This window comes from Mangifera indica, chromosome 11 (genome assembly GCF_011075055.1).
Source record: "Mangifera indica cultivar Alphonso chromosome 11, CATAS_Mindica_2.1, whole genome shotgun sequence".
In the NCBI taxonomy this organism is placed as follows: domain Eukaryota; kingdom Viridiplantae; phylum Streptophyta; class Magnoliopsida; order Sapindales; family Anacardiaceae; genus Mangifera; species Mangifera indica.
The window spans coordinates 2,760,461-2,898,967 of NC_058147.1; the positions used below are offsets into that span (position 1 = coordinate 2,760,461).

Genomic DNA, 138,507 nt, shown 5'->3' on the forward strand with positions numbered 1-138,507 from the left:
TATTCGATATATAAATAATTTATTAATTTATCAAATTATTTAATTAATAGATTTATTTAAAAGCAAGAGATTTTATTATTATTACATAAATATATAAATCAATGTTGAGTAAATGATTTTCTGGATGCTTCATTTAAGCAGCATTTCATATGTCCAGCCAATATGTGCCAATCAAGGGCCATGATTGAAGTATTAAAAAAAGGTCAAAAGACTTATTCTCACCAAGGTTAGGTAAAATTCTAAACTCATATCCATTAATTTTTAAAAACTCAAATACCCGCATTTTTATTAAAAAATTGCTATTATAATTAAAAATAAAATGTCATTTAACTTAAAATATTAAAAAAAAATAAAAATTTATCATATTCTCCTCTAGGTTTAGAAATTTAACAATTTTTCTCTATTTAAAATTTCTAAAATTTGAAAAGTGATTATTTTTCCCCTAGGATTTTTATCCTTCTCAACGGCAACCACCGTTCTCACCATCAAAGATTTGAAGACAACAAAGTGTTTCCCTAGCTAGGAATATAGACCTCTGTTTGTCGGTTCCCCTGAGTTTTTGTCGGAAGACAGCGAAGTGTTGACAAAGACAACGAAGTGTTGACAAAAATGACAAAGCTTTTTTGTGCTCGCTTCCATTGATGTCTCACTTTGTTGCACTTGAACGATAATAGGAGGTGCTTGAATGACTCTGGGGAGACGTTTTGTTGTGCGACAAGATGACAAGATCAGTGGAAGATTGTCACACCACCGTTCTTCTTCGATTCGGCCATCGAGATATGTGGATGACGACATGTTGCTGATGAGATTTGTGGATTTGTCAGCCTTCCTTCTTCTTCAGTTGCTGACGAAAGATAGATGGGGAGGTCGACTTTGGTCATCAAAAAAGACAATGGAAAAAATGGAAACCTTAGGGGGGGAATGACTACTTTCCAAACCTTGGATAAAGAAAATTGTTAGATTTTTAAACTGAGGGGGGGAATATGATAAAACTTTAGTTTTTAAAATTTTTATTAAATAACAATTTTATTCTTAACTTTAACTAAAAATTTTAACAAAATTTTGCTAATAGGTGAGATTTTGAATTTTTTAAAGTTAGAAGATATGAGTTTGAGTTTACACCTAACCTTAGGTGGAAACAAGTCTTTTGGCCTTAAAAAAATTGCCATTAACCCGAGTTAGGCTACAATAATCTCCTTTACTTCAAGCCTTAGTGCTTGCATCGCATTCTTACCTACGGTTCTCTGGGCATATCACCGAATGTTGACAACAAAGAAACCGACGAGACTGCTGCTTGGAAAAGCAATCAATTAATTATGTTATTTCTTGACCTAATATTAAATGTATATACTACTCGTTGCTTCTGGGAATGTCATCTTTCAAGTCTCTTTTAAAAGAATTTAATGCTATTATGCAAGATAGCTGTATTAAAAACTCAACTTTTCAAGCAGACAATCTTAGGGAACTATTTGGTCATCTGATTTCGACTTGTCTTGATAGATATATGAAATACCAACTCGTCAACATTTAGAATGTGATTGATGCCAATAAATTCTACATAAACCTAGTTTGAAAGTTTGTTTGCCGTAATTACAGCCCTTGGTCCGAGGCTGCGCCGTTGGTACTTTTGGTATTTACTGGGGTTCTTTCTGGTCACTGTTGTAAATAGTTTAAAGTTGTTATGTATGTAAAGATAGTTTCGACAAGATGAGTTCAATTTCCTTTTTCTATTTTGGTCATTTGCTTTTTAAATAAATTTACTTAAAAAAAAAAAGTTTTTTTTTTTTTTTATATGTGTGCATGGGGAAATCCAAATTACCCATAACTCAATAAATTATCCTCCTTTACTGAACAAATTATGTATAATCACATGCCATCTTCGGCTTCAAACTATAGGAAAAACATTATAAATTGATCAAATGACAATTTACCATCCAAGGTTTGATGAAATGATCATTCTTACCCATTAAGTTTGAAAAAATTAATTTTTCATCCGTAAATATATTATCATATTTCCTTGCAGCTGATTAGTATTTTGATGGATATGTGGTACTAATTTTATATATTATCATCAAACCGTATATATCCGAAATCATAGATTACAAGCAAAATCCACATTCTATGTTGAGAAGTTCAGCAGAAATTAAAATTAAACAAAACAAGCTGCATGTTTAACAGGAATGATTTGCAAAAACAAATTGTACTCAGGCTGACAGAACGAATTTTATATTGAATCGCATGTGCTAGAAAATAGTACTACATTTCGTTTGTATCTTACAAGAGAAAGAATAATTAGTGACAAGAATAATAATCAGCCTTAGGCAATGAATTTATGGGACTGAGATAAAAAAAAAAGAACATTATTATTATTTGGTTCAAACTGTCGTTCATTATTTCTTGCTTGCACCCCTTCGGCCATGTGGTGATCTCATGTCACGAGTCCTCTTTTCCTTTGAAAGTACTTGTGCTACTCTGCAGATAATCAAAACGGAAACCTTCGCTATCTTATTACCGTATATAACAGTTATGATAGCTATGTAAGGTTAATTTGTTATATATATATATATATATATATATATATATATATATATATATATATATATACCTTTTGAGAGCCTTTTCATTTGTACCCCAAGTAGAAGGCTCGCAGACGCCTGTCTCAAGATTCACCTTTGCAATTGGTTTCTTCAACAGTCTTTCACCAATTTTTACGAGATTCTCCAAGTTTGATTTGGTGGCAATATCCACAGAAGACTCTTCTCCAATTAGAGTATCATCCTGAAATTTACAAGAGATTAATTATAATATGAACCTAACCAAAAAACCAGTTTGCATCTGTAATTGCATTAGCAGTATGAAGGTGAATCTTTAACAACCTGAATTCGTAGATAACTTTCTTCAGAATGAAGGGCTTTAAAAACTGTAGAAATGTGAAAGTCAACCATGTCGCTGCTGGATTGGGTAAATACATCGACCAATGGCGTTGAACCTTCACTTATTAACCACCCCAAAACTCCCCACTTAGCCGCTTTAAGAGCATGGTACTTCTCCTCTGTCTTTGGCCATCCGGTCCCTATTGATATAACCAGAAACCGGCCATAGTCCGTCGGCTTAATGGGAAAGAAATCGGAACGTCCCCGGGTGATTTCTTTGGTCACTTCACTGATTGCAACTAAAGTCTGAAAATATACAAACAAATGAACATGTTTTTTTGTTTTTAACATAAAATTTCAAAAAATTTAAGATCAAATTTATGATACCGGATTATTAGCAGCCACACCACCATCCACAAGATGAAATGGCCTCACTTTCCCTGTGGAATCTTTGGTTTCAAAGTAATGCGCTGGAAGATAGGTTGGAGCAGCTGATGTTCCAATGCAGATATCAGAAATTAAGGCATCAATGCTCGGATTTTTCTCCACCTGAACGACAGAGACGCATAGTATTTTAATTTTTTATAACTTCGACTCTAAGTTTTATTTCTGGGTCCTCCACTAATGGAAAGAATAATAGGAAGATTAAAAGAGATGCATAAATGAACCTCATAGCTAGAGAAGATGATTGGTTGGAGTTTTCTGATATCAAAAGTTGGAATCACAACATTTGTCAACGTCTGGTGCAATCTTTTATCTCCTAACTTCTCCTTCACAAGGTTATGTAGATATTTACCATCATATTTGGGTCCAGCTAGAGATTTGAGCAGCTTTGTAGCCGGAGCAAAGGGACAACTGTAATGTAATAAGGAAGTTTTATGACATTAATTAGTAACACAGTACGATGAGAAAAGAAATAAACCATAATGTACAAGTCATAAGGATTTTTAAAATTTAAGATTTTTACCTATCTTGGGGAAAAATTTTAGTGCAGTGAGTTAGATAAAAGTCCTTGATATCCTTGGCAGCAAATAGAGGGCGATTCTGCTCATTTGGGGTCGTTAACATGGCGGTCACGAGGCCGCCAGTGCTAGTCCCTGCAATTACATCGAAATAGTCTGCTAGTCTTGCTTCCTTACCATCGATTTTCTGTTGGTAACCAAACAAACACTAATTATCAAGACGCAAACACAAGCAAGTACACTGTACACGTAAAACTTCTATCATGTGTGTGTGCGTGTGTGTGTGTGTGTAGGTACTCTTTAGAATTTAAAAGAAAGAGGATCAACGCGGATAAAAGGCCATGTAGCATATGGGTAATCAAGAATTAATACTTTTATTTTTTCTACCTGAAGCTCGGACTCTAAGAAGGCAAGGACGATTGCTGGGATAATTCCTCTAATTCCACCACCATCAATGCTCAGAACAGTTATTAGGTTACCATAAGTTGGCGGTTGCAAAGGCGTTTTTGGACTTTCCATAATGTGAGAAGAGAAGATAAACGCGATAGGGAATAAATTGACAAATTAAGGAGGAAGGGAGATATATGTATATAGAGATATTCTATGTTTTGAGAGCTTTGAGATTTGAGAATGAGAGAGTGCTGGAACGAAGTGCATGTGTTGTCAAGGAATGTGATATTTATAGACTTCGATCGCTTTCTTATCATGGATTCTGAATTTTCAAAGATTCTTAAGAAAATTAGTTTCTAGTCCAACTTCGGCACAATATATCTGTAATGAAGCTATACTTAAGTTGCACTCAATCTCGCCATTGTTATCTTATCCTATAACTTCTCGGACTTGGCTTTGTGTTGGACCAAATCTATATATTCTGCTGTTTCCAGGAAAAACAATTGAAGTTTTCTTTCAAGCAACAAGTGGATGAATATTATTGTTAAGAGATGCCAATTAAGTATTCCTTTGCAAGAATTGTGTTTTGGCTTCAATACCAGTCCCCGGAAGAGATGGAACATCGAAGCGTAAAACGTGCAGCAATAGAAGTACCAGTGGAAAAGTAATTCTTGGCGGCTACAACTTCGATAGCATTTTAGAGATTGAGAATCTGGGAGGAAAATTTAATTGGATTTGGGTGATTGGATCTAAACAACACGTTTTAAAATTTCAATGCATACAATGCTATGGAAATTTGTAAAATGGAAGTTAATTTGGATCTGACTAGACATCAATAGATTTAGAATTCTATCTTGTTATGCCAAGTTTGGATTATCCAATAGGGGTGTATTGGAGCTAAGTCGAGTTTGAACTACGGCTAATTTAAGCTTAACTCAAATTTAAAAAATTAGGTTTAACTTGATTTAAATTTAAATATCTTAATTTGAGCTTGAGCTGATGATGAGTTCCCTAGAGAAATTAACAAAAAGTGTTAAAAAAAAATTTTTATCAAAATCAACAAAGAAGAAGAAGACTTATGAAGAAGTTGGAGGAAAAAAAAAAAATTGTAGAAAAAAATGATTTTACTAATGATTTTCCAATAAATCAAGCTAAGAATATCAGATTTGAGTATGACTCATTTGAGACAAACACCGAGCTAAGTCTTAACCAGCTGGGGCTTGTAACAACCCCTAGGCCATACAAAAATCTCCATCTCGATCTCATGGCTCCTTTTCTGTTGACTGTAAGTTGTAATATAGGTTTGACTTGACTGTATGTTATTATGTCGCTCTCATTCTTGAAATTTTGGAGGGGAAACCTAATTTCTAAAGTCCAAGTTTGGAGATAAGGCATAAGCCATAAGCATATCTAGTCTGCTAAGTTCCAACCGCTTAAAAGTGAAATGCCGACACTAGCCTTTGTATGTTTCTCTTGTGCAAATTATTTTAATATAACTCAATGATTATTGGAATATTTTAAGTTTTAGGGTTTATTGATGCGTACATGACCATATTATTTGCATAAATTAAATATGCTGTCAACTACTAATTTCTTTTCTTCTCATTTTCTTATTCTCCCTCTTTTATTTCCATATTGTCACTCCAGCACTACGACCCTGAAATCACACCCAATTATCCTCTCCGCCTTCTGAATCTTTCTGCTCAACAATTGCAACGAAACAAACAATTATTCGATGGCATGCATTTTCTTTCCCTAGCCCTCTAGTTTGGTATATATGAAATGAAATTTCCTAGGAAGGGAAACCAATACTAATATCAAGATTGACTAAGCATGGTATTAGTTAAGTGAGAAAAATTAAACTTAAAAATTACAATAAAACTATATGTACCCATTTTGGGTACACAAATATATACACATTTATATGTGTCATCATACAATTGGATGATTTTGAATTAAGAATGAAGTAATAACCAATCATATAATGACATATATGAGTGTGTATACATTTATGTACCCAAAGTGGGTACACATAGTATTACTCTAAAAATTAATTATTGGTGGGAATTTGCGTACACCATGGAGAAGTACTACATGAGGTTCAGCAAAGTACAAGAAAATAACAAATGACAACTGATGATATGATGATGAGTGACTTGTGCAAGTTAGAATTAATCACTCAGTGTTACCCTAATTCAACTTATTATTCAAAATTTATATTCATAGTTATGTTATTTATATATTTATAAAGAGTTATGATAGACTTTCAATAGTTGATTCATAAAGGATTCTTAATATAGTTTTTCTCTCCTTGATTATATTTATAAGATGATGAGATTAACTTACATTTTTATACGTTACATTTAAATTTCAAATTTGAAAATCTTTTCTAATTCATATGAAAATGGGATATATATATATATAATCCCAATCTGATAGAAAATATTGATATTCTATGCAAACAGAAGATAAAAGAGGAATAGGAATTTAATTTGGCAAATCGCTATTTATGGAGAAGGAGATTCTACCTGCATGCGAAGTTGTGCTAAGGATGTGTATGGTCAGTATTGTTATACGGTAAAATACCTAGCGACAAACTATTTAGCCAGTGATACATATTATTGTGGATATTAATTTACTTTTACTACTATTAATTTGTATAATAATAACTTTTATGGTTAATGTTGCATATATTTAATAAGAAATTAAATTCCTGAAGCTTGTTTTTGTGTTTAATTACCCAAAAATAATCAAACTATTTTACACAATTTGATGCAATATATGATCTAGGTAAAAATTGGAATCTACCTAAAACCTGTAGGGTTAGTTCCTACCTAGAACCGATTTTATAGGTTGTAGGTTCCAATTTTCTATTTTTAGGAACTGGCAAGTTTTGATTCTGGTTGCGGTTTCGATGTCTCAAATTTTCGTAAGGTACTCAAACCCACTCACCCTTAAAAATAATTTAAAAAAAAAACTCCTTTAAGCATTTTAACTTCTTAACATCTACAAATCATTTTCCTATTCCATCATATATCTTATTGTTTCAGAATGATTTAGTCTTTTGTGTGTCATTTCAACAAGGAGTTTTAAGGTATAACACTTTTCATTATATGTTTGAAAATTAACTCTAAACCAACAATTCCCATATGAGATCACTTTTAAATTGACCTTTTTATTTAGCATTAATTATTTTCAATACTTGACAAGTTGTCTTTTTATTAACCGAAAGTAATCATTTGATTATTGACTAGATAATAATTTTATAGTATCCTTGCTTTACTTTGTGAGTAGAATCAAAATTCAGTGCGTCTTAAAGCCAATGGTGAAAAGATAACGACGGCAGCCACTGGTTAGCTCGAAACAAAGTTCTAACCTAACAAACAACACGGACATCACATTCTTACCTTCAATTCTCTGGAAAATGTCACGGACAACTTTCATTTTAATGCTGGTAGCTCAATGCAGCAGCGTGTTTCTTCATAAAGATAGCTACCCATATATACATATATATAAATATATGTAAGTGCGTTTGATTGTTAGGTGCTAAGTCTTTAAATTGGCAGATATATGCAGACAAAATCACATTAACCATATCCAAGAAAGAATACGGTTACTATGAAAACTCAATATTATGAAATTAATCCATGCTTTTTATTTTCTTAGTTCGGGTGAAATCTAGAAATGCCCACAATAGACTGAATTAAGGTCATTTAATGGGTAAATGAGAAAGTAAAATGCTTGAGATTTGAGGAAAAGTTGAAGAATGCCATATTCATATTTGCAGATAACAAGAAGGTTGTTTTGCATCATAAATGTGCTGTAGATGGCTTGCCGTTCACATTAGAAAATCATAAATGCTTGAAGATTAATCAAGTTTGTAAGTACTTTGAATGACGAAAGAAAAATCCGAGATGCGCCTAAATTGTTTGACATTGATTGAATAATTAATGATGCTGTTATTCATTTCTTCAGGTTTGCATCTTCCAGTCTTCCATGAGGTGACCTCATATCACGAACCCGCTTCTCCTTGGAAAGTACTTCTGCTAATCTGCCCACATAAATTTTGTATAGTTAGACATATATATAGATATACCCCTTTTCATAAAACAATGGCTAACTGTAAATTGTTATGGTGGAATTATAAAATCAACATATTTTTACCTTATGAGAGCCCTTTCATTTGTGCCCCAAGTAGAAGGATCAAAGGCTCCAGTTTCAAAATTCACCTTTGCAATTGGTTTCTTGAGGAGCCTCTCTCCAATTGTCACAAGTCTCTCCAAGTTCGTTGGAGTGGCAATGTCCACAGAAGACTCATCTCCATTCAAATTATCCTCCTAAAATTTTTCAATATATTTAGTCTCAGTTCTCAACTTCTATATGAACATGGCACTGACTCATGAATGTTATTACCTGAATTCTTAGATAATTTGCTTCAGAATGAAGGGCTTGAAAAACAGTAGCAATGTGAAAATCAACCATGTCGCTGCTAGATTGCATAAACACATCAGTCAATGGACTCGAATTTTCACAGGTCAACCATCCCAACATACCCCATTTAGCCGCTTTATAAGCATCATACTTCTCTTCAGCCTTTGCTGAACCAGTGCCTAATGATATCACGAGAAACCGACTATAGTCGGTTGGCTTTATGGGAAAAAAGTCGGGACTCCCACTGGTGATTTCTTTGGTCACTTCACTGATAGCAACTAAAGTCTGAAAAGTATTAACAAATTAATAAATATCAAGATTTCCCTTTGAATTGCAGCAATAGATAAGATATATATCTTACCGGATTATTAGCTGCCACACCACCGTCGATGAGATCGAATTTTCTCACTTTTCTTTCGGAGCCATGGGTTTCAAAACAATGTGCAGGAAGATAAGTAGGAGCAGCTGAAGTTGCAATGCAAATATCAGAAAGTAAGGCATTTATGCTTGGATGTTTCTTCACCTAAAAGACATGAAAAAGGGTCCAAGAATACATATTAGTACCAACTGAAATCTGTGAAGTATTCTTTGAAATGTTTTATCATAAGAACTGAAATAAGTAAAGTTAACAAAGAGACCTCATAGCTAGAGAAGATGGTTGGTTGGAGCTTCCTGATGTCAAAGGTTGGAATCACCACGTTTGTCAAAGTCTGGTGCAACCGAATGTCTCCTAACTTTTCCCTCACGATAGAGTGCAGATATTTGCCATCATATTTTGGCCCAGTGAAAGATTTGATCATCTTGGTAACAGGAGCAACAATAGGACAACTGATATACATGTACAACCAAAATATTACTAAATTAGCAACTTCCTTTTCACCCCTCATCATCAACAAAACCTTCCCATTCTGGGAGAGGGAGTCTAATCCTAAATCTTGAAATATGATTTACTTACAAAAAAACCCACAAATTTCTACTTCAATTATAAGAGAGTTTATTAAAACTTCTTCATTTTCGAAATAAAAAAATTATTGAAGTGCTTAAGTTTATTACCTATGGTCTTGGGGGAAAATTTTGGGGCAGTGAGTTAGGTAGAAGTCTTTAATATCTTTGGCAGCAAACAAAGGGCGGTTCTGTTCATTAGGGGCTGTTAGCATGGCAGTCACTAAGCCACCAGTGCTAGTTCCCGCAATCACATCGAAATAGTCTGCAAGTCTTGCTTCCGTTCCATCGTGTTTCTGTTCACGGACGGACAAATCATATATAGATATCAGAGAAATATATGTTATCACCGGTATTTTGCATGCATGGAGTGAAGATGGCTGATGTGTACAGGGAATATCATCTATAAAACTTCAGAAACGTTAAAATATTATTTTCAGTGTCCTTATAAACCTGTTACTTAAATATTTATGTATTGAAGATTAACTAAAAACCTGAATCTCAGACTCTAAGAAGGCAAGGATAGTTGCCGGGATTATCCCTCTGATTCCTCCTCCGTCGATGCTCAGGACGGTGATTAGGTTTCCGTAAGTGGGTGGCTGTAAAGGTGTTGTTGGACTCTCCATAAGAAGCTGAGAAAGAAACTACGAGTGGGGTGGGCGTGAGAGAGAGAGAGGGAGAGAGAGATCGGTGAAATGAAGAGTTCAAGAATGGGAGGCTTTTATTAGCGTCTTCTGAAGTGAAGTGAAAACAATGCTACTTAAAGACTCTTGTTCTCATATAATTTGACCGATTCAAAGTTTAGAGAAATAAAAAGCTTTAAGGGCATATAATAAAAAGGTCAAATGACTATTTCCCACCCAAGGTTTGATGTTTTCTCAAGTTTCCACCTTTTAACTATAGAAACATCAAATACCCATTCATGGTTGGTTAGATTTAACAAAACTTTAACGGTGGTAAGAGTAAAATCGTTATTTTTGTTATAATATTAAAAATAAACTAAAATAGAATCTATTTTGCCCCCCTAAAAAACTAAAATTTTTCCTTAGCCTAAGTTTTAAAAAATCACTGTTTTACCTTAGGGTTTCGTTTTAAAATCTCCGACTATATCTCTGGCTCCATTGCAGACGGCCTTTCCCTCCCGAAGCTTTCTCTCCTTCTGGTGAACTATTTCCTCCCATTTGGATATCCAATCGGAGTCAGAGAAGCCGTGAAAGACGAAGAACTTCGTCGGGGAAGACGAAGTTCTTCGTCTTCCCAGTCGTTGTCGTCTGGGAAGACGATCGTCTTTCCAGACGAAGACGAGATGAGTCGTCATCCTCTGAGAAGACGAGTCGTCTTCATCTAGGAAGACAATTTCTCTTCCCAGACGATTTCTCTCTGCGTCGAATACGTAGTGCAAGAGTTGAGAGCGGCCATCGTGGAAGAGAAACCGTTGGGAGGAGAAGACGGTCAGTGATGGCTCCGGAGAAAGTGAAAGGGTTTGGAAATAAATCCTGGGAGGAAATGTAATCTTTTCGAACTTAGCTTAGGGAAAAAATATTAGTTTTTAAACTTTTAGGGGGAAAATGAGATTAAATTTATCACCGTTAGGATTTTGTTAAATCTAACCTATCATAGATAGATATTTGATATTTTCATAGTTAAAAGGTGAAAACTTGAAAAACATCAAACCTTGGTGGGAAATAGTCGTTTGGCCTAATAAAAAAACTTATCATTTACGTCCTGTTGTGATGCCGTGAATAATAAGTAGACCATGTCAGTGATATGTCAGGCAATATTAATTTTGTGCGATCGGTGCAACCATAAATTGGAGGTAATAGCTGTACTGGTACTGGCGGGGAGGATAACTCATCTGAGTTGCTTTCAAACAGCTTTTATGAATAAATTTTAGGCCAACTAACCATTTTCCACCCAGAGTATGTTGAATCAAATTTTTTAAATCTGAGTTGTTTCCCCTTTACGTTCCAAAAAGAATCAAATTTTCACCTATGATCCACTTCTATTTTTTAAATCAAATACTAATTGTCCACTTCTACCAATGAATTCCATTGAATAAAAAGATTTTGCAAAGATTTTCTATTTTTCTTATTTTATTTATTTTTATTATTTTCCTTTTTGTTTTTTCAAGTTTCCTTTCAAAAGTCAGAAACTATAAATTTTAAAATATTAGAAAATATTAGGGATATTAATAATATTTTTAGAGGCTTTTGAAAATTTTAAAAATTTTAAAAGTACTTTTGAAAATTTTAACATTTTAATATATTCATCAGTAATTTTAAAAATAATAGTGCTGCCCCTAAAGAATTAACTAAAATATAACATTTTAAAGTTAATAGAGTTTGAATGTTTTAAAAGTTTAATTAATAAATTTTTAAATTGATAAAAATATATTGGTAATTTAAAATTTATAATAATGATTAATTGTAGTTTTGTAATTTTAATAAGGCTCTACCCAAGTTTTGGTGAAATAACAAATATATATTCATGACAGATGAAAAACTCAAATATTCATCCAAGTTTTAGTCTATTATGATACACACACAAATTTTTTATTAGGGTTAGGAGGTAAAATTGTTATTTTATTAGTAATATTAAAATAATTAAAATTATATCTCACTTTTCACCTTTGGTTTGAAAAACTAACAATTTCCCTCATATATTAAGTTTTGAAAAATTTACTTTTCTCCCCTAAGGCATCAAACCTAAAATCGGGTCACTTTCTCCGACGAATAACGACCTAACGACGGATGAATAAGACAAATTCATCTAGAAGACGACCTCTGGACAATGATCGTCATCCAAATCTATATGACAATTATTATCTAAATCTAGATAATGTTTCGTTGTCCTCACTGAACGACGCTCCATCTTTGTCTAGTGAAGGATGACAAGTATCGTCAAAATCTAGACAACGTTTATCATCAAAATCTACACATAGCAATGTATCTTGTTGATTGCCGATAATTGAAAGAAAGGTTAAGAAAAAAAACTTAAAGATTTAAATGGAAAAAGTCACTTTTCAAAATTCAAGTATAAGGGTGAAATGTTAATTTTTAAAATCTGAGAGCGAAAATAAGATAAAATTATATATTTTTAATAATATTGTTAGATGATGGTTTTGTCCTTATATTTAAGAGCAAATTTAATATCAGTTTAGGGATGGAAGATGTTTGAGTTTTTTATTTGTCGTAGATGTGTATTTTATATTGAACTAAAACTTGGATGGGAAATATCTTTTAGCCTTTTAATAAAATGACAAAATAATTATTTGACCAAAAGACTTGTTCCCACCTAAGGTATAGCAAAAACTCAAAGTTTTGCCCTCCAACTTTTTCAAAAACTCAAACACCCATCCATAAACAATTATTTATTAAATATCTCTATTAAGATTAAAAGTAAAACCATCATTTAATTAAAAAAAATTAAAAAACTAGACATTTAACACAATTTCCCCATCAATTCAAAAATCTCACAAATTTTCGCCCAAAATTTTCTGCAAAGGTTGAAAAGTAACTATTTCCCCCCTAAGTTTTTTCTTCTCCAGCGACAATTTCTTCCCAGTCATTGGTTGGCCTTCCCTTCTTCTTCTCTCTCAGTCAATCACCTTCTTCCATCCTTCTTCGAAGACAAAGATTATCGTCTCTGTCTTAAATAAAGACTCTTAGTCCTCTTTTGAGACGGAGATAACAATCTTCATCTCCGACGAAGGCAAAATAAGAGTAAGGAGAGTCAAGCAGTAATAGAGGAAAAAGAGGGAAGGTCAACCATGAGTGGGAAGAGTGAGTCACAGGAGGAGAAAAAACCAGGAGAAAATTGTGAGATTTCAAACTTTCAAGGAAGTTTTGGGGTGGGGGGGGGGGGGGTGAGTTTTAAAATTGAGGGGGAAATGTATAAAAATTTAGTCTTTTTTTAATTTTTTTATTAAATATTAATTTTACCTTTAACTTTAATTGAGATTTTTAATAGAAAATTACTCATAAATGAGTGTTTGAATTTTCAAAAATTAAATAATACTTTGAGTTTTTATTATACCTTAGGTGGGAACAAGTCTTTTGGCCTAATTATTTCTAGTAAACTTAACAAATATACAAACAAAAGTATATGACAAATGGAAATTTGATTTTTTAAAACTTAAAACATAAAAATTTATTGTTTCATCGAACCTTGGGTGGGAAATAGTCCTTTGTCCTAAATTTTATTATTTTGCTAGAGGTAAAACATCGTTTCGGATTTTTCTTTTGTGGATTGGGTGGCATGTCATCTTCCATATCTTACGGCAAGAGTTATATTGAGATTGACAATCCTACATATAGATGACATTCATCTCTTTAATGGATCATCAAATCATCTTCTTATGGATTCCAATCTCGTTTTGCTGACTTTTGGACCTTGAATTGCTTTTCAATAACGTCTCACCTGTTTTTTTCCTTACGGGGACCTGCACCTTTGGATGTCTTTTTGGTGATGAAACTACATAGCTATTACAGAAAATCTGGGTGAAGAGGAATGTCTCACTTGTCGAACCTCGTGAACTGAACCCAAATATTGAGTGCCACACGACGGACTTGTTTGAAAATGGGCTTCCAAAATTGGGCTTAAAGAACTACGAGTTGACTAAGAATTCGGCAGCCCATGAACGATTGGCGGTTCATAGTTATTAAAACTACGGGAAAAAGACAATTTTTCACCCTAAGTTTTGGTGAAATAATTAAGATATAACTACGACGCATAAAAAATTTAAATATTTGTCTAAATTTTAATCTATTAGGATACATTTATAAATTTTTTATTAGAACTAAAGGATAAAATTTTTATTTTTTCAATAATATTCAGAGAATTAAAATTATATCTCATTTGTCCTCTTAGTTTGAAAAACTAATATTTTCCTCCTTAATTAAGTTTTAAAATTTTCACCCAAGTTTTAGCCGAAATTTAAAAGTACACCCACGGTAAATAAAAAACCCAAATATTCATTCATGAGCTAACTATTATCCAAATTTTCGGTTAAAAGTAGAGGTAAAATCATCATTTTACTTATAAACTTTAAAATTTTAAAATTTCTATCCATTTTTCCCCTAGGTTTTAAAAACCAGCACTTCAATCCATTCTCAAAGTTTAAAAAGTTTAGATTTCACCCTTAGGGTTTGCTCCCCTTTCCGACTACTATCATTTCAACTGACGATCAGTGTTTTCCACCCATTTTTCATCTCCAACTATGAAGGACAACCTTTTGTAGTTTAAATTTGGACAATAAAACGTCATCCAAATCTACAAGAAGAGACAAAGGATGATGTTTTGTCTTCGTCATCCTTTGTCGTGTAGGTGAGACAACAAAGGACGATACTTAGTCATCTTTCATTGTCGTGTTTGAACGATGTGACGAAGGATGATAAAATGTCATCTTTTGTCTCTTCTTACAAATCTGGATGATGTTTCGTCATCCAGATCTGGATGACGAAAGATTGTCCTTCGTCATCCTTTATAGTCGGAGATGGAAGATAGGTGAAAAACATTAACTATCAGTTAGAATGATGGTGGTCAGAAAAGGAAACAAACCCTGAAAGTAAAATATAAACTTTTTAAAGTTTAAGAATAGGTTAAAGTGTTAGTTTTTAAAACCTAGAGGGAAATGATAGAAACTTCGTAGTTTTAAAGTTTATAGATAAAATAACAATTTTACCCCTATCCTTAACTGAAAATTTGGATGACAGTTAGCCCATGGGTAGGTGTTTGGATTTTTCAACTGTTGTGAGTATGATTTTGAGATTAGGAAAAAATTTAGGTAGGACATAGTCCTTTTCCCTTTAAAAAATTCATATTTCCCTCTAAGATACCAAACTTGAAATCCAACTGTTTTTTCAAGCAAACAATGGACCAATGACGGAGGAATAGGATTGAGTCATCAAGAGGATGACCTCTGGATGATGACTATCGCCCATGGATGACAAAAGTCATTTGGATTTTTGGATGACGCTTTATCGTTGATGCTTGTCATCTAGGATAGACGATACTTTGTCATCCAGTGAAGGATGACAAGCATCATCTAAATTTAGATAATGTTTGTCATCTAACAATGCATCTCATCGATCGTTGATGGCCAAAGAAAAGAGTGAAGAAAAAACTTAGGAATTTAAGGGGAAAAAATCACTTTTTAAAGTTCATGTATGAAATTAAATATTAATTTTTAAAACTTGAGAGGAAAATGAAAAAAAATTATATATTTTTTAATATTATTATTAAATAATGATTTTACTCTTATGTTTAATGAAAAATTTGATGGCAGGTTAGAGATAAGGTGATGTTTGAATTTTTTTATCTATTATGGATGGATTGTTGAGATTGAGTTAGAACTTTGGGGCAAATAGTCGTTTGCCCCTTAAAACTACGAGGGTAGATTGAAAATTTCTGTCGAAGTTGTTAAATATCAGAATCGGATCGCCAGACGCCAAAGGTTGAACGAAGTCTTGCTACGAAAGAAATCCAAATTTTCTGCTTGGCCAGCGAGAAAAGTTGCTGCAAACTGTCAGATATGGAAAGATTGCAGAGGATGTTTGCTGGTGCCGGTGGTGCGTTGGGCCATCCGCCGCCCGACTCCCCAACGCTTGATTCGTCAGAGCAAGTTTACATCTCCTCACTCGCACTTCTGAAAATGCTCAAGCACGGTAAGATTCGATTTAGCATTAGCTTTTCGTTTTTTAAATCTTGGATTTCTAGTTCTTTAGTTTTAGGTCTTGCTCTAATTATTATTATTACGCTTAATGTTTATTCTTCCTTTTATTTACATTTAGTCTTATATGTTTAGGTTTTAGAAATATGAGCACATTTTTTCCTTATATGGAATCTAATTGTTATTTCTGATTCTTTTGATGGATATCACAAGCTGTGCATGTAATTTAGGACTATTGGGACAGATTTTGGGGTTTTGTCGATATATCTTAGATTTGTATGTGTTCAAATCTTACATAGGGTTTTATTCTGTTTTTTCCTGCAATCCAATAGTGGTTTTATGATGGATTATGAACTCTAATTGAGAGGCTTTGTAGTGTTTTTTATTCTGATCATCGGGGTGTGTGTGTGTGAACATAGGAAGAGCTGGTGTCCCCATGGAGGTGATGGGTTTGATGCTGGGGGAGTTTGTGGATGAATACACAGTTCGCGTTGTTGATGTCTTTGCAATGCCGCAAAGTGGTACTGGTGTAAGTGTTGAAGCTGTTGACCATGTCTTTCAGACTAACATGCTTGATATGCTCAAGCAGACTGGGAGGTATCATCCTGTTGATTCAGTTTACTGTGTTGAGTTGTCAATTTTAGCGAATGTGCTTCTTGGATATTTGTGGTTGTCCTTTAATATGTTGCATATATCTTGATGTCTTCCATTAGTACTGAAGCTAATCAAGAAACTTGATCAAAATAACCATATGATTAAATTATAAGGTCAGTATGGCTAGCTCTGCTTTTTGAGATTTTATGTCTGGGACTGCTTTTGGGCATTGTGTTTGTGGATGCATTTTTCCTTTAAAGAAAGAGATGGGGAAGGAATTGGGTAGTTCAAGTTTTTTTCTGTTTCCAGACTTGCAATTGATTTTAATTTTTATTCAAGCTTACAAATGCTTCTATAAAATGTTTTACTTATGTTCACTTGTCTTTTAAATGTCTTTTCCCTGAACGTGCATGTTAAATTTTTGGATGTGAAATTTGAGATGGAGAGGCTGGCTGCATTTGATCAACAATTTTGATATTTAGAATTGTCATGTTATCTTTGTTGTGTTTCTGTGACAACTTGGTTCATAATCTCATGTTATTGTCCATGTACCTCAGTTGGACTTTTATTCAATTGTTTATGCAGACCAGAGATGGTGGTAGGGTGGTATCATTCACATCCTGGATTCGGTTGTTGGCTCTCTGGTGTTGACATAAACACACAGCAGGTTTGTCTTGGACATAATGTTACACTATTAATCTCCAGAAAATGGGTTTTTTTTTTCCTGATTGCTTTTTCTTTTTCCTTTTTCCTTGCATGTTAGCTTGTGTTGTTGGTAGTATGTATACATAACAGAACTGATCCTTGGGCCTGATTTGGTCACAAAGACATAAAAATATATCTTTTTTGGTTTATGTGTTCTACTGCATTTCATGTTTTTGTGGCGACACATATTTACTTCCACAATAGTTGTCATTCAATCAAGGGGTGGAAGGAAATTCTGTTAGGGCTTTGTATTTTCAACCAGAAGGGAGAGAGTTGGTTTATGAACACGTCTTGACAACTTGTACAAAGATATCCTATTTAATTTTAGGAAGATATGACGACTCCTTCATTGAAAACTGATCTTTAGAGGTATTTTCTACTGCAGTGATGGTTAGGAAGTGCACGGATGTTGTAGGAGGATGTTGCCTGACTGAGTCAAGTGAAAGATTGAAATGTTGTTTAGCTAGGGAGTTTAAGTGATTCCTAGAAAGTGAAACTGTTCGTAAAATGCAAACTTGTGCATCTGTTTCATAATGTTGAATCTTTTGCATTGATAATTTCTAAAGGATCTTAATCTGTAATGTAAGAATTCTGTAAATAACTCGAAGGAAGTTGCTTTTATATACTTCTGGGAATTTTGGAATTAAGCCTATTTTATTTGTTTTCATTTTTCTGATTTCTTGCTGGTTCTGTCACTGGTTTGCTGACATATAATATTTTTGACAGAGTTTTGAAGCTTTAAATCAAAGGGCTGTTGCAGTGGTTGTGGATCCAATTCAAAGTGTGAAAGGAAAGGTGGTCATTGATGCATTTCGTTTGATTAACCCACAAACCATGATGCTTGGTCAGGAACCACGACAGACAACCTCTAACCTTGGGCATCTTAATAAGCCATCTATTCAAGTGAGTTCTTAATCTGTGGTTCTGTAAATAAATTATGCACATATATACTAATTAACATGTTGGCTTCTTTTTGTTGTCAGGCATTGATTCATGGGTTGAACAGACATTATTACTCGATAGCTATCAATTACAGGAAGAATGAACTGGAGGAAAAGATGTTACTAAACCTCCACAAGAAGAAATGGACTGATGGGTTGACACTTTGTCGTTTTGATACACATTCAAAAACCAATGAACAGACTGTTCAGGTCAGTAAAGCTTGTTTTTAACATTAACAGTCTACGGGGGTTCTTTGGCTTTTCTTCTCCATAAGCAAGCTGAATAATAGATTGTACGTATGATTGATTTGTTGTAACCTGAATATTTGGTGCCGTACACCCCAGCTGTTGTGAGATTGAGTTGTGCTCAACAAAACAGAATATCATGACTTATTGGTTTTAGTTATGTATTGGATGGTAAAGTGCCTGCCAAGGGGTTTTGTAAGATGTTGAAAAATAAAATTGTTGGGGCTCACAAAACCACAAGCCATGTCAAAGACTAAAGAAAACAATTTCTTGGGCATTGGTTTTCAACAACCATTCTACTTACCTGTACATTCACAAGGCTTACCTTCTGGTTTGTCTTTATAGTCATGACAATAATATAATCTATTATCTATTGTCATGATTATCTCTAAGGATTAGATAATAATAATTAATCAATGTTGATTAGTATTGACTAATATTGATTATGATAATAATTAGTATAACATTTGAATAATTTTTGTAATAATAATTGGGATTTGAATTTGAAGATTAGAATGCTATTTAATTAGGATAATATTTATATAAGATAATAATTGATTAGGAATAATATTTAGGTGAAATGAAGAGATTGGGGAGTTATGATACATGTATGGTATGTATGAAATTGGATTGAGGAGTTATTAAACATGTATGGTTGGTATAAAAAGGAAACTAGGATTGGAAGAAGAAAAATATTGTCTTTGAGTTTGGGATAGCCTTTGGTTGATTGGGAGGCTATTTCCTTGAGAGTAGTTGACAGATCTTATTGTCAGTATTAAAATATATTGAGGTATTTGTTTAATTTTAGAAGTTCTCATCATTATAAGTGAGTCCATTACTTGTAATTTAGTTTACTGATATTTTAAAACATGATTAGGTAATATACATTATAAATGCGGTGCATTAGTTCCAAGTAGTTGGGAGAGCAGGTAAGATACATGATATATGTGGTCCATTACTTCCAAGTAGTTGAGAGAGCATTAAACCCTTTTTTAGGAGGATCGGAAATGTGAAAGCTGTATTTTACTTGTTATGGTAAGTTACATTATGTTATAATCAAACCAATGTGATATTTATTTATTTTTTCTTTTTGGCATGTGCAGGAGATGTTAAACTTAGCCATCAAATATAACAAGGCAGTTCAAGAGGAAGATGAGTTGCCTCCAGAAAAGCTGGCAATTGCTAACGTAGGAAGGCAGGATGCTAAGAAGCATCTAGAGGAACACATCTCCAACTTGATGTCTTCAAACATAGTTCAGACTTTGGGAACCATGCTTGACACAGTTGTATTTTAATAACTTGCTGCAGTGGAACAATCCTGAACTTTTGTTCTACGTAGATCTGAATTTAGTTTTCATTGAATTCTTGTATACCGAGCATTTTGTTACACTTTCTCTCTTGCATGCCACTTCTTTGCAGGAACAATTTAATTGTTGGACTGTAAATCATGATAACTGGTGTTTATGGCTATGAGTAGTTTTTTGGTTTCTCTTTCAACCACTTGTACGGATGTTCGGTGAGCCAACAAATTAAATTTAACGCCTATACGTGTGACTTTTGATTGAACTTAAACATTAACCATTTAACCACGTCTAGCATGTGCGAACCGTTGTTTGAGATTTTCTTGATTTACAGAATGTTTTTGCAGTATTGAACCGGTTGAAGTTCGAGACAGCCTCCAAAAGTCAGTGGACTGCCTTGAAGACAAAGCTCAGGTAGTAAACTTAGTCAGCTGAGACTTGCCTATGATGTTTTTTTTTTCTCTTTTAAGTGCTTGCATATGATGTTAGGCTCACCAAATAACTTCTTTATGAGACTGAATTCAATCTCTGTGGACGACGATGCTATATATGCAAAAGCATATCCATTTGCATCGTAATGTTATGCTGTTATCTAAAATCTTCAGACATTTTTTGGCTGTGAAGTACGCTGAGATGCTAGTTGATGATAAAATTGGTTGTCTTTCAACACTGGTGAGTTGGAAGGGTTTGTTCATTTAGATCCATTTAATTGATAGGTGTCAGAAATTGGCAGGGCTGAAAAAGGATTCAACACGCATTCATTAGAAGAAAATTTGTACTAACATCGAACTTATTGTGGCTGGGACCTTGGTTGGAGGAGATTGAAAGGAAAACTATCCGCTTTTTGTTAGTGTGGATATTAATTAAATGGATGCATATTCGTCATAGCTTCATCTTATAATATTATAAACAGATTCCATTTGCAGGACCTTTTGCTTCTTAATCATTTTCAGACGCTCTTCGCTAACGCCAAAATTTCATGCAAAAGGCAAATTCAAAGGGGCCGACCACTTTAACTTTAAGACTGGTTGGGGGTTTTCTATGGATGATTTCTGGCGAAAATTTTAAAAACAATAAAATTATGTATACCAATTTTTGGTATACAATTTATGTACACAGATGAGGTGTTATTATGTGATTTGATATTTCTTTATCATATGATGACACATGTTTTAAAATCACCCAATTACATGCTGACATATCATTATGTACATGAATTGTGTATAAAAAATAGGTAAACATAGCATTACTCTTTTAAAAACTAATCAATTTTGAAATTCAAAAATATTAAAATTGTTGTTTTCACTCGGGATTGTGAAACGGAAAGCAGAAACCAGTTAACAATCTTCAGACAAAGTACATCATTCGGGAATGTGGAAAGGAAACATTACAGACTATTACTGAAATGATCTCAATTCCAGGGCCCTTTCACACAGCAGGAGCATTTGCTTCATTGATGAAACAAGCCAAACGTTTAATCAAGCTTTTAGCCTTCTGGGAGAAAGGATCAAAGATATGAAAAACATGATCCTCCCCTTCCACTTCCATAATCTCCGCCTTTCCTGGCCAGTCACTCTTCACCAATCTTTCATAATAAAGCCTCCCTCTATCTCTCAGTATGTCTTTCTCTGCAACAATAACAATCACTTTATCGCAAGCCAAGCCGGCAACACTCGGTGCCCCATCCGTAAACGGGTTAATTAACTTGTCATCACACCCTTTATCCGATGGACAAACGAACATCCACCAATTGTCCACCATTTTTCTCCTGAACTGATCCGTCATCTCCACTCCGATCGGCTCGGATCCCCAGAAATAAGGGTTGATCATGCCGATACCAACCAACTTCAAACGTCGACCCAACTCTGATTTCTTCAGCCTCAAGGCTAAGTGGTGTGAAATACTAGAGCCAGCACTATCACCCACCAAAAACACTCTCCGAAAGTCGGCATATTCCTTGAGCCAAGCTTCATGTTTACCATTTAAAGCCACCCACTCAAGTGCAGCCCATGAGTCGTCATATGCAGCAGGAAGAGGATGCTCTGGGGCTAATCTGTAGTTGACTGAGACAAGAATAACACCAGCCTCTGCAACTAGATTGTTGAGACTTGCATGGTACTTGGGATCGGCGATTGAAGATATGCAAAAAGCTCCGCCGTGAAAATATACAACCAGAGGAAGCTTTTCTTCAGGTTTTGCAGTGTTGGGACGGTAAATCCTTGCAGAGATGCTGGTTTCTGGTATTATGACGATGTCTTTGGAGAAAACGTTGGTTTCAGGATCCAAGCCTGCTGGAGTGACTTCGGTTCCTGCGAGTCTCTGGACGGTGCCATCTTTGAGAACTCGAAGATAAGGAAAAACCTCAACTGAAACTTCTACAGGATTGTCTGGAGCCATTTGAGAAAAGAGAAAAAGCGCTAGGATTGATCTTCGATAAGGAAGACAGGTTCAAGTATTTATGTACCAAACGAGGAAGAATTTAACGAATGTGCAATGTTCAGTGTAGAGGGCGAGTTCTCTTTGAGTTGTTAAAAAAAGAAAGATGAACACTTGAAGCTGTCTCAAAGGTTTTCTCTCCTCTGCGGTGACGGCAATAATGGGCATTAACATTTCTACTTTTAGTTCAACCGTTTCTTTTCTGCGTGTCGGAGAGTGATTGCCTTTCATGATCGAATTTAAAAAATTGATAAAAAGCCAGAATATATTTAAATTTTTTAAACCACAAAAATATATTTTAAAAAATATGCTAAAACTTACTTGGTTGAGAAATAATTATTTTCCTTATTTATATAATAAAGTATTTGGGGCATGCTTTACCAATATATTCCCTATTATTTTATCACGACTTCCCAACCACCATAAAAAATAATAACAATAATTAGTCATTGAGAGATGTAGTAATTTATTTATTTATTTATTTTAAAATTATTGAATCAGATAATATCATAAAAATATATAAAAATAATTTTATATAATTATAATATTAAAATAAGATAAAATAATTTATTATAATATATTTTGAATAAGTTGGGAAAAAATTAATATAAATACTCTCACAAGATATCATTTGTGGAAAAACAAAAACAAAAGAAAAAGAATTTAATATTGTTATAAGAAATGATCTGTTAAGCTGAAGGCCCAATGGGCTCAAAGCCCAATGTCTATGCCCGACCATAAAGCAAAAATAATAAATATAAATATAGTAATACATTTAAAGCACTGTCTGTCATTTTCCAGTATTTTAATTTACCAATCCAAAAGGGTAATATCAGCGCCGTGTAGACTAAGGAGGCCAGAAATGGAGAAGATGAGTGTAGTGAGATCCATATGCAGAGCTACCCGTTTCAGATCTTCAATCATTGCCGCCTCCAATAACCATCATGTTCGTCACCTGTTATCTTCTCGAGCTCTTTTCAGTTTATCTTCTCCCTTTGCATCGATTCCTTCCAAATCCATCCCTTCAGGTACTTCCTCAGTCTTCAATCGGAAAACCATAACAATATTTTTGTGTGAAATGTAAAATATCACTGTTGAAACGTAGGAGTTCGATCATCGTCAAACTTGTTTTTTTAGGTTTATTGCCTTTAGTTGTCTTGTCTATCTTTTTATGTTCATTGGTTCATGATTAATTTGATGCGTTAGCTTGCCCTGTAATATAAATTGTACGTTTCGAAGTATCAAGGGCCCAACTTATGGTGATGACAGATATATTGCTAGCGGACTTGTTTGGGTATTATCAGTAATTATGTTTTGTACATTGCTTGGTGTTGTTAACTTTTCCATGTGTTTTTTTTTTTTTTTTAAATTAAAAACTTGTCTGCTCGGTGGGTCTTTGAGTTTTTGGTAGATTAATTTAACTGATAGAGTTCATACTAAGGTGAAACTGTACATTTATTGCTGACCCATTTAACTGATAGAATTCATACTAAGGTGAAACTGTACATTTATTGCTGACCCATCGTATTTTAGTTAGCAGATCGACTTAGGCCATCTTCTTAAGCGGTATCAGTACTCTTCTATGACTAGCATATTCTCTATTCTTAGTAATTGGTGAATTAGTTTTTTTTATTTATGTATTTTGCAAGAGCCCGCTGTGTTGGTCATGAGTTTTCAATACAGTTAGCTATTGATTAAATATAGGTGCTTCTGAACTATAGGTGCAGCTTGATATATCTGTGTTTTTTTTCCTAGAGTTATCCTTTGGACTGTTATGCTATTGAGTATTAGCTATTACATAATTAACTTGTTTATTGGTGTAAAATTCACAGATTGTCGCACTCCTCTTATGATGAGCTTAGGAGGCACCCGCTCTTTCAGTGAACAAGTTACTCACATGCCCGAAATAAAAGATCCAGAAATTGAGCGTGCTTTCAAGGACTTGATGGCTGAAAATTGGGATGAGATTCCTGATAGCATCCTCTATGATGTGAAGAAGGCTTTGTCAAAAAACACAGACGACAAGGCTGGCCAGGAGGTCTTGAAAACTGTTTTTTGCTCAGCTGAAGCGGTTGAGCTTTTTACTGGGATGATTATGAATATTAAAATGGAAATTGATGATAGTATTGGGATGAGTGGTGAGGTAATATGGTTTAAATGGGATCATGGACTTGTTTGGTTTTTCTGCCTTGAGTTCTTGTGGCTTAATGATTTGAACTTTATGTAGGATGTAAAACCCTTGCCAGAGGATTTGGACCATGCAATTCGTACAGTTTATCAACGTTACATTACCTATTTGAATGCATTTGGTCCTGAAGAATCCTATTTGCGGAAGAAGGTGGAGACGGAATTGGGGTCTAAAATGATTTTCTTAAAGATGAGATGCAGTGGCCTTGGTTCTGAGTGGGGAAAGGTATTATCCTGGGTGTTATTCTGGCTTAAGATAACTCTATTTGAACTTAGGCAGTTTGTGTTTTATAGCACTCATGTCATTTTTTATGCTCCATAAAAGGCTTCATTTTAGGACAACCTATTTATTAACTTAAATAAAGGCATGATTATTTCTGAGAAACAGACAAAGGTCCTTTAGTTCAAAGTGTAATTGGTCTTTACTCTTTGCTTATTTGTACATCTAGCATAATCAACCAAGAACAATTTGCATAAGTTACCTCCCTCCCCTTTGTCCTACTCCCATAAAATTGTGAGGGAACATAGAAGGGAATTCCCATTTTAAAGGGTTTCATTTCTGAAAATGCGTTTTTGGGTTTGGCGTTGATTGTAAAATGCAATTAATATGGGTAAATCCTTGAAAGCTATTTAGGTCTTATAAATATGTGTTGCTGAACTCTGGCTGCAATGCTAATTGCTTCTTAAGCCCTGGTAACCCTTACCAAACTTCTTATTTCAGGTTACCGTACTTGGAACATCTGGTCTTTCTGGCTCATATGTGGAGAAAAGAGCTTAGCCCAAAGTTGAAAGGTTTACTGTAATTGTGACTTTCTTGTGCTCACATGTCTTTGGATAGTGTGACTGTGAGAGAAGTAATTTCTCATGAAAGTTATTTGGCAGTTTAATAAAAGCCAGTTTTGAGCAGCAACTATGAATGAATAAAACATTCCTTTATCGTGTGTTATTAGGCAATATTCTGTTTGTATCTTCATTTTTCAGCTTATCCCAACATCTACCCTTGTTCTTTTTTTTTTTTTTTAATGGCTATGGTTAGAAAATCTGAACTCATTGATGGTGATTGTCGGTAAGATTTCCAACTCTTGGGATTACCTATAGTATCTTAAGGAGAAATAAACAAATCGTACAAATTTATTTATATAAGTTAAAATAACAGTTTGGAATTGAGTAATATAATTGTTTTGTTTTTTATTTTAAAATCATCTAATTAGAAATTATTGTATCATATTATATAAATAAGTTTATATAATTTGTTATTACATCTAATATTACTTCTTAACAAAGGGAGGAATGTTTTGTGCTGGATGTTGACGCCAGACATGTTAAACTTATTAGATGGCAAAAACAGTGCTCCAAAAAGCTGAATAATTGGTCGATTTGTGTGCGTTTTTCCTACTGATGGTTAAAACGTGAGAGACTTCACTGCCTGAACTGCCTTTTTAGGCTGTTTATTATTCTTAAGCGAGTAGGTCAGCTTCCATCGATAAGCTCAAGAAACCAAAGGAATAAGAAAACAGATAAAATCCTAAAGACAAGAAATCTTAGCAATTCTCGAGCCTTTACGCCATGACCAAGATTCGGATGGCGACTTGGGTAGAGGTGGTAGTAACACAGCTCTCCTGCAGAGGCCAAATGGCCATCCTTCGCAAAAACACAGTTCTTGAATTATAGACCGCCGGAGATCCCGAAAATCAAGCCCATTCAAGCTTGGACTGAAGCAGGAGAAGTTTGTCTTCACTGAGTAATAAGCTTCCCTGCTCAGAGCACTTGAGTAGCAAGAGAAACAGCTCCCAACAGAAAAATATTCATCTCTTGCGTCTTCTTCTTCTTCTTCTTCTTCTTCATCGTCATCATCTTTTTGTTGATGTGCCTTTAAGTACAATTCTCTGCTTCTTGGTGAAAGGACCCAGGAAAAGCTATCAGTCATGGGAAAAGGCCTGCGTCTCAACTTCTCCATTGCTCGGCTTCGGATTTCTGAAACAACCACCTGTTGAAAACCCAAAGAAACACTCATAGATTTGTTGTAAAGAAAACAAAAGCTAGAAATCAAATTTGCTAGTGTGAAGAGTGAGTACTTCCAGTTCATGATCAAAATCGGCTGTTTGATAATCCTCCTCCGTACTCGAAGGCGAAAACTGTCCATTGCCGCTATGGCAATTTGAAAACACAATCTTCAAAACCATGGCAAGGAATTTGCTTCTCTTAGAGTCCTGCTGCGGTGGCTCTCCATGGTAAAAAGCACTCATGTTGAAGAATTAGCTGTTGAAATAAGCAATTAAAATTGGCTTCAGCTGTATTTATAATTGATTCAAAGTTGATAGTGGCCTTGCGGCTTGTTTAAAACAATGTTTTTAAAATTCTTTGGGGTTAAGCCAAAGTTCCTATTCACTTCTTCAAAGTGTCAATTTATTTGACTCTTACTCCATAGCCAATCTGAAGTTTTACACTTCAAGTTGAAGTCATGAAGAACTAAGACATGGTACCTACCAACACTGCAAACGACAAAATCTGGTAGAACTCCATGGAAACAATAGCAATCCATTTCAATTCTGCAAATATTCTTGGGCAAACAAATAGAAAAATATCACTCTACTTACCTTTTTTCTTCCAAGACTGGAGTAACAAGATCAGGCACCAACTGAATCTGATAATAAAAATGTGATGTCTTTATCACCTTTTTCTTCACTTCCTCACATCAACCACCCATCATAGCTTTTTCTTTTTTCCATTAAAGTTGAAATGGTGGAACCACTAAGTTCAGCAAGCATTTATTGTAAGTGGACTGTTTAGTTGCTGTTCATTGTGATAATTTTCCAAGAGTCATGATGCAGTGCGGCACTTTTGAAACCTTTTTAAACTGATAATTAAGACCTCACATGAACTTGCTAACACGCACCTTTACCAAATGAACAGTAACTTTTTATAGCCAAAAGGCGGGGATTTCCTTAAAATTATGGTTAACCAGGATGACGTTGCGAGGATTTCATTAAAATTATGGTTAGCCAGGATAAAGTGGTTCGATCAAAGTAGGTTGAAAAAGCAAATTACTACATGAATCAAACGTGTATTCGGAAATAATTCCATGGCTGTGCTCTTTTGGGAAACATAGTTTTGGGCAGACAACTGCTAACCTAATCCATCTCTTTCAAGATTCAAACTTCCAAGGATACATGCTTCTTCCAAAAATGACTTTGACAACCAGACTGTCAGGTACTATTTACAAATATATTGCGTTAAGTTCAGATGTCAATTGTGTAAGGTCTTATCCGATCGCTAAAGGCTAAAGCAGAGGCATCATTCCCCACAGAATTGCTTCCTTGAACTGCAGTTTGTTTCATATTTAATTACAATTAAAAGCATAAGACATCCTTAACCTTGAGATAACGGGAATCATTTGCTTCCAACTTGGTGCATTCCTTTGTGAATTTAAACTTATATTTCAAAGAAGAAGATTATGCACAGAGGAATTCACTACCTAGGTGAACAACAGGAGCTGATCCAAGACAACAATCATCATGATTATATTCCAGAATCATACATCATATAAATCTTATCCCTGATTCAACCTTTCATATGTACAACAGTGCAACCAGCTGAATGGTGCTCGCGCCCAGTTATGCAGACCAAAGCAAAGTGTAAAATGCAAGCAAGTAGATATGACCTTATAGCATAGTAGTTCTAATGCCAACTTTAATCGGTTTTGAAAAGGTCACTGGCAGCATCTTCCCCTCCCTCCCTTCTCCCATACATGAATCATCACATGGAATATCCTGTCAATTGAAAATTATGTTAACAAGCAATTGGACAACCAAATGTGCATATTTCATGTTAAAAAGGAGATAAAAGTAATCTACTCTGACCTCACAAAACCTTGATGAATGAATTAGGTTCCACAAAAGATTATATACCAGTGGGGGACAAGTTAGCAAAGAAAACATGAAAGGAATATTATTTATGCCTTACTATGATTAGATACTAGTTTATAGTGCTACATATTATAAATGAAATTTTGTTACAAGATCAAGTAACAATGAAACTAGAGTTGTCATTGCCTTTGCAGCATGTGAAACTTTTGTAACTTATTATTGTTGGTCTAATTACCTCGTAACACATAAAGCTTAAACTTCAACATCTAACATTTGGAATTACCAGTCTTTCACTCATAAAACTTCAACTTGACAAGTGCCCCAGACACCCAACTGCACCACAGTGTCTTCTAACAATCGAAAGCAATTCAATACACATTAACCAGCCAATAAAAGACTAAGATGATAGAGCTGGCTTCTGGTTAGAATGTCACAAAAGGTTTGAGGCAACTTTTAGGCAACCTATTACTAAGGTGTACCAAAAGAGGAAAAAAGGCCAAGGTAGAGGACAATTGTTGTGTGATGAGGTGGAATCAGCTAAAAGGGTGATAAAAAAATATTGCACGAGTGGAGAACACAAAATGGATGATGGAATGAAGGGACAAACAACCACAGAAAAGGGAAGAGGAAAGAAAAAAGGAGCAAGAATGAATTAGGAAGAAACTTGAAGAAGGGGACATTGGCCTAGGATGATCTGGCATCTCTATTGCCATAATATTTTCATTTCACTTTACTACCATTTGTCTTATGTTCTCTTATTTTTGCTAAACACTGAGGTGTAGTTGGGTTGGAATAGAAATTTGGTTGAGGTTGTTTCAGAATCTCATTTGCTGGATTATGTGAATTGTTGAGTGTGTGATTTGGGCAGGAATATTGTGTGTTTGGGTGGATTCTGCGGGTTGTTTGGCCACTTATTACTAAGGCGTACCAAAAGAGGAATAAGGGCAAGGGTCAAGGACAAATGTTGCGTGGTGAGGTGGAATCGGCTAAAAAGGTGGTAAAAAAGATGGCACATGTGGAGGACACAAGGAAGATGGAATGAAGAGACAAACAACCATATAAATGGGAAAAGGAAAGAGAAAAGGCGCAGGAATGAAGTACGAAGAAGCTTGGAAAAAGGGACATTAACTTGGGAGGATCTGGCAACTCTGTTGCCAGAATATTTTCATTTCACTTTAATGCTATTCATCTTATGTTCTCTTATTTTTGATAAACATTGAGGTGTAGTTGGATTCGAGATATATAGAAATTCAGTTGAGATTGTGTGAATTGTTATGTGTGTGCATTATTTGGGCAGGAATATTGTGTGTTTGGGTGGATTCTGCAGGATGATAACACAAATAGGAGAAACTTAGCTGGATACAAGATGAACTGGAAAGTATCACATAATCCTCAACCTTGTAATATAATCGTCCCTTACTTTGTGTACCCCTTCTTACAAGAGTTTCAATCCTCAACTACATTCTGTAAATCAAAGTAAATATTCATATATAATTTTTTGTTCACCATTGACTTGCCTCCCTGATCAAACACACCATAGGAAACACAACTGTGCATTCCAACAAAAGCCTTAGAATCTAATGAGAGGCCAAAAAGGAAGACATCTTCAGTCAACTTGCCAAATCTTTACACAAGTTATTTAAAGTATTTGCAAACCAAATGATCCCTCTGTTATTCTCTCAAAAAGACCTCACTAACAGCAAAATGATCTTGTTCAGTTATGGAATATTGCTAAAGGTTTTACAATTAGATAAAGCAACTAAATTGAATCATACAGAGGGGTTCTAATATTTCTCAGAAGAACTTTCTTAATCACCAGAGAAATGCACATGTAACAGGAGAAACTAATATTATTATGTACAAAAAAGCATCAAGACGATGAGTTCTTAGAAAACAGAGAGTTGTTCATAAATTCAGAATCAGTTTACACAAACATACTACTAAAACATAAAGCTAATACCATATTAGACAAATATCATAAACTCCATTATCTTCTAAAATTAAAGAGTAAAAGGTACCAGCTAATTCAGTGAGGAGACTTCTGAAGCTGCTGAGATGTTAGAGAAATGAGAGACTGAAGCTTAGCAACTGCAGTGGTCTTGTCAGGTGGGCATTTGGAAAGAGAAAGGTTTAAAGAGTGAAGAGCCTCGTCGAGCTTGCGAGCAGCCAATGCTGCACATCCTGCCTTATAAGCCTCATCTGCCATCTTTGCATCATATTGTGAAGTGACATTTCCATCCGAGTTGAAGTTCTTTGACAAGGATGAGGGAGAGGCAAGGCAAGCAGTAGCACGAGCGTATTCAAGATTAGTAATTGCTGTGTTAATCTCAGCCATAAGGGCTTCAGGCGTTGATGGGATAATCTTCACGCCATCAAACACACTCCAAGGCAAAGACCCACCTCCAGATCCCATCTCTCCTTTAAGCTGTGATTGCCAATGTAGACTTAGAAGAAAGGTTTTTCACAGTAATGACTCAGAAATCTGAATATCCATGTTGAAGTTCGAATTAAAAAATAGTGGCCCATTGTATTGAACAAAATTGACCCCAAAACTAGTTTTTCCCAAACCAGAAATTCCAAAGCTTTGAAAGCCCAAGAGGATCCTAAAACTTCTGTCAAATATAAACTATGCACGAGATAATTGCGATAATTAAAAATTACTCGTCTGCTTATTGAGTTGATAATCTTTATCATTCGCAAATTTAGTCTCTGAAACTGCTTAAAAAAGTAATAATAATCATAAGCCAACAAGCTCGCATCTCGATTAAAGATATTTTCAATTTATATTGTTATCTCTGTTCGTTCATCGGAATAAACACAGAAGTAAAAACCGAAGATGTACAATTAACACCAAAATTGTTGGTGAATAAAAATCGGTAGAAATTCATACCTTGGATAAACCTGTTGACTTATTCGCGGGAATCAGTATTCAGTACAAAGCTGATCCCCTACGAGAAGCACCAAACTTTCCCATTTTAGCCGTGTTCGTTAACAACGAATTCGCAATGGCCCAGCCCACCCAAGGCCCGGGACTTTTCTTACTTAACGAGAAGAGGTTCGTGTTTTTTAATTGCCTCAATCTGATTAAAAAAATTAATGCTGAAAATCTTAAATACACTGGAAATGACGCTGTCTTCTGACTGCATCATCTTAATTGGAGCTTCATTTATAGAATTTAATAGCAGCACAAACGGCTAAACAACCCTTTCAAAGAAACCCGGAAGAAGAAATTCCCCTGAAGGCCACAACATTACTCAGTACCTGCCGCAACATTATTCAGCACAAGGGGCTAAAACTTCAGAGTCTCCGGTTCCAAGAGATTAGTATAGATCAAAGCAGTTTGTAATTATTACATAACAATTAAGGCACAAGTACAAAGCCAATGAACCAAAATTAATAATAAAATGAAATTCATAAATCACAAATGTTTGTCAACCAGAACCTCTGATCAATAATCGAAGGTGCAGTGAACAAGATCCGCATGAAAGAATAACCGATGCTGGTGAAGCATTCAAAGTTTGAACAGAAATCATCTTATCATTCTTTAAGATTGTGTATCCTATTTTACTCAACTCTAGAGAATCAACTGAAAAGTAATCCCCACATTGACATTGATAATATAGTTCAACTACTTCTCCATCGTCTTCAACCGTCATATCCTCTAAGTTAACATCCTCTGCCGCAGCCGTATCCTGTCTTGAAGCTCTCAGTTCACTATCATATATTGCTCGTGATCTAGAATTGCTGAGGACTTCCCAAGCTTTCTGTACTTCAAGAAATCTATCTCCCAATCTGTCATCGCGTTCTTCAGATGCCTCGGATCCATGCAATTTATCAGGATGATGATTAAGAATGGCAGATCGATAGCTTGTACGGATTTCCTCATAACTTGCATCTTCTCTCACTGACAGAATATCATAGTGGGTTTCCAAGATGGTGCTTTCAGCTAAGAGCATTATTGGATCACAATTGTCCTTAGATCAGCTTCACTACTACAAATGAAATCAACACAATAATTGCATGAAATTTAATAGAAAGAAATCATAACAACATCAAAACATTCATTAGAACAACAGAAATCACTTAAAAACAAAACTCGTGGACACATAAGAGAAATATTTTGCTCAACAGAGTTTGCATCATCAAAGTTTTTCTAATTCCCTGCAAACATATGATCAGTTCTTTTGACGAAGTTTGTATTATTGAATTCTGCTAATTGCTTTCACAGATCCACAACTAAACTCATATATAAACAGAAATAACAGAGTACTTAGCAACTATAACCAATTTTCATGGTTAAAAGAAAAATAACACAGAAATTTAGAACCTCAAGAACAACCAAAATACATTAAATACATTCTAAAGGTAGCCTAAACTAACAAACATCACTTCTCTCCAATTTTTACAAATCTTAATAGATAAATAAATTTAGTTAGGTTTGCAGTGTCTTCCTGCCAAAACACTAACAGGACCTTTCTACAATATCATCTAGTAACTTTTAGGACCCACAGTAGAAAACCTCATCAACAACATAAAAATAAGCCAGCACAAATCCTTAGAATGCCAATCATAAGGTCAAACTAATTTCTGTTCGCTCAAACTAATTACCACAAAACCTCGCACAAGCATGCCAGCAAACATCTCTTATACACCACAAAGTCTCCACGATCTAACAAACAATTCAGGAAAACTAACAATTTCAACTTCCATTAATTTCGCCAGAAAAAAAAAAAAAAACCCACAAACCCACGAAAAAATACATACTAAGACATGTCAATAAATAACTCTTTGCATAAAACATGCATACCTGAATCTGATGATGCTTAATACTTTTCTCGCGTTGTTTGACTTCAAACTGAGATGAGTAAGATTTTGAATAGGATTTTGGATGAGGGAGTTTTTTCAATTAAAGACTTCAAGAATTGGAGAAAATGTTAGAAAACGCCTGAGCAACACTTTTTAGGGTTTTTTTTTTTTTTTTTTTGGCTCTTTAGAACATGCGGGCAAAAGGGTGATGGGAATTTATGGAATGGAAACGATATTACCCAATAAAATTATACAAACATATTTTTAAAATATAATTATGATATATAAATAATATATCAATAATTTAAATTATTTTAAATTAAAAATAAATTAAATATTATCTATATATTTAATATATATATATATATAGAGAGAGAGAGAGTAAGCATTGCTCTTAATTATATCCAATTTTATTTTGTTTATAATTAAAATATCAAAAAACTTTGGCTTTGCTGTGTGTATTATTATAATATTAATATTGGACAAAATTAATATCATGACATATAATTGAACGAAAATGTAATAAGAGCCAGATCCAAAGTTTTTTAAAAATAATTTTAAATATTCATATTTAAAAATAATTTTATCTTATGAATTAATGAGAAAAAGAAATTTAAAAAATAATTTAAAGTTGTCATATTTAAAAGTTACCCAAATGTGTAACACAAAATAAAAAGCTAATTAAAGTTGTCTTATTTAAGCAGAATTTTGTTAGGCTTGATTTTCATTAGCACAGATTCTCCTTGTCAATATTTGACATAAGCTTCCCAGGCAATGTTGGATCATTCCGAATTCAAATGTCTAATTTATATTTTCTTACAAGAGTTCAATGATAATCTAATTGAAAGAAAAAATAAATAATCACATCACCCAATTATAAACTTTAAAATATATTTATACACATAGTTTTATTTATCATCTGGATACCACGACATTAAGCGTTGACAATCATACTATAAGCCAAAACCAATAAAATTAAAATTAAAAACAGTTGCAAGAAGGTAAATAGGCATTAAATGTTTCTCTAGAATGTCACCTTGCTCTGGCATTAGATGTCCCAATTTAGAATCATCTTTGCCAAGCCCATTTAATTACATTACCTAATACAAAAAAAAAAAAAAAAAAAAAGTGTTATATATAGTCATGAAATCACACTCCCAATCCATTCTCTTTACCAAAATAAGCCCAGAGAACAATAGACCAAAGTCCGAATTCAGAGTAGGAGACATGGATTTCAGTTGAATGTTGTTACTAGATGAGTTTCCGTAGCATTTCAAGGAATGCGTAACTTGATGGCTATCTCTACATTGTTGAGGTTGCAGGTCAACATACAGCTTGATTGACCGCTCACTCTTTTATCAAAATGAATCACAGAGTAATGACTCCGGACACCCATGGAACATACAAAGGTGCAGCTGGGTGGGAATTTCTGTATGATTCAGAATACTTGTCCTTAAAATTTAATCTGGGCTTCTCTGCCTGCATCATGATCAGTGAGAAAGGAATATTAAACTGCAAATTCAGTAAGTAGCATTAGACTATAACTTCACAGAAAGCTAACATAAATATTAGAGAGCAAATAAGCATAAGACAATGCTTACGTATTTCAGCCAGCATTCCTGATTTTTATGTTCATAGATATCTGGGGAATAGCAGCCTGTCTCAGCTGGGCAATAAACCCATATATTGCATTTCATTTCACCTGGCTTTGCACTCTTTGCATGTTCTAAGCAAGCTTCACAGCAGTCAGCTGCACTTTCTTGGTGGTGTGTAAGACCCCATGTGACAGCAGTACCATCATAATCTGTATGAAGTTGAGCATTACACTCACGTGGAACTGGTCTGCCAGGCAAAATTTCTTCCTCTGCAGAGAAATAAGTGCACCTTAATGAGTAGATGACAAATCTCACCATGTTCCTTTGCTTTCCCTAAAAATGGAACATGAGGAGCCATACAGCGGCAGCCAAGTAAATTAAAAATTTTAAATCCTAAAACTTGCTTCAGTTCTCAGAATGAACGAGGGGTGAATTTGACAAATTGAGATATCAATTACTTACCAAGCTCTTCCTCTTCTGCACCCTCAGGTTTATCATGTTCTCGTTGAGTGATTTCAGAGGGTATCCAAAGGCCAATTTCTCCTGAGAGCGCATCCCAATCAGACTCCAAGACTCTTACTAGCATTCCTACAAAACAGTTACTCAGAAAGGTAAAAACAAGGTTCTTTCAAAAATGCTCCTTTTACATATACCGGTTTATCTTTAAAATTGATTCACAAAATGTAGATTTAAATTCAACAAAAATTATATTTAAGACTGAAAGAATAGATCATACTAGCTTCCTCTTGCAAATCACTTGAATTTATTCCGTGTCTTCCAACACTCAACTGTCTGGCTTCTTCTAGTTTTTCTTTACGCCACCTTTCAACTGCTTCTGCTGATTAAAAGAAAATGATAACAGCATGAGTAGCAAGAAGGCCGCAACACATAAATACAATCACAAGTGTCATGACAATTTCACTTCTGGAAAAAATATAACCTTGAGCCCATCAGGTATTGTCAAAATATTCATCACCCACATTATCAAGCACCCATGGGCTTTTCAAACTGCCCGACACATCCCTACTCTCCCAAGCAATGTTTACATTGCTTGTAAAGACACTATGGCCAAAACACTTATGAATACTTCATCAACGTACAGTTTTTGATATTTGCAATTCCAGCTCTTCGAAATGATAATAAAAATAACAATGCAGCTTCAAATTAAGCCAACACTAATGTGTTTGTATTTATATCTGAAAGGGTAATGCATATGGGAAGGGAGACATGGAATACTTCATAACTATAACAACATATAACTTGTTAGGCCCCGGATTAAAGTGACGTATCACAGGAGGAAGCAGAAGCATAAAACAATGAAGGTTTACAAGAGAAGTACAAAGTAAAAAGATGCAGATAAGACAATGAGTAGCTGATGAATAAGGCAGGAGTACAAACTAGATCCATAACCATCATTTGAATAATATTGTGAAAAAGGAATAAAAAGTGAGTTCTAGGCTTGGATGCATGGCACAATCAAAAGAGTGCCCTCATATTGATGGAAAACCAGCTGAAACATATGGTTGATATACTGTATTGGAAAAGAAATGTAAGCAAGCACTGTGGTTGTGACTCAGGCTATGGTAACAGTGACAAGGGCAGCAAGGTAGCTAATCCAGAGGTGGATGAGGATGGGAGAAGAAAGCAGTCATAAATGGATACAGACCATGTTTAATTGTTAATACTAATGCTGGAGGCAATAGCTAAGGTAGCTTGAAAAAATTATGCAAAAATGAACCACCGATTAATCTCTCAGGGGCTTGAAAAATGACCCGGTCTAGCCCATTCCTCGAAAGAAGTTTTTATGGGATCCTTATCTACCGAAACTTTTACTTCTGGTTCCGGCGAACGAATAATCATTGAGTCCTCCTCTTTCCAGACAACACATACAAAGAAACCCGCCAACTGTCAATCAAGTGATTAGTGAACCTATGAGAGATGCTTAGAATTAGTTTCTTTCTCTTGTACTTCTATGTCCCATCGATTTATTTTCTTGAGTTATTCACTAGAGCAATGATGATTTGGAAGTCGATTTAACCAAACACAATAATTATTTATACCTATCCATTTTTACCAAATTTTATCAAACATAGTAATCATTTATACCCAGTAATCTCCTAAGTAATCTATCTTCAAGATTATCTACTTATTTTGATAATAAAACATTACCTAATCAAAACGCCCCCTTATGGCATTCTCAAAAAGAAGCACATGGATTCCTATATCTGGCAAAAGAAACTCAGATCTTATTTGGCCAAACTGTTAGAAAACAGTTATTTGTTACAACCCTATCTCAGTTCGAAACATGCTCACTCATATTTACACCTCATGCAGGGACCATTATGAGTATATTATGAATTTTTTTATAACTGAACAAATGGCTCCCTGCCCTAATGCTGCTCTCAGAAGCCTGTAACTTTGAGAAGTTAACTAATAGATTGATTTCATTTACCTATTTATTTTAAGATCACCTATATAAAGATTAAAGTGGCAATCAGAACAGGCATCTGAATAGATGTTTCTTATATTATCAGAGAGCTCTCCATTCATATCCATTAATACGTTTCCCATGAAACTCAACTTCAACCAGAAAGAATAAATGAATTCTTTAATTTAAAAAGAAACAATTTGTTATCACAATAATAGCCCTCTTGTTATCTATTTTACTTGATCACAAAGTGAAAACTCATGTTTGCCCCCAACATAAAGTGTTGGTATCATAGTAGTGCACCCAATCACCATGATATGAATCCTTTCAGATAACATTACTATGATAAATACAAATTTAAATATTGTGCATTTCCTAGTTCAGTAAATTTCCACCTTCCACATCTATAAATAAAGCACTTAATATTGGTTAATCTTGCACCACAGTGCCCACTTTCACAGAACACTTACTCCCAAAAGGACATGAACCATGCTCATTGAAATACAACTAACAAGAATACAATATGTTACAGATAAAAACAATGTGACAATGGCAAATAACTCAGAAAATAAATACAATCGATTTTGCTGGACCTACCCCTTTCTGCATCTCCATTTTCAGTTGCATTCACGCTTTGCAACCTCCGCAGGATCTCATCAGTCAATCTCTGCTTAACAGCCCGCGGCAATTCAACCATGTATTCTCTAGAAAACTCTTGCTTTGATTCCTTTACCTAATGGCCATTAGCAACAGAATTTCCATTGGGTAATCCCAGATTATGGAATAATAGGAACCTTAAAAGTAAAATATAAAAAATGTTGGTAAGAAGCAACAATTTATCTAAATCTAGTATCAGGGTTTTACCAACTTAATAAGCTCTATTGGTTCATTAGCTCTTCGAATCCGAATTGATTCTTCCATTTTCCTAATCTGATCTGGGGTATACTTTACAACTGTACGCAATAGAAAACAAGCATTCTTTTAAAAAAAAGAAACAGAAATGCAACCAGAACAATAAGAGGAGGAATAAAGTGGCATACAATTGAAATTATTGGTGGAAAAAACAAAAATAGAACCATAGATTGAGCAAAGAACGTAGAGAGCAATAACAATGTTGATGGAACAAACAATAAGAGTGGTTTTCTTATAAGAAAGACACCATTTACTCCTCCCTTGATATCCCCACTCTCCTCTCGCCATCTCCTTCCGCTTCCTTAAACTTCATCACACCATAGCCCCTCTGGCTCTCTCTCACTCTCGGTACTCTCACTCTCGAATCAAAAAGCTTTTGTCTCTTGAACAGATCTATCAGGCCATTTTGTTAGACAAATCGCATGAATCAATAATCGATTGTTATGAAACACGCGGCTCGAGTTCGTGTTTGGTCGCTAATTTGGGCTTTTTGCCTTACTGAGGAATTTGAGGATGGAATTTAACAATAATACGGTGTGTTTTGTTGTTAGCTGGAGACCATTATTAGGTGGTTACGCTATTCATGACTGACTGATATTATCTACACATATATTTGAAGCATACAAAGATGTGTTATAAAGTAATTTTATTGGTAATTTAAAATTATTTAATTATATAATAATAAATAAAATTTATATATATAATTATATATTTAAATATATATATAATTTTATTGTTGATGAATAATAATTTATATTATAAATAATTATTTATTATTATTTTTATAATATGATTATATCTATAATTTTTATATATATTATAATATAATTAAAATTTGTTTTATTTTTAATTTTTTAGTATTTAATCACATAATAATAAATTATTATTTATGCATAAAAATTATATACATAATATTATTTTTATTTTTATTTCACCCAACCGAGCTCTCATTTAGTCTATGTTAGAGTTGGATTCGAACTAAACCCATTGGAGTTTAAACTCGATTCAAACGAGTCAATCCTATGCAAGTTCGGTCTAGTTTGAACTACTTGTCAAATTTTTTAATTAAAAATTTTGATACAAAATGATATCGTTTTGACTAATATGTATTAAAACGATGTCATTTTAATAACAAAATGGTTAAAAACTTAAGTTTAAAATGAGCCGAATCAAAATTGAGCCGAGTTTGAACTTGACTTCTACGAGCTCAATGAACTTGAACTCTACTATATATAAACTGAACTCAACTCAATTCGAATTCAACCCTAGTCTATGCTAACAAGTGCCAAGGTGTAATAAAGTAGACGATTATGTTTTGGCCAAAGACAATTTTCCGTGAAAGACTGGTGGAATTATAAATCTTTAGTTTTTGAAAAATCAAACTCTCTAAAAATATAAAAGTCATTTTGTATGAATAATTTTCTTTTTTTAATTATATTTTATATTTTTATTTAAAGATGACGATAAATTAGTTTGAATTTAACATCTATATAGTCACGAATTTTTGTATTGGATCAGCCCACAAAAAAAGGAAGGTCTATGATACAACCTTATATATATAGAGTTATGTCATACTGAATTCTAAATAAGTCGGCTTGCTTTTATATTAATAAAAAATAATTATTTTAATTTATTAATATAAAATTTTTTTAAATTAATAAAATCAAAGGTTGTAAATTGCAAATCAATTTTTCAGATAATATTTTATTTATATTTTCAAACAATATAAAATTATTTTATATTATTAATTACCGTATTTAATTAAAAAATTGTTATTTTATCCAACACTTGAATCGAGATAACCATTTTTTATATACTCAACCACTAAAAAGAACTAAATAACTCGTGTAAGTGATTGTCTAATAGTGTCTTTCGTATTTTTTCTAAATTTATTATTGTCACCATTTCATTAATGTCTATTAACTACTTTATATTTATTTTGCTTTTTCATTTTTTTTTAATATTTTCATAACGAAAATACTTAATCTATTTTAAATGGAAAATATGTGCAAGTGATTTCAATAACTTCATTTTTGTAAATTTAATTAATTAAAAAAATATATAATATAAACACTATAATATCGGCTATTACTATTTAGTTTTTTCAAAATTTTTATTAATAAAAATAATGATATATTATTATATAATTAAATATTATTTTATTTTTAATTTTTAATGATTTAATTAGATAATAATACATTATTTATATATAAAATTGTATATATAAAATATTATTTAATTTTTATATGTCTCTCCTATTTTTCCTTGTAATCTTTAATATTAATGAAATATTTAATTACAATATGTTACAAGTTAGAGATAAGTTTGGACTTTTGAAGCGAACAAATTTCTAACCACCTTTTATCACACAAAACTGACAAAAAAATAATGTGGTAAAGTGCATTTTCCAGTATTGATATTTGAAATCATCCTGATTCGACTTACTGACAAAATAGTTACGCCGTGTCAGATGTTGGATGTACATCTGCGTTTACGTACGGTACAACATTGCGACAACAATTATGATTTATGCCGCAACTTAATTATCCTGCAACCGGCCGCTTCAGATTCACTCCACGAAATCTTAATTTTCTGTCACCCTATTTCAGCCAATAAAAATACAACACGACGCCGTGTAGGGTATTTTTGTCTATTCGAAAAATAATCAAGGTTATTTTTGTACATGAAAGTGAAAAATAATCAAGGTTATTTTTGTACATGAAAGTGAAACGCCGTGGCTGTAAGAATTCCAGGTATCCCGTTTACATTTTGTCAAACTACCACGTTTTTACTTCTATCTATCTTCACTTATAAAGCCTGAGAAAAACAAACAAATCGTCAGATGGACAAAAAAAAATTAAATAAGGTAAGCAGTATCTTATGTTATCTTTAAAATCTCGTCCATAGAATTGATTGAATCGAATTGTGTTTTTGGAGAAAATCGAACTTCTTAAACCGTCCAGTATTGAATTTGCTGAGCGGAGGAATCGAAATTTTTAGGAGGGAGGAAGAAAAATGTGGGGATTTGGAGGTAGGTATTACTGGGCAGGGAAAGAAAGCGGAGGGAAAAGAGAGGGGATAGTGGTGGTGTTCGCCTGGATGTCGAGTGAAGAGAGACACTTAAATCGCTATGTCCAGCTCTATTCATCTTTGAGATGGAATTCACTTGTTTGCCATTCTCAATTTCTCAACATGTAAGTTCAAATTCGCTATTAGACTGGTAATTTCTTATTTTATAGATGGTTTCTTCAGATACGAGATCAGAATTAGGTGTTTGAGGTTATCATTTTTGGGTGATTTTATTGTTTAATTCTTCGCGATCATGATGAATTGTTCGGATGGTTAGTTTTGATTTCGATATGTGTGTATTAATATGGGTGATTTTACATGCTTATTATCTAGATATTATGTTTTGGACAGTGAATCTTGAACTATGGCATGCGTGGGATTAGCTCTCTTTAATTCATATATGACAGAATAATATTGTAAAAGGAGTTTAATGACTGAATTATGTGCAGGTTCTTCCCTGAGAAGGCTGAAGCACTAGCATTTGACCTTCTCAAAGAACTTGTTGAGGTCAGTGCTATTACTTTTTTCCAAACTGTGATATGAAGAAATGTTAATGATTGATTAACTCAGTCTATTTATTTCGTTCTGGCTGAAACTTTGTAGAATTTAATCTTAGTTCTTCTCTAGCTTGAAATTTCTTCAATAGGTTCATGCATTGAACCGGCTAATTAATCTTTGTTTGGTTTTTATTGTGTGGAAAACAGGAACTAAAGGTTGGACCATGCCCTGTTGTCTTTGCATCTTTTTCTGGTGGTCCAAAGTCCTGCATGTATAAGGTTCTCCAGGTAATCATTTCCAAAGTTTTGGGATTACATTGTCATGCGGATGTGAAATGATTTTCTTTCTTGTCTTTGTGTAGGGCAAACCAGTGCATCATTCTTTAAATGTCTTTGGTGTAGCTATGAAGTGAATCCTTTTTTCTTCTTTTGCAGATAATCCAGGGTATATGTGAAGCAAAAGTGAATTCAGTATGTTGTTTTTTTTTTTCCTCTCTTTGAGGTTTTTACTAGATAGTTTTTATATTCTTCATCGGCGGGTTTACATATCCATGTCTATTGTTATGGTTTTTGAGAAGACTAATGTATTTCTTAAAAGAACAAACTAGCACGAAAAGGTTAAAGTTTCCATTTTATTCTCATTTCCCCTATGTTGGAATAACTCTTAAATAGTGGTGGCAAACAAATTTACACTTTTTATTTAATTTATTTGATTTCCTTCTTTATTGTTGTGTGTAGGATGAATGCCAACTGGTTAGGGACTGTTTATCAGGCTATATCTATGATTCTAGTCCAGTGGATTTTACTAGTGACTTGGGTGCTCGATTTGTTGTTCACCCAACTGTTCTGAATATGTCTCATCCACCGAGATTAGTCTCGTGGATAGCAAATGGTATTGCTTCTGGGCTTGATTCCCTCTTCCTTAATAGGTTTGAATCACACCGAGCTGAATATTGGCAGACTCTGTACTCATCTGTTGTAAGTAGAGAACAGATTGGTTGCTATCAAAAGTTTTCTTTTCTTTCCCTCTTCTATTTTATTCATTATCATTCTTATGCAGAACATGGGCGCTCCCTATCTAATTTTATGCTCAGAAAATGATAATCTTGCTCCTTACCAAGTTATCCATAATTTCTCTCAACGATTACGAGAACTTGGGGGAGATGTAAAACTTGTGAAATGGAATGACTCTTCTCATGTAGGTGTGTGTCTAAACTCTTTTTATCATGTTTAATCATGGTCATGCATGGCATGTTTGATATCTTCTGCTGAAATTTCTTTTGGGGTGCTTTAATTGTGAGGTCATATTATTGAAACCACATGGAGGTTATCTGTTTTTGCTGAGGGTTTGCACTTTCAATGCATTATGTGCAGTCATTGATGTTTACATTTTAGAGCAAAAATTTTGTGAATACACCTTTCCTGGGCCACGTTATAGACTGTTCCTGAACAATACTTGTGTTAAAGTTTTTCTTGATATGTTTTAGTGCCTGAACTAACAAATTTTATGGAGGGGATGCCTGTTTTGTATATAGAAAACTTGTAAAGAACATGTTATTTTGTTTTTTATTTTGTAATGAGTGTATAAAATGGCTATAATTTATATATGTAGTCTTGACTTATAAATAGGCTAATCATAGTCATTGTCTTACTTCTATCCTAGATTGTTAGCCTCTACTCTCTACTGTAGTATTGTTTAGAAATATTTCTACACACTGTCATCTATATATTTTAATCTTGTTTATTTAATTTAATACCACTCTAACAGGCCATTATCGGCATTATCCTATTGACTACAAGGCTGCTGTGACTGAGCTGCTAGGCAAGGCAGCTGCAGTTTATTCCCAACGGATTCAAAAACTTGAAGGAGAAAGAATGGCCTTGGAGGGAACACATGATAAGATGGCAAATCCCATATACAACCTGAGGAAGGCGGCATACAGCCCTACCCGAAGTTTTCGGGGAACTTCTCTTGTGCCAGTTGACCATTTCCTCATGCCCAGCTCAATGGAGTTTTATGATGGTAGAGATGTTGGGTCCATGCAAGATGAACACAAGGAGGGATTAATTCATCTGTCTAATCCACCAAGCATTAATGCTCACGGAGTTCTTGGTCAAATTCTTTTTGATGTTTGTGTTCCCAAAAATGTTGAAGGTTGGGACATAATGTCATCAGATTCCTTGAATGGACGCCGATATACTACAAGGAGGCATGCCCCGTTTAATCCTATCAAATGTATACGTCGCTGTAGATTATAATGTTTCACTGACAAGTTTTGGCGGAGACAGAATACGCAAAATCCAAATCTTGTACGAGTCACTTAATGGCAATGTCCTTGCTTCCAGCACCATGAATTTGAGTTAATAAAAAGACATGGGGCGTTTGACATGCATATGGTGATCATTCTGATTTGTTGTTTTTTGTAGGACAGTAAAAACACTACGAAGGCTTGCGCTTGTGGACTCTATTCTAACAGAATGTACAGTATTTAGAGGAAATGTTGTGACTTGATACTGGGTCTGGGTGTGTTGGAGATCATGTGACGGAAAAATGTTGAAGTCTGAATGTCTATCCAATAATTTGCAAGAGGAAAAATAACCATGGATACACCCATGGAAACTAACTCTTTGGTATATTATTGAGAAATCAAAACATTGATTAGCAATGGTGTGACTTGCATGAACTTCAACCATGAACCCAAGTCTTATAAAGTTTTAATATTTTACTAATTTTGTTAAGTTTTGGTTTCTATATCTTCCAAGTTGAGGTTAGTAAAATCATTAAAATTTTTACATTACAAATATCATTTAAATTAAATGAAAAATATATAATTATTATATGAAGTAAGTGAATATATATTTATTTATTTATTAAAATGAGGCCCTACATCATTCATGAGTCCATTACTATCTTGATGTAGTAGTGACCGAACTGCGTTTTGGGCTTGCACAATTAGCCAGAGTCGGCCATACCCCGAAGCCATCACTATGCTACCACTTCCATTGGTGCAGATATGAAAGTTCTTCTTGTTAATTGAGACTGTTAATGTGGATTATGATTAGCAATAGAATAAGGTTTCTCATGAACAGAGTAAAATAATTTATGCTGTGTTAATTTCCTGAATCTTTTTAGTTGCTGTCAATGATCCCATTTAGGGTGCTAGTTTATGGTGGTGGGTACGAAAGAAGTATTGTGTGCAAGATTAAATTCGAATCGAATTTAAATTCACCAAATTTATTTTAAAGTTGTTCAAGTTTAACTCATTTAAAGAAATCAAATTTAAAGCTCAGTTTAATATTACAACCGAACAAGAAATGATTACGATAATATTGTTTTAATACATATTAATCAAAATGATATTGTTTTAATCGATTTGTATTAAAAATTTTCAAATTCAAATTCGAATTTACTTGAATTAAGCTCATTTTCAAATACCAATACCATATTTTAGGTTTGATGCATTGATTGAACATGTGCAAAGTATCTCTTCATCCATTGTCAACTTATCATTCATGTAATTGATTTTAATATATTTATATTTCCAGATTTTGTAACTTAAATTTTCATGTTTTAAATATTTGTATGGCCAAAGGACTATTTTCAATCCAAAGTATGTTGTAATCCCAACTTTTCACTTGTGAATTATAAAAATCTCATTTACCCATCTATGGACGGTTAAAATTAATGTTTAAAGGATAAATTTTATCTATAATATTAAAAATAAATTAAAATTTAATATAGTTTCCCCTTAACATTTAAAAACTAAACCCTAAACCAAGTTTTAAAAAATAACATTCCTTCCCTAGGGTTTAGCTTTCAATCCCTGACGACAAAGTTTTTTAGAGACATCACCATGCTCTGACCGTCTCTCTTTTTTCCTTTGAAACGTCGGTTGGTCGAGATCTGGTATAAAAAGTTGAAGAGCTTTATTACCAGATCTCGACTGAACGATGTTTCAGAGGAGAAAAAAGAGACAATCGAAGCATGGTGATGCCTCTAGAAAGCTTTGTCGTCAGCGATGACGTCGGATTTGACATTGAAAATTGAAAGCTAAACCTTAGGGGGGGAATGCTATTTTTTAAAACTTGATTTAGGGAGAAATAGTTAGTTTTTAGGGGTTAGAGAGAAAAAAAGATATAATTTTAAGGAGTTAGAGTTTTATTAATTTTAACCGTTCATGAGTGAGTAAATAAAATTTTCAAAGTTGACAGGAGAATTTTGTGTTAATAGCATACTTTGGGTGGGATATAGTGCTTTGGCCTATTTGTATTATACGATTTCTTAATTTATGTATTAGCTTTTAATCAACATTTTAATTCAAACATTTTCCGATTTAGCTGTACAGAACTCTCAGCAGAGACCAATCAATCCATTCAATTGAGCTGGGGACACCCGGTGAAAGAGTATGAAGATTCTGGTGACTGGCGCCTCGGGTTATTTGGGGGGAAGACTGACCCACAGACTTCTCAGTGTAGGCCACACAGTGCGAGCCTTAGTGCGCCGCACCAGTGACATTTCCGCCCTTCCTTCTCCCATAGGAGACGAATGTTTCGAGCTTGCCTACGGTGATGTCACCGACTACGGGTCACTTCTAGATGCTTGCTCCGGTTGCCAAGTCATCTTCCACGTGGCCGCCGTTGTGGAGCCTTGGCTTCCCGATCCTTCTAAATTCTTCTCTGTAAGCTGAGTTGACTCACTTACATATTCGAACGCTGATTTCCATGTTCGTTTAATTGAATTGAGGCTTAATGTTATTTTTCTATTAGGTTAATGTAGGAGGATTAAAGAACGTAGTGGAAGCGAGCAAAGAGACGAAAACGATCCAAAAGATTGTCTACAGCTCGTCGTTCTTTGCTCTAGGGTCAACCGATGGATACGTCGCCGATGAGAATCAAGTACAAACATTTAACGAAGTAATTGATTAATGAATTAATTAATTTTGACACGATTGATGATGCTAAATGTTATTCGACGGCAGATTCATCCTGGAAAGTATTTCTGTACGGAGTATGAGAGGTCGAAGGCTGATGCTGATAAGATAGCGTTGCAAGCTGCAGCGGAAGGGTTACCAATAGTCCTGGTTTATCCTGGAGTTATCTATGGTCCGGGAAAGCTCACCACGGGTAACATGGTTGCCCAATTAGTAAGATTTTTCTTTCTTTAATGCTTCTTCTAGTGTTCTTAGATCTTGAAGCTGCACTTGTTTGCTCTAATTGACAGTTGACCTTGCTCTTGTGCCAACATGTGTGACGCAGTTAGTTCATTGCTTTAAAGGCCGAAAGACTTGTTCCCAACCAAGTGGATCGACTATCGGGAAGAAATCAGTTGTCAGATAGGAGAAAAAACCCTAGAAAAAAAGATATTACGTTTCAAACTTAAAAAAAATTTTGAACGAAAAATTATCGGATTTTTAAATTGAGTAAGGAAAATATAATAAAAGTTTAGTTTTTAAATTTTTTTTAGGTTAAATAATGGGTTTACATTTAATTCTAATTGAAACTTTTAACAAAAATTTACATATAAGTGTGTGTTTAAGGTTTTGATAGTTATAGAGTAAAACTTTCGAGTTTTACTATACCTTGAGTGGGAACGAGTCTTTTGGTCTACTTTAAAAAAGAAATTGTGACTTGAACGGATGATATAGTGTCAAGGGCTTCTGAATCTTAGAGGATTCTTTAGTTCTACACCATCTGAACTTTTTTGCATTAGGAAAATTATCAAGTTGCAAAAATCATATAGTAAACCTAGTTAGTACATATTATTTATGTATTAAATATGTTCAAAAAAATTTTTAAACCCAAAATATATTAAACGCATATTTAACGCCTTTCCTGTATTAAATGTAAATTATATGTTGTATTTTATGTTTACCGTATTTTTTAATTTTTAGCTAAACTTAAAGTAAAAAGTTGTCCATTTTATTTTCATTTACTTAGGAAAATGTCATTGCCATTTAAAAAAAATCTAACAATATTTATTTCTTAATTCTAAATCCTAATTTTGCGCTTTTTTCTTTGTGACCTATACAAAGATTCACTTTGATATGAAATATAAACTGATTCATTTGTTTGTTTTTATCAATTAATTGGTATATTATTTATTATACAAAAAATTTTGATTATGTATTATGTTATATTAGATTTAATAATTAATTAAATGCTTTACATTTGAATTATTATATTAATTTTTAATAGAAGATTTATGAAAAGTACTGAAATTATTATGATATTGCTGTATTTTTAAATATATATTATTGACGATATGTTGTATTAAATTCGTATTTACACATTTCGTACTTTTTCTAAATGCAAATTTTAAGGATTTTTTTTACAAACGTATTTTTCGCTGTATTGTTCCCATATAATTCGCGTATAATTTTTTTCCATTCCTGTATTTACTAATTAGGATAGCAAGAGCTTTAGATTTATCATATAATAGTGGATGATGCATTATATAATGAATGTTACAGTTGATCTGAAAATTATGTGGTGATCTATGTTCCTTGTACTTCTTTTTTGCTTGCTTTGTAATTTTTTCTATCTTTAGGAACCGAGTGGGTTGGCTTTATATTCTTGATGGGATTATATTTAAAAACGTCCTGCCGTTTTACCTGGTCCACTAAATTCATTTTCTTGATGTGATTTTAACTGATGCTTTGTCCTTTCAGATGATTGAACGCTTTAATGGACGTTTACCTGGCTACATAGGCTATGGAAATGATAAATTTTCCTTCTGTCATGTTGATGATGTTGTAGAAGGTCAAATTGCATCAATGGACAAAGGTAGACCTGGTGAAAGATATCTACTATCGGGAGAAAACACATCATTTGTGCATGTTTTCGACATGGCTGCGGTCATCACTGGAACAAAAAGGCCTAGATTTAGCATACCCCTCTTTTTGATTGAGGCTTATGGATGGATGTCAGTGTTCGTCTCTCGAATCACCGGAAAGCTTCCTCTCATCAGTTATCCAGTATGTTTCTGGTTCCTTCATGTTATTTGCTCGGAAGACCAATCCTTTTTGGCTAAGTTGACCATCGTTCACTATTCAATTCCTTGAGGGGAATTATTGCTTTGAAATATTTTTGCTGAAGTTCAAATAGTAATGGCTTTCGTATTAACTGCTGCAGCATTGAATAACATATAATTTATATATCGATTCTCCCATCTGCCATGTTGAATTTATTATTTGTGGCTGATCAATTTATTGCATCAACTTATTATTTTATCTCTATATGTTGTATATTTAGCGGGCTCACAGTGATTATTTTTGAGCAGACTGTGCATGTTTTAAGACACCAGTGGGCGTATTCTTGTGAGAAGGCTAAGGCAGAGTTGGGATACAACCCTCGGAGCTTGAAAGACGGACTAGTAGAGATGCTTCCCTGGTTGAGGAGCTTAGGCTCCATAAATTACTGAATTGTGAATAAACGTTGGCCGCCATCGGCCATCCCTATGTTGTTTCACTGCAGGGAAGGATTAATGTATTGTAAATGATATTTCTTTGACTGGTGTAAACAGACTACATCGCTTCTTTATACTGATGAGTAGATTTTACCTTATGGTGCTAGGTTTTTAATGGAATGTTGTGTTTAACAAAAAATTGAAAGAAAGATGGTCACTAATTATGGCCATCCGTACAATACCTGAAGTCTTATCATGTCTTCATTTCAAATTTTGAATTCAAACTGGTGTTTTATTGGCGGAAAACGTCAAGCCTGGAAGTGGTACCTTATAAAGGCCAAAAGATTTGTTCCCACCTAAGCTAGAGTGAAACTTTAAAATCTCACATTTCAAATTTTAACAATTCACACATTCATCAATGAGTTAATTTATGTTTAAAATTTTAGTTAAGGGTATTGTTAAAACCATTATTTGAAAAAAAAAATTTAAACTTTATCATATTTTCTTTTTCAAATTTAAAAATTTCATGATTTTTCTTTTATCTAAAACTTGAAAAATTAATAATACCATTAGGGTTTTGAAACTGTTTTTGAAGATAGTGAAGTTTGTTGTCTCCGATCACGTTGACTCTCTTTCTTGAGTTATTTCTTTTTATAGATCAAACCCTACCCATAGACGAAACTAATTTCTTCCAATAGAGAGGAAATTGATAGTTGGAGGTCTTAGACGACTATGTCATCTTTGTTGAGACCTCAGACAATTGTCTTTTTTTGATACAAAGACACTTCAATGAAGATGATTTTTTTTTGTTAGAGGAAATCAATTTCATCGTTGGATGAGATTTGATCAAAGAGAAGAGATAAGTCGAGAGAAAGTGCCAATGCTATCGGAGGCAACAAATTTTGTCATCTTCAATGATGATTTCAAAACTTTAAAGGGAAAATTGTTAATTTTCAAATTTTTAGAAAAAAATTGTTAGATTTTTAAATTGAAGTGAAAAAATATAATAAAATTTTAGTTTTTTTAACATTTTTTATTAAATGATAGTTTTATACTTAACTTTAACTAAAATTTTAAACAAAAATTAATTTATATATAAATTTTTAAATTTTTAAAAATTAAAAAACGATAACGTTAGACCTCACTTCAGGGGAGGGGAGGAGGAGTGGTTGAAGAAGTCTTTTGGCCCCTATAAAATTACGGATTCTGTCGTCAAATTATATAAATTAAAAAAAAATGAAAACGAAAATACAAATACTTGTTGTTTCCAGTGAGATTCCACCTGTGAGGTGGCTGAGTACTCACCTGCAACAGTATCGGTGCTCAAATAAGTGGGATTACAACGGTCGTCTGGGAGTTCAAAAACTTTCAGCCTTTCAAGTTGCCATTCTGACCCTCCCCTCCATTTTCTCAGAAATTAGAAACGAGTAAACCTTTCTGCTTGAGTCCTTTAGAAAATGGTGATGGGCAAGCCATCATATGAGGAATATCGTCTCAAAAGACTGGAAGAAAATAAGAAACGAATGGAAGCCCTCAATCTCCCCCGGCTCTCTCAAGCTCTCCGGAAAACCCCCTCTAACTCTTTGAAGCCCTCTCCGGTAATCGCAAACCTGAAACACCTCTTTTCATGCGTATAATTAGATAAGAAAAAAAAAGTACAATACAAATAGACGTGTCTTTATGTTTATCTGACTATGGTTTTGCTTAATTCATAGATGAAAAAGGTGAAACTTCGTACGGCTCAGAAGCAAATGGAAATGGTTGTAGTGAGGCGCTCAAGTCGCGTCGCCAACAAGACTGCCCCTGTTTACAGTGATGTAACCCATACATTTCTTTACCTATTTAGAATATTTTCCGTATAAATGATCAGAAGTAACTAACCATTGAAATGTTTGAATTTTCAACAGGTTGATCCTGTTCGCGTGGCGATACCTAGAAGGTACTCTTATAAAACTTTTGATTGTATGTTTTTTCTTGCAGAGTTTAACTGTTAACCGGATGGTGCAGAGTTTTTAAAAGCAGGGATTTGTCCAACCGCGTATATGCATCAGATGAAGCCAGAGCAGCGGCAATAGAAAAAGCAGAAAAGTTGGAATCAAGTTTAGAGTCTGATTATCCAATTTTTATCAAGTCCATGCTTCAATCGCATGTCACTGGCGGATTTTGGTTGGTAAGCATGCTGCTTCAATGGTTCCCAATGTTTTCTCTCTATTCATTTATTTTTGCAGTTTTCATTGTGATTCATAAAGAAGCGGAAACACAATGATGCTCCACTAAGTAGATCTCTTTTTCTCGAGCACAAAGTTAAATGATTTTATATCTCAAAAAGTTTTCTTTTCCTTTTCTTGATGCAATTTTAGCTTCGGTTGATAGTGGGTGATTAAAAAGCATGTTGTATAAAAAGAGAATAAACTCCCATTCAACCGCACAAACATGTTTTATAGAACAGAAGGTGCATAATCTACTTACTAAAATTGTAGATGAGTTCCCATGTCAGTTATTGGGCATTTGGGATATTCAAGTTTACTGATAGCTGCTAGTAGTATAGTTTCAAATAGAATTATAGAAGACTCAAATCTTGAGTAGAATCCTAGATTTATAACTGATTAGTCTTTTGGAAACAAGGGTTGAAGTTGAAATTGACAATAAATCAGTTGTTGTAATCGTATTGGTATATATATACAACAGGGCCTTCCTGTGTACTTCTGCAAGGAGAACCTTCCAAAGCGTGATGAAGTTATCACTTTGATAGATGAAGATGATAACGAGTATCCAACAATATATTTGGCCAGAAAAACAGGACTTAGTGGTGGATGGAAAGGATTTGCAGTCGCTCATAACTTGGTAGATGGGGATGCCTTAATTTTCCAGTTAGTTCAGCGCACAACATTCAAGGTAATCTTTAAATTATATTTGGAACTTCACAGGTCACAAAACTATATTTTTTTTCTATGTACTAAAAGGTATAGACTACCAACTCTTTTTATTATCATGCATTGTCTATATCTTATGTGAATAATCTGTTTCTTAAATTTTAAATCGGATATTTTGACATAGTATTTACCATATTTCATTTTTCAGGTGTACATTATAAGGGTGAATGGTTCTGAACAAAGGAAGAATCTGCCACTGCCAAGCTCTGAGTCTTAGGGAGTTGTATATTGGACTCTGTCCAACCAATTTAGGTAACAACTTCGGAATAATATATAACTATTATGTTTGACTTATTCTATTTTGTATCCATTAGTTCGATAAAATTAAAAGAACAGGCATGAACTTACAACCAACTTTAATGAAAATTGAAGATGTCCTATAATATTTGTGAATTTGTTTATTATTCATATTGTCAGTCTTGGAGGTTAGTACCTAACGTAATATAAACAACCAAATCAGGAACCTTGAAAATATCCATATTGTCTCAACTGCCTATTGGTAATTTTTGGTTTGCATTATATGCTATCAGATATTGGAGATTTATTGAAGGTTTCAAAGGGTTCATTGTCCTTTTTATGGTTCCGGTGACACTTGATGATGCTTTTTCCTTGTTAAAATCATATTTGATCTTTTTATACTATTTCATGTATGATCAATGTGATATTTGTTTGACATATGTACTGACAACTAGACTTTGTCGTAGTTGAGAAAGGATGATCTTAGTTTACTAGTTAAAAAAAAGACTGCTGAGGGTCCAAGGCTGTGATATGGTGTGATTGTGATGATGATAGAGTAAAGTTTCCTACCTATAGCCCCCTGCATCAGTGGCAGTGCTTGCCTTGTCTGACTTTCTTTAAGCATTCTGCTTTTAAATTCATGCTCTTTAATGATATTATCTGCAGATTAAATGTTTCATGGTGATTTATATGCAGGCATGCCTCCTTTGTAAAATATGACCCTCTTCATCTTAATTATTTGTTTCATTCTCTCCAACATTGAATTGCCTTTGTTTATTTATCTTTGTTTCAGGCAACAGACTGTGTTTAATCGGTCCATATTCTTGCTTGAGTTTTGTCCAGCATTTATCCTGTGGGTCAGAAAAGTAGCCGCCCCGTGTTCACAGTTATTGACTTATCTAACATTAATAGAGGTTCTAATCTATATTTTGTTGATTTAGATGTGCTGTAATATGTTCATGAGAGACAAATGATTCATCAAGTCCCAATCACATCAATTTACAAGAGCCAATGAGCTCAACAGTCTGGAGTCTGCTGCCGCTAATTTTATCCCCTAGTTTCTTTCATTCCATGTTGTATTTGTGTTTTGTTTCTTCTATGGAGACAACTTAATTGATAACGTTTACCAGTTGAAATTGCAAGAGCAAAAGCTGAAAAAGCCATAAAAGCCTGCTGGGATGGAGCAAGTCTTCATAACCATTTGTCCAGAATCAAACCCAGTAAGCAAGGTAGATGCAAGACTGTGATAATAACTGGTGATCTTGATAGTTAATTTTTGTCAAAAGTTTGCACTCAATGACAGCAACCCAACCCACATTGCTTCCACCTTTTTCCTTTGCGGCCAACATTGTTAAATATAATATCCATGTGGGGTGCCATGACTAACTGCACTTCCCTGGTTAATGCGATGTGGTGAGCTGTAACGAGTAGCCGGCAGTTGTTGATAGCAGCACTTGCTGCTCCAAATGTAAACCCAGCTGGACCCTTTCCAGCTTTTATGCTTCTTCTAAATTGGAACCTGCCTTGAACTTACCTTCCTTTAATCAACCCTAACTGAAGGGTATTCAAATTATGTATGGTTTAGGTATTATTTTATTTTTATTTTAAAATTAATATTTAATTAAATATTCAAGGCCTTGCATCCCTAGAAATCTAGACCGTTGATTTTGTTTAACCTTCGTTGGCTCCCCTTATTTAAGCTAACCAGGAGCTTCGCTGGCTCAAGTTGATGGGAGCATCTTAATAACATAGTTATTTTACGCGGAGTTTTGTCTGATAACCTCTATTTCAAGACATATTTAATTCAACACGCGCCTTTCCTTCACGCGCTGTCTCATTCGATAATGGCTGTCCACTCGCATTTCCTGAAGAATAACTGGCGCCGAGAATTCCGCGGTCTTCCAACTGGAAGGTCAGAGGGTGGGTTAGGTTACAAAAAGACTTGACCCACGATGTAACAAGTGGGTCAACTGGGCTCAGGGCCCAAAAGACCCCACCGTTCAAACGGGATTTGACAAATCACAACTACGTGACATTAAGCTTTGATTAAGAAGCAAATAATCTAATTTATTAATATTAATAACCGGCTAGAAAGGGTTTTATATTTTTGCATGTCCCTCCGACTCGTAAGGATTAATATTAGACTGGGTCACAATTAATTTTAATTGTCCTTTTTGGATTTTCCTAATCCTTAACCGGCGCCACCCTAAAAATGGAAATAAAATATAATGTATCTTTGTCTCAATTGCTCGATGTTGGACCCACCCTTCAATCCAACGGTTGAGAAAGCGCCTACAAACTGTACTACAGCGGCTTAAAAACGGCTTTTGGGCGCCGAACGTAAAGAACGGTGCGTTTTTGTCATTTCAGTGAAAATCAAAAACGGAAAATAAAAGAGGAAATTTTGAGGATGACAGCTTCAATTGCGCTAAAAAATTGTTTTTGTTTTTGTCTCGTGTCAACAACAATGGAAGTTCTGCAGAAGGCCGGATCACAGCAACTCATCTGTCTCAACATCTCTTATTTTTCTCTTCCCGCGTAATCGCCGTCGCATTTCCCTACGATTGTTTCTCTCCTTGTAAATTCTCTTTCTAATTTCTCGATTCGTATCATTGTTAGAGCATTCGACTTCAAACTCTTTAATGATCACCATTGATGTTGATCTTTCTTTATTCTTTTTTTTTTCCCTCTTCTGATTTGGATTTATTTTATTTAACTGCCTGTGATCTTCCCTTAGTCATGTCCTTCCCAGCGGCGAATCTGATGATCTGTTTTTGTAAATGTTTGGGTTGATGATTAGGTGTGGACAAGTAGAGAAGTGGATGCATTCTCGCTGAAGAAGCTGTGATTGTTAAAGAATTAAAAAACTGAAAAATGTCGGGTAAGAACGATCATCACACGGTCCCTCTTTCGGTGCTGCTAAAACGTGAACTGGCCAATGAGAAGATTGAGAAACCAGAGATTGTACATGGTCAGGCTAGTCAAAGCAAGAAAGGAGAGGACTTTACGCTGCTTAAAAACGAATGCCAAAGAGCAATGGGTGATGGAGTCACCACGTTTTCTGTATATGGGGTATTGTTTTCGAAATCCTTTAATTCGATGGATTTGTGCTTATATGAAATTTGTAAATTCTTTGATTTTGGATGGAAACTAAGTTGATTTTTTGGTGGAATGAATTTACTTAAAAGTTTGCATTTCACATGTTTAAACCTGACGTATTGGAGTACATGTCTGATACGTGATAGATGAGATACATTGGAGTATTGAATGTTCTAGAACTCAGTTACATGCGGGAAACACAAGGCTTGACTACATGATAGGGATCATTAGACATGCTTAGGTAGGTCTATTTATCTTTTGTAGTTTTTCTAGGCGAGGATTTTCAGGATCTTGCCAAAGTTAATCGAGGTAACCACAAGTGATACTGCTTCTAAGCTATGGTTGATGTAGTTTTTGATATCTTTTTCTTTGTTCTGCCTAATCTATCTGTAGCTTTTATTATTATTTTATTCTTGCCTTTAACTTATAATAGAAAGTTACGTTTATACCATGTTTTGTAGCTATTTGATGGACACAATGGATCTGCAGCTGCCATTTACACAAAGGAAAATCTATTAAAAAATGTTTTGAGTGCTATTACTTCAGAGCTTAATCGAGATGAATGGATAGCAGCACTTCCACGAGCCATGGTTGCGGGCTTTGTTAAAACGGATAAAGATTTTCAACAGAAAGGTAAGAAGAGCATATTTGATCATAGCATGTGATGTGCAGTAAATTTTGGTCAAACATGCACAATAGTGCCTTACATGTTCATTCATGCCAACAGACATATGCTGATATGTTTGTGAGTCACATTGTAGCCTCTGTCTCAACAAAGACCTTTACTATTGTTACAATCATGGATTTCAAAACCTGTGCAAATCCAATATATGTTATTGCAAAATTTTTAAACTAAACATGTGGGACATTTATATGAAACCCAAGTTTAAATACATGCTTAACTTAAGAGGGATTTTCAATGGTTTTCTTGTAATATCCATTCATCATCAAGCACTATCTATAATCTATGTAAAAAGTGTTGGCAGGGGCAATTGTCCATATGACAACATTGTGATAAAAAGAAGTTTTGACCACTGTTATTTGAACCTGCCTTCTTTAGATCAATATGCAGATTTCTTATATCACTGCTCTACAGAATGTGTGCAAATTTATTGGTCTATTTTTGGTATATTAGTTATATGGCATTAGATCAACCCAAATGTGATGTGGGGGTAGTAAGATTAGTATAGCTCGTTAGGTTACTCTATAAACCACTCGTGGTTATGATGATTTATACTTCTGAATTGACTATTTATTTGGAGTTCTTTTCTTGGATGTGCAGTTTTGAAATCCACATCTTCTTGAAATCTGCTAGGTTCATACTTCTGTGATCTTTACATGATATAGTTGCATTTTTGGTGTCTGGTTATAGGGCTTTAGTCATTGCATTGAGCACTCTCTTTTATATTGTTTTTCGTCAGTACAAAATGCCTTTCTGTTTCTTTATTTTATATTATTTTATTTTGCTATACGCTGTAAGTTGCAGACATGATATTTATACTATTTGTGGATTACCTTCTCAGCACGGACATCAGGAACAACTGTCACCTTTGTAATAATAGAAGGATGGGTTATAACTGTTGCATCTGTTGGTGATTCCCGTTGTATACTTGAATCTGCTGAAGGCGATATCTATTACCTGTCTGCAGATCATAGGCTTGAATTCAATGAAGAAGAGTAAGTTATTTATACAATGATTCATGATACGCATAACAGTTAATCTTGACAATCATGGCTTTAAGTTCTTATTTTCATGTGTATTTTTAGGAGGGACCGCATCACTGCTAGTGGGGGTGAAGTGGGTCGGCTCAATGCTGGTGGTGGTGCTGAGGTAAATGTTCTTCACATTAGAATTATGCTCTTTGAAGTAGTATATTCTGGACATACCTCAAATTGATTTAGCTACCAGACTTGAAAATAAGATTTTAACAGCAAGCTGGCTCACTCACCTATGTCAGTTGACCCTTAAGTAATCATATTTCTGGAGAAAATTTCAAATTGATGATGCCTATATCCTGCTTATATTGCCATAGATTGATTTCCCTTAATTGAAAATATTCAAATGTTCATAAGCAAAATATTTTCTGATAAAATTTATAGATATGAAGGCTTTCAACTGAAGTGCTATTCATTTGCAGATTGGTCCTTTGAGATGTTGGCCTGGTGGTCTATGTCTTTCACGATCTATTGGAGACATGGATGTTGGCGAGTTCATTGTTCCTGTTCCTTATGTAAAGCAAGTGAAGGTTTGTTCTTCATGCTGTCATCTGTAGAGTATAACTGATGGATTGCAGCAATTTTCTTTACATTTTTCGCTCCCCCTTGTCGCCTTGAATATGGTTGGAGGATTCCATGTGTTTCTCCTTTCCTTCTTCTATGTTGGCAATTTGCACCTGTCCAGTCTGAGTTTCAGGATCATTTTTAAGCATATAAGTTTCTATGAAGACCTTTTGGTACATCTCTGCCTTGAGCATTATTATTGTAACGTTTGGTTGTACTTGTTGAACTGGGGCCAAAAGAATGAATATAAATAATTCAATTTTTTAATTTTCTTTTTTCTAACATATTTCATAGGAGTTTGTGGTAAAAACTTTTTAAATAATGGATTTTCTAGATGATTGTCACAATTTCAAGTTCTATATTTCCAAGATAGATCATGAGAGGGATCTCAGAAATAAACTTACTGTTTTGAGGATTTCAATCTTTCTGCCACTTTGGATCCAGTTGTAAAGTTTTTATTTCCCCTGTTATGTGCAAGTCAGTTCTACTTTTGCCAGCTAGGGCTTGTAGCTTAATTCAGTGGGGATTGAGCTATTATTTGTAGTATTTTAGAGAAGTCCTCTCAGGAAAAAAGAAGGTTAAGTACATATTTAGATGCCAACAGCTGCAAGTGCAGAACATTGTAGCTGTTTTCTGAGTCATCACCATTTTCCATTTCTTGGGTCATGTTGCTTGAACAACTTATGATTAGAAGTTTAACTGTTGATATAAATTTTTTTCTGGAGGTGTAAACTAAGCTATCATTTCTATAAATAGATGGGGGCATTTGAGTGTGGGTTTTTAGTGAAAAAAATCAGAGGATTAATTCAAGTTTTTTCTTTTCCTTTATTTCAGGATTAGAATAATGATTAATTAGGATAATAATTTATTAATAATAATTAACATTTGACGGAGAGTAGGATGGAATTAGGCTATTAGAAGAATAAAAGGAGGCAGCTGGATGGAGGGAGGAGGAAAGGAAAAATATTGTATAAGGTTTTGGGCAGCCTTTGGCTGATTGGGAGGCTATGCTCTTGGGAGGAGTTGACGCCTCTTGTTGCTAATATTGTTGATGTTAGAGTGTTTGGATTGACTTGTGTAGGTTCCTATCACTTTACAATTTTTTTCCTTTTTTGCAGTTGTCTACAGCTGGTGGTAGACTTGTAATATCAAGTGATGGTGTTTGGGATAATTTATCAGCAGAAATGGCCCTTGATTGCTGTCGTGGGATGCCAGCAGAAGCTGCAGCTGCCCAAATTGTCAAAGTATGTAATTCAAAGCATTTTCGGAAAATTTCCTCTTCAATCTCTGTTTGGCAATAACGATAACTGCAGCAATGATCCTTGCGCCAGATCTCTCTGGCCCTGGCACATTTAGCTTTGAGATTCCCCAGATTCCGATGTTATGCTGACTTATTTTGTTTATCCAACTAAATCTCCTTGTGCAGGAAGCTTTACAAGCAAAGGGGCTTCGAGATGACACAACCTGCATTGTGGTTGATATATTACCACAGGAGAAGCCATCAGCTCCTGTGCCCCAACCAAAGAAGCAGGGAAAAGGAAAGCTTAAGTCAATGTTTCGCAGAAAGACCTCTGAATCAACTTCTACAGTGGGAAAAGAATATGTTGAGCCAGATGTAGTAGAGGAATTATTTGAGGAAGGATCTGCTATGCTTTCAGAAAGGTTTGTGCTGTGGAGATCATCAAATTATCTTAAATTGTTTCTTAGATCTCCATAATAGGCATCATATGATCAGTGTTTCTCTTCATTGCTTAAATTTAATTTGCTGTTGTGTCAGTGAAATTATATGATTATAATTGGCAAAACTGTCTGTGCTTTTGGATTGGTCATGATTGTTTGTAGTTTGTAACAAAAGGGATGTTTTTGTCGGTGCAGGTTGGATTCAAAATACCCGCTATGCAACATGTTTAAGCTGTTTAAGTGTGCAGTCTGTCAAGTGGAGATGAAACCTGAAGAGGGTGTTTCAATACATGGTACATCTCATTCAGGGAAGCTGCGTCCCTGGGATGGCCCTTTCCTTTGTTTAAGCTGCCAAGAGAAGAGAGAAGCTATGGAAGGAAAAAGACCATCAGGAGGTATATCATCTTTCTCTCACTTGCTCTCTCTCTATCACTCAGCATTAAGTACCTTTGTTGCTAAAGCTTCTTAATTAATAGATTTTATTTATTTTTTGCTATTTCAGAAAGACATGGTAGTGACAGTGACTAGCCTGCCTCTTCAATTAAATTTGCATTTTGTGAGCTCTAACAATTGTTTAAAAGTTGTTCAAAATGGGAATATGGAGCTTTTTCACAATACGGAATCCCTTCAGTTTCTCTTGGGGTTTTGGTTTTTTGATCCAGCATTAACTTCAGGACCAATACACCTCTCCTTGTAACGATTCCATGATTCAAGTGGTAAGATTCAAATGAAGAGTGCACTTCAGATATCTGTTTTCTGACTTTAAAAAAATCGTGCTTCCCCTCCCATAAACTCACGAATGCATAGTGACACATTGGTGGTTATTTAGTTTTCTGTCTGGATCCATTGTATACTAGTCACTGGTCCATAGAGCTAACAGTGAATTATAGCGGCCTTAAGTGCGATCTTATACTAGGGAATTTCATGACTTTCAAATTTGTTGAAAATCAGGGAAAACCGTGAGCTTAGATTGCTGAATGAATCTGTTCATGTAGCATTAATCTAATTTGATATTTGTTTGACAAGTTGGAACTTGAACCTTCGAAATAGAAACTCGGAAATTACAATTTCTTTTTCATTTTTTTCCCCAGAAACTTGTCTTTATTCTTTATTATCAGTGAATTTTTTTTTCTGTTGTATAATTTGTAAGTGGGCTTGAAGCTATGTCACATTCTGTTAATAAATAAATCTTACTTCACAACTATGGTTTGCCAGCTATTTGTTTATAATAAGAAATTGAGTGGCCAGTGGGAAAAGTAGAAAAGAGAAAAGGTTTGAGTGAGAGATATTTGTTTTATTTTGTGTATTTCCCCCCCTTCATTTCCTCTTATCTTGAGAAAAATTTCAAGTGGCGTAGTGGCAAAGATGAGTCAGTCTTCCTGTATAATGCATCCATGATTGAGATGTTGACCTTAACTAAACCAACAAAAGTCTCTCTATATGACTCAATACAATACAATACATTAACATGGACCACTTTGTGAATATCGTTTTTTCTTCTTTTTTAAGAAATAAAACTATGTGTATTTATTTTGAATCCATTATTATGTATATATTTATGTGTGTTATCATATGATTAGGTAATTTTGAATTAAGAATAAAATAACACTAAATCATATGATGATATATATAAGTGTGTATATAATTGTGTATTTAAAGTAGGTATACATAGTATTACTCCTTTTCTTGGTTACCTCCTCCACATTTTCTTTGAGCTTAAACTGCAAGTCCCAGTTCAAGGCATTCTCATCAAACATTAACAAACTAAGAATTGACTCTAAAAGAATCAAACATGTAAAGAAAACTACACATAGTATAAGTTGCAGTCAAAGAAATGCTGAAGATTTTGGCTGTATTTTGCCTTTCCCTAAAGGTTTGAACAAGCAGACATTCAAAGAAAGGCTTCGAATTTTAGGCATGAGAGGTGAACATGGGCACATCTTTCTGTGTGTAGATGAACATAACTTCTCTTCTTTCTCTTGGCCTATTTGCAAAAACAACTCACATTGATAACAAGACACATACCAAAAGTAAAGGTCCCTTTTCCATCCAGCCACCATTTTCTGGGCGAACTTGGATCTTAGTGATCTCATTTCCCTGATCACCACTTTAATAGCTGTTGCATTTGACAAGGACCCACTTGTCTTTTAACACATACTGCTAAATATATCATCTCATCTCATAGTGCCATGGCCACCACAACCTTTCTCTATATCAAGAATAATGCAGATACGTATGTTCCATCTTTCTAATAAAGACATATTAAGCCCAACTGCTGAGTGACAAGAAACTCTGTTTCTTTCTTTTTCCCCTCTTTCTCCATTGCTTCCTAATCTTATCCCCCTCTCTCCATAAGCCAAAGCCAAGTCATAGAGAGACGTCTAGATACTGAATCAGATCTTATTAGCTAGTCTTTCTTTCCTTTCTTTTCCTTTCTGCATAATCTTTTCAACTATGGACACCAATCAGCATCAAACCACCAAAGGGAAAGCTTTTGACAGCAAACAAGAAGATCTGTTAACAAAACCATCTCCAACTTCAGCTTCTTCATCTCCTTCTCATGAATTCTCCTTCACTATCTCTCTCCACTCTTCTTCAGCACCAATACTTGATAAAACCAAACCCCCACCTTCAATTGCAATCGATTTGTCGCCTGCTGATGACATTTTCTTTCATGGACATTTACTTCCTCTTCATCTCCTCTCTCACCTTCCAGTGTCTCCTCGCTCTTCTAGCAATTCATTGGACAGCTTTACCCTCCCCACCAGAGATTTAATAGACGATCAAAAGAGTGATAAAAGTTTCAGCAACAGCATTAGCAACAGAAACAGCAACAACATCTCCAACAACGGAAACTGCAATCATGAAGCCGATGACAATGAGAGCAAAGGAAGAACCAAGTCCAATAAGTCATTCGCATTATTCGGTTTCCCAAGATGGCGAAAGGGTAGTTATCAGGTTACAGAAGGAGAAGATAAGGAGAAGCAGAAGAAGAAGATGAGATTTGACGTAAGTAATGTGATAAAGAGGTATGCAAGAATGGTTAGGCCGCTGTTATTTTTCAAAGGAAGGAGAGAGAATCTCCATTTCCATAGTCAGCCTTGTTCATTTTCTGCCAGTTTTAGAAACAAACAAGAGTTGAGAGGAAGAAGAGGATTATTTTCAGCACCTGCATCAATCAGAACATCTCCTAAAAACAGTGGCCTGCTTGTTGCAACTACAACTCTAACTTCTTCTACAAGTGACAGCACCATGGAAGAGTTGCAGGCTGCAATTCAAGCTGCAATTGCTCATTGCAAGAATTCCATAGCTGAGGAAGACAAACTCCATTGCTAAGTTTGGATTTTCCAGTTTTCATATTATACTTTATATTATTCATCATTTACATGCTGGTTTTCCTGTGTATAACATGGTGTATATGAAAAAGTACGAAAATTATTTATTTTTCTATGAACATCAATCATTCAGGAGTGTGCAGGCGATAATGATGGGCTTGGTGCATGCTCAATCAAAGCTTGGAATTTTAAATTACTAAAAATTCAAATTCTGTACAAAGTTTGACAAAATCCTTTATATTCCCCATAAAACAATTGCCTGTGCTTTAGAGCAAATCCACATTTGTTTTTGGTGAACCCCATGTAATCTTAGTAGTTTGAATGAGTCAATCTGTTGCCTTTCACATCGATCCAAACAGGGCTATCAGAAGATTCCCATCAAATGGTTCATGTAAATTTATGCTGTTATGAATTATGATGTCCCCCTAATCATTCTAACTCAGAAAGGCATGCAGAATAGGCAAGCACAGCTAGCCTATACATATATAACTAGAGATTAACGGATATCTCCATGTAAACCATCTATGATTAGACCAATTATAGAGAGCGTTGCTAGAAGGAGCAAGTACAACAATTTACAATACCCAGAAGAAGAAGACGAAGAAAAGATGACTCTTTATGATTGTATATAAAGATGGGTGAAGCTGTAAAAAAGAATTGTGGGTCTGAGCACGCTTGGCAGCCTTAAGATTTATAAAGGTATCAACGTACAACAATTATAGGTCGATGATAACAATAATGGGAAAGGCTACACTGTTCTATTTCATATGTTTCAGTTGAAATTGGGAAAAATGATGAGGATCATGACGATGAACTGTAATGATTTGGGCAATAGACTGAACAACCTTTTGCGCTTTTCAATGACATCTTTATGATAATTATATTTACCATCCTATATTAGAACCCCACCCACATGAACCACCACACAAAAGCTATAAAGGCGAAAAAGGGCACCATGACTAAAGCTCTCCAATGAGAATAAGACCAAAAGGATGTCATTTTGTGCCAATAAATGCATCTCAGAATTAATTATAATTTAAGCGATGGACATTTATAGAATTGCAATTGAAATTCATGAGCAGAATCGGGACTGCCCACTAATCCAGAGTAAGAGGTTTCCTTTTCCATCAAGCTATGAAATGAAGCCCCACAAAAAGGAAGATGGCTGTTGGGCTCAAGGAAGAACTCTCATGATTAATTGAAACTTGAAAGTGTAGACAATTAGTGGTGCTCCCGCATTAAATTATAAGTCTTCTGCTCCCTAAAAATATGGTACCTGCTTTTCTGTTGATTAGAGAAGTTAATTAGAAAAAAAAAAAAAAAGCAGTAGCATGAACAGAAAAGAATAGACTTTATGTCTAAAACATGGAGATTTTTTATTTGCAGAGTGCACAAAAGAATTGAAGCCGTCTGCAATTTTTCATACCTGGGCGAGCTAGCTCTTCATCATAAGTTCAAAAGCCTCACCAAGTACCAAGCAAGGTACATACATACATTTTAGCAACCAGACAAACGTAATAAGCATTATATAATGGTGTCATTAAACTGTAGAAATTAAAGGTAATCAACATCACAGTTGCTCAGGGAAGAAAAACTAAAGGTAATTAAACAATATAAATGTTATTTTTGGACTAGGTGTGCCTTGTCATAACCAGGCAACCAGCCATGGGGCTTCATCAAGACCGTTGTGATTTGTGGAAGGGAAACTCTCTTTGTGGTTACAAAGAATCACTACAACGGTTGTTCCCTGCATTGGCCAAAGTTCAATTTCCTACACTTACATGTTATTTGGGCCTGGTGAAGTTCTACAAACCCAATACGACTAGTTGACCATAGTGGGGCTGGACTGGTTTTTTGGCCCAAAAATATAAAACGTGAAATTTTTTACCAATCAAGTCACAAATGGAAAGAACCATTTCCAATTTTGATGAAACGGCGATTCCCACCTTTTGAGTTTCAAAATTGTATTTTTTTTCATCCATCAATGAAAGTGAGATGTTAGTTTTAAATATGATATACACAATGGATATGAGTGTAAGTATTCAACTTTAAAAACAATATATATATATATATAGTAATAAGATAGGAAACACGGTACGAGTTTAACATATTACGACAAGGATCAATAACTAAATATGATATGCATAATGAATATGATTGTAAGTATTCAACTTTAAAAATAAAAAAATATATATATATATATATATATATATATATATATATATATATATATATATATATATATATAATAATAATAAGATAGAAACACGATACAATGAGATCAAACAAACCAAAATTAACATAATCGTTAAAATTTGATTAAATCTTAACCATACCTTCTATGAAGAGTTGAGATCATGTAATTGAATAATATTAAATTATAGTACAAGAGAATTATTGTAAATTCTCACCGTTATAAATCAAAATTTCATAAATATAATAAAGATTCGAACTCAAATTTTCTTTTTTGAAGGTTCAATACTCAAAACACTTTTACTAACCTCTCAATCAAATGCCTTTTTATGATATTTTACAGATAATTTAAAATATCTAAAAAGAATAACGAAAGTCCGCAAGCCTCTGTTAGACCTACCAACCAACAACTAGTAGTCAGCTACAGGGTCCTGGACCGGTAGAAATATGTGGTCACTTTTAGTTAAAAAGCCCTTTCTCACGTTAGCATCACAGGCGGTACATGATATGAGAGAGTGAGAATCAGACATACTGAATAAAATATTCGCTCACAAAGGTACTGAAATATTTAGAGGTCTAAGTGGGTCGTCTACTGTTTAAAGATATAGACGACACGTCATCTCCTTCTATTACAACCATTGACAAAGCCCGTGTAGTTATCTTCGCAGAAGCTATTTAACAAACCTTCCATACATATACTGTATCTCCTAAAAGTCTCCAGCTTTTGTAGGGCCTGGGCTGGAGAACCAGAAATGAAGCCTGCTGCTGGCTGCAGTTTAACAGTGAATTAAATAGAGTTTTCGAACTTTGGTCACAACTCCCAACACAAACACCAACGTTACTAAGTTAATGTTCGTATCCGAAACCAAACACAGGGCTTCAGACCCGGCATTAACCTAGGCTAGGACATTGCTCTGGCCCCACCCCGATGACGTGTCAATATCTTCAACATCATATTCATTTCGAAGAAGCCGCCAAATGTATCTCTGTCGAGATTCCCAAACTGTTGTCACCATTGCTTCCATCTCCACTTCAGCTTATTTCTTCCAATTTAACACTTAGCTTTTTAAAGTAAATTAATTTTGAATGATACAGTGGTTTTTGTTGTTTTATGTTGTAATATTATAATAAAAGTCAAAATAAATAAAAATTTGTCATCTTTAATTTGCCTGGAATTTAATGATCGCTTTTTTGGCACGTTGGTAGAATTAAACTCGAATATGCTTTCATTATACCAACTGCTCTTCCTCTAGGCGGTTGGTTTTTAATTGAGTTTGTTTTTCATAAGTTTCCGAATTTGGGTTGTCCTTGAGAGGTAAAAGTGTTTGTTTTGAACTGGGTTATTATTTTTTTTTGTATTTCAACTGCTTGTGAATTTCGAGAAGGTTTGTTAATTTTTGTCCTCACTATGGCATAATTTTTGTCTCCATATTCTTTTGAGCTGTGATCAACTGGATTCGCTGATTAAGCCCTGATTTTGAGGTTTTCGTTGATCTGGGTGATATACGAATTGAAGTTAGTGGGAAATTATAAAGCGTCGTCACTCAGGTTGTTCAATTTAAATTGTATTTGAGTAATTAATTATTGAGATTGTTTTAGAAGGCGTAGTTGGGAGGATGTATACGGTGGGAAGAATTGGGAGCTATATCTCGAGGGGCGTGTACACGGTGTCTGGGCCTTTTCATCCATTTGGTGGAGCTGTGGATATAATAGTGGTGGAACAACCAGATGGGAGCTTCAAATCATCGCCTTGGTATGTCAAGTTCGGAAAATTTCAGGGGGTTTTGAAGACAAAAGAGAAGGTGGTTAGTATTAGTGTTAATGAAGTTGAGGCTGATTTCCACATGTATCTTGATCATAAGGGGGAAGCTTACTTTCTCAAGGAGGTAGATTTTGAAGAAGGTGAATCCGTACTATATCCTTCGTCTTCAAGTGATGAGATGGATGGGCAATCTAATAGTAAAAGGAGGTCTATGAAGTCCAAAAGTTGTAATTATGATGCTGATAAGCTTAATTTAGCTGGCCAGATTGATGCTAGTAATAAGAATGCTGTGGCTAGGTCTGGTTCTGGCCGGGCAAGGTGGTTTGTTTTTGGACGGAGGCCAATGAAGGATAATGATTTTAAGGAGGGAGAAGGTGATGCTAGCGTGTCAAGGATAAATTCATTGGAACGTGCTGAGATTGCAGCTGATCTATTGGAGGTGAAATGGTCTACCAATTTGGCCTCTGGTAAGTCCAGGCAAGATAATGCTTCCCGGTTTTCTGCTGCTGATGTTTTGGATGATAATGTGGTTGAACATATTGAGGTAAAAGCCAGTGAAATCCAGGTGGAATCATCTGTGGGTGATGATTGGAAGAATAGGACTGATGATTCTGTACCAGATAGGGATACTGTTTCCTTATTTGAGCAAATGGATGGCTGTCCTATCTCTAGCTCTGAGAACCTGGAGACTTCTACTGTAGAAGGTGGCATGGAAGTATCATCTATAGGCACCATGGAACCAGTTGCTGAAACTCCCTTATTGGGTGAAAGTTCTGTGGAAGCAAATTGTGTCATAGTAACTGAAATATCAAGAACAGCTGGCGATTTTGCTGTAGGTAATGCTGAGCAGGCTCACCCTGATTTACTAAGTGAATATGAGCTTGAAGAATGCCATTCAAAGCTGTCTGTTAAAGAACAGGCTTGTGATGAAGAGGATCCTATAAATCCAGGTTGCAGAGTTTCTGAGGAGAGTGGATCAGACCACGTTCAATCCTTTGTATACTGTGAAACATCACAGAGCTCAATAATTGGGTTGGAAAATTCAAATAATCAGGCTCAAGAAACATTGTGCCTTACCAGTGGGGGATGTGGGGAAGTCCATGTTCATGAAGAGACTGTACATGTGACAATTGAGCTACCATCAAAGGTAAATTTTCTACCATGATCTTTACTATCAGTTGCAGAACATTACAATATAATGTAGCTGAAAGTATAGTGATCGTTATACACATGCAACAACTCAATAATTCTTGAGATGATGCATATAATTGTAGGTGGGGGAAGGGGTGAAAAATGGGTAGTCCAATCCTTCTAGCCTTTTTTTTTTTTGTGTGACTGAGTTATTAGTAGCTCTTATCAGGATACTGCTGTCAATCTAGCAAAGCATATTGATCTGGAGAAAGAATTGGCACAGGTCTCTGATATGGACATTGGGAACCCAATAACATTGGCAGAATCTAATCCTGACATGGTTTGTCTTGACCCACCACTTTGTTCAACCATAGAAGTGGACTCGCAGAATATCTGCTTTGCTCTAAATGTCAGTTCTGAGGTCCAGGATGGGTTAAATATTACCGATGATGTCAAGCAGTCTTTCGGTATTGGTGATTCTGAGAGAAATTATGGTGACATTGTCATGGATAAATCAGGAAGTGATTCACTGGTGGAGAGTTCAGAGGAAGAACAATTTCCTTTCAGTGATCTTGATGAATTCAAATTCAACGAGGTTCACTACATTGATTCAAGTTCTTCAACTTGTTTGAGAAAGATAATCATCTAGCCTATTGTGGTGAAGGCATCAAAGCAGTCAATGGGTTAGTTGATGCAAATGATGAGTCTTGTTCTTCTTCAGATATGTTTGATCAATACAACCCATTGACTGATCTTGAAAACTCAATGGAGAAATCAAGAGTAATTTCAGGTCCAGTTAGTGTTCCTGGAAGTCATAAGGCTGTTGAAGAAGTTGGGCGACTGGCAGAATCATTGCCTAATATTTGGTCTCCTACTATTGCCGTAACTGCTGATGATTGTGATTTTCCAGTTAGCCATTCTTTAGACTCAAATTCCCGACCCTTGAACTGGACATTGCTCAAGGAAAATGATTCTAGCTGCATAAAGTCAGATGCTGACAAGGAACAACAAATGGCACAGGAACAGCCTAATATTGACAATAATCAAGAGCTCAAAAGTGCTCTTTCCAGCACTACAGTTGGTAAGAGAACTTCAAGATGCATAAATCTTATTTACATTTTAATATGGTAATTTTCTTTGCATTTGGACTGTGCCATGAAATGAAATTGTTCCATTTATTTTTAAAGTATAATTATAATATTCTAAAGATTATGGTTAGGTTCTTTTCGTTGTCTCCCTATGATAGTGACTCTTTACTGTAAGTTTGTAGACTTCCAATAGTTTCTCCTCAAAACAAATTGGAATAATTTCATTTGTTTCCGGTTTTCAAGTTCTTTGCTGGAAATATGTAGAAAGTCACATGCATTGTGCTTTATGCAGAGATATCTCTTTGCAAACATTTGTTATGGGAAGGAATGGGTGCTAATGCTGCTTCTCAGGCATTTGATGCTGAAAAACTGGATATAGAGAAATTTACATCTCTAGGTCCTGCTATTTTGAAGGATGATAGGCTTATTGTCAGAATTGGTGGCCATTACTTCCCATGGGATGTGGCTGCTCCCTTTGTCCTGGGGATGGTTGCATTTGGAATTAAAGAAATGTCTGAGCCAAAAGGCATGATACCAGTTGACCAAGTTGAGAAATTCCTTGTAGGGGATCCTTCAAAAACCATTGTTTCCCCTAGTGGAAGCTGGAGGATCTGGCCTTTTACTCTTGGAAGATCAAAATCCAGGAGGGCTACACGACCAGCTCAAAGTGATACTAAAAGTTCCGATGCTGAGGTCTCTTCAGTGAGCATTGATGGCATGAATGAAGCTAATAATGTTAGTAAACCCAAGATGGCAAAGAAGATGGTTAGGGCAATCACTCCTACTTCTGAGCAGCTGGCATCTCTGAATCTGAAGGAAGGGAGGAACTCTGTTACTTTTACATTCTCCACTGCAATGCTAGGGAAGCAACAGGTCCTTTTTATTATCTTCTTGTTTACTGGTGCATAACAATTTTGAGCTAAATTTTTCTTTACTTATTGTTTACTGTTTTTCATTCTTTCATTTGATACCAATCTTAAATTGCATTACTCTACAGGTTGATGCTAGAATTTATTTGTGGAAGTGGAACACTCGTATAGTAATCTCAGATGTGGATGGAACAATTACAAAGTAAGGGTTTCTATTTTTTTTTTTTTTCATAATGCAAGTAGTTTTATTTCTCAATAAATTGGACTACAACTTAGGTTCATATGTTACTTTATTTTGATATTATTTTAATCAATAAGAGAATTGCTTAGCAGTTCCTCTTTCAAAAATGAGCAACATGTTCACTTCATCTGAGAAAAGATTATATGGTGGGGTGGATAAAACACCCTTCAAGCCCCAGTGAGTCAGCAGGAGAGGAGAAAAAAAGAAGAAACTAATTTCTTGAAAATATGTATGCTACTGTAAAAGCAATGGATATTAAATATATCCTAAGGAAATCTGAATATGCCACTCAGCTTAAATTTTAATGTCTGATGGCTCTAGGCCAAATCTTGGTTTAAGACAGGCTTCCATGTTAGGGGAGTTGAAGAGGAGTGTTATTGGTCTAGGTTTGGCACTACTCTCTTAATAGGAAACATGGTAGATAAATTCAGTTTGCTGGGTGATATGAAATGGTGAATAATGGTGGAGTGTTTTGTTTGCATGTTATGGTGCTCTTATAACCAGACAAGTAGAACTCTTGACTGTTCTAAAACTTTAAGTAATTTCATATTCAAGAAAGAATAATCCTGAATTGCCAATGAGTTGGATGTTGATGTTGCTTAAAAGGTTCATATAAGTGATTTTTCTTCCCAGCTTCTTATCACTTTTTTGCTCATAGTGTACATGGCCTTAGTATTTTCTGGTTGATTTTGGGATCTAAATTGTAAACTTGTAGAACTTGCTGATGTCTTTTTCTTCTTTTGATTAATTCTTCTTGTCCATGGTTCTACTCTTGGTTCTATTGGTACTGGAGTCAGCTTGCATCACATAACTCCTTTTTGCTTCTAGCTATTGTTGCAACTGGTTTTCGTTGTGACCTATTCTTTTCTGGAAGACTTGCTTAAGGGTTATTCATTCTCTTGACTGATTCAGCTATCCTTTCATATTTTTATTTGCAGATCAGATGTTCTAGGTCAGTTCATGCCTATGGTTGGGATGGATTGGTCACAAACAGGTGTTGCACATTTATTTTCAGCTATTAAGGTTTGTTATATTTTCAGCTTCTCAATGATTGATAGCACTCTATAGTCAGTACCTCATAACTGCTCATAAAGAAAACTGGTGGGTGCAAACTACCAAATTAATGGGTGGCAACAACTCAAGCCTTAGGTTTATCCATTTGCACTCATTCAATGCATTTTATCAGCTAGGAAATGCCTTATTTCATTCTCTTGTTGGGAGTTTTAGAGCACCAAAAAGTTCCACATCCTTGCACAGTGACTCATGGCTAGGGACAACACCAGGGTATTTTAAATAGACTACATGTTTTGCAGGAAAATGGGTATCAACTGCTTTTTCTTAGTGCGCGTGCAATCTCCCAAGCTTATCATACTAGACGATTCTTATTCAATCTGAAGCAGGTGAAATATACACAATTGTTGCTTAGTTCTAATATTCATTTTTTTTTTAAGTAGTTGAGGTTTTTAGATTATTTTTATTTCTTTATTTTTTTAGTATCTAAATTTATGTTCTTATACATCCAGGATGGTAAGGCTTTACCTGATGGGCCTGTTGTTATTTCACCTGATGGAGTTTTTCCATCTCTCTATCGAGAAGGTGAGGGTGTTTTCTGTATGGTTTTGGTTACTTCTATTCTGGATTGTGCAAAACTTCCTTTATATTAGAATATTTTCTTTTTAATTTTCTTGTATCTCATTCATCCTTTTAGTTTATTTATTCACTCAAATATTTTAGTTCATTTGTTGTCGAATGAAGTGATGAAATTACTCTCACCTTAAAAAAAGCACTTTAAGATCCAATTCTTTTAACACATCTAGTTTTGTTTGGTGCATGATTTGGAATCTCTAGAATCATTTGATATTTAAGTTAATATAGAAGGATGGTTGGCTTCACTACACAGCATTTTATTGTTAAAATTCCTTGTTACATCATCACATGGGACTGAAGCATCCTATTAATTTTCAGTTATTAGACGAGCTCCTCACGAATTCAAGATTGCATGCTTAGAGGTTAGTTCCCTTGGTCTTACATCTGTTTGTTCATATTCAATGTGTAAGGAGTCTCCACTCTGATATCTGCTGTTTTGAGTGTTCATACATCTGAAATTTCTGCTTATGGTAGATTTCTTCTTGTTAATTACAAAACACAATTTAACTTACTGAATCGCTTGTATTTAGTAAGGTATGAAAAAAATTCACTCTGCTATGTTGGTTCCCTCTCACTTTACATGGTATACCCGGTCTATTGTTGATCATTACTGAATAAATTATAAATATCATAAAAATTTTCAAGTATTATTTTAAGTGATACTTATGCTAAATCTGATCTTGACATTGTCCGCTTTAAGTACCAAATATTTTGTAACCTGTTACCTAAATTTTGATTCAGATACATGTAGCAGAGAAATTAATTTCACTGTCAGTTGTCCTTCCCTGAGTCTTGGCAAGTTTAATCGACTGCTAACTAATGCAAACTTGTACATGATTGAGTAGTTTCTAAATGATATATCTTTCAATTTTTTTCTGTTACTTTCCAGGATATCAGGGCATTGTTTCCTTCTGATTGCAATCCATTCTATGCTGGTTTTGGAAACAGAGACACTGATGAAATCAGCTACCTCAAGGTTGGAATCCCTAAAGGAAAAATCTTTATTATTAACCCCAAGGTAATCTAAAGCTTCCATGCTTAAAAGACAACAAAGTATTAATAATTCCAAATTTTCTTTCTGATGGTTCACATTTTGCAGGGTGAGGTTGCTGTTAGCCGACGTGTTGACACAAAATCATATAGTTCGCTTCATGCTCTTGTTCATGGCATGTTTCCTTCTACAACCTCATCTGAGCAGGTTTGTTTCTGACTCTCAATTCTGAGCTTGTAATAGCTCAGGTGTCTGTAAAAAATTTAACAATATATACCCAAGTCAGAGATCTATTTTAGTTCAGTTGATACTGTTTTACTCTTACTTTCTGCTTCTAGAAATTCTTATTAGACAACCTAAACATCAGTAAACAAGGAAAACCTGAGCTGACTTTTCTATATATATGTATAGCGAGAAGGTTATCCACATTTTTTGGCCATACATCCTAGTTTCGTTATCTGATTTCAGCTGGAGCAACTTTACATGTCTCATTCTTGTACAAATTATCTGAATTCTGAATTTTCAGGTCTAGTTGATATTTGTGGAATGCTTAAATTTTGTGCTCTTCACTTCCTATTTTTATTGTTTGCAGGAGGATTTTAATTCATGGAATTTCTGGAGACTACCTCCTCCTGATATTGATGTTTGAATTTGTCACTAGTAAGATGTGGCTCAATTCCGGAAACCAAGATGTATGGTTGTTGCACATGCTGGTTCTGGAACTTTTCCGGTATCTTCTTTTAACTAAGCTTTTGTTTTTTAGTTTCATCCAAAACTCAAAGATTATGGCAGCCTTTTCCCAGAGAATGAAAGCTTGTAGTGTTTTTCCCCCTCTCTTTACAATGATGTTTCTTGGCAAATAACAGGGCTGATTGTCGCCAAGACGATGTCAAGAGTTCCACGGCATATGTCAGCCCTTGTGCACCAGTTGATTTTTCAGTAGGCCGAAGATGTTTAGTTAAAGTTATAGGAGAAAAGAGTTAGATCCATCACATGTATGTCCTTATTTCATTATCAATTAAATTTGCAAGGGGTATGATATGTTCATATTATCATCTCAGCCACAGCTTTGTTGTAAGAATCTCGGATTTCTCAAAGAGAAATATAGGAATGTTGGAAAAACATAAAAGTAGAGAGCAATGTTAGTGCTGAATCATTTCTTTTCAGACAAATGAAACTTTCTCACACCCTAGTGCTCCTTCACAACTCGCCTGATCTTCATCAGTTCATAAAAGAAAAAAATAAACAAAAGTTGAATTATTTATAAAACTTCCAGTGTAGTAATGCTGAATTTATTATGTAGAATTATACCTAGCAAAATGGGTGAGTGGGGCAAATATGGGCCAAGTTCAAACAGGCACATGTCTAAGAGGATCATTCTAAATGGATAATGATATATGGACCCATACCTGGTCCATGTCATGTTGGTATAGGTGGATCAGTGAGTGCTTATATATTTCGTTTTTCGTTTCTGGATTGGGGTTTAGGATTTTTTTTTTTTTTTTTGCTGTAATTGTTGTATTTTTTTTAGTTGAAATTGATTCATAGTTGACAAAAAAGTGTTATAGGGAAGTTTATGGTTTGTTTTTTGGCTTGAAATTGAAATTTGGTTGGAAAATACTTGATTTCTTGTAAATAAATGTATTGGGAAAATTACACGTACTATCGGTATTCATCCCAAGTAGACAAAATATAATTTTTAGGTAGACCTTTGAGGGTGTGAAATGATATTTTATTAGTTGGAACATGTAAATGGGGTACTAGAAATTTTATGGTAGATGTACGAGGGTTGTTTTGATAGTTTACTAGGCGTAACGACTAGTGAAAGTAATTGAAATGTGACAATAGAGGTTTTGGGGGCAAATAAAAATTTAGTAGGCCTAGTGGGGCTTATGTTATATTAGACAAGACAATAATGCCTAACTGGTAAATTAATATTTATCACTAAGGGGTCGATCGATATTCTATAATTTTAACAAAGTTAAATTTGTAATCACCAACAAAACTTAAAGGACTAGTCTAACTTAGATCAATTTTTATTTTTCGTTTTTTTGAAATTTTTTATGATCAAGAACAAATTATTATCTTTCTTTTCTCTTCTTTCGTGATTTTTTCTTTTTAGTTTAAAAATAGATTATGAGTAAGAATGAACAAAATTGGTTTATACTTTAAAATGTTAAGTCTCGTGTTTTCAATTTGATAATTTATTGATCGCAAAATGAATTACTATCCAACCCAATACCATTTTGATATATTTGGATCGATTCTCTTTTCCAACACAAGAATTAGTTCTATACTTAGAGAACCGGACGGTTGCACCGCTTTTCTACGTAAAGTCTATCCCTTCTTTTTTTAATTTTAAATTTCAAGTAAAAACCGAAATGACAGCCAAATATCCAACCATCAATATGATTATAACGAAGTTTTCTATTTATATATAATTCATGATTCAGGGAGCCATATAAATGTATAACATCAGTATGTATAGAAAATGAACAATCAACAATAACCATAAGGGTGCGTTTGGGTTGAGGGATTTTAAGATTACCTTGGTAATCTATCTTTTATTTCCTTGTTTGGTTTGTCAGTAATAAAAAATTACAATAATCTTCTATTACCAATGCTGATGTGACAGGTAATATAGGTGGTAATCTGATTACCACCTTTACCTTAAGTATTTAAATATTACTGGAGTAATCTTGAGTTTATTATAATTATATTATAATTTATTAATTTTTTGAGATAAAAATAAATTTATTTTTAATTAATATGACAAATAATATAAAAAATATTTAAAAATAATTATATTCAAGGGCATTTAAGTAAAATAATTTACTAGTAATCTTTTATTACCTTTAACCAAACACAATAATAATTTATATATATCAAATTTTATCAAATATAGTAATCATTTATACTCAGTAATCTTCTAAGTAATTTATCTTCAAGGTAATCTTTCTATTTTAGTAATCAAACATTACCCAAACCAAACACCCCCTAAAAATGATATCTGGAGGAAGCTGCCAAGAATAATAATAATATTAGATTGCAAGGGATCGTTTAATTTGGGTAATATTTTATCACAAAAATAGAGAGATTATCTTGAAGATAAATTACTTAGAAAATTACTTAGAAAATTATTTGATATAAATGATTACTATATTTGATAAAATTTGATAAGTATAAATAATTATTGTGTTTGGTTAAAGGTAATAAAAGAATACTGAAAAATTATTTTACTTAAATGCCCTTGAGTATAATTATTTTTAAATATTTTTATATTATTTGTTATATTAATTAAAAATAAATTTATTTTTGTCTTAAAAAATTAATAAATAATAATATAATTATAATAAAATCAAGATTACCTTAGTAATCTTTTAATACCTAAGATAAAGATGGTAATTAGATTACCACATATATTACATATCACGTCAACATTGGTAATAAAAGAGTACTGTAATATTTTATTATTAACAAACTAAAGAAAGTAATATAAGTAATAAAAGATAAATTATCAAGGTAATCTTTAAATTTCTAGAATCAAACGACCCCTAAGAGTTAATAAAACTGGTGGAGTATTAAAACTTTCAAAGAGAAAGTCTAAGTTCGAGTCTCTGTTATGTTTGTAAAATTTTAATTTATCTAATACAGTAATTATTAATCCAATTATTATGTCTCGGATTTATCCGTCTACCTAAAACCAGCGGGTTCCCAGTTATTGATGATAATAATAATAATAAGGGATTTACAAGTAACCCTCAAACGTAAATTAATATATTTACTTTTAATCCTAATAGGATCCATCCTCACAAAGTGACCAGTATTTTAAGATACATCAGTTGCACGCTAGAGCATGTACACACGTACGTACAGAAAATTAAACCTGGATATTAATTAATTAATTATTTGAGGGTTTTAGAAATTTGAAGAAACACCTCAGCTCGAACTTGCCAAGTTAACTGATGCAATATCCTATACTTACAACATATTTAACCAGTTCATCCAGCTCTTCCATACCAATGCTTCCGTCTTTGTTACTGTCTGCATGCCAAAACGCACGAAAAACTCGAAAATCAGCATTGCGCGAACCGAGTTGTTCAAATGCTTTCTTCACCTCTTCTTTGGTGAGGCGGCCGTCGCCGTTGACGTCGCTTTTTTTGAAGATTTTCTTCAGTTGTTCTGCAGTTAGAGGCACGCTTGCTGGCTTTGACACAAAGTAAGGCATTTTCTTTCCTTTTTTTCTTCTGAGTTTTGGAACAAGCAGGTCGAGTATTCGAGTGCAATTCCATTGTTTATATAGTGTTTCTTCTTCCACTGTATGCCTTTATTATCTATAAATTACATTTTTCCACCCAAGGTTTGACTCAAAAACACTTTTTCACCCCCTAATGACATGAATAACATTTTCATATCTAAAATCAAACTCTGTTTAAGGATAAAAATAGTAATCTTACCGTCCATATTAAAAGAAAAATAATAAAAAGAATTCTTTTACATATCAGATTAAAATATTTTAGTCACGATCTCACTATTGTCATGAGCTTTAACCCTCATCAACTTTTTTTTTCGTCATGATCTAATATGTCATCAACAACTCCTTTGATTGATTGTATTATCAACAACTCATTGAGTGAAAACTATCAATATAAAATTGTGACAAAGAGAGGTTGGTGAGAAGAGAACCCACAACACATGCAATAAAAAGGGGGAAAGATGGTGGTACAACAAAAAAGGAGGATTGAGTGATTGATTGTGTGGGATGACTTGCCTTAAAAAAGTAGGTGTTGGGGATGACCAGGAAGAAAGGGTCGAAGGTGAAAAGAAAGAAAAATAAGGGAGTTTTTAAATAGTTGAAATATTTAAAATTATATTTTAATTTTTGTAAATTTGGGTGTGTATGGTAATTTTAAAAAATAAAATAGTGAAGAAAAAATGATAATTTCAATTTTTAATATTATATCATATATTTTTTCAATTTGATATTAAGTAAAAAAGTTTTATTTATGTTAGAAAAGATTAAAAAATACTTTAATTAGGTCAAACCTTTTTATTCTTTTCTATAATTTGTAATACTATTCAAGTGCTTAAAACTTAACATGTAACAAAATGAAATACAAGTTGTAGTCGGAGAATAAAGAAAAAATAATAATATTAACAATTCAAGTAGTGTTAGATGCGATTCCTCTAACAATGGTGGTGAGGATACAGCATCGACTAAAGTGATAAGGTTGGCCTCTTCTATCATTATTTGAGGCTAAATAATAAATAAAATTATACACACAGTTAATTTTAAACCATCCATATTTATATAATATTTTATTTTATAATAAAATAATTATAAATTAAAAATAACGTAACATCTATTTATATAATAACATATTATTTAAATATTTAATTAAATATAAAAAAATAGGTATACATATATTATTACTCATAAATAATATACTATATTTTAAAAGTATTTATTCATTTGAAGATATTGAAAAAGCAGAATTCGTTTCCCTCAATATTTCCGTGGCCAAGAATCAATACTTCTAGTGAGTGGCAAACTTTTAGTCTTATCATAGGTTTTCCCCTTATTCCAATAACATAATTAAGAATATTTAATAGAGAATTGTATGCTCATCAATTTGTAAAATTCGATTTAGTAGGATATTAAAGCAGAAACAAAATACTTTGCTTCGAGAAACCCCTTTAAATACACTATAGTTAAGTTATAAGCAACTCACTTAAACTAGATGTAAAGATGCTGTATTTCCAATCAAGTTTGAATTTTCTCGTTATCAGATAAAGATGAATAAAGTTATATATAGAATATAATGAAGTGGATTGTACTTTTTTGAACTAAATAAATAAATAAAAAATATATATATCTATATATAAAAAATTATATACAACCTAAAAGATATAATATAAAAGAGTTAAATTATATAAAATAAAATATATGGGGTTAATTAAAAAATAATAAAATCTGAAAAGAGTTGATGTTAGATTTTAAAAATTATTTAGATATTTTTAATATATTAAATTAATAAATTTTCAAATTTAAAAAAATATTAAATACTTTTTTTATACCCAAATAAGATAATTACAAATTTTTAAAATCTAAGAAATGTCAGGTGCCCATTTTTGATCTCTTTGGGTCCGCTATTGTCTATAAAGATTTAAAATTGTTTATTCAAAATTTGCATCTTAAGTTTAGAAAACTAAATATTATGCATACCGAATTTTACTTTTATTTTCGACTAAGATTGATGATATATGATAATCACGGAATTTAGAAGTAGCCTTTGCAATAAGGAAATGGGAATATATAAGAAAAAGAGAAAGACGCCACTTACTGGAATCATGCTCTTAAGGCCCCCCCAGATGACAAAATTCCAGGTGGGCAAAATCTCAATAAGGGAAATGGACTATGTCCCACCCAAAATTTTAGCGTAATCTAAAGTTATACCTATAATAAATGAAAACATCCATCCATAAACTAAATACTGTCCAAATTTTCAGTTAGGGGTAAGGGTAAAATCATCATTTCACTTAAAAACTCTAAAACTTTGAAATTTATATCATTTTCCCTCTCAGGTTTAAAAACTAAACTTTAACTCATTTTCAAAGTTTGAAAAGTTTAGATTTTATCTATTGGGCTTGTTTCCTTTTTTGGCTACCATCATTATGATTGACGATCAACGCTTTCTACCTATCTTCTAGATTTGGCTACGAAGGACGACGAAAGACGATTGTCCAGACACAACGAGAAAGGATGACGAAACATCTTCCTTCATCCTGTCATCTAGATGACAAAGGACGACGCTTCATCATCCTTCGTCATCGCGTCTGGATGAATCGACAAAGCACGACTAAATGTCATCCTTCATCGAGTCTTTCCAATTTTGACGACACTTCAAAGGGTTGTCCTTCATCGAAGAAGACCTATGCTTCTTCTCGATCGTCAGCTGGTTCCCTAAGCCACTGAAGATGAAACTTGAAAAGGGGAGAAAAGTAAAATTTTTAAAGTTTAACCATGAGGGGTAAACATGAGTTTTCTAAACTAAAAGTGGGGAAATAATATAAATTTTGTAGGTTTTAAGATTTATAGATAAAATAACGATTTTATCTCTGTTTCTAACTGAAAATTTAAACAACAATTAATCTATGAATGAATGTTTGGACTTTTCATCTATGGTGAGTATAATTTTAAATTTAGACCAAAATTTGGGTGAAAAATTATCCTTTTCCCTCTCAAAAATATCTTAATTTGTACATGGAAATTCTGAATAAATTTAGAAGGAATAAAGTAGATTACGTGACCAGCCTTATGCCACCCTACTGTTGTCATGCTTAATATACTCCTGATGTAGGATTATGCACGTACGATATTTAAATTATCTACATGTGAAAATACAAGTTTGTACCCAAACCCGGATCCTCAACGCTTGACTATTGATAGGATCTCTCTCTCTCTCAGTGTTACTTTATTTTTAATTGAAAATCTTTTAATCACATAATAATATATAATTTATAATTTATATACCTAAATTATATATCAAAAAATATGTATGTATAGTTTTATTGAATTAGAGTAATATTATATGTACATATTTCAAATATACAAACAAATATATATTTATATGTATTATTATATAATTAAGTGTTATTTTATCTTTAATTCGAAATTATCTAATTATATGATGATATACATTAAATATGTATTTATTTATATATTTAAAATAAATACACATAATTTTATTGAAAAAAATTATGATTGTTTGGGCAAATTATAAATTGTGTTTGTACTTGGTTTTAATGTATACATACATCTCAAATACATATATGTGTGTACATTGCTGATTTTTGTTTGAACATTATTTTGTCGAAGCTTCATTTTGTATTGTTGGTAACTGATTGTTTTATTTTCGATAAATCAATTTTAGTTGAACATGTGTATCATTCATATTTATTCAATTCTGACAAACATTTTTTTTTAATGAACAGAGAGCCTTATCAGATTTTACTAGACAGAAATTTTAACAAACTTTATATAAACTTTGACATATTAATTCTTGTCTATCCTAGTTGATTATATTATAGATTTATGTATCTTTTTTATTTTTTATTTTTATTGTTCACATCTTCAATTATATTCTGCTAATTAATCGTGGGCAGTAGGGCTATAGTTTGCTTTAATAGTATTTGCTTGTGTTCCCTAGGTTAAGAAACAATAAACCCTTATTGGATGAACGCTTCATATATTCAGAGTAAGGTACATTTCAAAAGTTAATTGTCATTAACAATTATTTTAATAAATGAAAGAGGATCCTGGTGCCTGCAGTAGAACAAATTATTTCTCACTTTCACGACCAAGAAAATTGTGGTCATTGGCATCCATTTATATCTCAAATCATTTCAGTTTTCTATGTATAGTTTGCTCTAAATTAAATTACGTACAATTTCATGCAAAGCCCAGAAAATCCATTACTTAGATATCAAGACTTAAATAAGTAAATATACATACTACTGAAAGAGATTAATCTTGACATAAAATTAACTATATGATAAAATCGGATTTTTTCATAAAGAAAATAAAATCCGTTTATTTGATCATCATCATCAAGCTAAACGTAGTTATACATACTTCTACTTAACATTGTATCCATATTTTTTAGCATATTTGACGAGATCTTCAAATTCCTCAGGGTTTATGACTCCATCGTTGTTGGCATCAACGTTGTGAAGTGCACGTTTGGCTCGCCACCAGGGCAACCATGCTCCCAATTCCGTGAAGGCACTTATTAGCTCTTCCTTACTCAGAACACCATCATGATTCACATCATGCTTCTTGAACGCTTCCTTTAATTTCTGATCTGGGGGATTGGGAGGCGGAGTATGCGGCATTGGCCTAAAGCTAGAGCTTTACCAAATTAAGATATACAGATTCAACACTGCTTCTTTGCTTTGATGATTGATCTTCCTACCTATATCTATACTTGCACTTATTATGGGTTTAATATAAAAATCCTTTTCCACGTAGGTTATTCCCAATACTAGTTGTTAGAGTTCACTTTTTTACCTTTAAGGAATTTTTACAAGAAGTGACCAATCGACAAAAATGATAACTTATGTTTCAAGGACAAATATCATTTGATCGAAAAATATATTTAACTAGTTGGCACCCACTCCATGTCATCTGTCCACCATAAAAAACAATAACTTTATATTTAATTAGCAACTAATTAAGAAGTTATTGTTTGAATTTGAATATCAAATTTATAACCAATATCATTGTTTCATCCTATATTCCATGGCAAAGAACCGTGGGTATAAAAATTTTCTTAGAGGCATCTCTCCAATTTCTAATCTCTTTTAGAACATTTTTTTTTTTTTTTATAATCTTTGTATTCTCTCAACTAAAACATCTCTTATAACTATTAATATCATTATCGGTTACGTAGATTTTTGAGTAACTTGTCAAATTATTTAAAAAAAAAAACCATTTGATGTCATTCTCTCTCTACGCATTTAACTCTTATCATTGTAGTGGATATCACAATCCATTACTGAATTTGTATCATAATTATCGTAGTTGAACTTGCACAAGGCTCCGAATTGCCTACATAAGTTGATAACATATAAGTTCATTAGCACTAGTTATTTACAACAATTATACGATAATCTCATAAATTGAAGCCTATAGCCAATCTAGGTACTTTGATAAAATGATAAAATAATATTCAATCAAATAATAACATATCATCTGAATACCAAAATTAGAGTGATGGTATTTGTGTTTTCTTATTTCAATGATATTTAATATAAGTGAGGACACATTATTATCACTGGCAGTGGCTTCCACGTAAAAAAGAAAAAAAACTAATATTTCTACATTTTGAAATTATAAGTGGGGCTGTTCTACTTGTCTTATATAACTAGAATTCAAATCCATCCATGGGCATCAAAATTATAACTAAATGATTCTCCATTTCGAAATTATTAGTGCAACAGGTCCACTTGGCTTTATGCCTTATGTAACTAGAAATAGAATCTATCAACATAGAAAAAAAAAAAAAGAAATAAATGATTCTCCATTTCAAAATTGTAAGTGCAACATCTCCACATGGTGTTATGCTTTATATCCCTATTAAAAATTCTTTGGATATACTGATGGTTAGAGATAAATTAAGCTTAGTTATTTTTATTTTAAAGCCTAATTTATTTAATCTAATTAAAATTGGACTTGTCATAGTTTTTGATAAGTTTAGAATTAAAATAGGATATTTTATAGTGTCTTGAAAGAAGATGGTTGGTGTTTTTATTACAATAGTTCTTTGGTTTACTTCACCAAACCAGGTAGAGAAATGAAATTAACTTCCCTTTTATTGTGACTAGTCATATTGGTAATGATCATTTCTAAAACCAAGAAGATATGTTTGAATAAGAATCTCACCATTGTTGGAGGTCCATTTATCTTTCTTTTGGTCACCATTCATAGAGGAATATTAGGCCAATAAAAAATCTATAAGATTCTGAGGAAGTTTTAGCTTAGTGACAATGACAAGATATGACATAATTTATCAAGTAGAATCTATACAACTCTCTTAACTTTCAAAACAAGAGAAGGTACATAGTTATAATATAATTTTGAATTGTCAAAGTAACTTTATTCTTGTATCACATCATTTTATGAAATGATAAAGATCAAAGGTTCGAGTTTATCATTAAAATAAATGTTTTATGTAATACAAAATAAACAATATAATAATACAAAATTTATGTGAGAAGCCAAAATAGGAAAAAACTAGGGGCCACTGAAGGAGAAAAATTATTATAAAACATGAGAATATTGCAAGGTGAAGAAATGACTATTTTTCTCTTTATTTGTGCTCTAAGCTAAACTCTTATGTGATATACTCTTAACCCTCTTTTGTACTTCTAATTTTCACATACTTTAGTATAATTTTTATAGGCAAATCATAATCATACAAAACTTAACACTTGTCTTTTGCATCTTATATGACTAACTCTCTATAGTTGCACCAACTCATAAATACTTGCTCTAGGTTACAGTATCACAACAGGTTATTGTCGCGTAACCACAAGTTGACACAATATGTTATTAATCCATTACACTAATCATTTGGTGAATAAAACATACTTTTATAAGAGGGAAGATTCAAATGGTATGATACCTATAATATGCCAGTTTTGATCATCAAACTCCATTATTGTCTCTTGTATGTGGGAGGTTACATTCATTCATGTGAAAGACTGTTAGAAAAATAAATAAATTTCATTAAATTTTGGGGATTACAAAGTAAAAGTGAAAAAGTGTTGAATGTTATGGAACTAAAAGGTGAAATTCAATTCAATATTTAATATCTCCTTTGTTTGGAATACTTAAAAAAAAGGGTTCCTCCCATATTTTTCACACAACACTAGATTTTAAGTTTTCTTTTCTCCCTTTTTTGTTTCTCACTATGTTTTAGGTTTTTACAGGTTATTTTTTAATAAGATTCAAACTTGATTCATTATCAAAATGAAAGAGTAGTGTCTCTATCACTAGTCTTCCGTCATTGCACTTTGGAAAACAAATATTGTTCAAATCAATGTGCACTTAAATGAAGGAGATGAATCTATTTTTAAGAAAACTATATGTTACATCAATCTTGATTTTCAACCTAGGTTTTTAAAAATTTTTCATTGTCAGTTCTTGTTCATCTTATTCATATTTTCTATACTCTTAATTTTGAATATATTTTTATTTTTATTTACATATTTTATATATATATTGTCAACATTTACTATTCTATCAAAAGTAATTGTAATAGTTACTGATAATTAATTAAAATTTAACTAAACACATCGCCTTTTTTCTTTTATAGATAAAAAAAGAAAGAGAGGAATCAATATATATAAATACGGTCATGATAATACTATATAAAGAGATGTAGAGTATATTAAAAAATAAAAAAATTATGTATATATATATATATATATATATATATTTAAATATATAATTAAATATACAAGGAAAAAGTAATGACCCCACTTACTAGAATCGTATTCTAAAGGCCCCAGCTAGCCAAACTCTTGCTGGGTGGCAATCTCAATAATATCTTAATTTGTACATGGAAATTCAATTTCTTCATTTCAAAAAAATTTAAAAGGAAGGAATAAAGTACATTACGTGACTAGCCTTACGCCACCCTGCTGTTGTCATGTTTAACACTGCTCATATAGAATTATACACATATTACTCTTTAAATTATCTACATATAAAAATACAAGTTTGAACCCGGGATCCTCTGCATTTGACTGCTGATAGGAGTGAAGAACAAATAAATGTATTGGCAAAAGGAGAAGCAATACATATCTACGTGTATATAAAACTATAATTGTGTTGGCAAATTATAAACTTTGTGTTTTTATTTGGTTTTAATTTATACATATTTTCACGTAGATATGTGTGTACATTACTGATTTTCGTGTAAACATGTTTATGTTGAAACTTCATTTTGTATTTGTGGTAATTAATTCTATTATTTTGAATTAATCGATTTTTAGGCGAACATGCAACTGTGCTCAAATTTGCCCACTTTGGGCATTTAAAATTGTCTCTTTCAACGGGCCAAAATGAGCTGAATATTTCCTTTCTCCTTGGTTATAAAATCACAGTGCAAATTTTACTCGGATTTTTCATATATTTGTTGCTCGTTTACATAAATTAGATTTGGGATAAAACCTTTTAATAGGTTCTTTAAGGGAGTTTAAAGACAAACCGCTAAAGAGATTTTAGCTTATAGTTCAAGTAGAGCTTGAAAAAATTGGGTGAGACTCTCGGATTATTCTAAATCTAAGAACAACTGAGCAATTGGAAGTTTGAAAATTGATTTTGTGAACCAGAAGTGTTTGCATTATATGTTTAGTTTCAGATTTGTTATTGATAGTTGAATATGTGTTTTAATGATTTTTGTTGGACCTTTAAATGTTTTTATAATGATAAAAATGTAAGTTAGAATTATTAATCTATCTAAAGAATGTATTAAAACATCACAAACTAAACAAAGTTTGAGAAATGCAAGAACAGATAGAATAAACAATTGTCAATGAAAGACGAATGACTATCACTAGACAAAAATTGTCATGTTCATCAAGTTGTTTGTAAATTATTTCTTTGCACATTTACGCTTATGGAATTCTGGACATATCATATAAGGTAATGAATGATGGTTTATCAAAACGTGACATTCGTTTATGACCATTTTCAAGCCATGCACAAGAAAGGATGCATGTCACTCATGCACATTCAATTTTCAAATAAAGTCAATGCGAGAAAAAAATCAAAATTTTGAATAATACCTATTCAAGTAATTTTCTTAACTTCCTTAGATCCGTCACTGTATATAAAGATTTAAAATTATTTATTCAAAATTCACATAAATATTATGTGTACGAAAATTTTATTTTATTTTTGACTAAAATTTAACATATGATAATCACGGAATTTAGAAATATCTTTTGGAATAAGTAAATGGAAATATATAAGAAAAAGCGAAAGACATCAATTACTAGAATCATATTCTCAAAGCCCCCCCGGTGACAAAATTCCTGGTGGGTACAATCTCAATAATATCTTAATTTGTATATAGAAATTCAGTTTCTTCATTTGAATAAATTTAGAAGAAATAAAGTAGATTACGTGACCAGCCTTATGCCTCCCTGCTCTTGTCAGGCTTAATATACTGCTCATACAGGATTATACACGTACGATATTTAAATTATCGACATATGAAAATACAAGTTTGTACCTGAACCCGTATCCTCTACACTTGACTACTGATAGGATCACAGGAGTGAAGAACAAATAGTGTATATATATACACAAACATACTTTTTAGACACAATTCAGGTACACATCATCTGTGTATTTAAATTGTGTATAAAAAATATATTTGTATAGTTTTATTGAATTAGAGTAATACTGTATGTTCATATTTTAAATAAACAAATAGATATATACTTATATGTGTTATTATATAATTGAGTTATTTTATCTTTAATTCAAAATTATTTAATTATATAATAATATATATTAAATACACATTTATTTATATACTTAAAATAGATGCACGTAATTTTATTGATAAAATAATGATTGCTTGGGGAAATTATAAACTGTGTTTGTACTTGGTTTTAATGTATACATATGTTGGAGACTCAAATAAAGAACAGTCTCACATATAATAAACTTAAGTAAAATGTGTGGTATATAAGTGTTGTAAATTCGACCTTAACACAAACCAATTGGTTTTGTGTAATATGAGTTTCAATCTTCACACTTGTAAGCCTAATATATATTTCTGATATGGTATCAGAGCACGAGTCTAACGGCAGGTTTAACAGCCTAAGTGTTCTTGGATATAAGTGATAATACATCCAACCAAAAATCGACTGAGCCGAAAGACAGGTCTAACAGCTTAGACGCTTGCACTTAAATGGGGGTGTTGAAGACTCAAATAAAGAAGAGTCTCACATCTAATAAACTTAAGTAAAATGTGTGGTATATAAGTGTTGTAAATTGGACCTTAACATAAGTCAATTAGTTTTGTGTAATATGAATTTCATTCTTCACACGTGTAAATTTAATATATATTTCCGAAAACATATATCTCACATAGATACATGTGTGTACATTGCTGATTTTTGTGTGAACATTATTTTGTGGAAACTTTATTTTGTATTGTTGGTAACTAAACTTTGACTTATTAATTCTTGTATGTCGTAATTGATTATGTCATAGATTTATATATCTTTTTTTATTTCTTTTTTTTATTGTTCACATCTTCAATTATATTCTGCTAATTAATCGTAGGCAGCAGGGCTATAGTTTGTTTTAATAGTGTTGGCTTGTGTTCACTAGGTTACGAAACAATAAACCCTTACTAGAAGAATGCTTTATATATTCTGAGTAGGGTACATTTCAAAAGGTATTTATCATTAATAATTATTTTAATAAATGAAAGAGGATCCTGTTACCTGCAGTAAAACAAATTATTTCTCACTTTCACGACCAAGAAAATTGTGGTCATTGGCATCCATTTATATCTCAAATCATTTCAGTTTTATATGTATAGTTTGCTCTAAATTAATTTACGTACAATTTCATGCAAAGCCCAGAAAATCCATTACTTAGATATCAAGACTTAAATAAGTAAATATACATACTACTGATAGAGATTAATCTTAACACAGAATTAGCTAGATGATTAAATCGGATTTTTTCATAAAGAAAATAAAATCCGTTTATTTGATTATCATCATCAAGCTAAACGTAGTTATACATACTTCTACTTAATGTTGTATCCATGTTTTCTAGCATATTTGACGAGATCTTCAAATTCCTCGGGGTTTATGACTCCATCGTTGTTGGCATCAACGTTGTGAAGTGCACGTTTGGCTCGCCACCAGGGCACCCATGCTCCCAATTCGGTGAAGGCACTTATTAGCTCTTCCTTACTCAGAACACCATCATGATTCACATCATGCTTCTTGAACGCTTCCTTTAATTTCTGATCTACTTCATCTGGCTTATTGAAAGTCGCAGGATGCGGCATTGACCTAAAGCTAGAGCTTTACCAAATTAAAATATACAGATTCAACACTGCTTCTTTGCTTTGATGATTGATTGTCCTACCTATATATATACTTGCACTTATTACGGGTTTAATATAAAAATCCTTTTCCACGTAGGTTATTCCCAATACTAGTTGTTAGAATCCACTTTTTTACCTTTAAGGAATTTTTACAAGAAGTGATCAATCCACAAAAATAATAACTTATGTTTTAATGATAAATATCACTTAATTGAAAAATATATTTAGCTAGTTGGCACCCAATCCATGTCATCTGTCCACCATAAAAAATAATAACTTCTATTTAATTAGTAACTAATTAAGAAGTTGTTGTTTCATCCTATATTCCATGGCAATGAACTATGGCTCTAATAACTTTCTTAAAGACATCTCTTCAATTTCTAATCTCTTTTAGAATATTTTTTTTATAATTTTTGTTTTCACTCAACTAGAGTATCTTTTATAACTATTAATATCATTATCGGTTACGTAGACTCTTGAGTAACATGTCAAATTATTTTTTAAAAAAACCATTTGATGTCCTCTTCTCTCTGCGCATTTAACTCTTATCATTGTAGTGGATATCACAATCGATTACTGAATTTGTATCATAATTATAGTAATTGAACTTGCGCAAGGCTCTAAATTGCCTACATAAGTTGATAACACATAATCTCATTAGCATTAGTTATTTACAACAATTATAAAGCCTATACCCAATCTAGGTGCTTTAATAAAAAGATAAAACAATATTTAATCACATAATAACATATCATCTGAATACCAAAATTAGAGTAATGGTATTTGTGTTTTCTTATTTCAATGATATTTAATATCAGTGACGATACATTATTATCACTGGCGGTGGCTTCCACCTAAAAAATAAAAAAAAACTAATATTTCTACATTTCGAAATTATAAGTGCGGTTGCTCTACTTGTCTTATATAACTAGAATTCGAATCCCTCCATGGCCATCAAAATTATAACTAAATGATTCTCCATTTCGAAATTATTAGTGCAACAAGTCCACTTGGCTTTATGCCTGATATAACTAGAAATAAAATCTGTCAAAGTAGAAAAAAAAAAAAGGAATAAATGATTCTCCATTTCAAAATTGTAAGTGCAAAATCTCCACATGGTGTTATGCTTTATATCCCTATTAAAAATTCTTTGGATATAATGATGGTTGGATATAAATTAAGCTTAGTTATTTTTATTTTGAAGCCTAATTTATTTAATCTAATTAAAATTGGACTTGTCATAGTTTTTGATAAGTTTAGAATTAAAATAGGATATTTTATAGTGTTTTTAAATGAGATGTTTGGTGTTTTTATTACAATAGTTCTTTGGTTTACTTCACCAAACTAGATAGGGAAATGAGATTAATTTTCCTCTTATTGTAACTAGTTATATTGATAATGATTATTTCTAAAATCAAGAAGATATGTTTGAATAAGAATCTCATGATTGTTGGAGGTCCATTTATCTTTCTTTTGGTCACCATTCATAGAGGAATATATAAGCCAATAAAAAATCTATAAGAATCTAAGGAAGTTTTAGCTTAGTGACAATGATAAGATGTGACTTAATTTATCAAGTAGAATAAATATAACTTTCTTATTAAAAATAATAAAATACTTCCAAAATAAGAGAAGATACATAATTATAATATAATTTTGAATTGTCAAAGTAACTTTATTCTTGTATCACATATTTTTGTGAAATGATAAATATCAAAGGTTCGAGTTTATCATTAAAATAAATGTTTTATATAATACAAAATAAACAATACAATAATATAAAATTTATGTGAGAAACCAAAATAGGAAAAAACTAGGGGCCACTGAAAGAGAAAAATTATTATAAAACATGAGAACATTACAAGGTGAAGAAATGACTATTTTTCTCTTTATTTGTGCTCTAAGCTAAACTCTTATGTGATATACTCTTAACCTTTTTTTGTACTTCTAATTTTCATATACTTTAGTATAATTTTTATAGGCAAATCATAATCATAAAAAACTTAACACTTGTCTTTTGCATCTTATATGACTAACTCTCTATAGTTGCACCAACTCATAAACACTTACTCTAGGTTACAGTATCACAACAGGTTACTATCGCGTAATCACAAGTTGACACAATATGTGGTTAATCTATTACACTAATCATTTGGTAAATAAAACATACTTTAATAAGAGGGAAGATTCAAATGGTATGATACCTATAATATGCCAGTTTTGATCATCAAACTCTATTATTGTCTCTTGTATGTGGGATGTTTTATTCATTCATGTGAAAGATTGTTAGAAAAATAAATAAATTTCATTAAATTTTTGGGGATTACAAAATAAAAGTGAAAAGATGTTGAATGTTTTGGAATTAAAAGGTGAAATTCAATTCAATATTCAATGTCTCCTCTGTTCGGAATACTTAAAAAAAAAAAAGGTTTCTCCCCTTATTTTTCACACAACAGATTTTAAGTTTTCTTTTCTTTATTTTTAGTTTCTCACTATGTTTTAAGTCTTTTATAGGTTATTTTTCAGTAGAGTTCAAACTTGATTCATTATCCGAATAAAAGAGTTGTGTCTCTCTCACTAGTCCTCCGTCATTGCATTTTAGAAAATATATTGTTCAAATCAATGTACACTTAAATGAAGGAGATGAATCTAGTTTTAAAAAAACTATATATTACATCAATCTCTATTTTTAACCGAGGTTTTTGAAAATTTTTCATTGCCAGTTCTTGTTCATCTTATTCAAGTTTTCTATACTTTTAATGTTGAATACATTTTTATTTAATTTACATATTTATATATATATATATATATATATATATATATATATATATATATATATATATATATATTTACTATTCTATCCAAAGTATTTGTAATAATTACTGATAATTAATCAAAATTTAACTAAACGAACCACCGTTTTCTTTCATAGATAGAAAAAGAAAGAGAGGAATCAGTATATATAAATATGGTCATGATAATACTATATAAAGAAACATAGAGTGTATCAAAAAATAAAAAAAAATTATGTATATATATTTTTAAATATATAATTAAATATACAAGGAAAAAATAATGACCCCACTTACTAGAATCGTATTCTAAAGGCCCCAGCTAGCCAAATTCTTGGTGGGTAACAATCTCTATAATGTCTTAATTTGTACATGGAAATTCAATTTCTTCATTTCATAAAAATTTAAAAGGAATAAAGTAAATTACGTGACTAGCCTTACGCCACCCTCCTGTTGTCATGTTTAACACTGCTTATATAGAATTATACACATATTACTCTTTAAATTATCTACATATAAAAATACAAGTTTGAACCCTGCATTTGACTGCTGATAGGAGTGAAGAACAAATAAATGTATTGGCAAAAGGAGAAGCAATATATATCTACGTGTATAGAAAACTATAATTGTATTGGCAAATTATAAACTTTGTGTTTTTATTTGGTTTTAATTTATACATATTTTCAAGTAGATATGTGTGTACATTACTGATTTTCGTGTAAACATGTTTATGTTGAAACTTCATTTTGTATTTGTGGTAATTAATTCTATTATTTTGAATTAATCGATTTTTAGGCGAACATGCAACTGTGCTCAAATTTGCCCACTTTGGGCATTTAAAATTGTCTCTTTCAACAGGCCAAAATGAGTTGAATATTTCCTTTCCCCTTGGTTATAAAATCACAGTGCAAATCTTACTCAGATTTTTCATATATTTGTTGCTCGTTTTCATAAGTTAGATTTGGGATAAAACCTTTTAATAGGTTCTTGAAGGGAGTTTAAGACAAACCGCTAAAGAGATTTTAGCTTATAGTTCAAGTAGAGCTTGAAAAAATTGGGTGAGACTCTTGGATTATTTTAAATCTAAGAACAACTGAGCAATTGGAAGTTTGAAAATTGATTTTGTGAACCAGAAGTGTTTGCATTATATGTTTAGTTTCAGATTTGTTATTGATAGTTGAATATGTGTTTTAATGATTTTTGTTGGACCTTTAAATGTTTTTATAATGATAAAAATCTAAGTTAGAATTGTTAATATATCTAATAAATGTATTAAAACATCACAAACTGGATAAAGTTTGAAAAATGCAAGAACAGATAAAATGAGCAATTGTCAGTAAAAGATGAACGATTGTCACTAGACAAAAATTGCCCTGTTCACCAAGTTGTTTGTAACTTATTTCTTTGCGCATTTACGCTTCTGGAATTTTGGACAAATCATATAGGATAGTAAATGATGGTTTATCAAAACGTGACATCCGTTCATAACCATTTTCAAGCCATGCACAAGAAAGGATGCATGTCACTCATGCACATTCAATTTTCAAATAAAGTCAATGCAAGAAAAAAAAATCAAAATTTTGAATAATACCTATTCAAGTAATCTTCTTAACTTCCTTAGATCCGCCGCTGTATACAAAGATTTAAAATTATTTATTCAAAATTCACATCTTCAGTCTTGAAAACTAAATATTATGTATACGAAATTTTTATTTTATTTTTGACTAAAATTTAACATATGATAATCACGAAATTTAGAAATATCCTTTGGAATAAGTAAATGGAAGTATATAAGAAAAAGAGAAAGACATCACTTACTAGAATCATATTCTCAAAGCCCCGCAGGTGACAAAATTCCTGATGGGTACAATCTCAATAATATCTTAATTTGTATATAGAAATTCAGTTTCTTCATTTGAATAAATTTAGAAGAAATAAAGTAGATTACGTAACCAGCCTTATGCCACCCTGCTCTTGTCTTGCTTAATATGCTGCTCATACAGGATTACACACGTACTATATTTAAATTATCTACATATGAAAATACAAGTTTGTACCTGAACCTGTATCCTCTACACTTGACTACTGATGGGATCACAGGAGTGAAGAACAAATAGTGTATATATATACACATACATACTTTTTAGACACAATTTAGGTACACGTTATCTGTGTATTTCAATTGTGTATCAAAAATGTATTCGTATAGTTTTACTGAATTAGAATAATATTGTATATATATATATTTTAAATAAACAAACAGATATATACTTATGCGTGTTATTATATAATTAAATGTTATTTTATTTTTAATTCAAAATTATTCAATTATATAATAATATATATCAAATACGTATTTATTTATATACTTAAAATATACACACATAATTTTATTAATAAAATAATGATTGCTTGGGCAAATTATAAACAGTGTTTGTACTTTATTTTGTGGAAACTTTATTTTGTATTGTTGGTAACTAATTGTTTTATTTTAAATAAATCAATTTTAGTTGAACATGTGCATTGCTCATATTTGCTTATCTTTTTTTGCTGGACAAAAATTCTAAGAAACTTTATATAAACTTTGACATATTAATTCTTGTATGTCGTAATTGATTATATCATAGATTTATATATCTTTTCTTATTTCTTATTTTTATTGTTCACATCTTCAATTATATTCTGCTAATTAATCGTGGGCAGTAGGCTGTAGTTTGTTCACTAGGTTGAGAAACAATAAACCCTTATTGGATGAATGCTTTATATATTCGGAGTAGGGTACATTTCAAGAGTTAATTGTCATTAATAATTATTTTAATAAATGAAAGAGGATCCTGGTACCTGCAGTAGAACAAATTATTTCTCACTTTCACGACCAAGAAAATTGTAATCGTTGACATCCATTTATATCTCACATCATTTCAATTTTATATGTATAGTTTGCTCTAAATTAAATTACGTACAATTTCATGCAAAGCCCAGAAAATCCATTACTTAGATATCAAGACTTAAATAAGTAAATATATATAGTACTGATAGAGATTAATCTTGACATAGAATTAGCTAGATAATGAAATCGGATCTTTTCATAAAGAAAATAAAATCCATTTATTTAATCATCATCATCAAGCTAGAAGTAATTATACATATTTCTACTTAACTTTGTATCCATGTTTTTTAGCATATCTGACGAAATTTTCAAATTCCTCAGGGTTTATGACTCCATCGTTGTTGACATCAACGTTGTAAAGTGCACAACTGGCTCGCCCCCAGGCCCACCATGCTCCCAATTCTTTGAAGGCGCCTATTAGCTCGTGCTTACTTAGAACACCATCATGATTCACATCATGCTTCTTGAAAGCTTCCTTTAATGTTTGATCTTCTTCAGTGTTGACCGACACAGGAAGCGACATTGGCCTAAAGCTAGAGCTTCACGAAATCAAGATATACAGATTCAACACTGCTTCTTTGCTTTGATGATTGATCTTCCTACCTATATATATACTTGCACTTATTATGGGTTTAATATAAAATTCCTTTTCCACCTAGGTTATTCCCAATACTAGTTGTTGTAGTCCAATTTTCTATCTTTAAAGAATCTTCTCAAGAAATGGCCAATCAACAAAAGCGATAACTCGTGTTTCAACGATAAATATCATTCGATCAAAAAATTTATTTAGCTAGTTGGCACCCACTCCATGTCATCTACTCATCATAAAAAATAGTAACTATTTGTTTAATTAGTAACTGATTAAGAAGTTATTGTTTGAATTTGAATATCGAATTTATAACCAATATGATTGTTTCATCCTATATTTCATGGCAAAGAACCGCAGATTTAATAACTTTCTTAAAGATATCTCTCCAATTTCTAATCTCTTTTAGAACATTTTTTTTTTTTTTGTAATCTTTGTATTCACTCAACTAGAACATCTCTTATAGTTATTAATATCATTATCGATTATGTAGACTCTTGAGTAACATGTCAAATTATTTTTAAAAAGCCATTTGATGTCCTCCTCTCTCTGCGCATTTAACTCTTATCATTGTAGTGGATATCACAATCCATTACTGAATTTGTATCATAGTTATTGTAATTGAACTTGCGCAACGCTCCGAATTGCCTACATAAGTTGATAACATATAATCTCATTAGCACTAGTTATTTACAACAATTATACGATAATCTCATAAATTGAAGCCCATACCCAATCTAGGTACTTTGATAAAAAGATAAAATAATATTCAATCACATAATAACATATCATCTGAATACCAAAATTAGAGTGATGACATTTGTGTTTTCTTATTTCAATGATATTTAATATCAGTGAGGATACATTATTATCACTGGCAGTGGCTTCCATGTAAAAAAAAAAAAACAAAACTAATATTTCTCCATTTTCGAAATTATAAGTGCGGTTGTTCTACTTGTCTTATATAACTAGAATTCGAATCCATCCATGGACATCAAAATTATAACCAAATGATTCTGCATTTCGAAATTATTAGTGCAGCAGTTCTACTTGGCTTTATGCCTTATGCAACTAGAAATAGAATCTATCAACATTAAAAACCAAGAAGATATGTTCGAATAAGAATCTTACGATTGTTGGAGGTCCATTTATCTTTCTTTTGGTCACCATTCATAGAGGAATATATAAGCCAATAAAAAATCTATAAGAATCTCAGGAAGTTTTAGCTTAGTGACAATGATAAGATGTGACTTAATTTATCAAGTAGAATATATACAACTTTCTTATTAAAAATAATAAAATACTTCCAAAACAAGAGAAGATACATAATTATAATATAATTTTGAATTGTCAAAGTAACTTTATTCTTGTATCACATCTTTTTATGAAATGATAAATATCAAAGGTTCGAGTTTATCATTAAAATAAATATTTTATATAATACAAAATAAACAATACAATAATATAAAATTTATGTGAGAAACCAAAATAGGAAAAAACTAGGGCCACTGAAGGAGAAAAATTATTATAAAACATGAGAACATTACAAGGTGAAGAAATGACTATTTTTCTCTTTATTTGTGCTCTAAGCTAAACTCGTATGTGATATACTCTTAACCTTTTTTTGTACTTCTAATTTTCATATACTTTAGTATAATTTTTATAGGCAAATCATAATCATAAAAAACTTAACACTTGTCTTTTGCATCTTATATGACTAACTCTCTATAGTTGCACCAACTCATAAACACTTACTCTAGGTTACAGTATCACAACAGGTTACTATTGCGTAATCACAAGTTGACACAATATGTGGTTAATCTATTACACTAATCATTTGGTAAATAAAACATACTTTAATAAGAGGGAAGATTCAAATGGTATGATACCTATAATATGCCAGTTTTGATCATCAAACTCCATTATTGTCTCTTGTATGTGGGATGTTTTATTCATTCATGTGAAAGATTGTTAGAAAAATAAATCAATTTCATTAAATTTTTGGGGATTACAAAATAAAAGTGAAAAGATGTTGAATGTTTTGGAATTAAAAGGTGAAATTCAATTCAATATTCAATGTCTCCTCTGTTCGGAATACTTAAAAAAAAAAAGGTTTCTCCCCTTATTTTTCACACAACAGATTTTAAGTTTTCTTTTCTCCATTTTTAGTTTCTTATTATGTTTTAGGTCTTTTATAAGTTAATTTTTAGTAAGGTTCAGACTTGATTCATTATCAGAATAAAAGAGTAGTGTCTCTCTCACTAGTCCTCCGTCATTGCATTTTAGAAAACATATTTTTCAAATCAATGTGCACTTAAATTAAAGAGATGAATCTATTTTTAAGAAAACTATATATTACATTAATCTCGGTTTTCAACCTAGGTTTTTAAAAAATTTTTATTGTCAGTTCTTGTTTGTCTTATTCAGATTTCCTATACTCTTAATGTTGAATACATATTTATTTAATTTACATATTTTATATATATATATATATATATATATGTATATATATTGTCAACATTTTCTATTCTATCCAAAGTATTTGTAATAGTTACCAATAATTAATCAAAATTTAACTAAACACATCGCCTTTTTCTTTCAGAGATAAAAAAAGAAAGAGAGTAATGAATATATATAATATATAAATCCTTTTCCACGTATGTTTTTCCCAATTATAGTTATTGTAAACTCTAGTTGTTGTACCCTAGTAAACTAGCCACCCGCAAAACATCTCGTCGAAAATAGACAAATCAACAAAACGTTCAGCAAATTGACACCACTCCACGTCACTGCCTATCATAAAAAATAATAATTTTTTGCCTAATTGAATTTTAAATTTGTAATCAATATTTATTGACAAGACCCTCGAATCTTTCTTGAAGGTGTTTTTCCACTTTTCAATCCTTTTTGAAATATTCTTTTAAAATCTTTGTATTTACTTAGCGAAAATATCATTTCATAACTATTAAAATCATAATTATAAATGTAGAATCTTAAGTAACATGTTAAACCATTTTAAAAAGCTATGTGTCTTACTCTATCTGTTTATACTAAACTCTTATTATAATAATGGATATCAAAGTCCATTATTGAATTTGTATTGTTGTTATTGCTAACAAACTTGTACAAGGCTTTGAATTGCCTACATGAATTGATGAGGCATGATCTCATCAACACTAATTATTTATAATAATTTTGTAATAATATCATAAATTGATGTTTATATCCAAACTTGATACTCAGATGAAATAATAAAATAATATATAATTACATAATAAAATATTATTTAAATATCTAAATTACATTGGTGGCAATTATATTTTTTCATTTTAACGATATTAAATATTAGTGTGGATATATTATTATCACATGCTAGAATTCGACATCAAAAAAAGAATTAAATGATTCCCCATTTTGAAATTATAAGTGCAACTGTTTCACATGTCTTACATAATTAAATTCAAATCCATATCCATGGACAAAAAAAATATTATAACTTGATGATTCTCCGTTTGGAAATTGTAAGTGCTACAATTCCACTTGGTATTATGCCTTAAGTAACTAGAATTAGAATCCATCAACATCAAATAAAGAACAAAATGATTCTCCATTTGAAAATTGCAAGTGCAACATCTCCACATGGTGTTATGCTTTATATCCCTATTTAAAATTCTTTGGATATAAAGACGTTTAGAGATTAATTAAGCTTAGTTATTTTTTTAAGTCTAATTTATTTAATCTAATTCAAATAGGACTTGTCATGGTTCTTGATAAATTTAAAATTAAAATAGGATTTTTATTCATTTGTTGTGTTGCCTGTATTGGGATATTTTATAATGTCTTACAAACACGATATTTGGTGTTTTTATCGCTATAATTGTTTGTTTTACTTCACCAAATCAAGCAGAGAAATGAGATTGATTTTCCTCTTATTGTAATACGTTATATTGGTAATGATCATTTTCAAGACTAAGACGATTTGTTTGAATAAGAATCTCACAAATGTTGGAGGTCTAATTATCTTTCTTTTGGTCACCACTTATAGAGGAATATTAAGGCCAACCAAAAATCTGTAAGATTCTGAAGAAGTTTTAATTTAGTGGCATGACATGACATTTAATTTATCTGGTATATTAAAAATAAAAAAATTCTTTTAAAAGGAGATTAGATACACATAGTTATAATGTGATGAGGGGGTTTATTTTTAATTAGCTCTATAGATTCTTGTTTTACAACATGTGTGATAAAGATCAAATATTCGAGTTTACCTAATTTAATTAAATGTTTAACAAAATACAAAATACACAATACAATAATACAAAATTTACATAAAAAAACTCAAATAGGAAAAAAACTAAGGACCATGGGCAGGAGGAAAATTGCACTAAAACAGAAGAAGATTACAAGGTGAATAAATGACCATTTTTCTCTCTATTTGTGCTCTAAGTTTAACTCTTTTTTGTACTCCTAACTCACACACACTTTATTATAACTTTTATATGCAAATCTTTGTCATAAAATAACTTGACACATGTCTTGTACGTCTTATATAACTAATTCTCTATAGTTGCATCAACTCTTATTTGCTTGCATGTCAGTTTTCCATAACAGATTATCAATACGTAACCACAGGTAGACACAATATATTATTAGTTAGTTATACTAATCAAGTAATAAAGTATACATACTTTTTCAAGAGGGAATGTTCAAATGGCAATACCTATATCAATAATATGCAGATATTGACCGTCAAACTCCATTAGTATGTCTTGTATATGAGATATTACATTCTTTCAAGTGGAGGATTGTTAAAAAAATAAATGAATTTTATTAAATTTTTGAGGGTTAAGTAAAAGTGAAAAGATATTGAATGTTATGGAATTAAAAGGTAAAAATGCTTAGACTTACAATAAAATTCAATTTAATATTCAATGTCTCGTCCTTTTGGAATACTAGAAAATAAGGGTTCCTCCTCTTATTTTTCACATAATACTAGAATTTAAACTCACTTTTCTGTATTTTTAGTTTTTCTTTTAGTTTTAGGTCTTCTGTAAGATATCTTTTTGTGGGTTCAAACTTGGTTCATTGTCAAAATAAAATAGTAGTGTCTCTCTTACTATTCATCCGTCGTTGTATATTGGAAAACAAACCTTGTTCAGTCTTTGTGTACTTGAATGAAAAAGGCAAATCTATTTTAAGAATACTACATGTTACAACAATCTCGATATTCAACCTAAGTTTTTAAATTTTTTCATTACCAAGTTTTATTTGTCATATTGAAGGTTTTCATAATCTCAATCTTGAAGTTGATACATTTAGTTTTGAATACTAACATAAATTTTTTTGTGAACATATACTATTCTGTCCGAAATTTTCATAATAAACATTGCTAATTGATTGAAGTCGGAATTCAACTAAACACAACACCTTTTTCTTTTATGGATCAAAGAAAGAAAGAGAGGGATCAATATATATGATCATGATAAAACCAGATAAAGAAACCAAATATACATTAAAGAGATTAATAAAATTACAATAATACTATGTACATATATTTTTTAAGTACGAAATTGGGCACACAAGAAAAAAGAGATGGCACCACCTACTAGAATCATATTCTAAAGGCCCCAGAGGACCAGATTCCTGGTGGGTGACAATCTTAATAATATCTTAATTTGTACATGGAAATTCAGTTTCTTCATTTCAAAAAAATTTAGAAGGAATAAAGAACATTATGTGACAAGCCTTATGCCACCCTGCATATATAGGATTATACACTTATTACTCTTTAACTTATCTACATACAAAAACGCAAGTTTTAACCCGGGATCCTCTGCATATGACTGCTGATGGGAGTGAAGAACAAATAATTGATATCTATGACCAAAAGGAGAACCTATATATATCTACGCGTATATAAAACTATAATTGTATTGGCAAATTATGAACTTTGTGTTTGTATTTGGTTTTAATTTATACATATTTTTCACATAGATATTTGCGCGTACATTACTGATTTTTGTGCAAACATCTTGATCTTGAAAATCCATTTTGTATTTGAGGTAATTAACTGTTTTATTTTGAATTAATCAATTTTTGGTCGAACATGTAACTGCTGAAATTTGCCCACTTTGGGTATTCAAAATCGTCTCTTTCAACTGGCCAAAACGGGGTTTGAATATTTCCTTTCTCTTTGGTTATAAAATCACAGAGCATATTTACTCAGGTCCTTCATATATTTGTAGCTCATTTTCATAAATTAGATCTGGTATACAACCTTCTAATGGATTCTTGAAGGGAATTCAAGACCAATTGCTGATGAGATTTTAGCTCATCATTGAAAAAGCGGGGTGGGACTCTCGAAGTATTTTAAATCTAAGAACATCTGAACAATTAGAAGTTTGAGAATAGATTTTGTAAACAAGAAGAGCTTGCTTTATCAGATTTGTTATTGAAAGCTGAATATATGTTTTAATGATTTTATTTGAGCTAGATTTGGTTTCATAGATATATGGTTTGAAGAACATAAATCTATGTTTTTAGGGAATTTGAACACTCCCTGTAAAGTAGAACTACTGTAAATTCTTTAAGACTTTGCAAGATTTTGTCCTATTCTATTTATTAAAAGATAAAATTCTAACAAACTGTCTATAAACGTTGACATACCTGATTTCTGTTTGTTACAGTTAATTTGGTTAGAAATTTAATTGTCTTCTTTATTTTCTATTTTTATTGTTCACATCTTCATCATTATTCTGCTAATTAACCGTGGGCAGTAGGCCTATAGTTTGTTCTAAATTAAATTACATACAGTCTCATACAAAGTTTAGAAAACTCACTACTTAGATATCAAAATTTAAATAAGTAAATATGCATAATATTGGTCGAGATTAATCTTGACATGGAATTAGTTAGATAATGCAATCGGATCTTTTTATAAAGAAAATACAATCCGTTTATTTGATTATCATCATCATCAAGACACAATTATACATATTTCTATTTAACTGTGTACCGTTCTTTCATAGCATATTGGACGAGTTTATCAAATTCCTCGGGGTTGATGACTCCATCGTTGTTGGCATCGACGTGGTGAAGTGCACGATCGGTTCGCCACCTGGGCCACCATGCTCCCAAATCCTTGAAGGCCGTTTTTAGCTCTTCCCTACTCAGAACACCATCATTATTCACATCATGCTTCTTGAACTCTTTCTTTAATTTCTCTCTTAGGTCCGGATCAGGTGTATCCCCAGATCCTGGAAAACACATCGGCATCGGCTTTACCAAATTAAAAAAATACAGATACAACGCTGCTTCTTTGCTTTGATGATTGATCTTCCTACCCCTATATATATACTTAACGCTTATTATGGATTTAATATATAAATCCTTTTCCACGTATGTTTTTCCCAACTACAGTTGTTGTAAACACTAGTTGTTGTACTCTAGTAAACTAGTTACCTGCAAAGCATCTCCTCGAAAAGTGACAAATCAACAAAACGTTCAACCAATTGACACCCACTCCATGTCACGGCCATCATAAAAAATAATAGCTTTTTGTCTAATTAGTCTCGATTATTAATGTAATTATTTAAAAAGTTATTGTTTAAATTTACATTTTGAATTTGTAACCAATATTTAATGGCAAACTCGAATCTTTCTCGAAGGTGTCTCTCCACTTTCCAATCCCTTTTGGAACTTTTTTTGTAATCTTTGTATTCACTCAATTGGAACATCATCTCATAATTATTAAAATCATCATCATAGACGTAGAATTCAAAGTCACATGTTGAACCACTTTAAAAAACCATGTGTCTTACTCTCTCTCTTTACATTAAACTCCTGTCATGACAGTGGATATCAGAGTTTATTACTAAATTTGCATTGTCGTTATCGCAACCAAACTTGTACAAGAGTCTAAATTGCCTACATAAATTGATGAGGCATGATCTCATTAACATTAATTATTTATAGTAATTTTGTAAATATTGATGCCTACACCCAAATTGGGTACTCAGATAAAATAATAAAATAATATATAATTATATAATAACACATCATCTAGGTGTCTAAATTGGATTGGTGGCAGTTGCGTCTTTTTATTTCAATGATATTAAATATCAGTGGAGACATATTATTATCACAGGCCAGAATTCGACATCAAAAAAAGAACTAAATGATCCTTCATTTCGAAATTATAAGTACAACAATTCCACATACCTTATATAACTAGAATTCAAATCCAAATCCGCGGACATAAAAAATATCATAACTTGATGATTCTCCATTTCGAAATTGTAAGTGTGACAACTAGAATTAGAATCCATCGACATCAAATAAAGAACAAAATGATTCTCCATTTGGAAATTGCAAGTGCAACATCTCCACATGATGTTATGCTTTATATCCCTCTTTGGATATGAAGACAGTTAGAGATTAATTAAGCTTAGTTATTTTATTAAGTCTAATTTATTTAATCTAATTCAAATAGGAATTGTCATACTTCTTGATAAGTTTAAAATTAAAATAGAATTTTTTTTTATTTGTTGTGTTGTTTGTATTGGGATATTTTATAATGTCTTACAAAGACGATATTTGGTGTTTTTATCGCTATAATTGTTTGTTTTACTTCGCCAAATCAGACAGAGAAATGAGATTGATTTTTCTCTTATTATAGTAAGTCATATTGGTAATAATCATTTCCAAGAGCAAGATGATTTGTTTGAATAAGAATCTCACAAATGTTGGAGGTCTATTTATCTTTCTTTTGGTTACCATTCATAGAGGAATATTAAGGCTAACAAAAAATCTATGAGATTCTGAGAAAGTTTTAATTTAGCGGCATGAGGTGACATTTAATTTATCTGGTTTATTAAAAATAAAAAAATACTTTTAAAAGGAGACTGGATACACATAGTTATAATATGATGAGGGGGTTTATTTTTAATTGGCCATGTAGATTCTTGTTTTACGACATGTGTGATAAAGATCAAATATTCAAGTTTATCTAATTAAATTAAATGTTTAACAGAATATAAAATACGCAATACAATAATACAAAATTTAGATAAAAAACTCAAATAAGAAAAAAAAAAAACTAGGGACCATGGGCAGGAGAAAATTTGCACTAAAACGGAAGAAGATTACAAGGTGAATAAATGACTATTTTTCTCTCTATTTGCACTCTAAGTTTAACTTTTTTGTGACACACTCTTAACTTTTGTTGGCACTCCTAACTCACACATACTTTAGTATAACTTATATACGCAAATCTTTGTCATAAAAAACTTGACACATGTCTTGTGTATCTTATATAACTAATTCTCTATAGTTGGACCAACTCTTACTTGCTTGCATGTCATTTTACCACAACAGATTATCATTACGTAACCAGAGATAGACAGAACATATTATTAGTTAGTTATACTAATCAGGTAGTAAAGTAAACATACTTTTACAAGAGGGAATGTTCAAATGGCAATACCTATATCTATAATATGCAGGTATTGACAGTCAAACTCCATTAGTATGTCTCGTATACGAGATATTACATTCTTTCAAGTAGAGGATTGTTAAAAAAATAAATGAATTTTATTAAATTTTTTAGAGTTAAGTAAAAGTGAAAAGATATTGAATATTATGGAATTAAAAGGTAAAACTGTTTAGACTTACAAAAAAATTCAATTTAATATTCATTGTCTCGTCCATTTTGAATACTAGAAAATTGGGGTTCCTCCTCTTATTTTTCACATAATACTAGAATTTACACTCACTTTTCTCCTCTTTTAGTTTCTCTCTTAGTTTTAGGTCTTCTATAAGATATCTTTTTGTGAGTTCAGCTTGGTTTATTGTCAAAATAAAAGAGTAGTGTCTCTCTTGCTATTCCTCCGTTGTTGTATATTGGAAAACAAACCTTATTCAATCTTTGTGTACTTGAATGAAAAAGGTGAATCTATTTTAAGAATACTATGTGCTACAACAATCTTGATATTCAACCTAAGTTTTTAAAATTTTTCATTACCAAGTTTTATTTGTCATATTGAAGGTTTTCATAATCTCAATCTTGAAGTTGATACATTTAGTTTTGAATACTAACATAAATTTTTTTGTGAACATATACTATTCTGTCCAAAATTTTCATAATAGACACTGCTAATTAATTGAAGTTGGAATTCAACTAAACACAACGCCTTTTTCTTTTATGGATCAAAGAAAGAAAGAGAGGGATCAATATATATGATCATGATAAAACCAGATAAAGAAACCAAATGTACATTAAAGAGATTAATAAAATTACAATAATACTATGTACATATATTTTTTAAGTATGAAATTGGGCACACAAGAAAAAAGAGATGGCACCACCTACTAGAATCATATTCTAAAGGCCCCAGAGGACCAGATTCCTGGTGGGTGACAATCTTAATAGTATCTTAATTTGTACATGGAAATTCAATTTCTTCATTTCAAAAAAATTTAGAAGGAATAAAGAACATTATGTGACAAGCCTTTTGCCACCCTGCTCATATATGATTATACACGTATGGCTCTTTAAATTATCTGCATATAAAAATACAAGTTTGAACCCGGATCATCTGCATATGACTGCTAATAGGATTGAAGAACAAGTAATTGATATCTATGACCAAAAGGAGAAGCTATATATCTCTACGTGTATATAAAACTATACTTGTATTAGCAAATTATAAACTTTGTGTTTGTATTTGATTTTAATGCATACATATTTTTCACATAGATATATTTGTGTGCATTACTTATTTTTATGTAAACATCTTTATGTTGAAACTTCATTTTGTATTTGTGGCAATTAATTAATTGTTTTATTTTGAATTAATCAATTTTTAGTCGAACTTGTAACTGCTCAAATTTGCCCACTTTGGGTATTTAAAATAGTCTCTTTCAACTGGCAAAGATGAGTTGAATTTTCCTTTCTCTTTGGTTATAAAATCATAGAGCATATTTACTCAGGTCCTTCATATATTTGTAGCTCGTTTTCATATATCAGATTTGGGATACACACCTCTAATGGGTTCTTGAAAGGAGTTCAAGACCAACCGTTAAAGAGATTTTAGCTCATCAATGACGTAGAGCTTGAAAAGGCTGGGTGGGACTCTCGGATTATTTTAAATCTAAGAAATACTGAGCAATTAAAAGTTTGAGAATTGATTTTGTAATCCAAAAGTGTTTGCTTTATTTGTTTAGTTTCAGATTTGTTATTGATAGTTGAATAGAAATTTAATTATCCTTTTATTTTCTATTTTTGTTATTCACATCTTCATTATTCTGGTAATTAATCGTGGGCAGTAGGCCTATAGTTTGTTGGCTCTAGTATTTACTTGTGTTCTCTAGCTTAACAAATGATAAACCCTTGTTCACTAGCTACGTTTCCAAAGTTAATTGTCATTAATAATTATCTTAATTAAAGAGGATCCTTGTACCTGCAGCTGAACAAATTATTTCTCACTTTCACGATCAAGATTGTGATCATTGGCTTGTGTTTATAAAGAAAATATGTATAGTACTGATCAAGATTAATTTTAACAAAGAATAAACTACATAATAGAACCAGATCATTTTATAAAAAAATAAAATCCGTTTATTTGATCATCACCATCACGACATAGTTAAATAAACTTTTACTTAACTTTATACCCTTTTTCTACAGCATATTTGACGAGAACATCCAAATTCGTCGGGGTTGATGACTCCATTTTTGTTGGCATCGGCGCGGTGAAGTGCACGTTTGGTGGCCCACCAGGAACATTGTAATCCCAATTGCTTGAAGGCCCTTCTTAGCTCTTCCCTATGCAGCACAACATGAAAAACAATAATTTCTTATCTAATTAGTCTTGATTATTAATATAACCGTTTAGAAAGTTATTGTTTAAATTTGAATTTCAAATTTGTTACCAATATCACTGTTCTGTTCTATATTCAGTGGCAAAAACCCTTGAACCGATCAGTTTTCTTGAATGTATCTCTCCACTGTCCAATCCATTTTGGAACATTTTTGTAATCTTTGCATTCACTTAGTTAGAGCATCCTCTCATAGATATTAATATCATAATCGTGAATATAAATTCTTGATGACAAATCACTTTAAAATACCATTATGTGTCTCTCTCTCTCTCTCTCTCTCTCTCTCTCTCTCTCTCTTTGCACTTAACTTCTATCATCGTTGTGGGTATCAGAGTCTATTGCTAGATTTATATTGTCATCATCGTAATCAAATTAGCATAGGAATCTAAATTATCTAAATAAATTAATGATGAATAATCTCATTAGCACTGGTTATTTGCAGTAATTATGTAGCAATTTATCAGATAAAAAATTAAAATAATATCTAATCATAAAATGATATATTATCTTAATAAACTAATTGGGTTGGTGGCACTTTTGTCTTTTTGTTTCAATGATAGTTAATGTAAGTGAAGATATATTATTATCACTGGCTAGAATTCCACGTAAAAAAGAACTAAATGATTCCCCATTTCCAAATTGTAAGTGCACTGTTCCACATGCCTTATATAACTAGAATTCGAATCCATATCCATGGACATAAAAAATATTATAACAAATTGATTCTCCATTTTAAAAATTGTAAGTGCAACAGTTCCACTTACTGTTGTGTCTTATGTAACTAGAATTAGAATCCATTGACATAAAAAAAAAAGAGAGAACTAAATGATTCTCCACTTCGAAAACATCTCCACATGGTGTTATGTTTTATATCTCTATTTAAAATTCTCTAGATGTAAAGACGGTTAGAGATTAATTAAGCTTAGTTAATTTATTTAATCTAATTAAAATAGGACTTGTCATAGTTTTTGACAAGTTTAGAATTAAATTAGGGTGTTAGGATATTTTATTTGTTGTGTTGCTTGTATTAGGATGTTTTATATTGTCTTGCAAAGATGATATTTGGTGTTTTTATGGCAATAATTCTTTGTTTTACTTTACCAAAACCAGGCAGAGAAAATGAGATTGATTTCCCTCTTATTGCGACAAGTCATTTTGGTAATTATCATTTCTAAGACTAAGAAGATTTGTTTGAATAAGAATCTCACGAATGTTGAATGCCCATTTATCTTTCTTTTGGTCATCATTTATAAAGGAATATCAGGAGAAAATATAAATCTAAGAGATTTTGAGGAAGTTTAAGCTTAATGGCAATGACAAAACGTGATAATTAATTTATTAAATATATTAAAAATAATAAAATATTTTTAAAAAGAGATAGGATATATAGTTATAGTATAATAAAGGGTTTATTTTGAATTGTTAAAGCAATAACTTTGAGTATAAAAATGTATACACACTTTAATAGGTCATCACATGATTGAATGAGTTTAAATTAAATATAAAGTAACACTTAATCATATGTAATATATATAAATGTATACACATTTATATTTCAAGGTGAATACGTATAATATTGCTCTTATCAAAGTAGCTATATAGATTCTTGTTTTACAAAATATGTGACAAAGATCAAATATTCGAGTTTACCCAATTAAAATAAATGTTTAACTAAATACAAAATAAGATATACAATAATACAAGATTTTCGTAGAAAACTCAAATGGGAAAAAACTAAAGGTTATGGGCAAGAGAAAAATTGCACTAAAACGAGAGAAAATTACATGATGAAATGAGTATTTTTTTCTCTATTTGTGCTCTAAGTTTATCTCACTTTTTTATGACACACTTTAGTATAACCTTTATATACAAATTCTGATCATAAAAGACTTGACACATGTTTTGTCCGTCTTATATGACTAACTCTCTATAGTTGCACTAATTGTTACTTACTCATAGGTTATATTATCACAATAGATTATCATTATGTAACCTCAAATCAACCCAATATATTATAAATCAGTTAGTAAAGTAAATATACTTTTACAAAAAGAAATGTTCAAATGGTAATATCTACCTATAATATGTAGATTTTGATCATCAAACTTCATCAGTACGTCATGTATGTGGGATGTTATATTCATTTAGAAAATTAAATAAATAAATTTTAATTACTAAAATTTTGGGGTTTAAGAAGTAAAAGTGAAAAGATGTTTAATGTTATGAAATTCAAAACTAAAATTAGACTTATGGGTAAAATTTAATTTAATATTCAATATCTTGTCGTTTTAAAATACTATTAAAATTCTATTAAAATGGGGTTTTTCTCTCATTTTATACCAACTAAAATCTAAATTTTTTTTTTTTCAGTTTCTCTCTTAATTTTAAGTGTTTTATAGATTATCTTATGATAAGATTAAAATTTATTAAATTTATCATAATAAAAAAGTTGCGTCTCTTTTTACCATTCCTTCGTCGTTGTATTCTAAAAAACAATGTTCAAATCCTTTTTTGAGTAAACTGTGTGTTGCACCAATATCAATACTCAATCTAAGTTTTTAAAAATTTTCATTTCCAGTTTTTGTTTGTCATCATAATAAAGGTTTTCATACTCTCAATCATGAAGTTGATATATTTAATTTTGAATGCATTTATATTTTGATTATATTATTACTAAAATCAATTTTTTGTCAACATTTGCTACATATTCTATCCAAAGTATTCATAATAGTCACTGACGATTCATCGGAATTCAACTAAACACCACGCCCTTTTCTTTCATGGATCAGAGAAAGAAAGACAGGAATCAATATATATGGTCATGATAAAACCAGATAGAGAAACAAAAAGTGCATTCAAAGGATTTCTCTACATATTTATGGAACTGCCAAGTGCATCGATCTTTAAACGAGAAGTACAAATAAAGACCACTCAGTTCCAATCTTCTAATAGAGCAACTTACATATTATTATTATTATTAAAAATCATTAATTAACCTCTAATTGATGGCATAATTAAGTTTTACAACATACTTCACAAGGTGGTCAAATTCCTCCTCATTTATGTAACCATCCTATTTTCATCTGCATGACAAAGCGCTCGCCACGTCCGCCAAGCTGGGAAACTTGAGCCAAGGCTGGTGAAGGCCTGATTAAGCTCTTGTTTGCTTAGACGGCGATCTCCGTCTATGTCAAAGCGCCTAAACAAACCTTTCAACTGTTCTTCAGTAAAGGTAACTTCTGCAGTCCCCTTGCACTTACCAGCCACTTCCCTCGAGTGGAACATAACTGAATTAGTTTGTGTAAATTATGATGCTAACTAGCTATATATATATGCATACATACATATATGTATATGCTAACATTTTATAGATATTGCGTATCTTCGATCTTTTATGCCTTTCTTTCGGCTATATATTCAAAAAATTATTCTTCTTCATGGTCGCTGGGAAATCATACGAGTTTATTTATTTATTTGGATGGATGCAGTCTAAAGCAAAAGAGATGGAATCCTTATCATAATTGTTTGAGTCTTCATGAAGCTGATGAAAGTGGCTCCTCAGATTTATAATGGACAAGGGGGAACATATATTGTATGGTGAGATTTTGATAGATCCTGCAGTCCAGTGGAATAAGTGTATGCTCTCTTAGAGTAAATCTAAGGACAAACATATCATGTGTAACCACCATGATTTTTTTAGATTCGAAGCCAAAGATAAGGAGAATACCGCATCATATTTTCCAGAAGACCAAACGAATCGTGCTCAACTTTTTGGATCAAAGAGTCTGCTTGTTTGTGGTTTGTGCAAGAGTCATGATATCATATATATTCATTATTATTGGCTCAACTTGTGGGTATTTATTTATACTAATTTCTTTACAGGTTATTTCTATATTGGAGAAACTTCATCCATGTATAATTATCATCTGTTGGTTCTCCCTAAGGTCTTTGAAGACGAAAACCAAGTACAAGAATCAATGGCTCATATAATGTGAAATATTATATTTCACCGTCTGTCAATACGGCCATGTGTGGGTAAGAATTATCTTATATATCCTTCTAAGAGAGGCTGGGTTTACTATTTACTCGAGTTAGATATAATCAAGATTCACGATTTTTTCACAAAATGACTTGCCAATGCACTGAAGATGACTCTTGTTCTTAATTTGTTAATTTTATTTCATACAATTTATTTGAAATGGACTTAGTAGTACAGCGCTATATATGACAGATTCACAGGGCTTTAAAGAACTTGCAAACCAGAAATGCAAAAGTTGTAAGATGGGGTTTTACAAGGCTGTATTATAACAGCAACTCAATTATATATGGAAAATAAATAAGGAGAAATTAAACAAAGAAGTATCAACCCAGAAAGACTGATTTTGCCCCTTCTGAAAGCATGATAAATGTGTAATATATAGCTATTCTAGCTTATGGTAAATCCCCAGTTGGTGGCATATTTAACAAGCTCCTTCATCTCTTCGTCACCAATGAATCCATCAGCATCAGCATCAGCGTGTCGCAAAGCTCTCCTGGCTCTAATCCCACTAAAACGTAAACCCAATCCACGAAAGGCTACCTCAAGTTCTTTCTTGCCTAACCGGCCATCCCCATTTGTATCATATCTCTTCAGAAGAGCCTTTAGCTGCTCTTCTGAGAGAGGAAAATTTGCACTTCTGCTCAGATACACCGGCATCGTAATTAAGAGCAAAGAAGACAAGTTCAGGTGAAATTTTCTTTGTTGGGTGAGGATGATGAAGAACGCAAACAGTTCCTTTTATAGTAGATAAAGTCAGATCAAAGGCACGTTTAGGTTCTTTCCCAAGGCAAGAATAAAGTTTGATTGACGAATAATGTGACCAATGCATAAAGCATTGTCACTAAGACGGGCGGCTTCAGCCCGTTGGAGACTTGTTCAACTTTATTCACTCTATACAGGCCATCCAATCCAGGGCCACCTAAAAGCCTAGAAATTAATAAATTGCAATGAGATTCTCCATCTGCATATTATAATTAGTTTATTATTACATCTTCTAAAGATAATATTCTATCTTTACCTCCATAATTGTCCATATGGATGGCCTATTTTATAATCTGTTCAAGTGTGCTCTTTGATACATCACGTTTCACCTGTGGATTTTGAAATGTTGACGCTTCATATAATTTGGCTGTCTAATTAAATGAACGCGTATACCAGAAATATTATGTTGGAGACAAACGTCCACACCTCATTTTACCGGGTGGCCATCAATTCAAGAAAATAAAATTCGAAATATGACTAAATTACTCTTGTCCACCCCGCACCTCCCTTTAAACGTAAAGTTTATTATTCTTCTCAATTCTCAAAGTTTTTTAGTAGTTTTATTAATTAAAAAATATTTTTTTAATTTTATATAATATGTTATATTTTCATCGGACTGAACACGTCACATGGATTGAAGAGCCTGGGTTTAAAATATTCTACTTACACAAAGCTCTCAATTTTCTGTTTCTTTGGTTTTACCTTTTCTATTTATCTTGGCAATAATGAAAAGAAAATAAATAGACAAATATTTACTTCGAGGGTAAACAAACCTCCCAAAGCCGAAGCTTAATTTCAAAAATTTCATAACTTAATTACATGGACACAATACAAATAAATAATCTACTGGTTAACTAAGTTTCCTTGATATTCTCCATGATCCAGTAGCACGTTTTTTTTATTTGACTCAAACAAGGTACTAAGCGAATACTCAATAAATAAAGACTTCACCTAACTCTTGCTTCTACGCACTATCTATTACAATGTCTCCATCCCCATGCACGTGGGTTAACAACAAGTACATAAAATATTTTAATTTAATAACTAAAAAAATAATAAAAAAATGATAGAATGAAAATGATAAATGTGTATCATAATATATAATAGGGTTAATATTATTTAAAATATTGTACAAACAAATTATATTTTTATATCATTACTACTTTATATCTTTCTATCTCTCTTTCTTCTCTTTTTGCCAATTCTTGAATGCCAAAAAAGCACTCAAGGGAAAGCCGACATAATTAGACACGCTTGATGCTTTAACAAGTGTGGTCTCTAGGAGTACACATAGCTAGTTGATGTGGTTTAAAAGTGTTTTTAAACTAAATTGAAAAAAATGATTTAAAAAACTTTTAAACCAAATCAAACTAAATTAAAAAAATATAGTTTATTTTGATTTGGATTATAATTTGAATTATAATTGTTATATCTAATAATACATAATATATATTGTATCATAGATACAATATATATAGAAAACAATATGTATTATAAGATATATCAAATTAATATAATATAGTAAACATATTATATAATACAATACGTATTATCGATATGAATTGATACATTTTTTTTAGAAAAAATGATAATGCATTAAGGGTGTATATGAAAATTTTTAATTTGTTAAGAGCATTTATGATATTTTTCAAAATAAAGATACATCAATTATAATAATTTATTAGTATTTTATTATTTAAATTTTTAAAATGTCTATCATACAATATAATACATAATATAGTAAATTAGACTTTTGATATATGATAAGATACACGATTTAACTATTATTTTTTAAAATCATTTATTTTTAAATATATATGTCATTCAATAAAATTAATTGAATTATAGTTTTCTAAAATATAATATACACATGTAAAACAAATATAAAATATACATATAACAAAATAACAAAATAAATATGAAAAAACAATTTATACACCTAATCGCTTATTTAAAAATTTTGTCAAACACAATTATATATATGTATTTTAAAATAATCAGTTTACAGTTTGATTCAATTTAAAAATCGCTCAAACCACAATTCGAACTGAAAAAGCGGTGTGAAAAATTTCAATCAAATCAAACTAAAACATAATTTTTAAACAATTCAATTCGATTTTAAAATTTGAATCAAATTATGCACACTTCTAGTAGTCTCCAATGAGTATTGAGTTTGAGTTTAGAGATGCAGAGTTTGAAGATATTGGACATTAGAATAATTGATTTTGAAGTTTTGTGAATTTTTGTTGAACTATGAGTGTTTTGAATATGAAACAAAACATTGGTAGTGTTGTAAAGAATTTAGAATATGTGTTTTGTTCATAAAAAAAAACTTGATGGATTGAAAAAATTAAGACTGAGCTCACATTCTAACGTCTTTACTAGTTGTCATCACAATTTTGTGGACGGAGTGATTTGTAAATGGATAAGTAACTCAATTGTTGACTCAGTTCGCAAAAGTAAGATGATCATGTTACTTGAAATATGGATTAGATGAACGCTTAAGTTGTCTCCAATTCAAATCTCCTGCATTTTCTCAGATTGTTTGAAAGCCTTGACAATGAATATGTTAGACAATATAACTGCATATTGGATATACACTTCCAACATTGATATATCAATTTCAACAACACAATGAGCAATAATAGTGATGTAGAGGGAAAATGAAAGGAATAGGAACAAGGAAATGAAATATGACATTAATTTAATTTCAATAAAAATAAAGACAAATAGGTCATTGACATTTAAATGTCCATGACAATTTCATAAATAATTTATAATGAAAGCAAAAAATGATTTTTGTTATTGAAGATAAATAATAGATGAATAAAATCGATTTTTTAAATTTAAAATATGAAAAATATCGTTTCATCCAAATTTTGTTAAAAAATAGTCGTTCCATATTTGAAATATAGTTTCAAAATAATAAGCATCATGTAGCAAAATGGATGTAATATTGAATTATTTGTTAATAATGATGAAACCACATCAAACAAATTATAACAACATCAGTATTCCTAGTTAATATAATTTTTAAAAAATAAGATTTTTTTTTTCTCTAAATAAATAAATAAATAGCGAAACACTTGCTAAAGGATAAGTTACAGCACACATTAACCCAAACAAACTGACAATCAAAGCCCGAAACCAAAAGTCGTTTTACTTTGGGGATGAGTCCTTAGAACATGACTCTAGAAGGCCCAAGACAAAGGCCCACTCAACTCTCCCTCCGGAGTAAAAAAGCAACACTCCTCTCCGCTGAGCTCGTAGTTTGAGTTGAGTTGAGTTGAGTTGATTCAGCCGAGGATACAAATTTTGTTGTTTGAAAAATGGAATTTCCAAAACCTCAAGTACCTACAAACCCTCTCTTATCCCTCTCAACCTTCATCCACCAAAACTGCCTCCGCCTCGGCTCTGAATTGTCCAGCCGCTTCGATGACACGAAACGCCTAGCCGCATCCTTGACCGCGAGGCTTCACCGTCAATCTCTACCGCCGTTTGCATTTCTCTCACAGCCCAAGCAGGCCGTTGCTGCTACACTCAGCTCCGAATTTGTCGCGAAAACCCTTGCCGGCACGGCAGTGTATACTGTTAGCAATGCTAATAATGAGTTTGTGCTTATTTCGGATCCAAATGGAGCCAAGTCCATTGGCTTGCTTTGCTTTCGACGGGAAGATGCCGAGGCATTTCTTGCTCAGGTTAATATTTCAAATTTGTGCTTTATGCTCTTTATCGGTTTTGTTTCAGCCTTTTTGTCGACAAATTATCTTTGGTGATACTCAGGTACGGTTGCGAAAGAGAGAGCTTCGAAGCGCGGCTAAGGTTGTTCCCATTACTCTTGACCAGGTCTGTCTGCTGCTTCTAGATTATTTTTAGTTTTCTGTTATAACTCTTAGGCTGTATTGAGAAAGTGTTTCGAAGAATGTTTTTATTGTATGTGAGACTAATTGCTAAATAATCTGGAGCATGGACACAATTAAAGCCTGTATAATATTCTTACAATTTTGAGGTTGAGGTTGGTCATGTATTGATATTTAAGGTTACATTTGGAATAATAATGAGGTTTTCGTTATTCTGATATTACAGGTTTACATGTTGAAGGTTGAAGGAATTGCATTCCGTTTTTTGCCTGATCCAGTTCAGATAAAGAATGCATTAGAGGTGATTTTTATTATTTAAGTTGAATGTCTGAGTTATTACTTACCTGAAACAATGAGAGGTTTTGTTGTTTAAGTTTTGAGGTGACAGTGTAGCACATATAGGTTATGCATGTTCTCGTCATGCTAGCAAGTTTCATTAGTTATTCGACTCATTTCAGTTTGGAAGGCTTTGTCAAAGCAATATAATTTGAAATTAAATGATTAAAGCACCTCTAGTCCAGCTGAGCTAGAGTAAGGATTACTAATAATATTTTCATTGTTATCAGCTGAAAGCAATTGATATGAGGACTGGCTTTGATGGAGTTCCTGTTTTTCAGGTATGCTATTTAATTATTTGCATATGCCTATTGTCTCTGAAAGTGGGCACATTTCCAACCAAGTTCTAATTTCTATACATTTCCAACCAAGTTCCTGTCTTTATTTGTCATATAGCTTGCTTCTACATGGAGATGCACATGAATTTGTGTGCAGAATACATTCATATTGGAACCTGACTCCTCTTTTTTAATTTTATCTCCACATTAATTTTGATGAAGGCCCCAATATTCTGCTTATCCATACTGTAATCTTATTCTTATTAGTATTGTTTAATCAGTAAAATCTTTCCAAATGCTGTTTTAATTTGGTAAGTGAAAGCATTTGTTTCTGTAGAAATTCTTTAAAGGTTATCTAAGATGAATTGTCTTACTAGATTAGAAATTTATGATGAAATTACCAAACATTCGCACAGTGGGCCATGGATGAGTACCAACTAGTCCACTACTTCTATTTAAATGAATTTTAGAATGTTTTAGACACAAAAGAGAAGAAAAAGTAAACTGTTCTTCAGTCTCCTATGATTGTTTTGGAAGCATAACATGTAATCATCTGTCAATATCCAAGCTATAGCATTTTGGCATGGACGTCCTCAGCCACAATGTTATGCATGGATCCATTTTGGTTACTCTTGTTTAGTGTGTGCATTTAGATGTGTATCTAAGCATATCATTTGAGAATTATGTTGTTCTGGATAGATCTCATGTGATTTCTCTCAATGACTATTAATTTCTGTGTCTGCAGTCAGACCTTCTGGTTGTGAGGAAGAAAAACAAGCGTTATTGCCCAGTATTTTTCCAAAAGGTTTATTGATCCTGGAGCTTTTGGTGGATGTTATAGTTGATTGTATCTTAACATCTATGTAAGATGCTGTTACAAGTGCATGTGGTACTAGCTATTCCTTGTTGTTTCTTGTGCAGGAAGATATAGAAAAAGAACTCTCAAAAGTTTCTAGGGCGTCAAGAGGATCTGGTGTTTCTCAACATATAATGGTATAAAATTTTGTCATTGCTTTCATTTGCTATTTTGATGCATGCATAACATAATAATTTAAAAACTCAAGGAATAATGAGTTTGGATGAGTGCTATGAGTTCTTCAAAAAATTTATGCATTACATGTGACTGGCACCACCTGCATGCACAAAGACTTAGAAACAAGACACATTTATGTTAAACTAGTTTTTCAGCACCAATTCCCATGGCTTTGTATGATGTTTTCAACACTCTTCATTTGATACCCTTTGTTTCAGTAGTTGGTGATTGGTCATGAGAAAGAAAATGGGGTAAAATCAAATGTTAGGTAATGAATTAAAAGTTTGATTAGAAAGTGGAATTTTGGTAGTTTATTGAAGCAAAAGTTTTCTGTTCTCAATTTTTTTCAAGTCATAAAATTGGCCCTATTAGGCAGTAATAACATAAATTCTGAATGTCAAAGTTTCATCTTAATCTCGCTCCTCTAGAATCCATGGCTTCTAGCATTGTGTTGTCAAAAAGTTGATTTGACTAACATGATTCATGGTTAATTGAGAATTGAAGTTGTAGATATCAACTTAGTCAATGAGCGGTTGCTTCATTGCCATGCTTCCACCAAAGGATTGGCTTTTGCATGACCTGTTTTCATGCTAACCTACTAGCATCTAGATCTATTTCACTAAACCTTTTCGAAAGAAAAGGATCTAAAATGTCGAAACAATTTTCTATCTGAGAAATTTTTAACTATGATAATATGATGTCCCACAGAAAAAGCAAAATTTTCTTAATTATTTATTTTTAATACCCACCTGAGCCTGATAATGAAAAATCTATCTAGTCGAAGTTTTTCTTTTGGTATGTTATGATGCTCAGTATTTCATTCTGTTTAAACAGGTTGGAAGTTTGGAAGATGTTCTAAAGAAAATGGAGGTAATGAGTCTGATATTCATAAATAATGATATTAAACTTGGACTATTGATTATTTATTGTTGTCTGCTGCAGATGAGTGAGAAGAACTCTGGCTGGGAAGATCTGATTTTCGTTCCACCTGGTAAAACCCATTCACAACACATCCAAGAGGTGGCAAAAGTATGAGTTGGTGGATTTTTCAATTCAACTGACCCTATGAAATGAACTGAAAGGAGAGAGCAAAGTGATATATCCATTCCAGGCTGATGGCATTTCAGGTCAGCAATTATGTCTGATCAATGAATATCCTCTGATCTCACTTCTCTTTTGACTGTCATTTAAAGAAATTTTTCATTGACAGCCACTGGAGTAGCACTAAGATACAAGGAATGGGATACATTTTCAGTTGAAAACAATAAATAAATCAAAAAGTGAATCAACTAACTTTCAATTAAATGAAAGAGTGAAATGCCATTGTTCCATTGTTGGATCATGGAAACTTGATACAATGCACGTAGCAGTATTGTTAGATCATTCTTCATGCAATTCATCCTTTTAAGATCAGAACTGTTTTACTGTGAATTGACTACATGAATGTTAATTATTCCCCGGATGTTGCCCAAGATGAAAATGGAATTGTTTTTGCAGCGTTTTACATTAGTTGGATAATTAGGTGAGCATGTGTGGCATTTGATTTGAGAAGACTACTGCTAAATCAGCTCTTTAGGGATCGTTTGGTTAAAGTGTTTTAAAAATTATCTTAATAATCTATCTTTTATTACTTATATTACTTTATTTGGTTTGTCAGTAATAAAAGATTACAGTAATTTTTTATTATCAATGTTGATGTGGTAGGTAATATAGGTATTAATCTGATTACCATTTTTACCTTAAATATTAAAATATTATTAAGTTAATTTTGATTTTATTGTATTTATATTATTCTTTATTAATTTTTAAGATAAAAATAAATTTATTTTTAATTAATATAACAAATAATATAAAAAATATTTAAAAATAATTATATTCAAGGGTATTTAAGTAAAATAATTTATTAGTATTTTTTTATTACCGTTAACCAAACATATTAATTATTTATATCATGCATTTTTATTAAATTTTATCAAATGAGTGATCATTTATACGTAGTAATTTTTTCAGTAATCTATCTTTAAGGTAATTTTCTTATTTTGAAAATAAAACATTACTTAAACTAAACGTCTTTCTATAGTTTCATCAAACAAGTGATAATTTTACATTATGTGTCTATTGATACCTTAGGTGAGGTAGAGAGGTGAGAGTCAACAACGGTATAAATTATTTAGGCAATCAAACAGACATAACAATATAACTTGGTAAGTTTGCAATCCATATATGGTGTCCTGTCATTATTTTATTCATTAGAGAAATCAGAAGTTGCCATCTGATTACAAATTAAGTAGACGGAGAAAAATAAGAACCACCTAATACGATTGACTCTCCGAGGGACAAGTCCTATTTACTTTTCACATATAGCAGGTACTACCTTCTTGACATGATAATCCGATTTCAAGATTATGTCAAAAGAAATAAGGAGATATATGTTCATAAGAAACGATATGTGAGTTAATGGTAAGTGTTGCTCCTTCTGTTAGACGGTCTAATTATCAAGAAGTTGACCTTTGTGTGAAGTTATGATAGTTTACCATACCCTTTCCCACAGTTAACCATTCATATCCAATCAAAAAACCTAATTATGTTTCCCAACGAGGTTTAGAGACAACTGGTCTATTAGAAAATAAAATACTGGTGGAGCCTCCACATTTTGTAAGAACTAAAAGCGACATTTCACTGCTTGCCGAAGTTGATGGGGCAACCGAATGGTTGTTGATGGGCCTGCTTAGCCTTAGATGCCCACTACAGAACCGTAATGACCCAAGTCCTTTTTCTTCTTTTTCTTTTACAGTTATACCCCTACATTTCCCCCTTTTATGATTCGAAGGGAAATTTAAAAAAAACCCTTTTATACTAAATTTGTTCCTTTTTGAAGATTCAAAAAGGAAAGGTTAAAATGGGAAATTCATTAAAATTGTATGAAAAATAGTATTAATCACGACAGGATTGGGAAAGAAGTGAAGCTTCATTTGCCGCGACCTTTTTGTTCCTACAGGAAATCAAAATTGTATATGAAGGAGGCCACAGATGGAGCCTTTTAAATGGTCGTTCTTTTATCAATATTTCCTCAAATTACAACGCTTTGGCTCATCAAGTCTCTAACTACTACATCCAAATCCTCATTAAAAATTGGTTCTTGATTCTCATTTTAAATTGTCAAATTAATCCTACACAAAGTAGGAGGGTGGTTAAGTTTGGTTGAGATGGGGGAGACGCTTGGCCTTCAGAAGATAATGAAGGTCACTGCTTCAAAGGCTCTGGTTATCAGAATCAACCTGTTTTTTCTTGCTTTCTTTTTTATTATATATGTATGTATCTTTCTCCATCCATCTTCTACTGCCTACTTTGAGAATGCTGCATCTCTTGTAAGGTGCTCGTTGCGCGAGTGCCAACACAAGGTAAGGTGAGCCACCCGAGTTAGTAAGTTAGATTTTATCATAATGATGATAATTTTTTTCTTTGGATTACCCAGTTGTTTAAATTTTAATTCTGTGCAGGTGGAAAAAAGTATGAAGATGGAGGCAATATTTGAAGATACTCAAGCCAATGATCCAAAGCCTAAAAGGAATCTGACAAAGACAGAGTTTCCAAACTTCATGACCTCAGTAGGGAGAGGAATGAAGATTGGAATGGTGAATATGGATGAATATGATATCAGTGAATGGAAAATATACGGAGAAACAATGTCAGTGGATTTTGAAAGAGTATCAAAGTATTTCAAATGGCCGGATTTGTTTCCCGAATGGATAGACGAGGAGGAAGAGAATGACACTCCTACATGTCCTGAAATACCCATGCCAGATTTCAGAAAATACGATATCATGGACATAATAGTGGCTAAATTGCCATGCAAGTTCCCGGAAGAAGGATGGGAGAGGGAGGTGTTTAGGCTTCAAGTTCATCTGATAGTGGCGAATTTGGCTGTGAGGAAAGGGAAGAGAGACTGGAATTGGAGGACGAAAGTGGTGTTTTGGAGTAAATGCAGGCCAATGTTGGAGCTTTTCCGATGCGATGACTTGGTAAGAAGGGAAGGTGATTGGTGGTACTTTGTGCCTGAGATAGCGAGGTTGGAACAGAAGGTTTCTTTGCCTGTTGGGTCTTGTAAATTGTCATTGCCCTTGTGGGGACAAGGTACGCCTTCAACTCTACTCTTTTATTTATTTATTTTTTAAATGTATTTTATTCTTTACTTGGCCGCACGTCACTGAACGTCCAAACTAGAAGAACCAATCTTCATATACTGTCAAAAAATCACATAAAAAAAAATACAAAACTTTATATACTGTAAAAAATTAGCCATAAAATGAAAAAAAAAACCTTGTGTCAAAAAATTGATAAATAAACTGTCAAACTAGAAGGGTTAAAAATGAAAAAAGGTCGAAAATAGAATGACAAGAATTAGCAAAAAGAGAAACCCTGGAAGTAGAAGAAAAAGGGTTAAAAATAAAGAACAAAAGAAAACGTCAAAAAGGCTAAAATTGAAGAAAGCTAAAACATAAAACCGCGCCAGGTAGGGATCGAACCTACGACTTTCTGCTTAGGAAACAGACGCTCTATCCACTGAGCTACGAGCGCTTGGTGGCAATTTGACTCTCATAAGACTATAAATATTTTATTTCTTTCAGTTCTAAGTTTAGAATTTGATTATTATGGAGATGGGGCTCGTTAAATTGCCCATTATTCATAGTTCATGGTTTGGTTTGACTCTTGTTAATGTCAGAAATGAGTGTTTTTGCTTGCTTGCTTTTTAAGTTTAAGATGCAGCGGTTGGGCTTTAGTTGTCATACTTTATCTGAAATGCCAATTAATAAGCATTAATTAAACAACAAATCTCAATATATTTCTTACAAGCTTTCGACAAATATTTTTAGTTGTAATAAAACTGAAAAGAAAAAATATATAATTCTCTCAGGAAACGACGAAATCTACGACCTTTCCAGGATAAAAAGTGCCACAAAGACAGTCAAACGTGAAGCCTATGCTACCGTCCTTCATTCCAAAGACAGGTACGTTTGTGGTGCAATAACCCTAGCGCAAAGTCTCCTGAAAACGGGCACCAAGCGCGACCTTCTTCTCCTCATCGACAAGTCCATCTCTGCCCCCAAGCGTGAGGCCCTCGTTGCAGCCGGTTGGAAGATTCGAATCATCACAAGAATCCGTAATCCAATGGCTGAAAAGGGCACATACAATGAGTATAATTACAGCAAGTTCAGGCTTTGGCAACTCACAGATTATGACAAAATCATATTCATAGATGCAGACATTATTGTTTTACGAAACCTTGATCTCCTCTTCCATTTTCCTCAGCTCTCAGCTACGGGTAATGATATATGGATCTTTAATTCGGGTATTATGGTGATTGAGCCGTCAAATTGCACATTTCGAATACTAATGAACCGCCGCAGAGAAATCGTCTCATACAATGGCGGTGACCAAGGCTTCCTTAACGAAATTTACGTATGGTGGCATCGATTACCCAGAAGAGTGAACTTTCTAAAGAATTTCTGGGCTAATACCACACTTGAAGCTAGTCTTAAAAACCATTTATTTGCAGCAGATCCCCCAGAACTTTACTCCGTTCATTATTTAGGTTTAAAGCCTTGGTTATGTTACAGAGATTATGACTGTAACTGGGATATTGAGAACCAACATGTTTATGCTAGCGATGTGGCACATGAGAGGTGGTGGAAACTGCACGATGCCATGGATGAGAAGCTGCAGAAGTTTTGTGGGCTAACAGAGCAAAGGAGAATTGAGTTAGATTGGGACAAAAAGAAAGCTAGAGAGGCGGGGCTGCCTAATAAGCATTGGAGGATCAATGTTACAGATCCTAGACGGTCTCATCTGATTGATTAAAATTCATATGCCATTACTTTCTTTTACCCTTTATCATATATTTTTATCCCTTTTTTGTAGAACAATATATACTATACTTGGGATGTTTTTTTCTTCCATACAATTTATGTGTGAATATAAATTGGTCGAGGAGTCAATGAGTCCTGTTTATTAAACAGGGAGTACAAGTTGTACGGTTTGTTTATGGTTTCTTTTGGGTATTTTGGTATAGGCCAAAAAGACTTATTCTCCCCTCAGGGTTGTGGCAACCTAAATTAGTATTTATTAAATATCAAAAATTCAACCTCGGGGTTATTAAAATTAACAAAAATAAGTTAATTTTAAAGATAAAATTATCATTTAACTAATAATATATTTAAAATAATAAAATATTATCTATTTCTCTTATTAATTTAGAAAGTTAACAACTTTTTAAAAATTAAAATTTGAAATATTATATTTTTCTCTTAGGATTTCTTTCTTTTCTTCCTCTTTTCGATGTAATCTTCTAGCGAAACAATCGTTTTCGTTTGAAATATTTAATATGATTAAATTATTTTAAATTATATCTAAGTATCCAATTGAATGTTCAAAATAAGATATATATAACATTGCTTGTAAAGTAATAAAGAAGTATAATTATTTAGGGACAAATTAAGATTGTTACCAATCAATGGTTTGTCTTAAAAATGTTTTTAAATAATCAAAACCTTTTTAGTTTTATTTTGTGTATTTAAAATTATTGTAGCTTAATGGAGCAGTTAGGGTTAGGGTTCTTATGTATAAATAGAAAAAGGATTTATATACAATATTAATAATAAAATTATATGTACCTATTTTGAATATATAAATATATTCACACTTATATGTGTCATCATATAATTAAATGATTTTGAATTAATAATAAAATAATACCTAATTATATGATGACATATATAAATATATATATAACTGTGTATTCAAAATAGATCTATATAATATTGCTCTAATATTAAATATAGCTAAAAATGTAAAATTATAAAAGACGATAAAGGTGATTGGTTAATGCGTTAACAATATTCCAAAAGGTAATAATAGAATGAGTTTAAAGGTCTCAATCATGGAACAACAATATCTCTAAGAAAAGAAAATAAAAGTGGAGATGGGTGCAGCGTAACAATTAGATGAGAATCGTGAAAGGAAATATGTATGAATTGGTACACCTACCGCACCCTATGTTTTTTTTTATGTATTTATTTAAAAGTCATAGAGTCAATATAAAGCTAAATAATTCAACACCAACCATTAGTAGTTGTGATTAGATTAGATTAAATGATAATTAATGCTTAAATCACTCACACGTAACCACAAGTACACACACCATCGTTTCTCTTCTTTTGTATAGGGCTGGGCTTTAGTCGGTTGAACTGTTGGGCTTCGAAGTGGGCTCAGTGGGCCGACTGTGGTTCATATTAGACTAAAGATGGAGAATTTTAATTCAAAAATCTTGCGATGATCTGATAATTTTAATTTATTTGTTTGCTGCACTGAGTGCGCACATGGATAGGTTTTAGTGCAAGATTGTAGGTAACTTGAAATTTTCATCATGGAAAAAGACCACGATTATGATTTATAAAAGGCCAAATGACTTATTTCCACTTGTGATTTAGTTTATTTTCAAACTCTCACCCGTAGAATTTTAAAAACTCAAACATTTACTTTTATATTAAAATTTTCTATTAAAATTAAATATAAAACCGTTATTAAACAAAAAATATTAAAAAACTAAAATTTTATCTCTTTTTTATTTTAAATTAATAATTTCTTTCTATCTAAAAATTTAAAAAGTTAACTTTTTTTCTTAAAGTTTTTTTTTCTTTCTCTAATAACTAGAATTGGACTTGCCAACTTTGTCTTTCCACCTATGTGTTCATCGTCTCTCTCTTCATCAGTTTCATTCTATCAAAATTAGTTGAAACCAAATGACACCCATCTGCTCTTCTTTCTATCAAATCAAGAAAAAATTAGTAATAATCGATGTTTTAGTTTCACTGACAAAAGAATAAACAAATGCGTCACTCTTGATTTAGATGAAAAGCAGATGTTTGGGGAAAGAGCGTCGAGGGACTAAAAGCGTTGAAATCATCTTTATCTTTGTTTGGGGGAAGAACAATTGAATGTCATTTAGTTTGGCATGTTTTGATGAAATGAAACTGCAGACATAGAGAGAGAGAGAGAGAGAGGACAAATACATGGATGGAAAGATGAAGTTGGTCAATTAGATTTCGATCACTAGAGAGGGAGGAAAAAAACCTAGAGAAAAAAGCTAATTTTTCAAACTTTTAAATAAAAAAAATTATTAGTTCTTTAAACTTTTTTTTTGGAGTAATTTTTTTATTAAATAATAGTTTTATTTTTAATCCCAACAAAAAAATTTTAAATTCTACCTACATCACTAAATAGCCTACGATATATCACATTATCATTGTGACAATTTATTTTAAAAATTTTTTATTATATAATAAATCAAACAAAATAATATTTATAATAATTATTGAGTTAATTAAGATTATCCTAAATTAACGGTCCCTCATAATCTTTTTTCAAATTATTTTATCACCTCCGTTTGTCAAGTAATTTGATTGTCATAAGATAATATGATTAACATATATTCATAATAAATATGAAATGCTGACAAAATTAATATTAATTTTATTACCATTTTAGGTTACTTAATGAATTAATCAATTTAGTTCAAAATAACTAACAATTTTGGTCGTTAATCATTAATTCTGTTGCTTTTTAAATTTAACCGTTTGTCCGGTCCAAACATACTTCAATTTGCTTTCACAATATTACCCTTTTCTTTCCCTTCACATATTATTTTATAGTAACAATAATACTGCGATACAAAACTTGCTTTGAAGGGTATAAAGGTCCTTGCGTATAGAAGTTTCACCAGAGTAAGCGGTGGGTTTTAGAATTCTTCTCGTAAAGGATACTCACTGTGATGTTGTTGATATTATTTAATTTCAGACGTGGTGGATTTGCTTTTTTTTTTTTTTAATCTGGAGAAATAATTAAGATGAAGGGGAGCCTAGCTGAGCTGCTAAAGGCTAAAGCCGAAGCCACCGTGTCTCGGACATCATGGTCAAAGTCACAATTCTTTTACTTTCCAGATTCCTCCCTAACAAAACATGAAGGCCACCAGTTATTTACATATTTTATTCATTTAAAAAAATAATAATTGAAATCTCATCTTGAAGCAGAGAAAGAGAGAGCGTACAGGTGGATCTAGTCTGTGAGTGTACGAAAGAGGTTGGCTCGCGCACGTGTTCAAGTTTTCTCTCCGTCAATTCCTCAATTCTAATTTTAACTTCAAAATTTACACCTCCACTTTTTTGAATTTGCTATATTTGATTTTTCGTATTTCTGAATATCATTATCGTCTTTCCCTTTGATTCATGCCTCCGCTGGTTTCTGGATAATCTGGGTGAGTTTTTTTTCTTTTATCCTCTTTTTTTTTTGAATTTACCATATCCTGTTCTTTATTTTGAGTAATCGTTGCTTATCTTCTTCATTTAAACTTTAATAATTTCTAGATTTCAGTTCGTGTATGTCTCTTTATTGAATCCTGAATTCAAGTTGGATAGAATTATGCGTTGACTGGTGCTATCAATGAGCATTTTAATTACTAGATTTATGTTCAATTTATGCTCAGTTTGATTCCGGCTGGGAAGTAACGAATGGAGTTTTAGCTTACTCGTTGGATTCCGTAAGATGCATGAATTCTGAGTTAATTATGTAATTATTCCTTTTCGATATGTAATGAAGTTGCTAAAAAGTGAGCAAGCAATACGGGAGCAGCCTAAACGAATGGAGTTGTTGGAGAGAGAGTAGGATGGCCTTGTTAATTTCTGGAATTTTTTGGATGATATTTAATTTTAGGATGAATCTCAGTTTGAGCAAAATATGTAAATTTTGCTTCATTTTTCAAAGCATATCGTTAATGACCTCAGGAAGTTGTTTCTCAATTAAGCAGTTGGTTAATATAGTTAGTAAGCCCTTTAATTAACTTGTAGAGTTGGTATCCCACGTTTGAAAGACTTAAATATTGTATTTATAGAGATTCAGTTTTAGGGAGTTGCCTAGAGTAGCGATCAATGTGGAAGCATCATACGACTTTGTAATCATAATTCCTTTGTGTTTCTGGTACGGATAAAATTTATTGTTTCTTTATTGATTATTGAATATATCAATCAACTCTGGTAGTTGTTAAATATCTATCAATTGTGGATTGGTGATTAGTAAGCTGTAGACTTGGCCGCTGAAGTGCTTTAGCTATTTGTGTGGACTTCTATATCCAAAAACTTATCATAAATTTCCAAGTTGGCTGCATTCTGGGAAATTAACATGACTCGGGTTGTGATTTCATGCTAAAATTTTGTCATTTAGTTTATCATAGTTATTTTATTTTCTATACATCTGATTCGTAATTATTTGGACTTCAGTTCCTTGCACTACTTGAAGACATCATTTGCATGGAGGATATTAAAATTGCTGACCAAATGCCAGCTCCAGAGTCTTTTTTATCCCCCATAGTTGATAATGATGCTTCCACCGAAGCTTCAACAGCTTCAGTTATCAATGGAAAAGTATCTGAATTTCCAAATATGGAAAGTTCCACATCAGAACCTGTACATGATGCTGCTGATTACCGAGTTTTGGAACAAGATCAAAATCTTTCAACTGGCAATACCATGTCAATTTCAACAGTTGCAGCTGTTCAATCAGAGACAGAGGATAGGGATACAGTGAAGGAAGAATCAAAAACTGAAGCCATGCATCACAACTATGGTGGGAGTGAATCTCAAGACACTGGATCTAATAATCATGCTGATGATAGTAATATACCCTCTGCAACTGGCAATAACATGTCAATTCCAACAGTTGCAGCTGTTCAATCAGAGACAGAGGATAGGGATACAGTGAAGGAAGATTCAAAAGCAGAGGCCATGCATCACAACAATGATGGGAGTCAATCTCAAGATGCTGGATCTAATAATCATGCTGATGATAGCAATATACCCTCCTCAAGTAGCAATGCCATGACAATTTCAACAGTTGCAGCTGATCAATCAGAGACAGAAGATAGGGATACAGTGAAGGTAGATTCAAAAGCTAAACCCATGCATCACAACTATGATGGGAGTGAATCTCAAGATGCTGGATCTAATAATCATGCTGATCATAGTAGTATACCCTTTTCAACTGGCAATACCATTTCAAGTTCAACAGTTGCAGCTGATCAATTAGAGACAGAGGATAGGGATACAGTGAAGGAAGATTCAAAAACTGAAGCCATGCATCACAACTACAATGGGAGTGAATCTCAAGATGCTGGATCTAATAATCGTGCTGATGATAGTAATACACCCACTTCAACTGGCAATACCATGTCAATTTCAACAGTTGCAGCTGATCAATCAGAGACAGAAGATAGGGATACAGTGAAGGAAGATTCAAAGGCTGAAGTCATGCATCACAACAATGATGGAAGTGAATCTCAAGATGCTGGATCTAATAATCATGCTGATGCTAGTAATGTACCCTCTTCAACCGGCAATAACATGTCAATTTCAACAGTTGCGGCTGATCAATCAGAGACAGAGGATAGGGATGCAGTGAAGGAAGATTCAAAAACTGAAGCCATGCATCACGACTTTGATAGGAGTGAATCTCAAGATGCTGGATCTAATAATCATAGTGATGATAGTAATATACCCTCTTCTTCCTCACCTCAGGCACTAGATTCTAGAATTGACCAGCATGCTGAGCCATCTAATGATCTTGATTTACCCCATGCAAAGCTTGCCACTATTGCTGTGAGAGCCCCAGCAACAGTCAATTCTCCTAAACAAGTTATAGATTCTCCTATCCATCATGTCAATTCTCCTAAACAAGTTATAGATTCTCCTATCCATCGTGTCAATTCTCCTAAGCATGCTTTTGGTTCTCCTAAACAATCTGTCAATTCTCCTAGATATGGTATCAGTTCTCCCAAGCTCGTTAATCAGGCTAACAGGAAGAGAGGTCTTATTGACACTACTGCACCTTTCGAGTCTGTCAAAGAGGCTGTTTCCAAATTTGGAGGAATTGTTGATTGGAAAGCTCATAGAATGCAAACTATGGAGGTACATGTCATTTGTGCTTTCTTCTTCTTAGTCTTTTGCATGAATGCTTAAAGGAATACTAATCTCATTTCTTTAATGCTTGATTCTGAAAGTTGCATTATATTTATCATTGTGCTTCACTGATAGATATGTCTGTCCACTAAAATTGACTTTCATTTCTTTGGCCATGTAGAGACAGAAGTATGTAGAGCAGGAACTGGATAAGGCACAAGAAGAGATGCCTGAGTATAGGAAAAAATCAGAGGCTGCTGAAGAGGAAAAGAGCCAAGTACTTGAGGAGCTTGACCACACGAAGAGACTAATAGAAGAATTGAAACTGAATCTGGAGAGGGCACAAACGGAAGAGCAGCAAGCGAAACAAGACTCTGAACTAGCCAAACTCAGGGTGGAAGAGATGGAACAAGGGATTGCTGATGATGCTAGTGTAGCAGCAAAGGCACAGTTTGAGGTTGCTCAAGCTAGATATACAGCTGCAGTTGCAGAGCTGAAATCTGTAAAAGAAGAGTTGGAATCACTGCAGGAGGATTATACTGCATTGGTGTCTGAGAAAGACATAGCTGTAAAGAATGCAGAAAAAGCTGTTTCTGCTTCAAAGGAAATTGAGAAAACAGTGGAGGAATTGACTATTGAGCTGATTGCAGCAAAGGAGTCCTTAGAGTCTGCACAAGCTGCCCATTTGGAAGCCGAAGAGCAAAGAATAGGAGCAGCAATGGCCAGAGATCAAGATTCTCACTTTTGGGAGAAGGAATTAAAGCAGGCAGAAGAGGAGCTCCAAAAACTTACCCAGCAAATTCTTTCAGCAAAGGATCTCAAATCAAAACTGGATACTGCTTCAGCCTTGCTACTTGATTTAAAAGCTGAACTAGCTGCTTATATGGAATCAAAATTGAAAGAGGAAACTAATGAAGACAGACATTCAAATGGTGAATTAGAGGAACCAGAGAGAAAATCTCATACTGGCATACAAGCAGCAGTTGCATCAGCAAAGAAGGAACTTGAAGAAGTGAAACTAAATATTGAGAAAGCCACTGCCGAAGTAAATTGCTTGAAGGTGGCAGTCATATCTTTAAAATCAGAGCTTGAAAAAGAAAAATCAGCTCTTGCTAACATTAGGCAGAGAGAAGGAATGGCATCAATAGCAGTTGCTTCTTTGGAAGCTGAGCTGGACAGGACTAGGTCAGAGATAGCGCTTGTTCAGATGAAAGAGAAAGAAGCTCGTGAGAAGATGGTGGAGCTTCCCAAGCAACTACAGCAAGCAGCACAAGGGGCAGACCAGGCAAAGTCACTTGCTGAGATGGCTCGTGAAGAGCTGCACAAGGCAAAGGAAGAAGCTGAGCAAGCAAAGGCTGGAGCAAGTACCATGGAGAGTAGGCTAGTAGCTGCTCAAAAGGAGATACAGGCTTCTAAGGCTTCAGAAAAATTAGCTTTAGCTGCTGTCAAAGCATTGCAAGAGAGTGAAACAGCTCAGAGCACTGATGATGCAGAGTCATCTACTACTGGTGTTACACTGTCTTTAGAGGAGTATTATGAGCTCAGCAAGCTTGCCCACGAGGCTGAGGAGCAGGCCAACATGAGGGTGGCAGCTGCCATCGCTCAAATTGAGTTAGCAAAAGAGTCTGAGTTGAGAAGCCTGGAGAAGTTGGAAGAGTGAATAAGGAGATGGCTGCAAGAAAAGAAGCTCTGAAAATTGCAATGGACAAGGCTGAGAAGGCCAAGGAAGGGAAGTTGGGCATTGAACAGGAGTTGAGAAAGTGGAGGTCTGAAAATGAGCAACGAAGAAAAGCTGGCGAATCTGGTCAAGGAGTAAACCCCAATAAAATCCCAAGACCAAGTTTTGAGGGGACAAAAGAATCAAACCATGACCGCTTGGCAGATGCTTCTATTAATTATAAATCAGACTCAAAGGCATATGACCATGAAAGTAGCACTGAAATTGTTTCATCTCCAGAAACAAAGCATCCTAAGAAAAAGAAAAAGTCACTGTTTCCCCGTCTTTTTATGTTCTTTGGCAGAAGAAGGTCGCTTACGTCTAAGTCATCAAATGCTTCATGATCAGTATGTGTAATATCTTTCTGTTGTGACTGATCCTGTTTTATGGGATTTTTTTTTTTTGGCACAATGAGCATGTAATGTAAAGTAGATATACCTGAGAAAATTTTACTGGAATGTAAATTCTGAGGATTGTTGTAATTTGTTTGAATGATAAAATTGATGGGATTTATTTACCGTCGTGTAGAGAATCGTACATGTTTGGTGGCCGGATATGAAGAGGGAAACAACTTGTGAAAACAAGGAATTTGCAGGCTGTAGTATTTTAAGCTCTCTGGAGAGGTCTGGATCCTCTCCGAGCCCAAGTGGGGGAAATCCAAAATTTCCAGCCAATCAACAATAACCCAGACCGAACTTAATAATATTACAGTGAAACTAATGAAGAAAGGCATACGTTCCAGCAAGATAAGGTCAAGCGAGCCCGGGAAGCAAGTAAGTCGCTGCTGGGCTCGAACCACGGCTAGTGAATAACGTCAATGGTTGTTGGCTTGGGAGAAAATGTGGTAGTGATAGCTAGTGAAGATTTAGGTAAGTCATTACAGATGAAGGATGATGAACAGGAAGCCTGAACAACTGAAACAACGTTTTTCTTTTACTTATTTTCTCATTGAATCAGGGCCCATCTGAATCCATCTTGTCAGAAAATGGATGCAGACGAAATATACTTATCTTCAAATCGTTCATGTATCATAAAGTGATACCTATTAAAACCTTATCCGATCGGTGAAGGATACGAAGGAAAAACAATATATAATACTTCAGCTACCCAGAGCAACCGTAAAGAAATAGGAAGAAATTTTTGCTTTTTTGACAAATGATACAACAAAACAACATTATCACCCGAGTCACATCACTTGCAATATGCAACATGATCACAAAAACTGCATAAATAGTACAATTAGAATCCATTGGTCTCTGAAATCACTTCTAAAGATGACTAAATTAAACTATGTAAAAGATTTAACTTTGAAGTTTTACGTGAACCAGTGCAAACTTCATTAACGAAGCTAAGAAGGCGATTAGATAACAGAAGACAGGGTAACAAATATCACTGCCTGTTAGATATGCTGAAGGAACTGACTTTCATGGGTGTGGCAATGACCAGAGGAGCCTCAGGCAAATCACTGACAGCAAATTTGTCATGCATAAAACGACTATCAACAATGGAATCATCCTTGAGAACAATCCTATAGCAGTAGCAGCTCTTTAGGCCCTCCTGATTTCGGTAGCACTCATGAGAGCCATTCTTCACCTGTTGAAAGTTCCATATCACACTAAACTTGCCTACCGTTGCAACCAAATGACGCTCTTGTTTGCCATGCTCAGTGACCTATATTAATTTTTTTAAACATAAAACAGCAATTTCATTAAGGAGTGTGAAAAAACACCAAGTCATGCTGATTGTACGAGTTTAACAAAAGAATATGCAGTGTGGATAGCTATGGACAAACATCCAAGTCTATATTGTGTGGTGGAGAGACCTTCCCATCACTTGAACACATAAAAAAGGCATAAGAATATCAGATATGCAAAAATTTAGACGGCATATAATATAAGTTAGATGTTAAGTAATCAATAATCTCTAATCTCAGATATAAAATTTTACAAACTAACTGTTGAGATATGTTGAGATATTGTTGAGATATTGTATAGATAGTGAATCATAGATACTCATATAGAATAGGAATGTTATAATATCCTTCTTAAACTTAGATAGGAGTAGTTAATAGTCTTCCTAAATTAGCTATCCTAATATCCTATATAATTGTAATTCTATTGAACATGAAATAACAGAAAATTATATTCTTTCATGGTATCAGAGCCTAGTTTTTAAAATTTCTGTTCCGGCGAATCAAACCCCCTTTCTCCACTATTTCTCCGATCACTGTGCTTCCGTCATTTTTCCGGTGATCGTGCCTATACCAGTGTGATCAAGATTCTCTCGCCGACACATCCGTCAAAGCAACCCTTTCCGGCTGTTTCTCCGATCACCGTGATTTCATCATTTTCCGGTGATTGTGCTCATACTGAAGGGATCGGAATAGTCTCGCCGTCAATCCCGTCGAAGTCCCGTTGTCGTTCGCCGTTGCACGCGCCCACACGCGCCGCTTGTCTCCTCGGCATCTCCATCGTCGATCTCCTGTTCCGGCGAACGTGAAACGACACCACCCTCTCAATCGGACTCAGACGATACCGGCGATTCCATCCGTGGAAACTCCGCGGTCATCCGACGCCGGAATAGCTCGCACGCGCTGGCCGTTGTTCGTGCTCCGACTGTGATCTCCGATCTGCTTCTCCGGAGAGCATGCTGCCTCACCGTCGGCACTGTCAGTTACAGAAAGCTCCGGTGATCCTCCTCCGGCCATCCACGCGCCGTTCTGTCACCATTCGCTTCTGTTATCGCCGAAAATCAATTTCTGTAGATCTTTCTCTTCTCTTCAGACTGTGAGTCTTCTACCGGCGTCATCTTCGAGAGCTTTTCAGCGTTTTTACTCAGATGGATGTTCCACACTCTTCTAATAGTCAGTCTCAACCATCATTGACTCTCACAGGTGCTGATTACGAAGAATATCTCAAGTATCAGACATCGAAACAGTCCTCATCCAACATTGCTTCTAGTGCATATCCAGGTTACCCAGCCATATGCTTTACTCAGTCCTCTTCTTATGGATCATGGGTTCTCAATTCTGATGCTTCTGACCACATCTCTGGACTGTAGTACGAGACGGACGATTGGTACAGGACGTGAGTCACAGGGTCTCTATTTGTAACAAGCTTGGTGCATATGATTTATATGCTCCAGCTTGAGGGAGAGTGTTGAGATATGTTGAGATATTGTATAGATAGTGAATCATAAATACTCATATAGAATAGGAATGTTATAATATCCTTCCTAAACTTAGATAGGAGTAGTTAATAGTCTTCCTAAATTAGCTATCCTAATATCTTATATAATTGTAATTCTATTGAACATGAAAAATAACAGAAAATTATATTCTTTCACTAACTTTCAAATAAAGAAAGAAGCAACAAAGGCAGATTTTTCAAATTTAACATACACACTTCTGTGAAATTTCTAGTAACATATACTGTAAATAGTTCTTGTTATTCTTAAAGACTCTCAGGAATTCACCACAGCTAAGAAATAAATAGAAAACTGATAGAAGTCTAGAAAGACAACTAAATATGCAACTTGACAATGATGAAATGCATTAAGTTCCTCAGTACTGAAAGTAAAACCTGCAAATATAAATCACTCCAAAACCAGGCTCCACCAGTGAACAGGTTTTTTTTTTTTTAAAAAAAAAATTTAGTTCATTCCAAATCCACTAACCAATTGAAATTAGAGGAGATATCAACAATACAAAGTTTCATCTGCAGTTAACAGCTGTAAAAACCACAAGTAAGCAGGCTCCGTATAAGAGAGAAACTAGTATGCTTACCCACGAAAACTGAGCACTACGAAACTTGCTATGAACTCCAGCCAAATGTGAATCAAGAGGAGTAAGCTTCAGCAACCTGGGAGCTGCAATCCTGTTTCCCATACGACCATTGAAACCAGTCTTGGTCATACCATTTTTATCAGTAAAAAGCGTGCAGATAAGGATCAAATAGGTATCAGTGGTCCCCAGTATCCACTTCCCATCATAGGTAACATCCACATGTGTGATGGGTGATCCAAGGCCAGGGAAAGCTGTTTTTGCTTGTCTCATTGAACCGCTCGAGTACAACCGAATCTTTCCATCAAGAGAGCCAACAACAATTGAGCCGTCACCAGTACTTGCGAAGCACTGAAAGTTAGTTCCTCTGGAGAATTGATGCCCCTGAGTCCAATTCAAAACAGGACCATTAGAATTCACAAGATTCTGAACAATGCCATTTTTATCACGCATATCCCACCTACAAAGCCTGTTGTCATCCAATCCCAAAAAGGTGGAGCCTGAAGGATCCAGCTGTGCTCCTTTACTATCGTTAGTAATATCTCTCATTGTAATATCTGTGCCATCCTTCTCAAACTTCCATTGTGTAACTATCTTTCCAGTCTCAATATCAAGCTGATGCAACCCAGTAGTATGATGAGGCTTTGCCTCACTCACTGGACTCATGAGTAACATATTAGTCTCTGCTCTCATAAGAAGTGCCTTTTTAGGTGTGGAATGCACCACGTTAGAACCACTCCTGTAATTCCCACCACTGAAATCCACAAAGACACCTTTCCCACGAATCCCGTCACTAAAATTCTTAACAACCTGGATACCGGAATCACCCACCAAGAAACTATTATCCAGTGCACCCAATGCCAAACTCTGTATCCCTCCTTTTGCTGCCTCCTCGAACTCCTCTGTCAAATCTTGATTAGCCCTGATTGGAGTTACCGACTGAGGGCTTTTCAATAAAGTATCATCAGCATCTTCCCACATTGAATCATCAGCCTCTTCAGGCTTAGCCCACCCAATAAAATCCTTCCCATAAACCTTCATCTTGTTTGCTTCATTTGATTCAAACCCATATGTGTTCTCAAACAAACAATCTTGAAACTTACCAACAAAAACCTTGTAATCCTCATCTCTAAAAAACTTCATAGCCCACACACCTTGCGCCACAAAATCAACACGACGTTGATCTTTAAATGTCTTTAATTGCGTTTCCAGCGATACTTTAACTCGAATCTTGGAGCCCACTTTCAAAGCCCACCATGATTCTTCATTTTCGTTTTCACTTTCATCATCATCTTCCTCTTCATCGTGGCCGTTGATTCTTGAAGTTTTGATGAATAAATAATAAGTGAGTTTCTCGGAGGTGACCCATTTAGCTTTTGGTGTGTTGCCACCGACGTAAAGATAAAGCTTAACGGCATGAGGGTTTTGAGCAGCCGATGGGTACTTAAGTTTCAAGGCTCTAAGCTTGGCTTCCACTTCATCGAGAGAGGAGGGAGTTCTGGATCTACGATTTGAAGAAGATGATGACCTATCCGGGGTTTCTTCTTTGCAGTCCTCATACTTATCTTCTCCTTCTTCTTGTTCGCTTTCATACTCATCAGAGTCTGAGATTTCGAGATCTTCGCGGCTGTGAGACCCACCCATTCGTGACTTCCTGGTTAATTTTGTGTTTGCTTTTTGTGAAAAGCTTTCAAAACGAGAGAAGATCTGGGAATGTCAAAGGCGCCAAGAGAGAAATTTGAATTTGGATCTTTGCCCCTTCTCGCTTCTTTTCTTTATTTTAGGGTTCTGGAAATGGAGCGGACCTTTACTGGATACCGGCTGTTACCCGTTAAGAGTTCCTAACCATCCGAGCTAAGGTACTTCAATTCATTATTAGCGCAATGCTATATATACACAAATATGTTATTAAGTGTTATTTTATTTTTAATTTAAAATTATTTAATATCATAAAAATATATTATTTATATATATAAATTATATAAAAAATATATGTATATATAAATTTATTGTCTCTCTTATTATTCACTCATAAAAGTGGGACACTGCTCCATACAAAAATTTTAAATTGTCTCATTTGATCTATTATATATTTATATAAGAGTAATGTTATGTGTACTTATTTTTAATACATAATTTATACACATAAATACTATATTATCATATGATTAACTACTATTTCATTTTTAATTTAAAATCACTCAATCATATGATAACATAATAATTATATATACAAATTATGTACCAAAAATAAATACACATAATTTTATTGATTATATATAGCAATATCAAATATTTATTCAAATAAATTAACAATAAAATTATATATACATATTTTAGATATACAAATACATATAAATATATATATATATATATATATATATATATCTTCACATGATTAAAAAATTTTAAATTAGGGATAAACTAATATCCAATAGATAATAACACATAAAAATATATATATTTATATATTTAAAATAAATACATATAATATTACTTATAAATTAATCTAAATAATAAAAAATATTTTCAATTATTTGATATAAATTGTATATTTAAAGTTTTATAAGGCCATCATGGAAATTATCCAAATAAATCACAGACAAAAGGAATAAATTAATATTAAATTTCTAATTATAATTTTATGATACATTTGATTCAAATAACATAAAATCATAATTCAGAGCTTAAATTCTTAATTTGAAATTATAAATAACCTTTTATTAATCCATTAAATTATGTATATAATTTTATTTATAAATAATAACATATTATTTTATTTTTAATTTTTAATTATCTAATCACATAATAATATATTATTTATATATAAAATTATATATAAAATTGATATGGATAATATTATCCTTTAAAAATAATTTTAATGTTAAATATAATATATTGTCAATTAAAGTCAAAATCCATTTTTTGGCATAGAAGTCACCTCGATTAGGCTAACTCCTGAACAGCCATCACCTCCAATGTCTTTCATCATGTTCCTCAACCTTACTACAGCGTCCCACATCCCTTTAGCCGCATATAGATTTGACATCAATACATATACTCCACTGTTTCCATAATCCAAGAAATATAACTTCCTGGCCAAGCATTCCCCAAGCTTTACCTCTTGGTGCATGCAGCAAGCACTCAGCAAGCTTCCCCACACTGCCGAATCAGGCTCAATCTCCATACTCTTTATAAATGATATTGCTTCTTCAAACAGACCTGCTCTACCAAGGAGACCAACCATGTATGCAGAGTGTTGCAATGTTGGCGCCACACCAAAGTCCTCTTTCATAATTTTGAAGTACTTTCTCCCTTCACCAACAAGACCCCCGTGGATACAGGCAGCTAAAACTCCCAAGAAAGTGATTTTATCAGGTTTAAGTCCACATTTTCTCATTTCCGAATAAGAATTCAGAGCTTTCTGTTCAAACCCATATAAACTATAGCCTGAGATCATTGAATTCCATGTTGCTACACATGGGTTTTGGATGCTTTTGAACACCCTTTCTGCTTGCTTTATGCTTCCACACTTGGTGTACATGTCTACTAGGGAAGTGACAACAAAATCTTCTACTTCTAGATTGTTTCGAAGGATATAGCAATGAATTCTCCTCCCAAATTGCATGTATCCAAGTTGAGAGCACCCAGAGAGCAAACTAGTAACAGTAATAGTGTCGGGTCTAAGTCCAGACATCTGCATTTGACAGTAAAACTCCATGGCATCACTTGCTCTTCCAGCTTGTATACATCCGGATATCACTGAATTCCAACTGATTAGTGGTTTCTTATTCATATCCGAAAACAGATAGAACACAGAGTCAATGTCAATGAACTTGGAGTACATGCTAATTAGCCCATTAGCTACCAAAGGATAATTACACAACCCACTCTTTATTCCATAAGCATGGAATGAAAGCCCAACGTCATAGTGATCTAGGTTTGTTATTCCATGAATGATGCTAACCATAGCCACTGCGTCCACTTTCATATCTAACTGCAGCATATGAGTAAAACGTTCCACAATCAAACTGATATTTTCTTTCTCAGCATAGCTTGAAATAATTGCGGTTAGGGAAACCAAATTCTCTTCAGGCAATGACTTGTAAAGTAATTCTGCTGATTCAGTGTCCCCATTTTTGGCGTATACACAAACCAG

The 138,507-nt window shown here is 32.9% G+C and overlaps 20 protein-coding genes, 1 long non-coding RNA gene and 1 other non-coding gene across 32 annotated transcripts in view; 12 read left to right on the forward strand and 10 right to left on the reverse strand.

Moving 5' to 3' along the window:
* Positions 1-2,210: 2,210 nt before the first annotated feature.
* On the reverse strand, positions 2,211-4,513 carry LOC123229431 (patatin-like protein 2). Of its 3 annotated transcripts, none has more exons than XM_044655234.1 (7): positions 4,223-4,511; positions 3,841-4,022; positions 3,542-3,728; positions 3,261-3,422; positions 2,877-3,179; positions 2,606-2,778; positions 2,211-2,472 (listed from the first exon to the last, which is right to left on the reverse strand). In XM_044655234.1, the coding sequence occupies exons 1-7, from the start codon at positions 4,352-4,354 to the stop codon at positions 2,391-2,393; spliced, it is 1,221 nt and encodes a 406-aa protein (XP_044511169.1). In that variant the 5' UTR covers positions 4,355-4,511; the 3' UTR covers positions 2,211-2,390. The 3 variants fall into 3 exon arrangements, with proteins under 3 accessions (XP_044511169.1, XP_044511170.1, XP_044511171.1); XM_044655235.1 differs by having other exon boundaries at positions 2,389-2,495; positions 4,223-4,513; XM_044655236.1 differs by having other exon boundaries at positions 2,390-2,472; positions 2,631-2,778; positions 4,223-4,513.
* A 3,471-nt stretch (positions 4,514-7,984) lies between these two features.
* On the reverse strand, positions 7,985-10,354 carry LOC123229433 (patatin-like protein 2). The gene is made up of 7 exons (XM_044655237.1): positions 10,093-10,354; positions 9,710-9,894; positions 9,295-9,484; positions 9,018-9,179; positions 8,639-8,941; positions 8,390-8,562; positions 7,985-8,276 (listed from the first exon to the last, which is right to left on the reverse strand). The coding sequence occupies exons 1-7, from the start codon at positions 10,222-10,224 to the stop codon at positions 8,189-8,191; spliced, it is 1,233 nt and encodes a 410-aa protein (XP_044511172.1). The 5' UTR covers positions 10,225-10,354; the 3' UTR covers positions 7,985-8,188.
* A 5,561-nt stretch (positions 10,355-15,915) lies between these two features.
* On the forward strand, positions 15,916-20,251 carry LOC123229435 (26S proteasome non-ATPase regulatory subunit 14 homolog). Its single transcript, XM_044655239.1, has 6 exons — positions 15,916-16,263; positions 16,688-16,865; positions 17,448-17,529; positions 18,294-18,470; positions 18,551-18,718; positions 19,858-20,251. The coding sequence occupies exons 1-6, from the start codon at positions 16,131-16,133 to the stop codon at positions 20,047-20,049; spliced, it is 930 nt and encodes a 309-aa protein (XP_044511174.1). The 5' UTR covers positions 15,916-16,130; the 3' UTR covers positions 20,050-20,251.
* Positions 20,252-21,340: 1,089 nt separating this feature from the next.
* On the reverse strand, positions 21,341-22,704 carry LOC123229434 (probable carboxylesterase 2). Its single transcript, XM_044655238.1, has one exon. It carries the CDS (start codon positions 22,450-22,452, stop codon positions 21,484-21,486), a length of 969 nt encoding a protein of 322 aa, XP_044511173.1. The 5' UTR covers positions 22,453-22,704; the 3' UTR covers positions 21,341-21,483.
* A 576-nt stretch (positions 22,705-23,280) lies between these two features.
* On the forward strand, positions 23,281-25,632 carry LOC123229437 (succinate dehydrogenase subunit 5, mitochondrial). Its single transcript, XM_044655240.1, has 4 exons — positions 23,281-23,519; positions 24,324-24,634; positions 24,719-24,904; positions 25,400-25,632. Exons 1-4 carry the CDS (start codon positions 23,354-23,356, stop codon positions 25,454-25,456), a joined length of 720 nt encoding a protein of 239 aa, XP_044511175.1. The 5' UTR covers positions 23,281-23,353; the 3' UTR covers positions 25,457-25,632.
* Positions 25,633-26,101: 469 nt separating this feature from the next.
* Positions 26,102-27,283, reverse strand: LOC123229438. 2 transcript variants are annotated; one of them, XM_044655242.1, is made up of 3 exons: positions 27,166-27,283; positions 26,754-26,937; positions 26,102-26,665 (listed from the first exon to the last, which is right to left on the reverse strand). In XM_044655242.1, the coding sequence occupies exons 2-3, from the start codon at positions 26,922-26,924 to the stop codon at positions 26,204-26,206; spliced, it is 633 nt and encodes a 210-aa protein (XP_044511177.1). In that variant the 5' UTR covers positions 26,925-26,937; positions 27,166-27,283; the 3' UTR covers positions 26,102-26,203. The 2 variants fall into 2 exon arrangements, with proteins under 2 accessions (XP_044511177.1, XP_044511176.1); XM_044655241.1 differs by lacking the exon at positions 27,166-27,283 and having other exon boundaries at positions 26,754-27,146.
* An 812-nt stretch (positions 27,284-28,095) lies between these two features.
* Positions 28,096-33,581, reverse strand: LOC123229439 (DPH4 homolog). Of its 2 annotated transcripts, none has more exons than XM_044655245.1 (4): positions 33,352-33,581; positions 31,435-32,533; positions 30,563-30,969; positions 28,096-28,448 (listed from the first exon to the last, which is right to left on the reverse strand). In XM_044655245.1, the coding sequence occupies exon 2, from the start codon at positions 32,498-32,500 to the stop codon at positions 31,976-31,978; it is 525 nt and encodes a 174-aa protein (XP_044511180.1). In that variant the 5' UTR covers positions 32,501-32,533; positions 33,352-33,581; the 3' UTR covers positions 28,096-28,448; positions 30,563-30,969; positions 31,435-31,975. The 2 variants fall into 2 exon arrangements, with proteins under 2 accessions (XP_044511180.1, XP_044511178.1); XM_044655243.1 differs by having other exon boundaries at positions 31,435-32,536; positions 33,352-33,574.
* A 723-nt stretch (positions 33,582-34,304) lies between these two features.
* Positions 34,305-38,867, reverse strand: LOC123228577. Of its 4 annotated transcripts, none has more exons than XM_044653984.1 (7): positions 38,533-38,867; positions 38,238-38,326; positions 37,971-38,106; positions 35,682-35,780; positions 35,408-35,533; positions 34,952-35,214; positions 34,305-34,829 (listed from the first exon to the last, which is right to left on the reverse strand). In XM_044653984.1, the coding sequence occupies exons 2-7, from the start codon at positions 38,292-38,294 to the stop codon at positions 34,719-34,721; spliced, it is 792 nt and encodes a 263-aa protein (XP_044509919.1). In that variant the 5' UTR covers positions 38,295-38,326; positions 38,533-38,867; the 3' UTR covers positions 34,305-34,718. The 4 variants fall into 4 exon arrangements, with proteins under 4 accessions (XP_044509919.1, XP_044509918.1, XP_044509917.1 ...); XM_044653983.1 differs by having other exon boundaries at positions 35,682-35,783; XM_044653982.1 differs by having other exon boundaries at positions 38,414-38,867.
* Positions 38,868-41,115: 2,248 nt separating this feature from the next.
* Positions 41,116-44,350, forward strand: LOC123230168. Its single transcript, XM_044656315.1, has 7 exons — positions 41,116-41,479; positions 41,804-41,861; positions 42,059-42,139; positions 42,287-42,322; positions 42,590-42,829; positions 42,912-43,053; positions 43,620-44,350. Exons 1-7 carry the CDS (start codon positions 41,301-41,303, stop codon positions 44,108-44,110), a joined length of 1,227 nt encoding a protein of 408 aa, XP_044512250.1. The 5' UTR covers positions 41,116-41,300; the 3' UTR covers positions 44,111-44,350.
* A 1,791-nt stretch (positions 44,351-46,141) lies between these two features.
* LOC123228976 (putative dihydroflavonol 4-reductase) lies at positions 46,142-49,414 on the forward strand. The gene is made up of 5 exons (XM_044654512.1): positions 46,142-46,530; positions 46,619-46,747; positions 46,831-46,995; positions 48,520-48,825; positions 49,131-49,414. The coding sequence occupies exons 1-5, from the start codon at positions 46,258-46,260 to the stop codon at positions 49,269-49,271; spliced, it is 1,014 nt and encodes a 337-aa protein (XP_044510447.1). The 5' UTR covers positions 46,142-46,257; the 3' UTR covers positions 49,272-49,414.
* Positions 49,415-50,526: 1,112 nt separating this feature from the next.
* Positions 50,527-53,493, forward strand: LOC123229197 (B3 domain-containing protein At5g42700). Of its 2 annotated transcripts, XR_006504811.1 has the most exons (8): positions 50,527-50,854; positions 50,972-51,073; positions 51,164-51,195; positions 51,264-51,426; positions 51,945-52,151; positions 52,338-52,441; positions 53,220-53,266; positions 53,311-53,493. XR_006504811.1 is itself a non-coding variant. In XM_044654839.1 (7 exons), exons 1-6 carry the CDS (start codon positions 50,714-50,716, stop codon positions 52,404-52,406), a joined length of 714 nt encoding a protein of 237 aa, XP_044510774.1. In that variant the 5' UTR covers positions 50,528-50,713; the 3' UTR covers positions 52,407-52,441; positions 53,220-53,493. The 2 variants fall into 2 exon arrangements, 1 of the variants encoding a protein (XP_044510774.1); XM_044654839.1 differs by having other exon boundaries at positions 50,528-50,854; positions 53,220-53,493.
* Positions 53,494-54,772: 1,279 nt separating this feature from the next.
* LOC123229490 (probable protein phosphatase 2C 12) lies at positions 54,773-60,563 on the forward strand. Its single transcript, XM_044655337.1, has 10 exons — positions 54,773-55,004; positions 55,227-55,498; positions 55,987-56,158; positions 57,049-57,202; positions 57,293-57,356; positions 57,664-57,771; positions 58,924-59,049; positions 59,232-59,467; positions 59,681-59,880; positions 59,988-60,563. The coding sequence occupies exons 2-10, from the start codon at positions 55,301-55,303 to the stop codon at positions 60,011-60,013; spliced, it is 1,284 nt and encodes a 427-aa protein (XP_044511272.1). The 5' UTR covers positions 54,773-55,004; positions 55,227-55,300; the 3' UTR covers positions 60,014-60,563.
* A 674-nt stretch (positions 60,564-61,237) lies between these two features.
* On the forward strand, positions 61,238-62,939 carry LOC123229491 (BRI1 kinase inhibitor 1-like). Its single transcript, XM_044655338.1, has one exon. The coding sequence runs from the start codon at positions 61,940-61,942 to the stop codon at positions 62,819-62,821; it is 882 nt and encodes a 293-aa protein (XP_044511273.1). The 5' UTR covers positions 61,238-61,939; the 3' UTR covers positions 62,822-62,939.
* A 3,266-nt stretch (positions 62,940-66,205) lies between these two features.
* On the forward strand, positions 66,206-73,929 carry LOC123229622 (phosphatidate phosphatase PAH2). The gene is made up of 13 exons (XM_044655544.1): positions 66,206-67,922; positions 68,136-68,472; positions 68,514-68,987; positions 69,287-69,867; positions 69,992-70,065; positions 71,043-71,127; positions 71,418-71,504; positions 71,628-71,700; positions 72,070-72,113; positions 72,641-72,769; positions 72,851-72,949; positions 73,335-73,472; positions 73,609-73,929. The coding sequence occupies exons 1-12, from the start codon at positions 66,630-66,632 to the stop codon at positions 73,389-73,391; spliced, it is 3,333 nt and encodes a 1,110-aa protein (XP_044511479.1). The 5' UTR covers positions 66,206-66,629; the 3' UTR covers positions 73,392-73,472; positions 73,609-73,929.
* Positions 73,930-94,336: 20,407 nt separating this feature from the next.
* On the reverse strand, positions 94,337-101,935 carry LOC123229623 (calmodulin-like protein 2). Its single transcript, XM_044655545.1, has 2 exons — positions 101,676-101,935; positions 94,337-94,613 (listed from the first exon to the last, which is right to left on the reverse strand). Exons 1-2 carry the CDS (start codon positions 101,933-101,935, stop codon positions 94,337-94,339), a joined length of 537 nt encoding a protein of 178 aa, XP_044511480.1.
* A 12,655-nt stretch (positions 101,936-114,590) lies between these two features.
* Positions 114,591-118,352, forward strand: LOC123229972 (protein TIC 22, chloroplastic). 2 transcript variants are annotated; one of them, XR_006504990.1, is made up of 9 exons: positions 114,591-115,039; positions 115,125-115,187; positions 115,428-115,502; positions 115,768-115,818; positions 116,561-116,620; positions 116,737-116,808; positions 117,683-117,718; positions 117,791-117,975; positions 118,059-118,352. XR_006504990.1 is itself a non-coding variant. In XM_044656039.1 (8 exons), the coding sequence occupies exons 1-8, from the start codon at positions 114,671-114,673 to the stop codon at positions 117,881-117,883; spliced, it is 819 nt and encodes a 272-aa protein (XP_044511974.1). In that variant the 5' UTR covers positions 114,591-114,670; the 3' UTR covers positions 117,884-118,352. The 2 variants fall into 2 exon arrangements, 1 of the variants encoding a protein (XP_044511974.1); XM_044656039.1 differs by having other exon boundaries at positions 117,791-118,352.
* A 755-nt stretch (positions 118,353-119,107) lies between these two features.
* On the forward strand, positions 119,108-122,861 carry LOC123229134 (UDP-glucuronate:xylan alpha-glucuronosyltransferase 2). Of its 2 annotated transcripts, none has more exons than XM_044654744.1 (3): positions 119,108-120,249; positions 120,349-120,982; positions 121,764-122,861. In XM_044654744.1, exons 1-3 carry the CDS (start codon positions 120,055-120,057, stop codon positions 122,705-122,707), a joined length of 1,773 nt encoding a protein of 590 aa, XP_044510679.1. In that variant the 5' UTR covers positions 119,108-120,054; the 3' UTR covers positions 122,708-122,861. The 2 variants fall into 2 exon arrangements, with proteins under 2 accessions (XP_044510679.1, XP_044510680.1); XM_044654745.1 differs by having other exon boundaries at positions 120,174-120,254.
* TRNAR-CCU lies at positions 121,354-121,426 on the reverse strand. The gene has a single exon. It is a non-coding gene; the product is annotated as a tRNA-Arg (tRNA).
* A 2,905-nt stretch (positions 122,862-125,766) lies between the features above and the next one.
* On the forward strand, positions 125,767-131,084 carry LOC123228646 (protein WEAK CHLOROPLAST MOVEMENT UNDER BLUE LIGHT 1). Its single transcript, XM_044654102.1, is given in 4 exon segments — positions 125,767-126,158; positions 127,177-128,859; positions 129,032-130,505; positions 130,508-131,084. Coding segments are annotated over 3 exon segments (3,531 nt in total). The 5' UTR covers positions 125,767-126,158; positions 127,177-127,206; the 3' UTR covers positions 130,912-131,084.
* A 602-nt stretch (positions 131,085-131,686) lies between these two features.
* LOC123228647 (protein CYPRO4) lies at positions 131,687-136,201 on the reverse strand. Its single transcript, XM_044654103.1, has 2 exons — positions 134,352-136,201; positions 131,687-132,238 (listed from the first exon to the last, which is right to left on the reverse strand). Exons 1-2 carry the CDS (start codon positions 135,990-135,992, stop codon positions 131,957-131,959), a joined length of 1,923 nt encoding a protein of 640 aa, XP_044510038.1. The 5' UTR covers positions 135,993-136,201; the 3' UTR covers positions 131,687-131,956.
* On the forward strand, positions 132,943-133,911 carry LOC123228648. The gene is made up of 2 exons (XR_006504742.1): positions 132,943-133,353; positions 133,461-133,911. It is a non-coding gene; the product is annotated as an uncharacterized LOC123228648 (long non-coding RNA).
* Positions 136,202-137,206: 1,005 nt separating the features above from the next.
* LOC123229946 (pentatricopeptide repeat-containing protein At2g04860) overlaps positions 137,207-138,507 on the reverse strand; it is a 2,408-nt gene continuing 1,107 nt past the window's right edge. Inside the window, exon 1 of the mRNA XM_044656002.1 lies at positions 137,207-138,507. This exon is cut by the window's right edge and continues 1,107 nt beyond it. Within this exon, the coding sequence (XP_044511937.1) occupies positions 137,260-138,507 (1,248 nt within the window). The 3' untranslated portion in view covers positions 137,207-137,259.

What these genes read in the sequence shown, in the direction of transcription:
- LOC123229437 (XM_044655240.1), top strand. Translation starts at nt 23,354, where the DNA reads ATGGAGAAGATGAGTGTAGTGAGATCCATATGCAGAGCTACCCGTTTC. An exon ending in GTATTGGGATGAGTGGTGAG is followed by an intron (nt 24,635 to 24,718) that starts GTAATATGGTTT and finishes AACTTTATGTAG; the next exon opens with GATGTAAAACCCTTGCCAGA. An exon ending in TTGGTTCTGAGTGGGGAAAG is followed by an intron (nt 24,905 to 25,399) that starts GTATTATCCTGG and finishes TTCTTATTTCAG; the next exon opens with GTTACCGTACTTGGAACATC.
- LOC123229439 (XM_044655245.1), bottom strand. Translation starts at nt 32,500, where the DNA reads ATGCTCTTAGCTGAAAGCACCATCTTGGAAACCCACTATGATATTCTG.
- LOC123229435 (XM_044655239.1), top strand. Translation starts at nt 16,131, where the DNA reads ATGGAAAGATTGCAGAGGATGTTTGCTGGTGCCGGTGGTGCGTTGGGC. An exon ending in TTAATAAGCCATCTATTCAA is followed by an intron (nt 18,471 to 18,550) that starts GTGAGTTCTTAA and finishes TTTTGTTGTCAG; the next exon opens with GCATTGATTCATGGGTTGAA. An exon ending in CCAATGAACAGACTGTTCAG is followed by an intron (nt 18,719 to 19,857) that starts GTCAGTAAAGCT and finishes TGGCATGTGCAG; the next exon opens with GAGATGTTAAACTTAGCCAT.
- LOC123229623 (XM_044655545.1), bottom strand. Translation starts at nt 101,935, where the DNA reads ATGCCGATGTGTTTTCCAGGATCTGGGGATACACCTGATCCGGACCTA. An exon ending in CAATATGCTATGAAAGAACG is followed by an intron (nt 94,614 to 101,675) that starts GTACACAGTTAA and finishes GATTTCGTGAAG; the next exon opens with CTCTAGCTTTAGGCCAATGT.
- LOC123229491 (XM_044655338.1), top strand. Translation starts at nt 61,940, where the DNA reads ATGGACACCAATCAGCATCAAACCACCAAAGGGAAAGCTTTTGACAGC.
- LOC123229438 (XM_044655242.1), bottom strand. Translation starts at nt 26,924, where the DNA reads ATGAGTGCTTTTTACCATGGAGAGCCACCGCAGCAGGACTCTAAGAGA. An exon ending in ATTTTGATCATGAACTGGAA is followed by an intron (nt 26,666 to 26,753) that starts GTACTCACTCTT and finishes GGTTTTCAACAG; the next exon opens with GTGGTTGTTTCAGAAATCCG.
- LOC123228577 (XM_044653981.1), bottom strand. Translation starts at nt 38,573, where the DNA reads ATGGCGAGAGGAGAGTGGGGATATCAAGGGAGGAGTAAATGGTGTCTT. An exon ending in TGATTTGCAAGAGGAAGCTA is followed by an intron (nt 35,534 to 35,681) that starts GTATGATCTATT and finishes ACTGTTTTGTAG; the next exon opens with GAATGCTAGTAAGAGTCTTG. An exon ending in TGCAGAAGAGGAAGAGCTTG is followed by an intron (nt 35,215 to 35,407) that starts GTAAGTAATTGA and finishes ATTTCTCTGCAG; the next exon opens with AGGAAGAAATTTTGCCTGGC.
- LOC123229134 (XM_044654744.1), top strand. Translation starts at nt 120,055, where the DNA reads ATGGGGGAGACGCTTGGCCTTCAGAAGATAATGAAGGTCACTGCTTCA. An exon ending in TGCGCGAGTGCCAACACAAG is followed by an intron (nt 120,250 to 120,348) that starts GTAAGGTGAGCC and finishes AATTCTGTGCAG; the next exon opens with GTGGAAAAAAGTATGAAGAT. An exon ending in ATTGCCCTTGTGGGGACAAG is followed by an intron (nt 120,983 to 121,763) that starts GTACGCCTTCAA and finishes TAATTCTCTCAG; the next exon opens with GAAACGACGAAATCTACGAC.
- LOC123230168 (XM_044656315.1), top strand. Translation starts at nt 41,301, where the DNA reads ATGTGGGGATTTGGAGGTAGGTATTACTGGGCAGGGAAAGAAAGCGGA. An exon ending in GTGAAGCAAAAGTGAATTCA is followed by an intron (nt 42,323 to 42,589) that starts GTATGTTGTTTT and finishes TGTTGTGTGTAG; the next exon opens with GATGAATGCCAACTGGTTAG. An exon ending in AGACTCTGTACTCATCTGTT is followed by an intron (nt 42,830 to 42,911) that starts GTAAGTAGAGAA and finishes ATTCTTATGCAG; the next exon opens with AACATGGGCGCTCCCTATCT.
- LOC123228976 (XM_044654512.1), top strand. Translation starts at nt 46,258, where the DNA reads ATGAAGATTCTGGTGACTGGCGCCTCGGGTTATTTGGGGGGAAGACTG. An exon ending in ACGTCGCCGATGAGAATCAA is followed by an intron (nt 46,748 to 46,830) that starts GTACAAACATTT and finishes ATTCGACGGCAG; the next exon opens with ATTCATCCTGGAAAGTATTT. An exon ending in GTAACATGGTTGCCCAATTA is followed by an intron (nt 46,996 to 48,519) that starts GTAAGATTTTTC and finishes TTGTCCTTTCAG; the next exon opens with ATGATTGAACGCTTTAATGG.
- LOC123229972 (XM_044656039.1), top strand. Translation starts at nt 114,671, where the DNA reads ATGGAATTTCCAAAACCTCAAGTACCTACAAACCCTCTCTTATCCCTC. An exon ending in ATGGAGTTCCTGTTTTTCAG is followed by an intron (nt 115,819 to 116,560) that starts GTATGCTATTTA and finishes CTGTGTCTGCAG; the next exon opens with TCAGACCTTCTGGTTGTGAG. An exon ending in GCCCAGTATTTTTCCAAAAG is followed by an intron (nt 116,621 to 116,736) that starts GTTTATTGATCC and finishes TTTCTTGTGCAG; the next exon opens with GAAGATATAGAAAAAGAACT.
- LOC123229197 (XM_044654839.1), top strand. Translation starts at nt 50,714, where the DNA reads ATGGTGATGGGCAAGCCATCATATGAGGAATATCGTCTCAAAAGACTG. An exon ending in ACTCTTTGAAGCCCTCTCCG is followed by an intron (nt 50,855 to 50,971) that starts GTAATCGCAAAC and finishes CTTAATTCATAG; the next exon opens with ATGAAAAAGGTGAAACTTCG. An exon ending in CGCGTGGCGATACCTAGAAG is followed by an intron (nt 51,196 to 51,263) that starts GTACTCTTATAA and finishes CGGATGGTGCAG; the next exon opens with AGTTTTTAAAAGCAGGGATT.
- LOC123229490 (XM_044655337.1), top strand. Translation starts at nt 55,301, where the DNA reads ATGTCGGGTAAGAACGATCATCACACGGTCCCTCTTTCGGTGCTGCTA. An exon ending in TAAAGATTTTCAACAGAAAG is followed by an intron (nt 56,159 to 57,048) that starts GTAAGAAGAGCA and finishes TTACCTTCTCAG; the next exon opens with CACGGACATCAGGAACAACT. An exon ending in AGGAAAAAGACCATCAGGAG is followed by an intron (nt 59,881 to 59,987) that starts GTATATCATCTT and finishes TTGCTATTTCAG; the next exon opens with AAAGACATGGTAGTGACAGT.
- LOC123229433 (XM_044655237.1), bottom strand. Translation starts at nt 10,224, where the DNA reads ATGGAGAGTCCAACAACACCTTTACAGCCACCCACTTACGGAAACCTA. An exon ending in CCATCTTCTCTAGCTATGAG is followed by an intron (nt 9,180 to 9,294) that starts GTCTCTTTGTTA and finishes CATGTCTTTTAG; the next exon opens with GTGAAGAAACATCCAAGCAT. An exon ending in GTGTGGCAGCTAATAATCCG is followed by an intron (nt 8,942 to 9,017) that starts GTAAGATATATA and finishes AATACTTTTCAG; the next exon opens with ACTTTAGTTGCTATCAGTGA.
- LOC123229431 (XM_044655234.1), bottom strand. Translation starts at nt 4,354, where the DNA reads ATGGAAAGTCCAAAAACGCCTTTGCAACCGCCAACTTATGGTAACCTA. An exon ending in AAAATTTTTCCCCAAGATAG is followed by an intron (nt 3,729 to 3,840) that starts GTAAAAATCTTA and finishes ATTACATTACAG; the next exon opens with TTGTCCCTTTGCTCCGGCTA. An exon ending in GTGTGGCTGCTAATAATCCG is followed by an intron (nt 3,180 to 3,260) that starts GTATCATAAATT and finishes GTATATTTTCAG; the next exon opens with ACTTTAGTTGCAATCAGTGA.
- LOC123229622 (XM_044655544.1), top strand. Translation starts at nt 66,630, where the DNA reads ATGTATACGGTGGGAAGAATTGGGAGCTATATCTCGAGGGGCGTGTAC. An exon ending in GTGGATGGAACAATTACAAA is followed by an intron (nt 70,066 to 71,042) that starts GTAAGGGTTTCT and finishes TTTTATTTGCAG; the next exon opens with ATCAGATGTTCTAGGTCAGT. An exon ending in TCCATCTCTCTATCGAGAAG is followed by an intron (nt 71,701 to 72,069) that starts GTGAGGGTGTTT and finishes ATTAATTTTCAG; the next exon opens with TTATTAGACGAGCTCCTCAC.
- LOC123228647 (XM_044654103.1), bottom strand. Translation starts at nt 135,992, where the DNA reads ATGGGTGGGTCTCACAGCCGCGAAGATCTCGAAATCTCAGACTCTGAT. An exon ending in GTAGTGCTCAGTTTTCGTGG is followed by an intron (nt 132,239 to 134,351) that starts GTAAGCATACTA and finishes AAATTAATATAG; the next exon opens with GTCACTGAGCATGGCAAACA.
- LOC123229434 (XM_044655238.1), bottom strand. Translation starts at nt 22,452, where the DNA reads ATGGCTCCAGACAATCCTGTAGAAGTTTCAGTTGAGGTTTTTCCTTAT.